General features: G+C 46.6%; 1 protein-coding gene and 1 pseudogene across 5 annotated transcripts; both read left to right on the top strand.

Moving 5' to 3' along the window:
• Positions 1 to 1,671: 1,671 nt before the first annotated feature.
• On the top strand, positions 1,672 to 102,859 carry ADD2 (adducin 2). Of its 4 annotated transcripts, none has more exons than XM_084901189.1 (16): positions 1,672 to 2,026; positions 57,652 to 57,768; positions 61,083 to 61,298; positions 63,147 to 63,285; positions 69,938 to 70,089; positions 70,534 to 70,614; positions 75,428 to 75,577; positions 76,986 to 77,129; positions 78,216 to 78,314; positions 82,946 to 83,122; positions 84,904 to 85,161; positions 86,270 to 86,389; positions 87,244 to 87,333; positions 89,224 to 89,371; positions 90,755 to 90,880; positions 95,892 to 102,859. In XM_084901189.1, the coding sequence occupies exons 3-16, from the start codon at positions 61,116 to 61,118 to the stop codon at positions 96,197 to 96,199; spliced, it is 2,175 nt and encodes a 724-aa protein (XP_084757315.1). In that variant the 5' UTR covers positions 1,672 to 2,026; positions 57,652 to 57,768; positions 61,083 to 61,115; the 3' UTR covers positions 96,200 to 102,859. The 4 variants fall into 4 exon arrangements, with proteins under 4 accessions (XP_084757315.1, XP_084757316.1, XP_084757317.1 ...); XM_084901190.1 differs by having other exon boundaries at positions 57,652 to 57,776; XM_084901191.1 differs by lacking the exon at positions 1,672 to 2,026 and adding an exon at positions 53,152 to 53,233.
• LOC311631145 (aurora kinase A-like) lies at positions 22,770 to 24,088 on the top strand (annotated as a pseudogene). Its single transcript has 2 exons — positions 22,770 to 23,125; positions 23,216 to 24,088. The product of its transcript is annotated as an aurora kinase A-like (transcript).
• Positions 102,860 to 118,499: the final 15,640 nt, after the last annotated feature.

Here is a 118,499-nt window from a genome sequence, read left to right as displayed (position 1 = left end):
GTGAATTTCTTGTGACTCCATTTCTTTCAGAATCAGTGGACCAAATCTCTCAAGTTTAGCCTAGGGGGGGCCTTATTTTTGGGGGATGCCTTATATCTCACTCAGAAGGAAACCTGTAAGTAGGTCTTATTTTCGGAGGATGTCTTATTTTCGGGGAAACACGGTACTCTGTGTTTTGGGTTTTATTTCCTGAAAGGGCCCATCATACCTGTGATTTGGGGGCTCTGGTGAAGGGGTTCCTGACTCCCCAGATAGTACCAGTCCATAACAATGCACAGCTAACTAAAATGGGTCAATAAATACATCTCTTCCTGGTTCTGGCCAGACAGACCGGGTCCTGGTGGGCGAGTTGCTTGTAATTTGAGCGGATTTTGACATGAGAATGGGGAGAAAGCTTGTGGACTTAGTGATTCTGAAGATGAAATGAGAATGAGTGAGCAGCTCTGAGAGGAGAAGGAGTAGAGACTGGGGGATGGAGGAATTGGAGGAGCTAGAGCAGAAAGACACAGTTTACTCTGGTATCTGAAATGGAACGCCTGCCAGTTGTTCTAGGGTTGCTGTGCCAGCCTCCCTCTCTCTCCCTCCCTCTCTCTCTCTCTCTCTCTCTCTCTCTCTCTCTCTCTCTCTCTCTCTCTCTCTCTCTCTCTCATCTCTCTCTCATTAGCAGTAACTTGCCTAGAGTGTTAGTATGCAAAGGAATCACTAGGGATGCTTGTCATTAATACCGATTCCTGGGCTCCCCTCCAGCGATTCTGACTCTGCAGCAGCACTTTGGTGGAGTCTGGTGGTGTTTATGGGGGTGTCTAGGACTGTGGTGTCCCTGAACCTAGAAGGAGCAGAGGGACCTTGTTGGGGGCAGTGACCACGGGCTTTTCTGGAAGTTGAACTTGCCCTGAAATCACATTTTTAGAAATACTTGCAGTGAATGTTGATTTTGGGGAGCTGGTGGCGATGATTTGGGTCTAAAGTCCCAAGCTGCCACTTGATGTCCCCACTTTCTGCCAGGAGCACTAGAAACGAGAGCCGCCTTTTACCTGCTGTCATTTTACAGAGGGAGACAGTAAGGCCCAGAGAGGCTCCGTGACTTTATGGAAGTCACACAGCTAGTTAACGGCAGGCTTGAGACTGTGACCAAGTATTCTGGTTCTCCACCCAGTTCCCCACTCACTAAATACCTGTTTCCTCTGGGGTGGGGAGGGAAGCAGGGGAGAGGAGGAGGCAGTGAGAACTGGAGGGAGCTGGACCCTAGCCTGAGAGGGTAGGGCAACAATTTTGTTCTCTTCAGACTTGGGATAGGGATAATTTCGGCTTGTGATTCAAATGGCCAGACAATCGCTATTCCGATCATCAGTAGTGCTGCCTTCTAAAGGCGAGATGTCCCTCCCAGACAAGAAACAGGCCGAGTGTAAGACTGTTTTCTTTTTTTTTGCTAAATCCCAAGGAGGTATGCTCTGAGGGAGCTCTCGTTTCAGATTTTCTTCCTGGTAACAAAATCCTCGTCTTGGCTCTTGGCTGTTGGGGCAGTTGGTGGTGTGGGTGTGGACGTGGGCAGAGGCCCGGCGGCGGGGCTGCGGCAGCGCGGGCGGGGGCGGGCACTGCAGCACCGCAGCCCGGCGGCCGGGCGGGCCCGCTGGAGGGGGCGCTGTGGGCACCGCCGAGCGTCCTTTTGTCAGCGCGCTGCGCCGCCGGAGAGCTCGCATTTCCTCCCAGCCGCGTGCGGGGAAAGGGATTTCATTCTGGCGGCGGGGCCGTGCGGGGCGAGCGGGAACGAGCGCCTTTTGTCAGGGAGCGGCAGCCTCTGCGGTGGGCAGTCCCCGGGGACCAAAGCTGCATTGCCGGTGGGACTCCAGGCGGCGGCTCTGACGGTGCGGGGCTGCGGGATGGCGAGAAAACGCTGCTCTGCACACTAGCCGGGCGCGTTGATTAAGCAGATCCAAAAGGAAAAAGGAAAAAAAAATCAGCGAAACAAAACAAGAACAACAGCCTTCGGTGGAAGCCCAGAGATGGATGCAAAGCCGTGCGGAAGGTAAGCCCGCCTCTGGGATGGCGCCGCGGCTCGCCGGGGTTGGTGATGCTCATGGAACCTGAGCCCGCAGCATCCTTCCGCCCGGACTGGTCCAGCCCGGCGGGCGGGCGGGCGGGCGGGCCGGGAGTGCGTCTGGGTTTTGTGCCTAAAGGTGTCTGTCTGCTGCTGATGTAACATCCGAGGCTCTTTGGAAAGCGGGGCTGCCGGGCGCTGGCCCCTGCGCGGGGCTGTCGGACCTGCGGGTCTGGGGCGAGCGCCTGACAGGTGGGGCTTTCTTCCGCGCAGGGCGGGCGGGTGCCAGCCTCGCAGGGCCGGTCGCCCCTCCTTCCCCCTCCCGCTCGGCCGCCACCCTCCCCGGGTAGCCTTGTCGGAGGGGCCTGGGCGCCTCACTCCTCAGCTGCGGGGAGCAGGTGGGGCGCCGGCAGCCGCCTGCATTGGGAGCAGGGGGGCTGGCAAGTGAGTGGGTGCCAGAGGGCTTGGATTTTTATGCGCCTCCGGGAGGTCTTGCCAGTCTGTTCATCTCTTAGCTTCCATCTTCCCTCGCCTCTCCTCCCTCCTGCACCCTAGTGGAGGCCACCCTGGGTCCGGATGGCGGGGGCCCAGCGTCTGCTTGTTTTGAAATCTCGACCAAAGCTGGGGGAAGGCTGGGAGGGGCAGACTGCTTTAGGATGCTGATCAGGCGCTGGGGTGTAGCCTATTGTCTTGCCTTGACTCACCCTTCGTTTTTCTCTCTAATCACCCCCCTCCCCCCCCCCACACACACCCCTAAATGGAAGGGGAAGAGAAAGAAAAAGCACCAGCCCACACCCTATCAAACTCTTTTTTTAAAAAATTGTCATTTATCTGTGACCCATGATTATTACCCGTCTGTTTCTTTACACCCACTCTTGCCTCCTGTAGCAGCGTGTCATCTAAAATTCAACTGACTCAGAGGAGCCTTATATAAAGATCAGAAATCAGATCTCAGTTTCCCAAATGCACACTTTGTGCTCTGTGAGTAGCCTTAAAGGAGGGGAGCAAATGATGGGAGCGGGCGGGCTCCCCTCCTTCAGCAGGAGGGTCCGATATTTACCTTGGGCAGGGAGGGGTGTCCTCGGGAATGGGGTTTGAAGATGATGTTTCATTGCTAAGGGGAAAGTCGTTGGTCCACATTTGAAGTGAAAGTACTTTCAATGAATGAGACCAGAGAAGGTGACTGCAGTTCCAGCCTTGTTGCCGTCTGCACGCTAGCAAGTGAATACTGAACGTTAGCGATTTTTAGAAAGGGGGTTAGACCATTTCATGTGCTCCCTGTATCATGTTGTACCTTCATTCCGAGACGTGACCAGACATTTCTCATTGCCCGTGGACCTGGATCTTGCCCAAAGCCCCACCCCAACAAGGGCGCAGTGATGACAAACTTTTCGGTATTAGTATGCTGTCAGTGCATCTTGGAGCACCACTAACAATACATCATTCTCTGATCCAAAATCCATAACGTTTCTGTAGCAAGCCCTGTGTTCTTTCTTCTCCACCAAATTGCTCGGCCCCTTGAGAAATGTACTTGTCACAAACACACTGCACAACGTGGCCTGAAAGGACACACCACGTTTAGTTTCTAGGCTGGGCTGAATTTGCTTTAAATATTAGTTTAATGCTGGAATTAGCAAACCTCCGCTGTTCTCTCGAGTTTACAGGTGATAAATGTGTTTGTTTGTGGAACAAGGTAGGTCATATATATATTTACCAGGCTTTGGTAAATATATTTATGACCTACCTTGTTCCACAAGGGATTTAAGACAGTTTACAGGAGTTCATGAAACATAAACTAAGAAGTACATGGGAAAGAAAAACAGGAAACCAAGGGCAGAGACATAAAATGGAGGTAAGAATGAGATGAATACAAAAGCACAAGCATAAGACCCTCTACACCTTCATGAGGGGGAACAAATCCAACTGTCCGTTTTGCAGTAGCTGATGCATAAAGGGAAATTGACCAGCCCATGACTTGTGTCTTATTTATTTTTTGACCCATTCACTCACTTGTTCACTCAACAAACATTCCACATTCTGTAAGACACAGACATGGTCTCTGCCCCGATGGCACTTATAGGAAAATGCAAGAAAGAGACATTCAAGATAAATCTCTCCAATAAATATGCAATTACATATTGTGTTAAGAGCTGTGCAGCAAAAATACAAACACAAAACATCACATGTCCAGAACATAAAAACACAAAATAACAACTTTTTTTTTCAAAAATGATACAGTGTTTGGAATGATCTTTAACCATGTCTTTGCCTTCAGCTGTGTTTTATAGTGCCCCTCCAGGTGAGCTCATGGTACCACACCACGGTCTCTCAGGCCCCGAGGGTTCTGAGGATATATGGCATTTGAGGGATCTGTGTCTTCTCTAAAACTAGTAGTTTCATTTCAATGATAATCTTCCATAATGAATAATAAAAATGTGTTCTGGGTCATCTTGACAGCCATCCCCAAACCAATGCTGGGCCTGACCCTCGGTATCTTCCCATGTGAGCCAGGTCCCAGCATGGATGAGGAGGGGAATGGACACAGGGCATGTGGAGAGATAGGTGAGCCTGCATAGGGCACAGGCTTGCCAAACTCAAAAGAACTGTTCCTGGTGACCACTGATGCCCTGGCAAGGAAAACAGCTCTCATGCCAGATTTGCCCGCATATGGACAGTGTCTCAGCAATTTATTAGCAGCAGGTGTTGTAGTAAAAAAATGAAAAAGTTACTGCTGCTGGTTTCAGCACTAATTGGATTAGATTTCTACTTAATGCAGAGTGAGGAACCCTCTAATAATCCAAAGCAAGGACTTAGACAATTTGGTGCAATGGTTAAGTGGAGCCAGACTGCCTGACTTCAGATCCCCTTCTCTACTTACTGGCTGTGAGACTTCCGGTGAGTTAGTCAACCTCTCTGTTCCTCAGTTTCTTCTTATGATAATATGTGGATAAATATGTGGCATTGGTTTCATATGATACTGTGAGGATTAGAGGTATTACATGTGAAAGGCGTGGAGCATATAGTAAGGTTCAACAAATGTTAGAGATGATTACTATTTTTTTTTTGAAAAAATGGCACCTCATTTTTTAAAAAAAATGGCACCTCATTTATGTAGTCACTCCAGGATAATTTTGATATTTTCCTCTTACATTAGACACATGTTTGATGTTACTAATATTGTTTTGCATAGCATGCTTATGTGTCGTCTGCATTTAGATTGCTGAAGTCAAAATCCAGAAATGATAACATGTACTAAGTTGACCTGAGGCTACCTCTTTCTATTGTTAAACCCCAAATGGTGTTGCAGTGAATTCATTTTATTAATCTGACATTTTTAAAGTTTGATAGTTGTATTTATTTACATACATCTTTGTTTTTCCACTTTAGCTATGTAAAAGCTATAAAGTATAAGTATTTAGAACTGTCCTTACGAGTGTAATATTTAAGTTACATTTTAATAAAAGTTAATTAAGGTAAGTCTTGGCCCATGAGAAAATTTTTTCTTTCAAAAGGGATTTCTTTGCAGTTTTTTTTTTTCATTTTGAACTGTGTACCAGGCCATAACCAAGATTCTTGGAATAGAAATTTGAATATCTAGAAGAGAAACTTCAGCCCCAATAATTGACTCCATGTACCTTGACTGCCATAGTTGCACCCTGAAAAGATTTTAAGGCAGTAATACCCAAGCCTGCCTCTGTCTTCAGCAAGATAAACTACCCATGAAAGGTTAGCCAATCTTATGAAATGAGGAGGAAAGAAAAGTCTGTTCTCTGAGTAGTACAATGTTTAACTGTATAGATTTAAACATGTTTATTGATTTTATTCAAATCTATTTAAAAATTTTCTTTGTATCACAGTGATCTATGATTATAAGATATATGTTAGTCTCTCATTATAATAATGTTTTTGGTAGATTTTAATATATACCTATCATAGACATAAACATATGTATGTCACACAGGCATTTATATTTGATTGCCCAGGACTGATGGGTTTTCTGGGATCAGGGACTTGCAGTACTAAAACCAGGCAAAGCAAGATTAAAATAGATCCATTCTACTTTCAGATCCATTTCTGATTATCCCAACAGTTGCAGCTAAAAATAAAGATACATGAATACGGGGCAAGAATTATGGGCCCATATTCTTTAAGGACCCTCTGGAAGATATGGTACAGATGGTGCCAACCAACAACAGCCAACCCACCATTCAACAAGGATCCCTCCTGGGTGGTAGCAAGGATGCTCTCCCAGTTGAGTCCTAGACTATTCCTCAGGCTCACTGCACCAGGCCTGGCTGGGCTGTGGCATGATTGGTGGGGACAGGAACGGGGAGGGCTCTAGGAACTCTATCAGCACCTCCACTTTGAGTGTCTGGACCCCCAATCTGAACATGTGCTACGAGAGCCCCCAGGAACGTAGGGCTTTAACATAGCCAGCTTCAAGTCACGTCATTTCTGATTACCCCAACAGTTGCAGCTAAAAATAAAGATATATGAGTACATAAATAAACATCACTTGCACAGCAGTAAACATTCCTAATGTATTTGATAGGATGCAGGACCTCACCCCCAGTAGTCCAGGCAGGACCGAGAAGCCAGGGAATTTAGGATGTGGTTGCCAGAAAACCAGTTTCAGGGCTCCGGGGTATATCTGGTGTGGTCTTTTCTAGGCCCAGCCTTGAAGTGGCTGGAAAAACTTACCAAAACAAGGAGCAAATCCCTCTGGCTTCTGGGAGTGGCAGCTCTAAGGACCATTTGACACACTGCAGCCCATCCACACACACACACACACACACACACACACACACACACATACTGACTGGAGCTGGTATGGACCTGTGAGGACTTGGAATCTTTGGTCTATCAGACCCAATAGAGGAGGGGAACAGGATGAGGAGACTAAAAAAAATGACATCCACCCCCAATACCAGACATGAGGGGAAACTTCCCTGGCCGATTTAGAGAAGAAGCCATTGGCTCCCTTATGCTGGCCACAGTGATTCCAATTCTAGCAGGTTCCATGGGCCCAGAGACTTGGGTGCCTTTGCAGATGAGGCCACCCGCTATCCTGTCCGGGCCAGTTTCCCTGTGTTTCTGTTTCTCACAGCCAGGCTACTGCTGGCTGGAAATCCAGATTGTTCCAGAGCCTCCCCCTTCTCGTCTGACATGGAGCTCGACCTCCCTCCATCCATCCACAGCGACCCTTCCTAAACAAACACGGAATCTCCTCATTCCTCTACCCTCAGGATAAAGCCCACACTCCTTACCTACCTCTACTGCCCACATCATCCTTCCTCTCACTCTACCCGCTGGGTGGACTGAACCACCATCTTCCTGGACATTACCCTCCCTCCCCTCCCCTTCCCCCAGTTAGCCTCCACACTGTTCACAGGCTCTTTTCTTCACCTTACACTCCCTCCTCCCGCTTCTTGTCGGCCAGTTGGTCCTTCGAAAGCGCTCACCAAATAGACAGACTGCTGGCAAGCCTAATTAAGATTTAAAAAATTTAACAACACTAGAAAGGATATGTGGGACAAAGGAAAGGGGAGAAGAAGAAATTTGAAATCTTGAGAACACTATGCATTGTGGTGTCCTCACATATGTGAAAATCTTGAGCAAATGGACAGTTTTCACAGAAAAGCTGAACTGCCAATATTTACTCCAGAAATCAAACGTCATGTTCCTGGGATGGGAGAATTGATGTTGCAAAGACGTCGTCGACTCCTCACGGATTCTGCCGTGGGGACGGCTGCCTTCCCAGTGACCGGGAGTGATGCAGCTCTGGTCCCATGTTCATGGTCCTTTGATCACGTTCTGTGGCGCTTTGAAAGGGGGGTTAAGTGCTGGTGCTGAGTTGTGAATCAGTTTATGGAAGGGAAAGTCAATACATGTGCATCTGAATGTCATTTGTAAATTGTTTTTCTCAGGAACAAATGAAGTTATTAAACTTTGAAATGCGTGGGGCCTGAAGGAAGAGAGGATTTCATTTGACAACGGACACGATTTCCCACCCGTATGGTTTTACCGAGTATGAATGTCATCATGTTTGCTGTGTTGGCTCAGCATGGAGCCCCTATAACAATTTCTTGACGTTTGCCTTTAAAAATCTGTGGTGAAAAGACAGCAGAAAAGTGAGGGCGGGTTCGGTTCTTTCCTCCTTTGCTTGTGTCAGATGGCAGAGCATCCGTACTGATTATCTGAGAACTTATTCTCCTTCCCTCTTAGCACATCTCTCTTAGAGCCTTCCCACACCCTCATTTGTGTCCTAAATTAGCCACATCTGTTACCATAGTTATGCAGTATCCAGCTTAACCCATTCCATGCTGTTCCAACAGTCCTGTGCAGGAGACTCCCTTTCTCTTATTTCATAAAACATACCGTTATTTTTCTTTATTCTTCTGTTCCCATGCAAAATGCGTATTTACTAAATCAAATAGGACTGAGAGCTGCTAACAAAAAGCAGCAATTCCTGCCCACCCCAAATCCTTTAGCCACAGGCAAACCACTTTTCGCTGTTTTCTATTCTGCTAGAGTTCTCTCTGTATCTCAAATAATATGCAGATGCTACTGCTGTTATGAATTTATCAGCTTCGATCATCACTAAGTGATTTTATGCCATGAGAGTCAAAGATGTAGCTTATTTACACTTCACATCTCCTCACCGCCTTCCATCCTTGCTCTTCCAGACAATGCATTTATTAAAACCAGATTTCCATTCCATGGACTGTTGATTGGGCCATTTAACTCTCAGCTCTGTAAGATAGGCTATTACCACCACCTCTCCTTGCCTGCTTCCTCCTTTCCTCTAGCTGAACATTTACCTTTGCATTATCAACATTGATAAAACATTCATTCTGTTCCATGGTTACAGTAGGTTTCCATGATCTGTCTATAAAGTAATTCTAAAAACTGAAAACTCTGAAAGTGTTCATTATCTGACAGGGTTGAAATTGTTTGCTGCACAATAACAGGCTAGGATTTCATATCCTTCTCAGGGCTCCGTGGTCCCATCCCTTGGGCCAGTACATGAAAAAGGCTCCCAGGGTGAAGTCCTAAGGTTTCTGTTTCGCTGGGGGCTCCAGCACCATCTTAGCTGTTCTAGTTCACCTTCACAGTGTGCAGCTTCTCTAAGAAGACCCATCCAGTGGTCAAGTTGGTAAGCTCAGAACCAGCAGCAAATGCACAGACTATTTTCATATACAGAGGTAAGGACAGATGAGTCCTTGGCTATGGACCACTGCACGTGGAGGGAGTGGGAAGGGTCTACTGCCCCATATAGAGACCTGCAAGGTGTGCCCCTGTGTTCAGTCTCTTTATTTCCTATCCTCCATAATACCTGCCATCCCTGAGGCTGGGACATCTTCACGGCTCTGCCAGACACATCACCTGCCTCCTTGGCTCCAGCATCCTCTGCCTGAAATCCAGGCTGAGGTTTCAAACATTAGTCACCAGCTCCTCATCTGCGTTTTGTCCTCCAGAAACTTCTTGAAATCTCTAGTAATAAACGACTTCAATTTGTTATTGTGGGATAATACACTGAGTGGCCAGATTATTATGATCTCTGAACGCATAATAATCTGGCCATTCAGTGTATATCCTATATAATAAAAGGCTAATATCCAAATTGTCCCCTCGACCAGGAGTTTGACCAGCAGGCAGGCCAGCCAACAGCATTAATTTTCAATGAAGTAATGCATGGTAGTGATAAAACAAACTATTGGCATGGCCATGATTTCAATTCAAACCCTCATGAAGTTCCCTTTTCTTTGTTATGAAAATGCCTTCCACTAGCTGCTATACTATCAACTCAGTCCAATATCTTCTCCCAGTTAGAGAAGTCCAGAAACATTGAAACCTTCTACCCTACTCAGAGATGATGGACTTCTAGTTTACATACAAATCTGATAAGCTCAGTTGTGTCTCTTCAGAGACTCCAGAGAAGTGGAAGTGACAAGTTAGAAAGGAGAGTTTGGCTAACAGTCTAAAAGAGGTTGGGATAAAAATGAGGGTTGAGGGAAGATGACGATGCTCCTCTAGGGACCTGGGTCACAGTGACTGCCCAGGTGCTATGGAAGATCATAGGGCAGAGCTGCCAATACTTGATTTACCCAGAAAGTAAGGGCCTCCCAGGGAAAGTAAGGGAGCTAACAGAGCGGGGAGGGCTGCTGGCTTTCTTTCCCTGCATGAGGAGGGATCTGAGGGTGCCAAAGACTCTTTGTTCCGAAACTAAATCTGCACAAGAAATTTCCTTTGCCTCTATGTTTCCATCTAATTTGGAGATCATTGCTTCATTTTTTAGCATTAGCAATCATCAAGACTGAAACAGTTTTTGGGATCCTGCTATGTATAGCTTAACTCCGTTAAAGTCACAGGCTGTAAAACCGTTATCAGCTTTGAAGCCTGTACTTGTTATATTTAGTTCTGAACTGGAGATCTACCAAGATTAAGGATGTCAAAGAATTTATTTATTTATTTATTTATCTTTATTACTGAAAGTATCACAGATGTCCTCCCTTTTTCCCCCCATTAACTCCTTCTGCCCTGCACACCAGGCCTTCAGCACACTATTGTCTGTGTCCATGGGCTAGGCAAATATGCAGATAAGTTCCCCAATTAATATCTCCCAAAATCTTTTTTTAAAAGTCTATTATATTTATGGATGAAATGATATAATATCTAGGATATATCTCAACATCGTCACTTTCATTGAGGTATAAGTAGGGTTAGAGTGAATTAAGATAAATCCATAAGCTGATAATTATTGAGTTGGGAATTATTATCTATCACCGAAACTGGCACCTTTTAGATGCAAGGAGGTGCCATTAGCAATTACATTGGAATAAGAGGCATAACCAGGACTCTCTCAGGCAAACTGCAGTCTACTCAGAAGCTAGGTGGTGGATACTAAGGGTATATTATAGTGTGCTGTCTAACTTTGTATACTTTCAAATTTTCCCATAATTAAAATTTTTCTTTTGTTTTTGTTCTGTTTGCAGTTTTATTAAAACTGGAGCTTTTCCTCTTAACCATGATGTTAAACATTAGTCAGCTTCAAACCCCAAACAAAAATAGCTGGAGAATATTGTCAAAGGACACATCTGTTAGGTTGATTTACAATAACAGGACAAAAACTCATAGTTCTTGCAACTGGGCCACCCAGGAAGCAATACTTAATTAAGTTGACAATGTGATAAAGCAGATCTATAGCTGTAGTTAGGCAATGAAACCTTGTTTTATTGTTGTGAATTGGGCTCATCAGGATTGTACAGGAAGATGGAGTCTGCTGGGAAATGAGGAGCAGGCCGAGAAAGGGAGGCTTCTATTTGCATAGCAGGCCCCATGCTGATCTGAAATTACCTGTGTGTCCTCCTCTTTGAAGTTCCCACTTCCATTTAGTCAGAAGTGGAGGACAAGGTCTCCTTTCCCCTGTGGTCATTCCCATGGTCCGTCAGCACACAGTTTATGAGGCTTTTGTTGCCCTGCTTGTGAGGTGGTGTAGGGGAGGCTCTTGGACAAGGCAGCAAAAGTGGGCTCTGCCTTTCAGGGTGTCACTCATTTTCATTCTGCCAATCAGAGGGCTCAGGTGGCTGTGGATGTGGAGTAAAGTCCTTTGTGCTCTATTCAAGGAGGGGCTGAGATGGATGTGGGCCCAGCTCCCAGGTGGCACCTTGGAAGGAGCCTGGGGTCACCAGACAAGGTACTGCCTCATACGGGGTCCTTCAAGGCAAGAAGGCATTAGAAACGAGGTTTTAAAAAATGACTTATTCTTATGCTGTTCATGTTGCTGGTCTATTTACTATTGTGTTCCCCCAGCATTATACAGAGGTCATTTTTTAATAACCTCGTGGAAGAACTATTCAGTGACCACAGCTGGAGCTGGGCCCTCTGCACAGAGACTCAGGGGTAGTTCTAAAAGGTTATTTTAAAATTTATTTATTTGTGTTTTATGTAAGTCAAGAGATTGTATACATATAGTAAAACTCACCTTCCTTAGATGTATAGTTCTATGAATTTTGGCAAATAAATACAGTCATGTAACCTCCACCACAATCAAGATAGAAAATAGTTCCCTCATGCCCCTCTGTTCATACACAACCCCTGAAAACTGCCCATCTGTTTTGGTCTAGCCTTTTCTAGAATGTCATATAAATGGGATCCTATAGTATAGTCTTTTGTGTCTGATTTCTTTCACTTTGTATAATATTTTTAAGATTCATCCATGTTGTTACGATACTAATAGTTCATTTATTTTGATTGCTGAATAATATTCTTTTGGATGGCTGTACCATAATTTGTTTAGCCATTCACCCATTAAAAGGACGTTTGAGTTATTTCCACTTTTTAAAAAAATATATATTTTATTGAATTTTTACAGAAAGGAAGGGAGAGGGACAGAGAGTTAGAAACATCAATGAGAGAGAAACATCGACCAGCTGCCTCCTGCCACTGGGGATGTGCCCGCAATCAATGAACATGCTTGACCGGAATCAAACCCAGGACCTCTCAGTCAGTCCACAGACCAATGCTCTATCCACTGAGCCAAACCGGTTTTGGCAATTTATTTCCACTTTTAACAATATGAATAAAGGTACTGTGTATATTGACATGCAAGCTTTTGTGTAAACACAAGTTTGTAATTCTCTGTCCTATGTATGCTTAACTTTGTAAGAAACTGTTAAAGGTTTCCAAAATGACTGTATGCATCATTTTCCATTCCCACCAGCCATGTATGGGAGTTGTAATTACTCTGCATTCGATATTGTTTGTGTGTGTGTGTGTGTGTGTGTGTGTGTGTGTGTGTGTGTGTTTACTTTAACCACTATGATAGGTGTGGGGTAGTATCTCATTGTGGTTTTAATTTGCATTTCCCCAACGATCAATGACACTGAGCATCGTTTCATGTGTTTGAATGTCATGTATCTCTCCTTTGGTTGTTTCTTGTCTTTTAAATGTTAGCGAGGCTCTGCCATGCTCAGGCAAACAGAGAAAGCATGTTTTCTTAGTTTCGAAGGGGGAGAAAAAGCATAGCAGAGGGTGGGCAGGGGGAGCAGAATGAGGGGACATGGGGAGTGCTGCCCAAAGTCAGGTGCTGGGTATCTGATCCTTCCCTCCTGCACTGGCTGCTTCTGAAATTCTTCTCTGGAGGGTTTTGTGGTTTGTATTATGAGAGGCTGCTCCTTAGGGACAGAGGGAGGAACAGAGGAAGACAGCTGTAATATTGATTCCATTATTTTTTATTTGCTTACTCCAAATTCTGGTCTTTATACTTTTAGTTTAGTAATATCTCTCTCAAATATATAAATTTGGCCCAGAGAGCAGCCCTACTGTTAATTTTGGGGTTTGTGTGTGAAAGGCAGGTTACATCTTATCTAATAAAGAGGGAATATGCTAATTGACCATCATACCTCACTAAGATGGCAGCACCCACAGCCAGTAAGGAGAGAGTATGCTAATTGACTGCCACACCCTCAAAGATGGCAGCACCCACAGACACAAGATGATAGCGACCAGGGCAACAAGCGCGCAGCATGGCTGGGCCTGCCCCAAAGTGGGTCTGGCTGTTCCATGCCTGCCTCCAGAGTCCCCCAGTCCCAGCAGCCACCCAGCCACCTGGGGCTGGCCCGAGGCACAGGTAACCAGGGTGGGCTGAGGATTGCGCTGCTGGCAGTGGCAGCAGCAGAGATGTGATGGGGGTGTCATCTTCCCCTGATCGCCGGGTATGGCTAAAACCCAGAAGTGACTCAAGTGTGGATGAGGAAAATGTGGTATGTGCATACAATGGAATATTATTCAGGATTAGAAAGTAAGTTCTGACATATGCTACAGCCTGAATGAGCCTTGAGGACATGCACTAAGTGAAATAATCCAGTCACAGAAAGACAAATACTATATGATTCCTCTTACATAAGGTACTTAGAGTAGTCAAGTTCATAGAGACAAAGTAGAATGGTGGTTGCCAGGGGCTGGAGTGGGTGCACCTGGAATCACTGTTTAATGGGATAGAGTTTCAGTTTTACCAGGTGAGAAGAGTTATGGAGATGGATGGTGCTGATGGGTTGTAGAGCATTATGAATGAATTTAATCTCATTGGCCTGTACACATAGAAAGGGTTAAGGTGATAAATTTCATGTTATGTGTGCTTTACAATAATGAGAACTTTTTAAAATGTGATTTGATGTATGCTCTCAATGATGAGCACTGTATCACAGCGGTAAGTAAGTTTGTAAGATTTGTGTATGCATATCAGTCAGTTAGTCAGTCAACAAGTGTTTACTGACCACCCTCTATGAGCAACTACTGTTCCAGGTGCTGGGGATGCCCTGGTGAGCCAGGAGGTCACACTCTAGTAAGGAGAGAAAGATACTAAACATACAAACACACAGACAGTGCCAGGCACTGGTACTTGTTATGCAAAAGGTAAATTCAGATAACAAGAGGGAGAGTGAGCAGAGGAGGCTGCTTTAGCCAGAGTGGCCAGGGAAGTCTCCTTTGGGGACATGACATACAGCTGACACAGGTGGGTTGGTGGGACTGGGTCAGAGACTGAGGTAGTGCTGGCTGATTTCAAGCATAATATTACACTATTGGAAACAACACCATTGGCTGAGAGTAGGGGTGAGGAGGGTGTGGGGGAGATTTGAAGAGAAATGAGAAGGTGGGAACTGATCTTCTTAAAGAGTCTACACCAAGGAAGGTCAGGTTGCCTGGTAATGGTAAGAAAGGTGTACAGGGAGTTCTGAAATAAGTCCTGTCCACACAGTTGTGTGCAGGGGTCAACTGCTCAGATGCACACATGGAGCAAGGTCATGTAACATTTAACCAAAGGTGGGGCTCTGTGAGGTGAAAACAGTGGAAGGGAGAGGGACAGAGGAGTCAGAAGTGTTTTGCAAGGGAATGTTATCCAGCTGGACTAGCTAATTTAGTCTAGACAAGGAGGGGTATGAAGAGTGAGGTTTGGGAGTAAATAGTGAAAAAGTTAACAGAGGGTCTAGGAGGCATTGGAGATTTGCCTCTGGAGGGGTGGTATCAGAATAGGTAGGCTGGAAGGGGATGGTCCAGGAATAGGGTGTGAAATCCAGATGTTGGAGGTAGTGATCTTATTGGTGACATCAAGATCTAGGATATATGACCACAGGATTGGGTGGCTGGGACTGGGATGAATGGAGAGATGATTGGTGAGGAATTGTGAGGCTGGGTGTTGCATGGGTGCCTGTGTGGTGTGTATTTGAAGTCATCGGGAATGAGGAAGGGTAACGATAGAGAGGAAGATGATGGAGTTATCAGTGCATGACGGGAGACACCAGGAGAGTGGTAGAGGACAGCCAGGAGGGGAGGGGGCTGATGGGAAGTCTATTTTAGATGTGAGCTCACAAGACAATGAGGTTTTTGAAGCAGTGGAAATGGAGGTGGGTATAGAGCACAAAGAGGGTGACTACACTGCACTCAGGCCCTGAGTATGTGGGTTGTGTTGTGAGAGAACAGTGAGCTCAGGGGAGAGCCAGGCTTTAGATTTTTGATTTTTTGGATCACAGAAATGGGCTTTATGCAGCAGAATTAGGGGACGCTGCGAAGAACAATCGTGTGATTGTTCAATGACATTGGTTTCCAAGTTGCAAGGAAGGTAACCAAGAAGGCGTTATTGACTTTGGGCTCATTCAAAATTCACTTAAGACAATTAACAGTATGTGGTGTTGTTTACCAAAGTACTAGTCTCATGAGAGACCCAGCAGTTCTTGTGAACTGTGAGAAGGAAAGCCTCCTCTCTGGAGATATCTTGTGTTTTCATGTCGTTAGAAGTCCTGCATTACCGCCAGTCATAAATCCCATGGAGGAGACAGAAGGCTTCTGTCCTTCCTTATCATCTTGATGTGGCTCTTCGATGACCCCCTTGTCTAGTCTTGTTCTGCTGATGGTGACCTTTAACATAATAACTGCTTACAGGAATAGTGAGGATTGATGGAGAAGATGCACTTTCTCAGAAGTCATGGCTTCTGCATTAGAACAGAACATTTCTGGAGAAATGAAGCATGTGATGGGAAAGCATGGGATTTCTCAAACACCTGGCCACAAAAAGCTCCTGCACTACCTGGCAATCCTAAGGTGTTGACTTTCTCACTCTCCAAATTAACTAATCCAGTCTCTCGTTCTTTAAATCTTCTCTCCCACCCCCATCCACCTTGCTATGTGCCTTGGATTTCATTGAGAAACAGAAGCAATGAGCAGAGTAGCCCTGCCTCTATCAGGGGCCATCCTTTGGGCTTCAGACCCCCTTTCTGTTCATCTGCTCAAAACTGACACTCCAGCAATTGGTCTCCTTTTTGCAGCCCCTTCCTCCTCCTCCTCCTCCTCCTCCTCCTCCTCCTCCTCCTCCTCCTCCTCCTCCTCCTTCTTCTTTTTCTTCTTCTTCTTTCTCTTCTTCTTCTTCTTCTTCTTCTTCTTCTTCTTCTTCTTCTTCTTCTTCTTCTTCTCTCTCTCTCTCTCTCTCTCTCTCTCTCTCTCTCTCTCTCTCTCTCTCTCTCTCTTACAGCATTCCCATTGGCATTCAGGCATACTCCAGTATCCCCTACCTATGCCTCTCAGATTCACAGATACTAACCCATTTCTCTCTTATTCTCTCAGCAAAACTCCTTGCCTTTGTTCACTGCCCCACTTCCTTTCCCCCACTGTCCTCTCTATGCTACTGAGACTGCTCTTGTCAAAGTCATTGGTGATCTCTATGTTGCCAAATCTGACAGCCTCTTCCCTGTTCTTATCTTACTTAACCCATCAGCGACATTTAACATGGAGGACCACTTCTTTTGTTGTTTGGCTTCTGGGACCCTTCACTCTCCTGGTTTTTCCTTTGCTTCACTGGATGTTCCTTCTCTTCCTCTGTGGGGGTTCCCTTTTCCCTCTTAAGTGTGGAAGAGCTTCATGACTCCACCTGGGCACCCAGCTCCCTACAGGAGTTCATTCGGGCTTTAGCTTTAACTTCATGTATATCCTGAGGAGTATAAAGTCTCTGTCTCTCCAGAACCTTATCTCAATGCTTCTCACACTTTAACATGCATACAGATCAAATGGGGACCTGGTTCCATTGGTCTGGGGTGGGGTCTAAGATTCTGCATTTCCTACAAGCTCCTAGGTGATGCTGATACTGCTGGTCTTGGTATCTTACTCTGAGTAGTGTTGAGTGGTGTATGCACAACTGTCTCCTTGACATTGCCACATGAATGTCTACAGGCATCTCAGACCAAACTTATAATGACCCTATTAGAATTCTTAACTTCTTTCTTCAAACCCACTTTTCTTTGCATTACATCATCCTCCCCGTTACTCATGCCAAAAATCTTGAAATTGTCTTTGGTTTCCCTTTCCTTTCCTTTCTTTTCCTTTCCAATCCATCAGCAAATTCTATTGGCTCAGTCCTCCCATATATATCCCAAATCTTTCTAATTGGCTCCATAAAGATAGTAGTAGCCGACATTTACTGAGTTCTTCCTACGTGTCAGAGTGTGTTAATGTTTACTATAGATTGAATGTTTATATCTCCTGAGAATTGATATGTTGAAGCCTATCCCCATAGTGATGGCATTTGGAATTAGTGGTGTCTAAAAGAGACAGCAGAGAGCTCCCTTGCCTCCTCCCCATGTGAGGACACAGTGAGAAGACGGCTGTCTAGGAATGGGCCCTCACCAGGCACTGACTCTGTCAGCTCCTTGATCTTGAATTTTCAGCTGTCAGAATTGTGGGGAATAAATTTCTGTTGTTTATAAGCCCGAAATGGTATTTTGTTATAGCTGCCCAAGCTGATTAAGACAACAATATGCATTTGTATGTTTATGTATTTAAAATCTAAATATTATGACAACCCTGTAAGACACATGATATGATTAATTTAATTTTTTGGATTACAAAGGTAGACACATAATAGGCAATAAACAAATCTTTGTGGATTGAGTAAACAAATTTTATAACTTATAACCCTGGGTAGCTTATGTCTTTAAAAAATCTAATTCATTATTTTGGTTATTTTTTTCTTTGTTTTAACTATAATAGTCAATAGTGTATGGATATACAGAGAATTATGGAGACAGTATCTTATTTTAAAGTTTCTATGACCTTGCTAAGCACAAATTAGCTGCAAATGTCCACAGGGTGTGCGTGTCACAGAATTTATAGTCTCTTTGGCTCTTCAAACCATCTTTGGCAGGGTTACAAGCACCTAAAACATTAAAATTATTTATGTCTGATAATTACAATATTGTGATGTACCCTATAAAGACATTGGGTCTAGTGTGTCCTTGCAAAAAGCAGGAACACTTTTCTCATGACGTCACTGCATTTTCTGTAACTTGTGGGATATAGTGAGATAATGACAGTTAAGCTCCAGGATATATTCCTTTCCTAAGCTTCCTTTGTGTGTGTGTCAGTTTTGAAAGCAGTAGTATTGTGCTTGTGTTGGACATCACACTTACAAGCAGCTGGGGTTCAGGAAATGGATGCAACCTACATGGCCAGGTAGATGGATGCTAGTTCGTACAGAGACATCCAAAGGAACTTGGGTTGTTTAAGTTAAGAAGAGCAGGTGAAGCCATTAGTTTGCTGTGTCGTTTATTTTAAAGGAAATAGTTAGTAACCTTGTTTATAAAATGAGGACAGCTTTTGTGATGTGAACAATTGGCTGGTTTTATAAGTGGGAGTTTCTCTGAAGGATGGGAAGGGGTGACACACATTCACTATTGTCCTGATTCCCATTGCAGCCTCCTCTCTTGTAAGAAGCGGTCCTCTCCTCTAGGACTTCCAATACGCCAAGGCAAACACCGCACCAAACACTACACTGTGTTCTTTTCTCTAGTTCGCTTCAAAGAACTACCCTAGGAAGTGAGATTTTATATAGAAATGAACTCCCAAAAGCTCAAAAGGAGCCCTAAGCGTTAGCAAGGGCCTTTCTGTCTTTATGATTCTGAGGAACATGCGTCAGATGTCACCTGTGGGAGACATCCCCCCTGGGATCCCAGCATGTCCAAGTGGAGGGAGCGGAGGGATCTTCCAGTCCAGCCCAGAGTTACAGAGATCAGGCCAACCGAGCCGAGAGAAGCCGAGAGAAGACAAGACACCGGCCCAGGGCGGGGCCCAGAATCACTGGCAAACCCTGAGTTCCTGAAAAGCTGCTCTTCGGGGCATTTATTTCTAAATGCCATCGTCTTCATTGTTTAATGTCAGAGTTTTCAGGATATCATTTGATGTCATGGGGGGAAAAAAGACAGGAGGAAAAGTTCCTTACCAGAATCTAAAATATGATGAGGGAGATGGGTGGGGCTGAGGCAGGCGCCCTAGATGGCCTGGCTCCATGTTCATCCTTAATTTTCATTACTGGATTCAGGGGAAGAATTGCAATTTAAACTTCGTCACAATGTTACATAGCATATTAGCTTCCTAGGACTGCCTTAACAAAATATGACAGATGGAAATTTATTCCCTGAAATGCATAGAAATAGGAATGGATTCTCTCACAGCTCTGGAGGCTAGACGTCTGAAATCAGGTGTGGGCAGGGCCGTGCTTGCTCTGCAGGCTCTAGGGAAGAATCCCACATGGCCTCGTCCTGCCTTCCGGTGGGGCCAGCGATCCTTGGTTGTTTTTGGCTCACAGCTGAACCACTCCAGCCTCTGCCCCTGTAGTCACATGGCCTTCTCGTCCATGTCTGTGTATCCTCTGTGTCTCTCTATGTTCAAATCTTCATCTCCTTATAAGGTCCACCACCAGTGGATTTAGGGCCCATCCCAACCCACCTATGACTTTGTCTTAACTTTCTGCAAAGACCATATTTCTAAATAAGGTCACAGTCATAGGGTCCAGTTGGACATGAATTTCGGGGAGACATAATTCAGTGCAGTATGCAAAGTTGTAATGATTTTATGTTTTAACTTTTGCTAAGAATTTATACTTGTACATGCTAGGAAGGTATGTTGTTTCCTGGGAACCCAGGAGGGGGGGATCGGGGGGAGAGAGAGAGAGAGAGGAGAGAGAGAGAGAGAGAGAGAGAGAGAGAGAGAGAGAGAGAGAGAGAGAGAGAGAGAAAGAGGTGATTCCCAAATTATATCTGGCAGAGCACAATTCTCAAGAAGTGTAAAATGAAATAAAAGTTTACATAGAATTTGGGAGACTCTGTATCTACCCTTCTCTCAAAGCATCATCAAGCATCTAGGATACAAAAGGTTGGGAAAGGTCCTTGTAACAAGAACCTGCACTTGCTCTACCAATTCTTAAGTTTATTGGACAGGGAACACTCCATATTGATTAAGGATTGCCTTTAACGTCACAAAACAGACACCCAATCACAGTGGTTTATTTCCCTCACCTAGAAAGTTCAGAGGTCAGCAGTCTGGGGTTGGCACAACAGCTCATGATGGCACCAACATGCCAGACTCCTTTTGTCTCTCTGCTCACCCATGCTTAGCTGGTCGAGTCCGTTCTCTTGAAAGACCAGCTACTTCCCTTCCAATATCCCAAATTCCTTCTAAACAGAGAAAAGAAGGAGGACATGGTGAGAGAGAAGAGATAGCATTTCTATCAGGAAATTAGACTTTCCCAGAAATTCCCCAAAGATTTCTCTTGCACATTCTAAGGCTGTATCAGATGGTTGCGTCTAACCGCAGGGAAGGCTGAAAAATGCAGGGTTGTTTTCTGTTGTTATCGTTGGGCGCGTATTTTGGACAAAAGGGAGGTTCTGTTAGGAAGGAAGAAGGGAAGGCGAATCTTGCCTAGGTGTCGGCAGTGACTGCCACACACACAATTGCCGGTAGCATTAGTGACCAGGAGAACGCCCTTGTTAAAAACGTGTTCCCATCATCCTTCACAACAGTGCTTCCTAGACAACGGCAGGTTTTTAGCATCAGCCTCCAAGATTAATCCTGCCAAACACTTGAGATCAGTACAACTCAAGCAGTTCGAGTGTCCATACTTGTAGGGCACCATGCTACACTAAGTGCCTTTTAAGTGATTTAATGGCTTGATGTGTGTTTGCACTCCCAAGCTAATTTCATTTGCTTTAATGTGCTTTAATGGAGTTTGGAGCTTTCTTTTCCTCACCACCAATTCCCTAACTACAGAGTTGCCCCGTTTAAAGTAATACACTCGGAATGCATTGTAGAGGCATCACTGCTTCTTCTGGCCAACTTTTCAAGCCATGAAAAGACAGAGGCTCCCACCTTCTCAGAGACCATGGATGCTGCCTGAGTGGCTCAGGAGACCTTGTCAGTCACGAGGATCTGCAAGGGTCACTGCTGTGGCCACACATTCTAATCTGCAGGAGGGCCAAGGTGCTTGCCTCCATTCCCAGGGAGGACCTGCGATGAGGAGCCTATTGAAGGAGAAGGAGCCAACCAGGTCTCCCTCTCCTTTGGTTCTCCCTCTTTTACTTTGCTTCGTCAGGGAGAGCACACAGGCCAGGGGAAGGGAGGTTAGTTTGTGCAGCGTGATACTAGCTAGTCTGACAAATGCAGCACACAATAACCTCAAAGATAGGGAGATGAATGACAGATTCCAGAAAAGGTCCCCCCCCCCCCTTTTTTTTTTTAAGTTTCCTTTTGATCTCTGCATGAGTACATGACACCTCTAATCTCACCACTGGAGATGGGGGAGGAGAAGGAAGGGACCCACATAGAAGGCAATCAGGTCATTACACCTGAGGCATGTCCTTCAAAGTGAGAGCCCAGAGGCCTGTGGGAAAAACAACCATGGAGATTGTGCTGTTCTTCATTCTCAGCTATGAATATAAGCTCTTTCCTTAGTTCCGGGTGGAGGTAACGAATCTAGGATGTCAAAACATCTGTGGTTGTTTTTTCTCTATCAGCAAAACATGTCAAGATTTTTTTAAACCCTTAAAATCTTATGCATTTACAATTTTCCAAAGAAGCATAGGTCACAGTGGCCTCACACGCAAAGGCAGCAGCTGAAAGGAGAAAATGCCTTTGCACCATTTTGACAGCTGACCTACTGTACACAACAAAGTTGAATTTCAAGCTGTAATCCCCCTTAGTGTGAAGGAAATGCCTTGTTTATCACTGACTAATGTTTCAGAAAGGTCAGTATGAAAATTGTTAATGGTTCCCAACCCACTGAACCATGAAGAGACAATGTCCCTGGAATACAAAATGTGTTTAGAGACCTCCCGGAGAGCGGTGCTGGCGCCAGAACAGCACGGGTCCAGCAGGCCTTACAAAGCAAGTGCACCTGTGTGCCACGTCTGCCTTTCTTGGACCTGATTGGGCCATTGGGCTGGCTGTGAACCAATGAAAAAGCAGTGCCTCTCTAGCCCAGGCCAATCGGCTTTCAGACTTGAGAGTTTAACTCCTATTTACGGTAAAACTAGAGGCCCAGTGCACAAAATTTATGTGGGGGTAGGGGGGGGGTCCCTCAGCCCGGCCTGCACCCTCTCTCAATACGAGACCACTCGGGGGATGTCTGACTGCTGGATGTCTGGCTGCTAGCTGGGGCCTTCCTTTGCTCTGTGCCACCCCCTGGTGGTCAGCGCATGTCATAGCGAGAGATTGAACTCCCAGTCTCCTGGTTGAACTCACTAGGGGACACTTTGCATACTAGTCTTCTATATATATAGATGACTCTGAGTCCTAATGGCTCAGCTCACCAAAGGACTCGGCAGCCTTTGGTCGGAGGCCAGAGCCAGCAGGTGTCCAGGACAGGCTCAGGGGCGGAGGGTGGGGTGGAGGAGGGGAGCAGCTCGACATTATGGACAAATCTAAAGATAATGGCATTTCAGGACTGGTTAAGACTACAATTCTACCTGGTAACTGTCTAAAATGTGTTCTGGTGACTCAACAATTTCCTTCTCAGTATTTGTTACCCGCAAATAGTGGCCAGGCTCAGCAGGTCTTGTGCCCTTCGAATTCCTCCCAGCAACTTCAGAAACTGTCCAGGTTTCCTTCACAAGCACAAAAGCTTGTCTCCAGCCATAAACCGGTTCTGAATCTGAAGCAGAAGCAATTGCAGGCAACCAGTGTCCCTCGCCCTGTGTCCAGACCACTGAATTATATGCAAAAGAGTGAGCAGCCCCTGCCACCAGCCCCTGAGGCCAAGGGGGCTCAGTGAGTATCTCAGGGCCACAGCTAATACACTAATAGACCTGAATTAGAATCCTGATCATCCCCACTGACCAGCAATGTGACCATGGACAGGAAAAGGAAATGGCTACAAAACAGAAAAACGAAGAATCAAAAAATAGGCCATGAACTTTGGAAGATTTTGAAATTGGTCGCTCTCTGGGCAAAGGAAAGTTTGGAAATGTGTACCTGGTAAGGGAAAAACAGAGTAAGTTCATCCTGGCTCTGAAAATCTTATTCAAAGCCCAGCTGGAGAAAGCAGGCGTGGAGCCTCAGATAAGAAGAGAAGTAAAAACACAGCCCCACCTTAGGCATCCAAACATTCTCAGGCTGTATGGTGATTTCCAGGATACCACCAGAGTGTGCTGACGTAATTTTGGAATATGCACCTCTTGGAACTGTCTGTAGAGAACTTCAGAAACTGTCCAGGTTTGCTGAGCAGAGAACTGCTACTTATGTCACAGAATTGACAACTGCCCTGTCATACTGCCACTCAAAGAGAGTTATTCAAAGAGACATCAAGCCAGAGAATCTGCTCCTTGGATCAGCTGGAGAGCTTAAGATTGCAGATTTTGGGTGGTCTGTGCATGTCCCATCCTCCAGGAGAGCCACCCTCTGTGGCACCCTGGACCTGCCCCCAGAGATGATTGAAGGCGAGAAGGTAGGTCCTGGAGCCTAGGAGTTCTTTGCTATGAATTTTTAGTTGGGAAGCCTCCTTTTGAGGCAAGCGCATACCACGACACCTACAAAAGAACATCTCGGGTTAAATTCACATTCCCTGACTTTGTACCAGAGAGGGCGAGGGACCTGACTTCAAGACTGTTGATGCATACCCCCAACCAAAGGCTGACCCTGAAAGAAGTCCTGGAACACCCCTGGATCACAGCAAATTCCTCAAACCCATCAAGTAGCCAAAAATCCAAAGCATCAACCAGTAAGCAGGCTTAAGACTCTTGCAGGGGGAGAGCCTCTGAGCCAGGGCTGCTGTGTCATTGGTCAGAAACACACTCCTGACAGAATCTTACTACCCACTTCCTGCTCCAATCTGCAGTGCTATGGAAAAGCATGGAAATTTCCACTTTAATAAACGTGACACTGAAGCACAAGTAGCCACGAGAATCGTGCTGTGCGATAACCTCCCAGGTACCTGAGTGGGTGTGTAACTTACAGGGTGGCCACACCTGGTAAAGTTGTCAGAATGAACATGTGATTCTTTGAAATGTTAAAATAAAGAGATGTGCATAGACAACAGCAGCAATAACAACAACAAATAAAATAAAGTGTTTAGAAAGCATAAGGAAAAGGATAAAGCAGTAAAAGACGAGTTTCTCTTGCCCAGGTGACTGTGCTGTGGCATGAATGGGAAAACAGGTGGCATGATGGGAAAACATGTGGCCTGAAGGGAGATCACGTGGCTTAGAGCTGTGGATTTTAATCTCCAGACTGCTCCCTTGTTTGAATTCGTTGTTGGGCTCCTAGTTCCTGGAGTTGTCTTTAAGTCTTTGCTAAGTCTTTGTTGTCTTTAAGCACTTAGCCCAGTGCCTCTAGTCTTTAAACGCTATGAGATGAGTAAAGGCATCTGGAAAGCAATGATGCCCAAGTAAATCCATCCAAAAACATTTGGCTAAAATGCCAACCCCACAGCCTCAGGGTGTGCTCAATGGCGTGAAGTCCAGTCGGGGGACAGTTGCTGATTGTGGATGAGACCTGGCTCTCTAGGATTACTGGGAAATCCCAGAGGCCAGGGGGGCTCAGTGAGTATCCCAGGGCCACAGCTAATCCACTACCAAATACATAGGTGACCCAGGTGTTTTGGCTCCCAGGCCAGTGAGTTCCCAGCTCTTCTGGGAGATGGCAGTCAGACTGCCTGAATTAGAATCCTGATCGTCCCTACTGCCCAGCAACGTGACCATGGACACATCTCTTTTCCTTTCTTGCTCAGTTTCCTCACCCTGAGGTACCTGCCTCGTTAAGGGTATGGTGGGAATTAAAGGAACGAGCGCCTAAAGTAAGTGCCTGGCCCCATGAATTAATTCTTCCGTGTTAGCAGTTGCCAGCTCAATAACTAGGAATGCTTTCCATATTTGCATCTTCTTTGAGGCCCGGAGTGAGAAAGTAGCTGAGCAGGATGCGAGGTGCTGAGATGGACGAGAATCATCAGAGAGGCTTACCCTGATGAATAATTCCACTACCCACTGAGCAGTGCGAGAGTGCTCAGAGGACAGGCCTATTAATTCAGCTTGAGAGATCAGAAAGCCTCACACAGGGGCTGACATCTGAGCAGGGCTTTGCAAAGCAACTTGAAACACTCCTGCTTGATTTGGTTCCTTCTTGGGAGAATCCTTTTGAGCACAAAAGCTCTGTGTGTGTGTTTTTTTGGTTAATTTATTAGGCTCTACTTTATAAGTGATAATCACTGTTGCAGGCTCACTAGCTCATTATTTGACGTCTGTGAAGGAGATAATTATCATTGACAACTCTGCCCCACCATTTACATAACTTGTAGGTTTTTAAAAAATTGTTTCCTGGTGTATTTAGATGAAAATGGTCCTTGTTTTGGCAATGGTCTGCAGAGAGAGATATTTATGTAATATATACAATCAATCTGGTTCTCTTACTCTCAGCTGCAGGGGCTGGGCTCAATTTATCTTCTCTCTGCAGGGCCTTTTGTTGTCCTTGGATACTCACCTCACATATGTCCCTGAGAATGTGCAACTGATTAATCATAAAAATGGTGCCGTTCCCTGGAGTGACGGGACATTATAGCAGAGCATCTGCTGTGCTTTCTCATGAGGGAGGGGCCGGCCTTCTTCCAGGTGGCACAGACAGCTGCCCTCCCTGGGGGAAGGGGTTCTGAGGCTGTGGTCTGGCTGTGGAAGGGGATCTGGCCCCCAGCACATGGCACTTCCCTGCTTTGTGCAAGGACATTATTAACCGGTGTTAACCTTAGAAATGTGGCCTGTGTCCCCGCCCCTTTGTGTCTAAGTACCATTTCCATGCACATTAAGACCTCCCCAAAGTGCAAATTTGCTCCGTCTCTAGTTCTGTATTTTGAGGAATTGTCTGGAAAAGGAACGCAGGCATAACAAACAAAAGAAAATCCAAACCTATAGCAAGGATGGGGTTGAATAATTCACCTTGAAATCTTAGGTTCCGTTCCATAAACTGATCCAAAGCTTGAAAGAAGAGGACCAGAGGGCACATAAAGTCACCACCAAGTTCCATTTCATTGTTTGTCTCCTGAGCATCCCCATACTCATGCACTTTTTCCATCTCTCTCGTGCCCTGGTGTGCCATGGTGTCCAAGCCCCATCACCCCACCTGGACGTGTACAAGGCCTCTAATTGGTCTCCCCATGCGCACCTTTGCCCCAGCCCCTGCTCTGTTGTTCATGCTGAAGCCAGTGCGGGCTTTCAATATGCAAATTGGACCTTGCTATCCTCCTTTAAAGAATTGATTATTGCTTCCCATTCTTCTCAGAAAAAAGGCAAAAGTCCTCTCTGCCCACTCAGCTTCAGCCACACTGGACTTCTTTCTGCTCCTCACACCCACCAAGTGCTTTTCAGCCTCAGGGCCTTTGCACTAGCTGTTCCTCTGCCCCAACTGCTCTTTCTTGTCACTAATAGCTCACCCTAAGTATTGCTTCTTCAAAGGGCATCCCCCTTCTCTCTCTCTCTCTCTCTCTCTCTGTCTCTCTCTGTCTCTCTCTCTTTCTCTCTCTCTCTCTCTCTCTCTCTCTCTCTCTCTCTCTCTCTATATATATATATATATATATATATATATATATATATATATATATATATATATATCCAGGGTCCATAATGTCCAAAACGACCAAAGGGATGACTGAACATCAGGCAGATTGCGTAGCAGGCTCGGGTGGGCGGGGCTGGCAAGCGGGCTGAACTGCTGACCTCTCAGAGAGAGAGAGAGAAGCAGGGTCTGATCTGTAGCCTCTGTGGCAGCCCTTGCCTCTCTCTTTCTCCAAGCCTCACCAGCCACCACACCTCTCTCTCTACAAGAGGTCAGCAGTTCAGCCCAATCACCAGCATCCCAGAGTGGCTGCTAATCAGCCCTGCCTCTCTGATCAGGCTCAGAGATAGGCCCAGAGACACTGACTGGCATAGAAACTGACCAATCAGAACCAAATTTTGGTGAATTGAGAAGAGCCAATGGGTGCCTAGGATGTGGAACTATTGACATTGACTGGCATAGAAACCAACCAATCAAAACCTAATCTGGGTGAACTACTAAGGCAGAATCTAAGGTGGGGGCTGAGAAGGGGTTTTAAGGGCAAGAGCTGTTTGGTGTAAGGTGTAAGAAAGAGGTTCCATTTTTTAATGACCAGTTTGGCAGTATAGTGCATATGGCTGGCTATCAGTCCAGATATAAGGATTTTGTATTTTGTCTGCCAAGAGCATCTCCTCCTGCTGAAAAAGGATCCCCCCTCCCTTGCATTTAAGCAATCCTATCCTATATAATCTATCTATACTAATAAAAGAGTAATATGCTAATTAGACCGGGTCAACTGGCCATCTTCCGGATGTCTGACTTCCTTCCGGACAAAGCTATGGTGGTGGGAGCCAATGCAGAGCAGTTAGGGGTGTTCAGGCCAGCAGGGGAGGGCAGTTTGGGGTGAGATCAGGCTAATAGGGGGTTAAGGGCAATCAGGTTAGCAGGGGAGGGCAGTTGGGTGTGAGATCAGGCCGGCAGGGGAGGGCAGTTGGGGGCAACCAGGCAGTAGGGGAAGGCTGTTGAGGGTGAGATCGGGTTGGCAGGGGAGGGAAGTTGGGGGTGAGATCAGGCCAGCAAGGGAGGGCAGTTGAGGGTGAGATCAGGCCAGCAGGGGAGGGCAGTTGAGGGTGAGATCAGGCCAGCAGGGGAGGGCAGTTAGGGGCAATCAGGCAGGCAGGCAGACAGGCAGGCAGGTAAGTGGTTAGGAGCCAGCGTCCCAGTAGGACATCCCCCAAAGGGTCCCCGATTGTAGAGAGTGCAGGTTGGGCTGAACTAGGCCACTAGTAATATATATATATTCACTCATAATATACACACAAAAAAATACATCTAACACACGCATATATAATTTATTATGAATTGTTTGAGAGTAAAGTGCAGACATGATGTTGCCCATTTACTCCCAAATACTTCCTAAAAGCAAAGGCATTCTCTTACATAACCAAATACAATGATTGTAACTAGGCAATTTACATTGGTACAATCCAATTACCTAATCTACTTCCTTCAAATTTTGCCAGTTGTTCCACTAATATTCTCTATAGCAAAATAAAATAAAAATTTTCTGGTCCATTTTATTTTATCCAGGATTATGTCTCTTTGGATTCTTTCAGTCTGGAACAACTATTCCCAACTCTTTCTTTAACTTTTGTAACCTTGACATTTTCTAAGGATCCAGGCCAGTTGTTTGGCTGCATGTTCTTCAATTAGATTTGTCTGATGTGATCTCATGATGAGGCTCACATGGTGCATTCTTGGCAGGCACACCAGAGGGGTGATGCTTGTTCTCCTTCAGCATCCTCTCAGGAGGCCCACATGGATTTGACGTGGTGAAGGTGGTGTCTGTGAAGTTCATGTTTATCTCTTGCAATTACTAAGGATCTTGTGGGAATACACTCTGAGACTCTGCAAAACACCCTGTTTCTCAGCCTAGATTTGCCCAATAGCTTTAGCATCCAATGAGGTTTCTTGCTTGAAATAATTATTACCATGTGGGTTGCCAAATGGTGAATACGTCAACCACATTTTTTATTCATTTGTTTAGAGTTCATTTTTTTTTTATTGTTTTCAATATTTTTTATTGTGGTAAAATACATATACATGCCATCTCACCCATTTTTAAATGTAAGTGTAGTGGTTGTTCTCTTTTAATTCTCTTCATCGCTCTTACCACTCTGAATTTTTAAAAGTATGCGATGTGCTGAAACAGGTTTGGCTCAGTGGATAGAGCGTTGGCCTGCGGACTGAAAGGTCCTGGGTTCGATTCCGGTAAAGGGCATGTACCTTGGTTGCGGGCACATCCCCAGTAGGGGGTGTGCAAGAGGCAGCTGATCGATGATTCTCTCTCATCGATGTTTCTAGCTTTCTATTCCTCTCTCTTTCTCTCTGTAAAAACTCAATAATATATATATATTTTATAAAAAAATCAAAATAAAAGCATGCGATATATTATCCATCTAGAATGTGCAACCCATGAAAATGGGATCCTTACCTGTCTCGTTCACTGCTCTATCTCCCCTGGTGCCTGGGACACATAGAAGACTCTCATTTCATAAAGGTTTGATGCATGAATGAGTGGGTTAGTGGCTGAGTGGATGGACACCACCCACGTGTCACCCCCTCTGGCCTCTCTGATTCCTCATGCTTTCCATGTTCTGGTGTGCCACTGGTCCTGTGTACATGCTGGTGCCCGGCCTGGGAGACTTCCTCCTCCCTGCTTCACTGTTGACACTTACTCTTCCCTACAGTGTCAGCTCAAGTATTACTTCCTCAAGAAAGCTGTCTCTGAGCTGCTTTTCCAAGAGGCCAAATTCTCCAGCTACAGGCACACACTATTTATTGGTTGTGCTTTGTTTGCTTCATTGCATTTCACAGATGTTGCCTTTTTTTTTTGTTTTTTTGTTTTTTACAAACTGAAGGCATGACTTTCCATCTGCAAAAAGATTACAACTCCCTTTATGGCGATAATCACTTGATCGGAGGGTTCTGAACCCATCGTATCTTTGGGGCCTGCCTGTGTAGATATTCCTAGCAGAGTTGTGACTCTCCCTCGAGGCAATGACTGCAATTGCAGGTACAATAGTTTTTGCGATTACTGGTCAAGGCCTGTTCCCTGCACCAAATAGTAACTTCTATGCTCCGTGGGATGTTGCCTGGTTTTGCTCATTCTTCCACTTTCTACATACTGTTTGCTGAATGTTTGTTTTTTTCCCTTCAGTTGAACCGCTGGCAACGTCTTACAACAGCATTCATTTCTTTTCTCCAAATGTTCCATTTCGATGAAGTTTACTGAGCGAGCAGCTCAGCCATTTAGATCAGTGTTGGGTAGAAAAGTATCCTCAGTGTGCTTTTAGCTTCACAAAATGGTTAACAATGCTATTAAAATTTTCTTTAGCCTTTCCTTCCCTCCGATATTTACTCAGGGCCTTAAAAAGGTCAAATGCATTTTGTTTGGAATGTTCAGTCCAAATGCCTTCATTTTCAATGTTGAATGATTTGCAAGCAGATAATATTGTGACCCTAAATGGCCCAAGTAAGCTCATTTTGATTTATTAAAAATATCCACATGCAAGTGAGGTGCTTGTATTATGTATCTGAGGTATTTAGCTAAGTTTCTTATCTAAAAAAAATAAACTCAGAATAATTTCTTGCTTCATTTGAAATACTTATACCAACTCCTTGCCTTAGAATAGCCAATAAACTGTAAGGAAAAATGACTATTCTGGAATTTACTCCCCAAAATATACCAGGAATTCGAGAAGGGAGTATTTAAAGACATAGTCTCAATTTGCCTGGCAAATTAAAACCTGGGTTTGAAAGGCATTATCCCCTTCCTAATAGCTGTGTTGTCTTTGCCACGTTGGGGTATGACTGTAAGTAAGCTACAGCCATGGCTTCAGGAGGCCTCTACTCCTGCTTTTCTGTTTGTTTATTTGTTGGTTTGTTTGTTTGTTTTTTAACCAGATTAATTTAAAAGTAACACTGACAAATCTTTCAGAATTTTACAAACTTATTTGTAAATCAAAATTTGAGATTTTACACACTTAATGAGAAGTTTTTAAATATGGTTTATGCATTTTGCTCCTGCTACATGCCCATTGGTTTTTTGGGGGACCCTGTCCTACATCTTTCTTATTCAGAGACTTAGGCCGATGGAGTTGCCATCACCTGCAAATTGCTAGTGGCAGTAGCGTGGGTTGGATCTAAAATGCTGTCTCCTGGATGATCTCCTGCTCATATTTCACTGGTCACATGACAGTGCTGAACGGAAGAGGGTGGGGAATTACCCTCCTCCTCTATCCCCAAACGTGGAGAGGAAGCGGGTACCTCCTGGGGAAGAGCGGCGTCCAACAGGTTTGAGAGCTTGCCTCCCAGAGGAGCTGCCCTCCTAGTTAATACATTTGCCCTCACTAAACACTGTCCTTTCTCCTCGATTCTCCCAAAGCACCACTAACACACGGCTCTTCTGCATGTCAGACTTTTAATCAGAGGATTAGGCAAACAGAAGGTATTTATGGTATGGTGCCAGGAACCACTTTTAAATTCACTGTCAGACGTCAGTGATTCTCAGAATGGATTGGCCGTTCTCCATTGCTGGGCAGTGCTCACTGGCTGCTTCTTTGGCCTCTGTTCTCTGCTGTGCTCTCCCTCGCCCCAGTGCCGCTACCTGTCCTTGCACCTCCCACCTTCCCCACTTCTGATTTTTTTGTTACTTCTCTGCAGGGCAACGTATCCCTTTGTCTCACCATCTTCTTCCACATCCAGGCTGGGGGGGTGGGGGGGGGAGGTGAGTAAAAGGAAGACGTGTTTCATTTACTCTACTCACAGTGTTTCTGAAACACATGTGTAAGTTATTTTTCACTCTGACCAGCTCTCTAACTCCAGCTACCAGCTGGGCATCCTGTGTCATTGGGACACTAGCAGTTTGAGTCAGATCCTGTAAGTTAAGGGCTCGGTCCTGCTCCGCCTCAGATGCCATTGGCAAGTATGGGCTTTCCACATCTTAGCAGGAAGGCTGCTGAATTCCCGGAGGGGACAGAGCCTGAGCCAGGGGCCAGGCGGAGGGGAGCAAGCAGGCCTCACTTTCAAGCTGGTGCGTGACGAAGACCAGCGCCTGCGTCAATCACTATTAGTGCCTCTCCTTTCAGCCTCCTAAGTGTTGTGATGAGCAAATGTTTCTTCACCATTCTGGCTCCGGTCTGGTTGTCAGTCTTCAATCCTGGGGCGCTTATGAGTTATGACCTGATTTTGTGTGTGAGCTTACATTGGCTTGTGGTGAAAAGTTGAAGGAGGAATAGTTGGTTATAAATGGCTGGCCAGACTCTACCCTAAACTAGGATTTCTTATAATATTTGTAATCATTTAAAACATTCTTGTCATTCCGTACTGGATTTTGTTTTTTATTTATAAATAAGTCTCCCAAGTAGTGTTTAAAAAAATATATTTTATTGTGTGTTTTTTTGTTTTGTTTTGTTTTGTTTTTTTTCAGAGAGGAAGGGAGAGAGATAGTTAGAAACATCGATGAGAGAGAAACATCAATCAGCTGCCTCCTGCACACACCCTAATGGAAATGTGCCCGCAGCAAAGGTACATGCCCTTGACTGGAATCGAATCCAGGACCTTTCAGTCTGCAGGCCGATGCTCTACCCACTGAGCCAAATCGGTTTGGGCTTAATTTTTTTTTTTTTTTTTTTTTTTTTTTTTTTTTTTTTTAAACAAACAAGCTACAGAACAACTGGAGGCCTCATAGTACCCTGATCTTTGGAACCAGAGGAACCCAGGTCCAGTACTGAGCGCTGCCATTTATTAGCCGTGTGTACCTGAGCAAGTTACTCAGACTCTCTGGGTCTCAGTTTCCTTTTCTGTAAAATGGGGATAACAGCTTTCACTCCAAAGGGTGGGAGTGAGGGTCAGAGACAATCTGCGGTGTGTTTGCCGGACTTGCTCCCTCTGGCCTCACATGGAGGAGAGAAGCTGAATCATATTCTGAAGAATTCTTGGGGCGATGGAATCTGAATTGAATGTTTCAAAACAGTATCAAGCCTGAAGGATCCTTTTTTATAATAAGTATGGTCTGGCTCTCTCCTGAATTGTGCTTTAATGAGCATCCTGGGTGGACTAATGATTCTGTCTCCCTCCAAGCTGAGATTTAAGTATCCATTCAACTTTTTTTTTTTTTTTTTTTTTTTTAAAGCAGGAGTGGGAAGAAATAGATTCTCGTTGTGTCCAAAATAAGGAAAGAATAAGATTTTCTGAACGAGACAGCTTCTTGAAAGGCATGTGGAAAGTTCTAACAGTTATATAATAAGCTAAATAACTGAGCTCAGTACACAGCACCTATATGGTTTAGAAATTTCAACGGAATGTGGTGGCAGACTTCAGGGGTCTGCCATGCCCACACCATGAAACCTAGAGGGGCATTTTGCAAACATACACAGAAATCGTAGGTCAGCACAGTCAAGGAGCCACCAGAAGGTTTAGCTGGAGCAGGGCCAGCTTAAACGGTATCATAAAGTGAGGAGTTGTGTGTGGAAACCTGAGTTAACGCATGCTGTTTCTATGGAAACCTGGTTAACTGATCCTGCATTTCTGCGTAAACTGGAGTTCACTGTGCCAGGGCTCAGCGCTGCCTGATGGCAGGTGCTCCCGACATCTGCCCAGCTGGCCGCCTCAAACCCAGCTGCAACCAGCTACTGCCCCGCGAGTCTCTCTCATGCCTTCATGCCTGTCCAGTTCTCCTTCTCCGGACACAGCCTTTCCTTAGGGATGGGATGGAAGTCATCACCATCTAGCGACTGTTCTCAGCCTCCCTGCTCCCCTGGCAGGTGAAGAAGACGGGTTTTGTGCACACAGCTCCTTCCTTTGCCAACTTGTACCCCGGTGGTGGGGGGAGGGAGAAGGAGGACCAGGACTAGTCAGGCCTGTTCTGGCTTCTGGGATGAAATGGGGGTGTGGGGCGGGGAGATAGAGACAGGGATTGAGAGGAGAGATGGGCAGGTTGGGGTATAGGAAAGACAAATTGAATGAATTTTTAAATTTGCACAATAAAGTTGAGGCTGTCAGGGAAAGAGTGAGACGAAGGAGGATGAGGGAAGTAGGGATAAAGCAAAGCTGGCTGGGACAGAGGAGATTTTTTTTTTTGGGTGGGGCAGGGGGGAAGGTTGAGGCTTGAGGAAAAGGCACGTGGGGGCTGTGTATGTGGGTGTAATGGATCAGAAAGGAAAAGGCGGGTTTTCAAAAGCATGGATGGAAAGTATTCTTCATGGTGTTTGAGAAATTCCAGCAAAGGATTTGAGCTATTTAGACTTTGTGTCGCGTGAATTAGGTCCCCCGGGATTGTGAGTGACATCCCTCCAGGACAGACCCAGGTGTGTGGCAGAGTTTTGCTATGCGATTCCATGGTCATATTAAAGTCTAGTTAGTCCTACTGGCCAAGAGGTCATTTTCTCTTTCAGCCAATCATTATGCACAGCGCTCAGGGTTTAATGCGGAGGGCACTCTTAATTCCCCCATTTTTCTGTTCAGCTTCCCTGGGCTGACAAAATCAATACCATCATTCATAATAATAACAATAATAATTGTGACAGTCGGATAAATCACCCTTCAACATGAAAACCCAACTAATACTCCGGGTTCTAGAGATAGACATCTTAAAATCCTTTCTCATAATCACATCACAATGGTGAGCACGTTTTGTAGGTAACTTCACAATGTCTAGAATAAGAATTTATTCGTTCACAAAAACTCAGCAGAGCCTCCTCAGTCCTGCTACGTGCAAGCTGCTCTTCCAGGGCTGAGGTGGATAGAGAGATGAGTCCGACCTGGATCCCCTGGGTCCTTGGTTTGAAAGGACAGATGAAACAGGTGACTGCATAGGTACCTCTGAAAGGGTTACTGACACAACGTGGGCTCAGGGAGTTCACAGGATCAAGGACCTGGACTGTTTTGTGTTTGTTTGTTTGTTTGTTTGTTTCTTAGTGAGACTGTCTTTATCAGGCGTCGCCTCAGGGCCCTTTAACTTGCTCCCATGCCCGGCTTTCACAGAGCATCAGATCTTTAAAGACACTGGGTATCCTCTCCCCTCTCCTGCCAGCAGCCAGTTCCTTTCCATCTGTCTTTCCCAGTTTCCTTTCCATCTCAGATGGCGGTGATATTGAGGTTCTCCTCTCTCCTTATCCCAGACCTTGTTCTAACCCCGATTCTCCAAATTCCCCCACCCATCGGGAGCATTTTACCCCCGCCCTTTATCCCAAAGTCTTCCCTGGCCTCTACACTCTACCTGCACCTCCCCCCCCCCCCCCCCCACCACCACCACTCCATTGGTGGAGACAAAGGGGCTGACTTTCCCATTTGGAGAAAGGTGAGGGTGGATGTCTTAGAGGAAAAGGTGCTGGTCTGGCTTTGGGTGGTCAATCCTACTTCCCTCAGCCGTTCCCAGTAACGTGGATCAGTCACTCGGCACTTGTCCCAGGCCCTGGCCAGTTGTTCTCTCCCTTTTCATGTGGATGGGTGGTTTTTTTATGGATCTGTTCATGCAGCCTGTGCACCTGCCCCCTGGTTGGCTTCTGTCGATGGAACCCCACTCCACTGGCCACGCTAGCGATTCTGTGAAAGGGCCTCCAGCGTCCCCGGTGGGGAAGAGATGGCAGGCCCCGTCAGGAGGAGTGGGCAGAAGGCACTGCTGAGGCCCGGCCCAGGCTTTCCAATTCTGGAGCTGAGAACAGACTGGTTTCCTTGACAACGGAGACAGTGTCTGCTCATCTGCTCCCGGGGAGGGGGGCTGTGTGTGCCTGCGGAAAGCACAGGGACTTGGGGGCGAGAAATGCGATCCTTTCTTTATCAGAGCAGCAACCCATTTCTGAAAACTCGCCAGCCTTTCTGTGTTATTAGCAACGTTGAAAGTTTCCCAGGTGGCACAGGGGCATCGGTTATGTAACCTGCACGCTGGGAACCCAGGGGCAGCGTCTGCCTTCCCTTTCCACCTCATTGCCTCTGACCCTGGATGTCTCTGACCAGACCTGCAACACCTCTTTGACAACATGTTGTAAGATGTCAGTCAAATGCATGCTCACCCCTAGCACTCCGGAAGGCTGAACAGAAGGCATCTCTTCCTCTGTCAGCGAGCAGTGGCTCGTGCGGCCAGGCTGCTGGGAGGAAATGAAAATCGGCACCTGACCCCCTGATGTTGTTGGCTCAGGCCTGCCCTTGTCAGTTGGCGTCTTCAGGAAAGGTTTTGGGGTCCAAACCCTCCTCCTCGATGCAAACCAGTGGACTCCAGGCTGGAAGCCAGTCCATGTGCTTTGCCCACCAGCCCTGATTTCAAGGCAGCAGGTCTGAGCCGTGACTTGGTGTTTAATTCATGCGCTGTACAGCCCTTTCCTTCCCATGCATTATTAAAGCCTCCTTATAGAGCAGCCCACGGATCAGATGGGATCACCGGGGAGAAGACGTGCCAGGAGTGATTTCCCGTCTCCTGCAAGAAGCAACATCTGCTGCTGCAAATGCCCAGAAAAAAAGATTCTGCAAAATTGCAGCCTATTGTATTACCTAATAAAGATGGCCCCTGGACCAGGAGCTTATAAAAGCAGCTAATTTGTACGTGTGTCTATGTCAGTGCACGGAATTCTTGCATGCTAGGTGACAGATTGGAAACTGTGGGACTCATTGCCAAGAGTGACTGTGATGAGACGGGAATGAAGAAGCAGGCGAAGGCGCATTCAGACACGTATGAACAGACAGATGGAGGCCAGAACCAGCTACCTTCCAAGAGATGTTTCAGTGACTCTGTTGTCTTGTGAAGATCATGGCAGTGTGGCTCACATCGAGCTCCTGCATGCCCCTCCCCAGTCATCAGGGATAAAACCCTCCGTGAGTTCCTTTGTTTATCTCCCCACAAGAAAGCTACTGACTCCCCCCAGGCAAACATTGGGCTCCTTTAGAGAGGCTTCTAGGCTGAGTTCTTTGTTCAGAGGCAACCTCCCTGCTCCCCGGACCTTGACTCTCTGACTCCGGCTGACAAAGGATCCTCCTCTTCATCCCCAACTCCCATGTCCCTGAGGACCATTTTAAAAAATATCTATTTTTATTGATTTCAGAGAGGAAGGGAAAGGGAGAGGGACAGACAGATAGAAATATCAATGATGAGAGAGAATCCCTGATGGACAGCCCCCTGCATGCCCCACACTGAGGATTGAGCCGGGAACCTGAGCATGTGCCCTTGACCGGAATTGAACCCGGGACCCTTCAGTCCACAGGCTGGTGCTGTATCCACTCAGCCAAACCAGCTAGAGCCCTGAGGCCCATTTGAGGCAGCTGTGGAGAAGGTGGGTCCAGGGGCTGAGTTTCCCACATGGACCTGTTCAAATCACAGACTCACCGTCAGTCAAAGGGCACCTCTGACCTGGAAGGAATTTCAGAGGCTGCCTGGTCCCACCCTGTGTTTCACAGATGGGGGAACGGAAGCCCAGAGAGGGTCAGTGGCTTGCTGTCCATCACACAGTGAGTTAGCTCGAGACCCAGCTAGCTGGCCTCTGGAGTCTGCCCAGCTCTTTCCCATGGATGCCCTCTTAGGGCCCTGATGTCTCAGTATGGTGTGTGGTTCAAGTATTTCTAGGGATCAGGAAAGCTTCCTGTCTCATACATATAGGATCTGGATTGGTCCAGATACACATGACATTCCAATGATTCTCAATTAGATTCTCAATTGAGGAATTAGCATGTGTGAGGTGCTTCTGTGTGGAACTGGATTCTTGTAAACGGGCTTTAGGTAGGAGTGTCGCTGGCTAAATCCAGGGCTGGTTTTGATTGGTTGACAGTATGGCTTTGCAAACTGTAAAGATCCATAGGCTACATACATATTTTTCTACTGTTTCTTGGTTTGGTTACAAAACACTAGCTTTGTTCTAGCGTCTACAGAGTCATGGCTAGGCTGTTGCCTGCTGCCTGTGCCCTTTAATCCTCTGAACCCAATGAAAGGGGAGGGGAGGGTTGAAAATATGGCCACAAACATCAACTGGGGGCATTGGGTCCAACAGAAGACCAGCAGTTTTGTTTTGCCCGTGGTGCCTTAAAAACGAAGAGGGAAAATACCCCAAAGAATCCCCCGTCAGTGTCTTCTGGCACAGAGCCTGTTGCCGGTTGAGCACCAGGTTTGGTTGAGGGAAACTTAAGGTTGGATGACGTGGCATCTACTTCTTACAATGGTAAGGTGACCAGATTTTAACATTGGTAAAGAGGGACACCATTGACTGGGGGGTGGGAGGAGGTCTTGATTAAACATTTGGTCTATATGGAGCAACAAAAAAATTCATAGAATGCAAAAATAGTATTGTAATTTTTTTTTTTAAATTTCAACGTAAGTACAATTTACAAATATAATAAATAAATAAAAATTATGTATAGTCGTAAGTGTAACTTTCAAGGCTGGCGCTAGACTTTTTGCCGCCACTATAAAATATAAATAATATGAGCACTGTCTGCTAAATTCAAGAAAATTTATGTATTTATGAAATAAATAAGTAAATTACTTACCTAAATTATCTGAATAGCTGATTTGTAATGACATCACTTGTTTAACTAGCTTACTAGCATGCAGTACGATGTGTATCGTCTGAGAGACAGTTACAAAATGTTTTCGTCGTTGCAAATCCCCAAAAATGCCATTGTTCATTAAGTCCAAACAATGGTGGTCGAATTCTAACAACTGATCAGCAATGCGAACTTTGATAAGCAGTTCTTGATAATCAGTTCTCAACAATTGTTTGTTATTATTAAAGTTTAACATTATAAAATTAACAAAAATAATATAAAACTCATATCCTGGCTAAATAGCCACATGGCCGCTGAAAACTGTATATTCCCTTCCCGTTCTCCCACCATTCCCTAGCTTGTCATGCATTCTTTCAAAAAATGGAACGTTTTTAAAACACCGAGGCATACGGGACAAATTGTTAAAAATCGGGACTGTCCCGCCAAAAGCGGGATGTCTAGTCATCTTATAATGGGCGTCACCAGGGAAGATGTCCGGGCTGCCTGATGTGACATGTGGGCTGGCCAAGGACCAGGTGCTGCCTAAGGAAGCAGCGACTCAGGGGAACAGCAGAAAGCCAGCTGAGCTCAAGGCACAGCTCCGTAAGGGTCTCAGGGGCTTTTCCTTTCCCTAGAGGCCCCTCCATAACTCCAGCAAGAGTTTGTGTAGCCACGGATGTCAAAGGAGTCTGTTAGAAGGGCCTTGAGGAGTTATCTCATTGCACTTTGTACCCTCTCCTTCAATTCTCACTGAGTGCTGTCTATTTTTCTAGAGGCCAGGGAGACAGTGATGAGCAAAGACAGACAGGAGCTTTCTCTTTTAGAACTTCCAGTCTACTTCTTGTGGTTTTTTGGGTCTTAAAGTAACATTTAAAAAAAAAAAAAAAAAGTTAACATGTGCATATATAGGAAACTGAAAAACACAAGCAAAGAACAAAGCCATCCATAATCACAAGTAGTTTACAGTCTGATGTGTTCTTCTAAGTCTTGTGTATCTACACAACTAAGCTTCCATTTTTATGTAATTAAGATGGTACAGTTATGTATCATGCTTTCTCACACATCATGAATATTTACCATTTCAAAGTACCAAAGCTATGACTATTTTGATAACCAAGAATACCCTACATCAACTCAATCTGGAAGAAGATGTAATCCTGCCTTACCTGGTGACAAAAATTTCATAAAGGACAAAAATAGCAACAGACCTCAAGATAAAAGATATTCACAAAGTTACAATTAAAATACTGCGTTCCCACCGAAACCGGTTTGGCTTAGTGGTAGAGCATCGGTCTGCAGACTGAAAGGTCCTGGGTTTGATTCCGGTCAAGGGCATGTGCCTTGGTTGCGGGCACATCCCCGGTAGGGGGTGTGCAAGAGGCAACTGGTCGATGTTTCTCTCTCATTGACATTTCTAGCTCTCTATCTCTCTCCCTTCCTCTCTGTAAAAAAATCAATAAAATATATATATTTAAAATAAAATAAAATAAAATAAAATAAAATACTGAGTTCCCTTAATATTCCATTAAAAATAAGACCCAAAGCAAGAGTACACAAAGTATAATGCTTCATATTGTGGTGATAACCACTGATGTGCATGCATCTCTTTAGACTGCTATAGGAATATGTTAAGTACTTCAGTCAAAACTTGCCCCCTTGCTAATATTTTAAAGTATAAATCATAATTCTCCAGTCTACTTCTTGTGGTTTTTACCATTTTGAGAAAGAAGGTTCCACACAATGAGCTTTTCCCCACTCACTCTCAGTCCTTCCTGTCTTTTTTTGTTCCTGGCTCCGTGTCAACCTTTTGCTCAGTCTCCTCCTTTCCCCCCAGAGAAGCATGCTGAGGCTGTAGTGGTGTGCACGGTGCGAGCTTGTCCACCAGGGTTGTCTTAGGCAGAACTTTAGGTAAGCAGGTGTTCCCATCCCTTCCCACTCTGGTGCCCCATCAGCCTCTAAGTACCCCTTTCCTCCGCTCCCAGGTGTCCAGGGCCCCCTGGACAGTAAACTAAGGCAGCTGCATCCTCACAGTGCATCTCCCGAATGCTCCAGGATCTCTTTGTCTCCCCGGCCCTTCAGCCCATGTTGTCTGCAAAACTCTGGGTTAAAAGCTGTCTCCTTAGGTCACGCTGAGGTAGGCAGGCTTAACACATATCTCATCAACTCTCCCAGGAGTGCTGGCCCTGAAACAGAGAAGACCTATTAGCCAAGGGAACCTCTCAATGGTCAAACTTCAGGCTCAGAGGAGTGGGGTGAGGGTGTGGAGGCAGCCTAGTGAGATGGGGGCAGAGCGGCCCCAGCCCCTACTCTGCACCTGTGGCTCGGTTGGCCTTGCTTTTCAGGCTCACACACACTCAGGCACTTTGCCCCACTGACCTGCTTTTTCTTACAAGTGCTGTGTGGGCATATATGTGTGCACATCTGTCCATGTCTTCTCGTTAGGTCACTGTTTCACTTACGTGCACCTGTGTAACTAATCTCGGCCTGTTGGCCCTGCTGGAGGGCCTGGGGTGGTGCTGTGCTCACACGTCCCCATCGTCCCACCCCAGGGGAGTCACCCCATGCTCTCACCACTCCGTTCACACAGGGTGGGAGAGACGAGGTGCTGCATATATGCTCTCCCAGGGCTGCAACTTGGGAAAGAAATAGGATTCATTTTCTTGACACCATCTTCCACCAGCTACAAATTGTTAACAATTGCCTGCGGGACTCTTGAGACATGATGAAGTGTTAATTAGCAGAAGCACTGTGTGTTTAAAATACACGGCCTGTTTAAATATGAAATGAAACCGACTTTGCAGAGTTGAGAAACCATCTGGCCCCAAAATCTGAGGAGTTGCATTTGTGGAGTATTTTAAGAGATGTTTAACTGCTTCTAGAAATGGCAATTCGGTGTCATTTTTATTTCCTTAGATGCAGAAACTGAGGCACCGAAGCAGGCAGTGACCTAGTTATGGTCACCCCCTGCGCTACTCTACGTGGTGTACTTCCACCTCCCAGAGAGAAGGTTTAAATAGCTCCCCACGCCCAGCGGGCATGCTTAGCCGATGAAAGGATTGTGTTTCTGTGACTGTGGTTGTTCTTTAGAAGTCACATATTTCAAACTTGTTGATCCCAATGACTTGCAACTCTTTTGGCTTAAAAGTGCAAGGCACTTTCTGCAGAGATGAGGAGGGCAGAGCCAGGAAACCCGGTCCAGTCACTGACAACCAGGTAACCATATGTCCTTCTTTGGACAAAACACATACCCCCTTGGTCTCAGAAAGAAGGCGTGGATATCATCCTAGCACAGGGGCCAGGGTCACGGTGGGAGCTGGAACCTGGGCCTCTCTGGCAGGAGCTGGGGCAATGGAGGAGATGCCCAGTGTCTCCCTGCATCTTGGGCCAGTGCCTTCTGTTGCCCCCAACGCAGCAGGAAACCAGCGCGATGAGTCCTGCAGGGGGCGGCAGGGAAGGCTGAGGAATGGGTAGGCTGAGAGCAGCTCAGGCCAGGCTGTCTTTCAAGTACCTTGTGACCCTGACAGTGGGAGAAAGCGAGATGTTGCATGTGTCCTTGCCAATGGGAAAATCAGGCCAACAAGGCCAGAGTGGTCTTTAATGAGGCTCTGCTGCTCCCACCATGAGAAACAAACATCCCCAAGGTGCACCTGCCCTTTTCTGCACCGGGCTGGCCTCTGTGCAGGGAAGACAGGCCAGCCTGCAGGATGGTGTTTGTGGGTGAGGAGATGGTACAAGAAGGGGGGGGGATGAGAAAGAGGAGACAGGACAGAGGGCTTCACCCGTGACCAGAGGAGGTTAGTGTCTGTGTAAGGATGCTTTTCATCATATCGGAATTCACAACAGGGCAGTGTCCCTTGCAGACTTCCCTAGAATGTTTAACGTGTTTTTACATAAAGTGTCTTCAATCAACACCTGTTCAACTGGTTGGGTTCGAGATCCCCCAACCTCAGGTGCCTCCTCCTGAAGGAGGGGAAGTGGTGTTAGTAGTCACACTTGGTCCTCAGCTCAAAACAGCTCTTCTCACACAGGCAGGCTTTTATCAGCCACAGAATTGGAGGTGCTAATGGACTCTCCTTCCCTGAGCTTCAGGCTCTTTATCTGTAAAGTGGGGGGGGTTGGGTGTGCTTCCAAGGGCCTTTCCAGGGATCCTCCCCAGACCCTGGCAGCCAGGTGCAGGAAATGGCCCTTCAAGCCATGCCAGGAGACAGCATGCAAGGCATAGAAGAGACAGTTACTGGGCCATGTACTAGGCCAGTGGTCGGCAAACTCATTACTCAACAGAGCCAAATATCAACAGTACAACGATTGAAATTTATTTTGAGAGCCAAAAATATTTTTTTCGCAGATGTTCTCTCTCTCTCTCTCTCTCTCTCTCTCTCTCTCTCTCTCTCTCTCTCTCTCTCTCTCTTCATTTTTTCTCTTATTTTTTTCATTAAATTATTATCTGTGTACATATCTTACATACATACCCTCCCTCCCATACATACCCTCCCTCCCCAGAGTTTTGTGTCCATTGGTTGTACTTATATGCATGTATACAAGTCCTTCAGTTGATCTCTTATCTCCCCCAGAGAGCCAAATTTTTTAAACTTAAACTTCCTCTAATGCCACTTCTTCAAAATAGACTCACCCAGGCTGTGGTATTTTGTGGAAGAGCCACACTCAAGGGGCCAAAGAGCCGCATGTGGCTCACGAGCCAGTTTGCCGACCACGGTACTACCGTAGGAGGTCCCTTCTGAGCAAGATACGTTGGTGTCAAGGATGGACTTAAGTAACCAGAAGCTCTTTGTAATAACTCCATGCCTTGCATTCCTTGACTATGAATGGGGCCATGTATATAAACCACAGCAACATCTTCTTTAAGCCCATTTTCTCTGCCACCCGCCGACCTCGCACTTCATATCACTGCTCCTCTCTCAACACAAGGTTTTAAAAACCCACCACCATTCTTGAAGGTCGCATCCTTTTGCCCTTTTCCCATCTCCCTTCCCTGTCAATTCTGCATTCTGAAGCCACAAAAAACCAATGCAGCAGGTTCTTCTCGGAGTTCAGGTAGGGAGAGGCCTGTGGGGAGGGGAAGCTGGGGTCACTCATGCTTTTGGTTCTGACTCACATACAGAGATGAGTAATAGAAGAAAAAAAAAAAGGTGCCAGTTTGGTGACAAACAAGAGGTCCTGGAACTGAGAAGCGGGTGTGAGTTAGCCCCTGGAGAATGAAAAGACCTTGACCAGTGGACAAGGAGAAGTCTGGCCTGAGCCGGGTCACGTGTGGAATTGGGGGCTGGTGAGGGGGTGGGAAGGGCGGTCCTGTCTGTCTGAGGTGGGCATTTCAGTGCCAGTTCGAGAGCTTCACAGCCAAGGTGACTTTATCCTGTTGTCTGGAAAGAAATGACACGGTGCCACAGCCCCTCCCCAAGCCCATGGCTCTCACTGGAAATTCATCCCCATGTTCTTTCCGACTGAGTGCAGAGAGGACTCAGGCTCTCCGCAGGCAGCGCCACCCGTGCATTGGCGTGGGTACAAATACAAAGCCCGGTGACCTTGGCTGCAGACAGGAAGTCGTGGGTGCTCTTGTGAAGCGTTTTAGAAATTAACCATGTGTGTGGACTGGATTGGAGGAGGGGTGCTGAGGGAAGAAATCAGTGGGAAAACGAATGTAGTGAGGACTCAGGCCAAGGAACATCAGTGCCTTCTTCTGCCCGTTCCTACATTGGCTTTAGTGGATCAGCGTTAAAGGCTTTTTTTAAAGAAAAAAAAAACAACAAAAAAAACCCAGACTCTCCCACCCTCATTCTGGGGCACTTATGCCAGCGGCCTCTCCCCTCTTGTCTACCAGACCGAGCTTCTCAGTCCCCACACACGTAAGAGCCCAGGCTACATGAGAGGCGCATCTTGTCTTCTCTCTGGAACAAGTGTCTTTCATCCCAATAAAACATTGGAGCAAAAATACCGTTTTATACGCCTCTATCCAATTCATTTAATTCAGGAAACTGGGATTCTGACACCAAAATTTTTATTAGTTCTGGGCCAGGGATGAAGGAGTCTGTGTTTTGGTGCGTTTTCCCTCCATTTTTTCGTTGACCCTGTTAGAGGGAGGTGAGCAGGAGTAGTCAGAGGCCATTAGCAGCGCCCCAGTGAGTGGCTGCTCAGTTCAGCAGCATCGACTGAGTCCAGGGACACCCGCCACCGGGGGCCAGTGACTGGCATACACTCTTCCTCCCGCAGCGGAGAGCTGGGCTCCTCCGCAGTCACAGTGGCCCAGCCGGGTGGCTGATTAGATCTGGAACGTTCGAACCTTTGTTCCAGGGTCTCCTTTCTCATCATGGAGCTGCTGCTGCTGACAATATGTTCTAAAAACTCTTGCTACCAGCAGCAGCAGCAGCAGCCAGGAGTTTTTGAGAAATGCAGACCCTCAGGCCTCACCCCAAACCTGCTGAGCCAGAACCTGCTGGTTAGTGCAGTCCTCAGGTGATTTGTATGCACATTAAGGTTATAGAACCTGAGACTGTTCTGGGGGCCAGAGTGTGAAATAAGGTTATAGAACCTTAACTCTGGGGGCCAGAGTGTGAAATTAAGGGTTTTGCTCCCTCCAAAGGCTCTAGGGGAGAATCCTTCTCAGCCTCTTTGAGCTTCTGGTGGCACCTAGAGCTCCTTGACTTATGGCCTTATCACTCTAATCTCTGCGTCAGGCTCCAATTGTTATAATGCCAATAGACCACCTGAAGAATGATTTAATAATAGCACCTAACATTTGTTGAGCCCTTATTATTTATCAGGCCCGTGCCTTCATATATTCCCTCAGAATCCTCAGAGGAGGTACTCTTTCTCTCTCCATTATACAGATGAAGAAACTGAGGTCTAGGGAAATTAATGGAATTTAGGGCCTACCTGGGCAATTTAGGATGATTTCATCTTGAGATTCTTTTCTTAATTACATTGGTCAAGATCCATTTTCCAAATAAGGTCTCAGGTTCTGGGAGTTAAGACCTGGACTTTTTATTGTTTGTTTGTTTGTTTGTTTGTTTGTTTTTTGAGGGGCTATCATTCTGTTGCTGGTGAAATGGCACCAGGTGTTAAACCTCAGTTCACCAACCTCAGAACTTGAGTTCTGGCTAAGAAAAAATCAGAGCTAAAGCTCAAACTATAAGAGAAAGTTTATTCTGAAAGCCACAGAGGTAGAAGTGAGCCGTAAAAGAAATAGGAACAAGTTATAGAAGCAACAAATTTGGACCTTGGCGGGGGGGGGGGGGGGGGGGGGGAGAGAGGAGGAAAAGGAAGAGGGAGAGAGGGAAAGAGAGAGGAAAAGTGTGGGCATGCTCAGAAAAAAGAGAGGGAGCACTGGAGAGGTCCTGTCTTAAGGGCTTTTATCTAAAGGTCTCATGGGGAGGATCTCAATAGAATATTCATCAGCTGTCCAGGTGTGCCCCCTCAGGGTCGTGGTCTCCACAGATGGGCGGGTGCCACGGCACAGGATCATTAGTCCGTGCAGCTGGTCCTGAGGGCAGCCATGGCATTGCTCTGTCTGGTTTTGCTGCTTCTCTGCACCTGGAGCTGAAACACAGCTGAGGCCTGGATGTCATCTCAGGGGCTAATGCTTAAGGGAGTGGTCATGCAGAGGCTTGTAGTTTTGCCTGTTGCTAGGCACCCAGGCTGTCTGCCTTGGTGACCTTCTGCCCATGCCTATCTAACGACCTACAACCGTTCACCACTACAGACTCTCTTGGAACATTCCCAGACAGTGTTCTTTTCAGACACTCGCCAGTGCCCTCCCTCAGCTGGTCCAGCTCGGTGTTGATTTACCCAGACTGCTGGAAGCTGCCACATAACCAAGCATAGTTGATGTCTCCTCTATGACAGACATTGTCCGCTGTTTTCCTGGATGAAACCATTTGATTGAAACCACTCCGTGGGGTTGCTCCTCCCACTTTACTGATGAGGAAACAGGTATGAGTGGTTCAGTGACTTGCCTAAGGCCTCACAGCAGAAGCAAACCTGGGATACAAACCAGGGAGTTGGTAACAGAACTATGCTTCTGGAATCATGGAGGGTTTAAAAGGTGGAGAAGATGGCAGCAGAGTCCTTTATCTACTTCCCAGGGAGGCTGGGCATAAAGAAGGCCTAGGTGTCCTGTCCCAATCTCACAGCGTTCTCTTAAGTTGCAAGCTTGACTGCCAGGAAGGGCCAGAAGCCCTTCCCCAGGCACAAACATGTCAGCTGGCTGGGCACAACCTTTTGTTCCCATAATTAATGACCAGGTCAGGGGGGGTCAGGGAATTAGCTGGAAAAGCCTGGAGCCCAGCCCAGGCATTTTCACTAGAGAGGCAATTAGTGCTGTGACCAGCACTGGAAGCTCCAGATTCCCTGCTCAGATGGAAAAAATAAAATAAATAAATAAATAATAATAATAATAAAGAACCCACCATTTAAAACTGCATATCAGCCAAAAATCTACCTGTGTCTTTAACACAGAAAGTTAGCAGCAAACATAACCGGCCTAATTTTATTAAAGTCAGTTTTGCAGATTCATTGGCATTCCCTTGAGAACATTTAATGAGGCAGTCAACCCAGCTGTATACTTGCTGGTCAGATGGAATCCAGACTGTGATTTGTAAAGAGCGATTGTTACAGTGTCAACAGACTACATGAAGAATGATTTAATAATAGCACCTAACATTTATTGAGCCCTTTTTATTTATCAGGCCTGTCCCTTTGTACATTACCTCATCCTCCTTGGAGGAACGACTCTTTCTCCATTGTACAGATGAAGAAACTGAGGTTTGGAGAAATTAAACAACTTGCCCAATGTCACACAGCTAGAAATATGCAGAGCTGGAATTCCATCCTGGACCCTTACTGGTCTCCAGAGCTTGGATTCTTAAGATACAGTGTACTATGGGGGAGCCAACTCCCTGGGCCCTTACTGTAATGAGATAGCTTTGGACTCCTACAGAGTTATTTACCACCACCAGCTCTGCCCTCTACGATAGTTCTTAATTTTCCCTTTGTTTGCCTCAAATCTCTTTCTCCTGACATTGGAAAAATGCAGGGCAGATCCAAATGGCAAATATGGGAGGGTTCTTAGAAAGGGGATGTAAGGGATGGGAACTAGCATTTGGTAAGCACTTGCTATGTGCTAGTCTTGGAGAATACGTCTTGTCATGGTTTTCATCAACTCAGCGAATCAGAAATCCAGGTAGTGTATCCGTGTCCATTTCACCTCAGCATGTTGTCTTTTATCCTAGTCTGCTCTTGCCTTAGGAGATTGTGCTCATGAGTGAAACCTTTTGAAAGCTGGCCACATCAGTCTGCCTTGCTTTTTTAGATCTCAGGACACTGTACCTACAAGAAGCAGGACTGTCAGCCAGCAAACCTTGTCTGCTGATAAGCCCTAGAGCCAGGGTGTCAAGAGACCCTCCTAAAGCCCATGGCCTGTTTCTCCTGTCTCATCCCTCGGCATTCTGGCTCAGTGGATGACTTATACCTTCCCTACCCTGTGAAAGGAAGTCCCAAAGTTGGTGACACTCACTTCTAATTTGAGTTCCCATACTTCATTCATTCTAAGGCACACATTCCTCCCCCATTCCCCAGATGTCAACATCTCTGAAAATGGGATATGTCTTCCAATTAATGATGATTTATAATTATACTTGGCAGTAGTTTTCCTTTCTTAATGTCAACGTGAGAAATACCCAAACCTGTAGAGAATTTTTATAACTTTAGTTGAGCCAAACTGATGACAGGTGCTAAAGAACAAGATCTCAAATGCTCTGGAGAATAAGTTTTACAGCTTCTTTATGCATTTGAAATTAAGAAGGAGATGCATGGAAGATTGGAGAAAGCAAGGATTACAGGATAGTTAAGATTATGTGATCTCTTGAGGGCTAATATCCCTTAAAGGGGATTGCTTCTGATATTTTAAGGATGTGTTAACCCAGGTGTGCAAGAATAATGGGCAGGGGTGACTTAAAACTTTCACTAAAGAAGGTATCATCCCAAGGCATGACCACCCACCATGACCTGTCAAGTTAGGATTTATGATCATATTCCCCTGTCACATTACTTTCCATAGAATCCCTCTTTTTTGGTCCACATTAGTAATATCCTATATAATAAAAGCCTAATAGGCTAAGTGTCCAGTTGACTGGTCAGCCATTTAACCAGTCAAAACATAATATGCTAATGATATGCTAAGCCCGCTCAACTGCTCACTATGATGTCCACTAACCACCAGGGGATAAATGCCCTGACCTGTAGGTTAGCTTGCTGCTGGGGGCTGGCTGATCGGGACTGAGCTAGATGGGCCAGACATGTCCAAGAGCCTTCCACAGTCCCTCCCTGGCCCCAATAGTGCACCAGTGGGGTCTCTTGGCCTGGCCTGTGCCAACTTGCAATCTGGGACCTCTCAGGGGATGTTGGAGAGCTTGTTTTCTGCTGAATCCCATAGCCAGGCCAAGGGACCCCACTGGTGCATGAATTCGTGCACCAAGCCTCTAGTTTAAAATAATGTTTTATCTATCAATCAGTACATCTTAGATTTGAAAAAATACAGTGATGCCAATGTTTACTTTCATTTTCCCCCTCACTATCAACTCAATAGTTGAGCTGACATTTCTCTAATTCACTTCTGAGACCTTTGCTCCCCTGTGTGATTAGCCTCCCACATGATTTCTTCAAGCAGAAGATGCCCGGAACAGGGCTGACTGATAGCCCTCAAATTGTTACCATGATGGTTACTTTTATTCTCTCATTTCTAAATGGAGTTTTATGGAATCTCAGGAAGTTATTAAGCAGAAGGTCATATTTTAATATATGTGGGTTCACATAAGTATTTACCGTATATCCTTAAGTCTGATGTTACTAGACCAATTTCCCCACTACCTTGAAATGAGTTTGATTGAACTTCATTCAGTTTTTTATAAAAGGAACATTCACTTTATAACCTGGATGTGAAATCCAGCTGGTTTCCAGGATAGCTGTCCTTTTAAATCTCTGATCTTAAGTGGACTGATTATTGAGGTAATTACTATGGTCAGCCTAGGGCACACATTGCCCGGAGGTATTAAAAGTTGCCATTCATTGTGTGTGGACCACATTTGATTTCCAGAAGTCATGATCTCCTTTCGCTAGAAGCTATTTTCCCTGGAGGTTGTATTTTAGGGGACTTGATTTCATCTAATTTAAGAATAAAGGAAAAGAAAAACAATTAGAACTGTCTTGAGGAAAGATAAATGATCTGAAAGACTCAAAAAAGCACTTACCTCTTATAATAATCTGCTTTAGGAACCAGAAGAAAAATGTCAAAAAAAAAAAAAACTATTTGGTATCCTTAATAAAGTTAAAACTATTTGGTATCCTTAATACATGGCTTCTAAGAAATAGGAGGGCAGACATAGAAAAGAATAGACTAAGATACAAAAAAAAAAAAAAAAAAAAAAAAGTCTGAGATGGAAATGAAGATACAATAAGGAAAGTATGCAAGAGATAAAATGTTCAATATTATAATTAAAATCCACATTATTTTTGCCAAATTAAAATGAGTGAAGTTGGAAATAACATTGACCAGCTGTCAGAATGCAAGGAACTTGTCAATAATATAACTAATGAGAGGACTAGAAACCAATATAATGTGGCATGACAAGTATATGTTTTTTTAATGAGAGGAAAAAATGAAAATAGTAGAGAACAGAGATTCAACATGTGGATAAACTGGTGATCCTGAAGGAGACTCTGAAATAAGTGGAATGGTAAAAACACCCATAGAGTTACTACAATAGAAGACTATCTTAAGCTAAAGAAAAGGTGTGAATATGTTTTCAGGACAGGCTACCTGCTGTAACAACTTCAGAATCTTCCATCAGCGGGCTGCCTTCGGCCACACCCAGCTCCTTCCATTTGGTGGCTGCATCAACCCAAGGGTCCCAGTGTTTGCACTGAATTCTCTGTATCCAGCAGGGAGGCAAAAAAGGAGGAAGTGTGGAGAAGGCACCTCTGTTGTCAATCACCTTGCTACAAGTGACACACATCACTTCTGCTTACATTCCCTTGGCTTACATTCCACGTGACCCTATCCAGATGGAAGGGGGACTGGGAAATGTGGGCGCCCAGGAGGAACAGGAAGTGGGTTTGGTGAACCCATGGCATTGTCCCTGACACATGGATATGCAATCTTGCATACAGATACAGAGAGGTTGAAATATTGATAGTTCTTTCCTTAATATCTTCATGGTAAAATCCAAGCCATACAACATCATAGAAGGATCACAGAGAGGAGTGGAAAGTAGAACAACATGGTTCCTATCTTTTCCATCTTGTTCCTGACACTCTGTGACAGTCTGAGCCTCACATGTCAGGCTGTTGGGGTGTCTCCAGACAGATGTTCCAGAGGCCAGCAGAGTTCCCATGTGAGCTTTTAGACGCCATTGCCCTTTAACGTATTTTCCCCGGTTCCCACCTTCCCTCCTTCCTGGGCCTACTGATTTGCCTCCCTTCTCTCCCCCCAGTCAGCAAGTTCCAGGGCTCATTGGAGTTGTAAATTTTTAGTTTTCTCAATTTGGAGAGGGGAGGAATGGCCTCAGATCCCTCTCCAGTCCTAGATGCAAGGTGTTCTTCCAATTTTCTCGTATTCCCATTTAGTGAGAAAAAAAATCTCCCAACAAAACAAATAAAAACAACAAAACAACTTTAAGCTTATGTTGCTAAAAGAGACTTTATTTCTACCTCTGCGGCCTAGGATGTGGCTTATCTTATTAGATATATAAATCCATGTCATCCAATAGCTGTTTCCTGACTTTGTTGGCTAGGGATGGGGATGGGGACAAGGGTAGTTCTGCCACATGATTCAGTGGATTATACTGTGATGACATATGCTCACAGTTTAGGCCCCAAAGCAGAATCAACTGTTTTATATTTGAACTTGACCAAGGTGAAACTTACCAAAATGTAGCTCCATGGGTTGTAGGTATAGTTTGCCTGAAGGAAAGAGATAGATACGGTAAGATAACCCTTAAAAGTATCTGTGACTAGCTAGATTCTAGGACAGCCTGAGGAGTGCACCAGTGGATCAGAGAACCTGTCAGTTCAATTAGACAGCCTTTTGGATGAGCTTTTATCCACATCGGCTGACCTTTTCACTGAAGGGACTGAGTATTTGATGACTGAGCCCAGCCATCCTGCTAGCTCAGCACTGTCTCTGCATCACCAGGACTTCCTGAATCCCTCTTTCTTTCCCCTTCATTGAAGGCACAAAGTCCGCATGGTTTTATGATTGGTGGTAGAAGTATCTGACCAGGGGGCTGAAGCTTAATGCTGGGGCCTTAGATTGAGAGCTCCATGGAACCCACCATTCATGAGCCTCCACTGAAGGACTATCTCTCCACCCTCCCTGCCCCTTACTCAGCCCCAATATTGTAATGATCTATGAGCTCCTCCTGCCCCAACTCCATCGTGGGCCTTTTGAGAGCAGATATTGTGAATTACATCCTTTTGTGTCCCTGTGCCAGAAATAGGAACCAGATTTCTTGTTTAAGGAGCTGGCTAAATCCTTGGAGCTTCTTCCAGGACTATGGTGTCTGGGCCTTGGGCTCTTGGCCATTTACTGATTTCCATTCGCCATCTCCCATCTGCCTTCCATGGAAACCTCCACGATTTCCATCTGCTCACCTTCATTTGGACGAGGGGAGGAAAGTGTGGTGACATAAAAAGAGAAAACAGGTTCTGGAGCCAGGTTGGATCACACAAGACCCTGCCCTTCACTAGTTCTGTGGCCCTGATCAAATCACCCCATTTCCTGGAGCTTCACCTTCCTCCCCTGAAAACCAGGATGATGGGCCCTTCACTGCAGCACGGATGGGAAGGGCCCAGCTCAGCACCAACACCTATTTGGGTTTAGCAGCCTAAATTTCATTGATTAAGTAATATCTTCATTAAGAGTCTAACTCAGGACCCAAGGTTTCTGGTCTCTTGTTCTAAAAAACATAGAGCAGTTTCATTTATTTTCAGTTTCCTATATTGTGTTGTACTTAACAGTTAAGATAATACATATATATATATATATATATATATATATATATATATATATATATATCTGAAAATGAATGTGAGAGGTCTTCTGAAATGAATGTATTCAATGCTTGTTGGAAATATATATATATATATTTTCACCTTAACATATTGTGGGGCTCTCAGCAGGCAGGGGCCAAATCTCCTTTCTTTCGGGAATCTTCCTTCTCATGCTCAATTCCAGTAGATACTCAGCAGATGATTGTACTTGGCCGGCGAGAGGGAAGGAGCTGATTCCAAGTGGCGAGAAGGAATGCTGGGGCTACAATTCCTGGAGAACAGAAGAATGGGGGGGAATTGCCTACCAACCATTAGGTTTGGGGCCCTTTGCTAGAAGCCTATTAAAACCCACTGGCCTTCAGTAGGGAAGTGTGCATCTGAGATGCTCAGAAACCAGTGCTCCTTGGGCTTGCAGCAGCAGTCAGGGGGTTAAAGGATTCTTCCAGCCAAGGGCGTTTCCAGAGATGGCCAGAGGCAGGCTTGACCCTCTCTCTCCTTCTCCCTTTCTTCTTTCAAATTAGTTCTGTCCTACATGGTTACAGCAGTGAATACCTAGTGTAGAACCTGGAAAAAGCCAGAAGTGTGTGAAGAAGCTGATGATAAGCTTCACCCATAATCCCACCCCCAGAGGTTCGAGCTTTCTCTTTATCTGAGCAGAGCAGGCAGGGTGTGGTCCAGGCCTTTATTCAACAGTCTTCATTTAGGCTGCAAGGTCGCAGCAGCGAGGCCCAGAGCAGCTCCTCCCTCCGGTTAGGAAGTGTCACTCAGGGATCGGTGAGTTTGGGCTCTGACTTCCAGAGAAAAGCTTGGGGCAAACTCTGTGCTGCCCTTGTCTGGAGCTGACAAGAGGACTGGGGACTAGGGTCTTCAGAGGCTGGCACCACCACAGGGGTGGATGCCCAGGGCAGTGGTGGGAGCAGCTGGGAAATGACAACTTGGTGCATAGTCCCACATGGGACTCAGGCTGCTGGGTGATAGCCTGTCTGCTTCTGCCCGGGAACCTCTGGCTGATGTGGCAGGAGACAGGTGCCCGCCTTTCCTTGGTGTTCACAAGCTTAAACGGGTTTTAACAAAAAGTCAGGCATCTTGGGCATCTGTTATTCCCCTCCTAGACCTTCTGTTTCTTTTATAGCTACAAGGAATGACCCATAGAAATGCACTGTCATACTCCAGTGATTCCACATACCTGGTCTTCAGAGGGACAGGGAAGAAAATGACCTGTGACAGGGCCGTCTTTCATGATTTGCAATCCTCAGCTGCTCTCTGAGGATGGTGAATCTCAAACAGGATCCTTGCTGAGGAGGGTCAAGAGTGTGAAGAAGCAAACTGGAGAGGCCGAGAGGAAGCTCCAGGGCTCCTCTGAGCAAAGAGCAGAGAGTCCTGGGGCAGGGACAGGGGAGGGCTGTTGGAGGGAAGAGGGGAGATAGACAGATAAAGGGCTGGGCTGAACCGGGTAGAGTCAAGGGGGGTTGTGGTGCATGATGTTGGCATATAATAATATCTTGTATCCCCATAATCAATGTTATCCTGAAGAGTTGGACTTGATAGTTTGAGCATTGTAATCAATTGCTGGAATTTTGCCTCAAAATAGGCAAGAAGAATGGGTCACTTAAGAAAAGAATGCTTTGTTTTGGAGGAGCTGATTTAGGCACTAGGGCACCTGCCGTGCAGCCTCCACTAACACTCAGCACCTTACCCTGAAAGGGGCTGCCATGAGCCCCCCCTTGGGCCTCGCTAACCTCTGGGACCCCAGGGCCTGGCTGTGCTGCTTTGCTGAACCAGCCTAGCTTCTCCCAGTTCACTGGTAGTTGGGTTTTAGTTCCACCTCCATTTATTTGGGACTGACCTGGCACCAGGTCCTACGGCAACACGGGGAATAGAGAAATACTTAAGGCACAGGTCTTGCCCACTGGGAGCTCCTGGTAGTAGGTTGTTTCTGTTGGACTGTAGGTGGAATGAGGAGGGTGTGTCGGTGACCTGAGAGCCTAAGGGAAGGGGGTGTGGGGGGAAGACTCTGGGAGAGAGCAATTGGAGCTGAAGGGAGAGGCAAAGAGGAGAGGGCTCCAGGTGATCAGCCTGGACCGCCCACAAGGTGGGAACCAGCCTGGTGCCTTCCAGGTCCTGGGAATCGCCCTGGAGAACCAGTGACAGGCTGGAAGGCTGGGGGCGGGCACTGACAGGCCCACAGAGCTTGGTGTACGGCTAAGAGCTTAGACCTCATTCTACGCACACGTGTCAAACACAAGGCCCGCGGGCCAAATCCAGCCCGCCAGGCCTTGCAATGTGGCCCGCACCGCGCTGTCATCACTGCACTCCGCTGTCAGTTTATGACATTGTCAGTTTATGACTGTTCAGTAAACCATTCGGCCCGCGATTTAGGCTGGATTTTAGATTTTGGCCCCTTCTCTGATTGAGTTCGACACCCCTATTCTACAGGGTGGCAGTTCTCAAGAGGAAGGGAGTGGCCAGAGCAAGAGCCGCAGCCCCCTAGTCCCAAGGTCAGAATTGGGGGTGAGGGAGGAGAGGTGTAGAATTTTCAACATGGACCCTGTGTTTGGTTTGAAAGGTGAAAAGGTAAAGGAACACTGTCCCAGGTGATGGGGGCCCCTGATGAGCATTAGGTAGGGCATTGACAGGCATGGACTCTCTTTGCATATTTAGAGCAGCCACTCTGGCTGCCGATTGGATGGGGGTACAAGAGAGGAAAGACTGGGTAGAGACCATGAAAGGATGGAGGGATGTGGGCTTGGTTCAGGATGTGGTGCTCTGGATGGGGAGAAATTTTGGACATAAATCCAGAGAACTTAGTGACAGTAGGTGTGCACAGGGTGAGAAGAGTGGAAAGTCAAAGGCTGCTTTCAGGGATCCTTGGTGGGTGGCTAGCTGGGTGAGGGGCAGAGAGGAGGAGCTGGCTGGGGAAGGGAGGCTGCAGGATTGTCTATCTGGGTGAAGGAGGGTCAGTGGCCACCCATCCAAAGGACTGCCTGGTGCAGGGTTGGCCACAGGTCAATTTCAAGGTAGCTGTGGGACATCCAGGTGGGCACAAGCCCCTAAGCACCTGTGACTTGTCCAGGTTTACAGTCTAGTGGACAGCCCCTTAGAATTGGAATCTCATATCCTAACTCTTCCATGTCCAGCCCAGCGTGACTGCACACTGAGGGCAGGCAGCCCAGGAGCTTGCCTTCCAGGAGGGGTCAGGTGCCCTGGGGGTGGATGCTGCTGTTCTCAATGCATGGGGTGCCCGCCCTTGCTTTTCAGCTCTGCCCACATGGCCTGGGTGGCTGGAAGCTGGGGCAAGCTAGGCTCTGGAAGCACATGCCGGGGAAACCAAAGGTTAAATGGGTGGTGATGCTGGCCTTGAGGGTCGACAGGTCAGAGTCCCCAGAGGCTCACTTAGGATAACAGCCCTGCCCGCGATGCTGGACCCTCCTGAGCAGCCCTGGCATCAAGCTCTTTCTCTTCCCTTTTCCCTATTAAGACTTGCTGATCCAGTGCCTGTCCTGCCACTGCTCAGCCTGACCCTGAGATCAGAGATTTGACAGTTTGGGTACCACAGGGGAGTGCTTTACAAATAACACATTAGCCTATAATAACTCTCAGGGCTGTTTTCATTTTCATCAGGGGAAAACCCATCGACCAAGGAATGAAGCTCTCATAGTGGAACTTCAACACTGGGGAGATTGGGATGGGAACTTTTGTGTACAGTGTGTACTTATCTGAGGGTCAGATGTCTGTCTTCTTGCATGAATGGTATAAATCACCTCAGCAGACATAGAAATAGCTCAGACTCTAAAAAGTAAAACCTTAGCAGGTTAAGGGACAACCTCACTTCTGTGGAAAAGGCTACCTGGGGAAGGGAAGGAAGACAACTTACCTGGCTGCAGGATTGTTCCTGAGGGAGGGTCAATGGCCACCCATCCAAAGAATAGCATCCAGAGGTATGTCAGCAACCCCTCCCTAGAGCCAGCCAGCCTGGAAGGGAGGGCTGCCATGTTGGTGGGCATTGAACAGAAGCAGCATTAAGCCATGGCCGTGACCCTGTTCTAACCAAAAACAAAACCAATGGAAGGTCTTCTGGCCACTGACATGCAAAACATAGGAAATAGCTTTTGGAGGTCTCTATCTAGAGTCCCTAACTAGAGGCCTGAGCATTGGGACTGGGCTCTAGGTACAGCCCTGGGTGCCCCGGCGCCCTGGACTCCCTCAGGCACAGCGTACCTACCAAGCTGAATTCTCCTTGCCCCTCATTGGCGAGACAAGTCTTTCCAGGTGCTCTGCTCTGGGCAGCGCCAGGTCAGGGGAGCTGATCTGGTTACTGAGGCAGGACAGGCAGGGCCATGGTGGGGTGAGAGTGAGGTCAGGGATGAGACAAGCATCTATGGGTCTGAACAACAAGTGAAAATGGACAACTGTCATTTGTCTTAAAAATATTTTTTCTGCCCTAACTAGTTTGGCTCAGTGGATAGAGCGTTGGCCTGTGGACTGAAGGGTCCCAAGTTCAATTCTGGTCAAGGGCATATACCTCAGTTGCAGGCACATCCCCAGTAGGGGGTGTGCAGAAGGCAGCTGATCGATGTTTCTCTCTCATTGATGTTTCTAACTCTATCCCTCTCCCTTCCTCTCGGTAAAAAAATCAATAAAATATATTTTTAAAATATTTTTTCTATGATTAACTGTTTGAAGACCTTGATCCCCAGGATTTTTGGGGTAGAAAGTTGCCCCTGTTTGTAAGGTATTAACAACTTTACATCCCTCCTTTAGTAGTTCTTTAGAACCTGTTCCCCGGGTGTTAGCTGGGGGCCCTTGGTCTCTTTGCACTCGGGATTGAATTGCCTTGAATCCACCAGTTCCTGTCCTGGTCAACACCATCCCCCTCCCACGTGCCTGGGGTGTGATATTCTTCAGGCTTCTTCTGTCTCTTGGGCTCACCTTGCACTCCCTCCAGTGGGCCTCCCTGGCTAACCCTCAGCAAAGGGATTTTTCATTTCCTCTCTCTCAAGGGAATTTTGACCTCAGTTATAAGGACAATGAAGCTTTCTTTAGCTTTTTATGGCCATAATTTGCTTTGAAAACAAAAATCCATTTCAAGTTCACTTTAAAGAATTTCCCAGCAGTCCTTAAAACAAACCCACACCTAATGGTGCTGCAAAAGCAGGAACAAGAGTCATATGTGTCATCTCTGTGTGTTCCAGTTTCCACCCAGACGTCTGAAATCCTGTAGATGTGGACGGCGTCGCTGAGAGCCGAGCAGGGCGCACAGGCTGACTGCTGAGAAGACAGCCTGAGCCGAGGCTGGTCCCGCCTCCCTGGTAATTGGGTAATTAGTCAGTGGCTTTTGGTGGTGATGAGGGCGGGACTCACTGTTAGCTGGGGGCTATCTGACCAGCCTGAGCTTCCAGACACTCAGGTCCTTGCGTGAACTCCCCCAATCCTGCTCTCACTCAAGAGCTACCATGGAATCTGATGGACCTTAGAGGTCACTAGGCCAACCTCCAGGCAGGGCAGAAGCCCCTCTATAGCGTCCAGAGTCACCAAGAAGGCAGCCTACCCCACCATCCCATCACTGAGCAACTCCTGCTGGTGGGAAGTGCTCCCTCTGGCCCTCAGCTGGAACCTGCCTGCCTGCAGCAGCCACTGGCTTTTCTAGTTCTGGCTCCTGAGGCTGCAAGGAATCAGCCTAAATCTCTTCCTCCTGGCAGCCCAGCAGGTGCCTGGGACATTGGAGTGGAGGAGTGCGGATCTGGAGCCAGACGCAGGCCTGGTTGAAACCCGGGCAGGCCTGGTTGAAACCCGGGCTCCACCGTTATCTCTGTGATCTTGGGCAAGTTAGTTAACCTCTCTGACTCAGTTTCTTTACCTTTGAAACTGGGGCAATGACGTCTGTCTCATAGAGTGGCTCTGGGAATGAAAATAAATCATGACTAGAAGTGGCCTGGTGCCTTTTTGATGCCAGTTCTCTGACCCTTACTGGGCATCCCACAAAGCCACTCAGTTCTCACACTCCAAGGTAACTGCACAGCTAAAGGGCAAGGCTGCCCACGAGATGGCCCCTGCTTCAGAGGCCACCCACACTTCTGACTAGGATGTAAATTTGGGGGTGTCCATATCTCCCCTTTAGTTTCTAGAATGCAGTAGAACAATTACAGAATTCACCTAAGGCACTGTGATTCTAATGACAGTTTTTGTATAAGGGATCCAGCTCAGGAACAGCGAATGGAAGCGGGGCACAAGGGCAGGCTCTGTGGCTTGGCGATGTGGTGCAGAGCCTCGTACCCTCTCCTTGTGGAATCCCGTGTCTCACCAGCCCAGCCCAGCCATGTGCTCACCAACCAGGAAGCCTGTGCCCAGAGATTTTTAATGGGGGGCGGGGTCAATATTGGGGAAGGGGGCTTTATAAGGCATAATGGTTTAAATTGTTTGCCACTTGGTTGAATTCAACCTCCAGCTCCCTCCCGCTCCCTCCCTCCCTGTGTGGTTGGGGCTGAAGTTGCAACACTCCGATAAAGGGTTTGATTTTTTTCCTGGTGGCCAGTCCCTCCCTTGAAACTAAGGGTCCCTATCAGTCACCGCATGAGCATAGACTCAGGTTTGGTGAAAGGGGCTCATTATGAATAACAGAAGACGTTTCCAATGTCTTTGGACATTTCAGAAGTCCACAGGGTTTTGAAGCTCTGTCCCAGAAACTGGGGCAAACACCAGATATACTGCCTGTACAACAAATGCTGGCTTCTCCGCTCTTCAGCATCCTGCTCACTCTTCCCTCTGATCTCCAGGTGGACATGACCCTTTGTCTGGTCAGAAAATTAGGCATCCTCACCAGTCTTTTCTTTGTGCTCTTTTTTTTTGTTCACATAGCTCAAGATTGAATTATTTTTAGACTAAAACATATAATTACAGTTTATTTAGTGTGCACCCGTTTACACTCAAATCATAGCCTCTCATTACCCAAGTTCTTAATGCTATGGTGTGATATAGTCTCCGAATGAATGCTTAATTCCACTCTCTGTGCACCAGACACTATTTCAAGTATGTGTTTCATATACATTAACCAATCTAATCCTCACACAACATAAAGCTGCAGCCACGTAGTTGCAATCCCCGTTTTATCTATGGGGAAACAAGCACAAGGAGGTGAGGCCGTTTGCCCAAGATCACACAGCTGATAACCAGCAGAGCTGGAATCGGAACTCCAGAGTCCAGGCTTTTAACCACTAAGCCACTCTGCACACAACTCTGATCACCAAGGAAGCATAGTGAGAAGGGGAGAGAAGGGAGGAGCATAAGAGGATACCTCTGGTTCACTAAGCCAAAGGGTTTGAGCAGGCCCCTGTTGTCATGGTGAGAGTCAGCGCTTCCATTTCCTACCCCACACCCACCAGAGAACCTCTGGGCTGAGCTCTGAAGGGGAAGGCAGGCCTGGGGGCAGGGTGGTGCGGGGCCATTGTGCTTGGTGCTTCAGGGAGGGGGCGGTGAGCTACTCCAGAGCCTCTCAGACCCATGCCTGGGGACTGCAGCCACTCCAAAGGGAGCCCAGAGAATCAGCCTTTCCTGCCAGGATGGAAAGGACCCAGGCCAGAAAGGCTCCGGACTAGTCTGTGCTGGTCCAAATCCTAGTCCCAGAGGAGCAGAGTCCAGGTGGTTCTGCAGCTGGTGGGACCTGCAGTCATAGGAGCCCAGGGGTCTCTAGGTTCACATCCAATGCACCTACTGCTGGGGCAGTTGCTTGTTGCCATTTTTAAAAAAGGATCTGAGGCTGTGAAAGGCCCAATGAGTATGAAAAGGGGTGGGGTGCAGGGGGTGATGCCTCTGGAAGAATTTTGATCTGCAGTGCTGTCTGCCCAGAAGAATTGAGTGGTGACTGCCTGTCTGCGTGGCTCTGATGCGTTCCCATTATGTCTGACCTTGCAGTGTCCTCTTACGCCCCAAGTTCCAGGGATGAGGCTAAGGGGAAAGATTCTTAACTCACCCCACCACCTGGGATTGGCTTGAACCCACAAGACAACTGTCAGCAGGCCATCTGTGTTCTTTGCAGATGTTTCTCTTCGGGCCTTTGGCTTGAGGGAGAGGTCTGGGGTGGGGCTGGAGGGAGATGCGGGAAGAAGGTCTCCTGCTCCAGGAACCCTGCATCCTCCATCCTTTACAGAGGCCAGGGCAAGCCAACGCTGGGCAGAAAGGCATTCCCGCCTTTCCACGTTCCTCCTCTCTTTTCAGTTTTCTTTTGTGAATTTCCCGCCAACATTGTTTAGGAGGCGTCTTAGGGGCTTGACATTTTAGATGCGGTACTAATTCCCTGTAAATAGCCTTCCTCTGTGTAAGGTGGGCATCACAGAAACCCTCGCCGGCACTGCCTACTTCAACCGGAGGGTGGCCATGCAAGGCTGGCGGGTTAGTCAGGGAGGGTGGCGGACCCCTGGGCGGGTGCCTTATCTTCACTTAGGCCAGTGATGCAATAGCGCCCCCTAAAAAACGGGCCCTTGTCGGCGGGCGTGTCCCGCCCTCTAACCCGGGCCCCGCCTGCAGCCTCCTGGGAATCACTGTATCCCTCTGTGAATTCTGCTTTCGGACACCCCTTGTATCCCCGCTGGGAGCTCCAACCTGCCCGCCCCTCCTCCCTTCTCCGCAGGGCTCCAGGGGCGGAGTGTGAACCCACAGGACCATGAGTGAGGAGCCGGCGCCCGAGGCCGCCTCCCCGCCGCCCCCGCAGGGGCAGCACTACTTTGACCGCTTCTCCGAGGACGACCCCGAGTACCTGCGCCTTCGCAACCGCGGGGCCGGCCTGCGGCAGGACTTCAACCTGATGGAGCAGAAGAAGCGCGTGACCATGATCCTGCAGAGCCCGGTGAGTGACCATGACCCTGCAGAGCCCGGTGAGTGACCATGACCCTGCAGAGCCCGGTGAGTGACCATGACCCTGCAGAGCCCGGTGAGTGGGGCCTGGCCCAGGCCGCCCTGCGGAGCGGCGAGGCGGTGGCGCTGATGCGTCCTGGTCAGTGGTCCGCAAACTGAGGCTCGCGAGCCGCGGTTTGCGGCTCTGTTGACTCATGAATTTGCCGACCACTAGTCTGGGTGAACAACCTGAAAGAGAATTCCTCTTTCACTCGCTCAGGGTCCTAGCAGGTGCAGGCTGAGCTAGACGAGGGTGTTGGATTCTCTCTGGACACTGGTGGGTGGCAAATCCTGGCTTATGGGCAGGTGGTTTGGTTCCGTGAGTCGGAGAGACAAGAGCCCCACCCCGGTTTGCAGCGACCCTTCTGAGCCTCAGTTTCCAGGCTTCCTTCCCCACCAAAAGCTGTTAACAGTGAACAAATGTGCATAAACTGGAGGCCAGCAGAGGGCGCCACGTGGAAGACTTGGGACTCCCCTCCCTGAACACCAGAAAGGACTCACTGTTGAGGCAAAAGGCTGACAGGCCTGGGGCAGGGGTGAAGGAGCCGGGAGAAGGGCCAGGAAGTGAAGGGATTATTATTGAGAATTCAGGGGATTATGGGACAGGGGCCCCGGAAGGGAGAGCAAGTCAGGATCATCCCGCCAAAAGCTCCGGAGTAGGACAGTTGGTATCTGCCTAGCATGGACCCAGCTCATCCTTGAGGCTAGGACATAATGTGGGCCTAATGGGCCACTGAAGTGGGACGGGGGGCACACGCTCTTGGGGAGGGGGAGGAAGAGCATGGGAGTCTGAGGGCGGTAGAGCTGAGGGGTCCTCAGAAAACAGTGCATGATCCCAAGGGCTGGGAAGCTCAGAGATGGAGCTGGTATCTCCAGGCGCTTGCCAGGATGGGCTCTGCCTCAGCCCCCACTGCTCTGGGGAGCCAGGGCATTACATGGGCCACGTGGGACCCCAGCTGAGAGCACACAGTGAATGCTCAGGCCTCACAGAGGAGCACCGAGAGATGGGCCTGAGGTCTTGGTGACAGGTGACACTGTGCTGGGGAGCCTGAGGGAATATGGCAGGTGCTAAAAGCATAGGAGAAGGGTTGTAGTGACTCAAGGGAGAACCTGGTGGAAAAACCCCGCAGTGTGACTAGGGTGGCAGGTGTGGGAGGAGAAGGAGCCATTTCCAGCCTGAGAGGATGGGACTCTGTTCTCAGGCAGGAGATGGGGATGGGAGGAGCTCAGGCTGCTTCCCTCCTTTTATAGCTTCACCAACACGAGTGTTCCCTGCTGCCACCTGGTGGACAGACATGCCTTGTTCATAGCCGGAGGGTTCTGAAAAGCCAGGCTTAGAGTACTGTAGGGGGAAACCAGAAATGGAGAACTCAGAAGTCATCAAATCCTTCTGAAACCGAGAGGATTTGATGATTCAAAAAATCCATAGGCATCGCCCATAGTGGAAGATGGGCATGCTTTTTCATTCGGTTCTGCTTTTTAAAATGTCTCAGTTACTAAAGTGAAGTCCTGCCAACCTTGACTGTCGCTTAGACACAGGAAGTTACCTGGAATCCGGAGTGCTGCCCCCAGGTCAAAGTGAGCAGGATCCATTCTCAGCATCTCCTTGTTGCTCTCCCCAGGAGCAGTTTGGGGGGATCCTAAGTCCCAGGGAAATTGCCCAATGTCTTCTGGGGCCCAAAAATCCCAAGTGTGGCCCTGGCCTTGCTGACCTGGGGTGGGGTGGGCACATGGGAGAGGGTTCCTTGGCCTCCTGCCTGAGATGCACTGGGGGGACCAGCGCCTCTGGGCCTGCGTTTAGTCTTTCAGGGAGGAGCTGGAAGGCCTCATCCAGGAGCAGATGAAGAAGGGGAACAATTCCTCCAACATCTGGGCCCTGCGGCAGATCGCGGACTTCATGGCCAGCACCTCCCACGCAGTCTTCCCAACATCGTCCATGAGTATGTGGGGAGCAGGGGAGCTGCCAGGAGCAGCGGGCTGGGGAAGTGGGGTGAGGATGAGAGAAAGGAGCAGCAAGAAGCAGCTTGGTTGCCAGGCTACGGGGTGAGTGCGGCAGCTGCATTAGTAGGCCTGGGGGAGCTAAGCAGCAGCCAGAGAGGTACCTGGCTCTGCTTCTGATGCTGCTGTGATTTAAAGACCCACAGGAGAATTATCCCCGATGCCCAGAAATAGGAGGGGGGTTGTAGTGACTCAAGGGAGAATGTGGTTCTAGTTCTTCTGAGGGGAGGGGGTGTGATAATACAATGTCTCTTCTCTGAGAGGCAGGGCAGCCTATATAAGGGCCTCCCCCCATCCCACCTCATCAGTGGATTAGCATGAAGGGAAGAGCTTTGCATTTCAGGGCTCCTTACATGGCCCCTGCTTGAAGGCCCAGGAGTGGAGAGTGGAGAGCCAGGATTCTGGTCCCTGAGAACTTGAGCTCTGCGTACAGAACCAAAGAAAAATCTTTCTCTGCTAGCAGCTTCCCCTGACTCAGGCTGCTCTTCCCTAATCCCATGGAGCCACTCCCTTGGAGATGGAGTGGGAGGATGGGAGGAGGCCATTGAGCACGGTGTCTCCAGGCCCTAAGGGAAAGGCCAATCGGACTCGATAGACCAGGGCCAGCAGCAGCCAGGGCTGGGCATGAATCCCTCTTCCTGGGCTCTGAAACAAACATCAAAAAATGCTTCCCCTCAAGATGAATACATGATTATGGTGGAAAATTGGGAAATAGTTAAGAAAGAGGAATTGCTGTCCTGTGTTTTTACAAGGAAACTACTATTTTTAAATTTATAATTTTATGTTAGAATGTAAGCTCCACAGGGGGAAAAACACTAGTATTTGGATGTCTTATTCCCTGATATGTCCTAGAACATAGGGTCCTGACTTAGGTACATTTCTAAACATAGTAGGTGTGTGAAAAATATTTGCATGGCTCAGCCAGTATTGCTCAGTGGTTGAGCATTGACCTATGCATCAAGAGGTCACCAGTTTGGTACATGCTGAGGTTGCAGGCTCTATTTATAATAGGGAGCATGTAGGAGGCAGCCAATGGATGTTTCTCTCTCATCGATGTTTCTTTCTTTCTTTCTTTCTTTCTTTCTTTCTTTCTTTTTTAAAATATATTCTATTGATTTTTTACAGAGAGGAAGGGAGAGAGAGAGAGAGCTAGAAACATCGATGAGAGAAACATGGACCAGCTGCCTCTTGCACACCCCCTACCAGGGATGTGCCCGCAACCAATGTACATGCCCTTGACCGGAATCGAACCCAGGACCTTTCAGTCCGCAGACCGATGCTCTACCACTGAGCCAAACCGGTTTTGGCTCTCATCAATGTTTCTATCTCTCCTTTCCTCTCTCTCTAAAATCAATTTTAAAAACCCTTAAAAATATTCGCATGAATGAATTTTATTTTATTATTATTTTTTAATATATCTTATTGATTTTATACAGAGAGGAAAGGAGAGAGATAGAGAGTTAGAAACATAGATGAGAGAGAGTCATCGATCAGCTGCCTCTTGCACAACCCCTACTGGGGATATGCCTGCAACCAAGGTACATGCCCTTGACCGGAATCGAACCCGGGACCTTTCAGTCCCCAAGCCGACACTCTATCCATTGAGCCAAACCAGTTTTGGCTGCATGAATGAATTTTAAATTTTGTCATAGATGATATATGCCTTCTATCTATTTACTTTATCTTTAATATGCATCAAAAATGTTTAGGAATTATTTTCATATAGTTGCTATTAATTTTTTGCTAAGTTTATCCTGGCAATTTTATGTAACTTTGTTATTTCAAAAGATCCTCCATTTAATTTTCTTTCTGTTTTTTGCTGTATCCAGAGGAATAATTGTAGAATATATATATATATATATATATATATATATATATATATATATATATTAAAATAGCACCTTGTCAAATTCTTAAATTTTAGTATCATCTCATTCAATTTTTGGGTTTTGTATATAGAAAAATCATATAATTTGCAAATAAAGATTGTTTTGCATCCTTCATTCCAGCATTTACTCTTTGGTTGATATTTCCAGTTTTTTCATTGCATCTGTTAGAGTTCTCAGGAGATGTTCAGTAATAGGTTAGAGAGTACTCATTCTGGTCTTGTTTCAGACTTTAATGGAAATTCTTTTACCACAAGAGCTTGAGATGGTTGTTCTTTATTATGTTCAGGAAATATATTTTTATTCTGGTTTGATCGGGTTTTTCTCAGCAATGGATGTAGAGTTTTATACATTGTGAGCATTTATTGATTTTCCTTTCCTTGAACTATGGATGAGATGAATTATATTAATAGATTTCTGTATATTGAACTCCTTTTTGATTCCTAAAATAAATCATACCTGGTCTTGATATATTCTTTTAAAAAGACTCTTCCGGATTTGATTCGTTGGACTTTTATCAAGGATTTTTACATCCATATTTATGCATGAGATTAGTCAGCAGTTCACTTTTTGGGCAATCTTTATTTTCTTTGACCTAATGGAGATAGGAAGTCTCATTTTTTGAATAGTTATTATTCTCTTGGAAAGCCATCTAATCTGAAATATTTTTACTAACTTTTTATTTCTATTTCATCTGTGGTTTTAAAAAAAATCTATTTGATTGGTTCTTGAGTAGATTTTGATCTTATATTTTGTATAAAATAATCCATTTTGTGGAGCTTTTCAAAATTATTAGTGTGATTTACAACATTATTTTTATCATTTAAACTTTCTGCTGTGAATGAGATGACTCCAATTCTTATTCTTTGTGCTGTGTATAATACTTTCTCTTTGTTGGCCAATCCAGATATTGGTTTATTCATAGATTTTCTCACATAAGCCAATTCTTGGATTTCATATTGGTTCTACTAATTTTCTTGTTCCCAGTTTATTTTTATGTTCAGTAATTATTTTCCATAATTTTCTTTTAGTTTATTTTGTTGTTTATATTTTTTCTAGAGAAGAATAAAATGGATGATTTATTTTCATATTTAATCCAATAATAAAGATATTTAAGGCTATGAATTCTTTTTCTCTGAGTATAAGTTTGGTCTTATCCCATGAATTTTGGCACATTGTATTTCCTTTATTGCTAATTTCTAGGTAGGAGATTACTCTTATAATTTTATTTTTATTCAAAGAGCTCTCTAGAAGTGTATTTTCTCATTTTCAGATGGTTGAATTTGCATTCTTTTAAAGATTTGATAATGTCTAGTTGTATTACATTATGTTTAGAAAATGTGGCCTATTTAATGTCTGTATTGGGGATTTATTGAGATTTTATTTGTGGCCTAATAATATGATTTAAAAATGATATATGGGCCCTGACCAGTGTGTCTCAGTGAATAGAGCACTGGGCTGTGGACTGAAAGGTCTCGGGTTCAATTCCAGTCGAAGGCATGTACCTTGGTTGCAGGCTCGATCCCCAGTAGGGGGCATGCAGGAGGCAGCTGATTGATGTTTCTCTCTCATCAATGTTTCTAACTCTCTAGCTTCTCCCTTCCTTTCTGTAAAAAGTGAATAAAAATATTTTTTTAAATGATATATGTGTATAGACTCATCTCTAGGGCATAGTATTTAATCTATATCTTCACTTATTGTTTTTAATTTTGTAATAAATGAGAGTTGTGTTGCCTTCCACTATATTTGAATTTTGTTCATTGCTATTTGTTTTTCTGATAGCTTTTGCTTTGGACATCTTGATGAAATGTTATTGAAGGCACGAGTGTTCTTTATAGCTATAGCCTCATTTTGGATTAAACCTTTATATGTAAAATGATTTACAAAATAGCCCTCTGTCCAAAAGATTTGTTTTCCCTTGACTTGTACTTTCAAAATAATAGTATGACCTCTCTTTAATTCTTGTTTATATTTGCCTGGCATACTTCTAATGATTCTTTTCTTTTAACCAGTTTTATGCTACTTTATTTTTGTGTTTGTTTTTTGTAGACCTCCTATGGCGTTGTCTTCTGGCATCTATTGCTATAGTAGAGAAATCTGAAACAACCTATTTTTTTGTTCTTTTGTAGGCAACGAGAATTTTTTTCTAGATGTATGTGGATTTTCCCCTTATCTTGGTATTCCAGAAATGTTGTCAGGAAGCATATAATTGTAGGCTGCTGCAGCTTCTTCTTTTTCTTAATCCTCACCAGAGGATATTGTTTCCATTGATTTTTGAAGGGAGTGGAAGAGAGGGAGGAGGAGGAGAAAGAGAGAGAAATGTCAGTGTGAAAGAAACACATTGACTGGTTGCCTCCCGCACATACCCCTACAGCGGCTGGAGAGCCTGCTTCTGAGGAATGTGCCCTGGACTGGGAATGGAACCAAAGATCCTTTGGTCCATGGACCAATGCTCTAACCACTGAACAAACTGGCCAGGGTTATGCTTTTTTTTTTTTTTTTTTAATTGACTCCAACCCCTTCCCAAATACAGTAAATCTGTATATACATATGTTGTTTTCTAGTCCAGAAGTTTTTTTTTTCTTTCTATTAGATCAGTACTGATTATCTGTATGCTAGCTCTCTGATATTTGTCTGCTATATCCATCATATTTTCTCTCATCATTTTCATGTCTCTGTCCTTATACCCTTCCATTTGAAAGAGAAACTGGGCTAGCCAGCATTCTTCTTGTCTGTCAGGAAGACAATTGGATGACTGGAAACTTGATTAGTGTGCATCCAGGTGTCTGAGTCAGGGAATGCAAAGAAGGGGAATCGTAGTCACGAATTCAAGCTCAGAGAGGTTGTTCTTTGTCCCGCTCCGTTTGCCTTAGAAGTTCTTTCCTTTCTTCCTTCCTCCCTTTTTTCTTTCCTTCCTTCCTTCTTTCCTTCCTTTCTTTTTCTTTATTTTTTAATGCAATAGTGTGTCTTTTAGTCTTAGCTTTCAGGAGGTTTGGTGGGTTTTGCCTCTTTTTCTATATTTTCTTAAGTAATTTGAATAAATGGCTCCACTAGATGTGAGTCATAACCTGGTGCGCAGCCACCCTAACTTTTGTGAAGCTAGTCAGAATAAGCATTCTTTTTATTAAGACCCTGGAAGCAGAGGATGGGGACTCGTGTGGAGCCCTCTCTTCCCCTCTCCTGCCCTCTAGACTGTGGGTTCAATAATCTTCACAGACGGGTGTTGGGGGGAGCCTCTGGTACAGGATGTGGAGGATGCGATAGGGTGTGTTCAAACCCATTCTGGCCTCCTGAGCATCAGTGGGACTCCATCGTTATTTGTAAGAAGAGGATCCAAAGAACTCTGGGTCTAAAGACCCTCCCAAAAATAGGATCCCCTCCCCCACCCTCCTGGCTTTGTCTGGGGGCCTCCGTTCTTGCTGCCTGGGTGAAGCAAATAGGTAATTTGTTATCGGGGTGATGCACAGAGAGGAGAAAGAGATCCCAGACTGGTCCATTTGAATTAGAAATTGTTGACTGGGGAGTTTTTTTTATTGTTCTTCTTGCCTGTTGAACTGGATCTTTGGACCACTTCTGTCCCTGCCAGCTACTGGACACATGCCCTGGAGGTATGCCACCCTTTGAGTGCATTTTCCTGACATAGGTGTTCGGGGCTTGCCATGCTTGCTTTATGTTGGGCCAACAGAACCTAGTCCACTCTCATCTTCACACACCATCTCATTATTTCAACTACTGGCAGATTTGTCCAAGACATAGATCTCACTGTGGAGTAGCGAGGCTTCTAGAGATGGCGGAAGTTCCCAAAGAGCATTTTAATCCATTAAACTTTTTAATGGGATGCTGGGAGAGGCAGCATCAGGAGGCCCCCAGCCAGATGTCATTTTAAGTCAGAACACTTTCCTATTGATTCTCTTATTGGTTCCTGGACACTGACAAATCGGAATGCTGGGGCTCAGACACTCTCTTTTGCCTTCTGGAGGCCTGTAGGCAGCCGTCATCATAGCTAATGAGACAGGCGGGACGTCAGCTCCTAGACCCTGTGGGTGCCCTGAGGACAAGACTATCAGACCCTCTAGGTCCATTTCCAAGTCCCTTTCACAGCCCCCCAAGTTCCCAAGAGAAACCATAAAGAACCAAAAGACACATCCAGAGGGGAGCGGACAAGGCCTACTAAGGCCTGAAGCCCTTCAGCCAAACACAGCCACACTGACTTCTGGAAGGTTATGGTTTATCAGAAAAAGTTGAGGAATTTGTTTCCTGGATGACTTTGCTGTTCTATTTGCCATGTTTCCAAATCAGAGAAAAAGTTATATTGCATAGTATAATTAAAATAGTATAATAATAGCAAGTCTAATGATTAGTAACTTCTTCATGAAAACTAACTAATGAAATATACCCATCTTTGAACTCTGAAACTTATTCTTGCTTTTATTTAATGCCCATCTTCAGGATTTAGGGTAAGCTTGTCTTTCTGAGAACCCTTCATTCTGTGACCTTAAGCAATACCATTCTTACCCAAGTAAGCAGAGGGCTTTGGGATTTTCTCACCTGGGTAAAGGTGAAAGAATGTTGAATTCCCCGCCTGTTGAAGTATCTCGTGCAGTTGGAGTGCCAGTGAGAATTTGGAAAGGACTAGGGCTAGGAAGGAGGGGCAGATGTGCGCCCCTGACCCTGAGAGCTACCGTGTCCCTACCCTCTCCCCGTGCAGACTTCTCCACGATGACACCCATCAATGACCTCCACACAGCCGACCCCTTGAACCTGGCCAAGGGGGAGAGGCTCATGCGGTGCAAGATCAGCAGTGTCTACCGACTCCTGGACCTGTATGGCTGGGCCCAGCTGAGTGACACCTACGTCACGGTGAGGAGAGCGTCTTAGAGGGGGGTGGAGTACTGTGTGTGGCCCCCATAAAATCCAAAGGGAGAACTCCTGACTGTTGGCATGGATATGGCATTGCTGGTGGCCTTTGGCCAAAATGCTGAGCCCTTCCAAGGGTTCTAACCACTGCGGTCACCTGAAATAACCTGGCCAATGCACATGTCTCTGGATGAGGAGCTAGGAACTCCTGGATCCTATTTCTAGGGCTACCCTTGACCATCAAGAGAATCTTCTTGTAGCTCCATTTCTTTAGTTCCAAATAAAGACCAAGTTCTCTCATGGCTCAAGGTGGGGGTTGGGGAGATAAAGCTTCTTGAGAGGAAGATTTGGGTATAACAGATTCAGGGAAAGAGGGGATTCAAGCAGAATGTCATTGGAAATGACCCACTCCCTTCTTGCCGCTGAGAACACGTGTCTTTCCTCCAGATGAGAGTCAGCAAGGAGCAGGACCACTTCCTCATTAGCCCGAAAGGAGTTTCCTGCAGTGAAGTCACAGCATCCAGCCTGGTGAGTGCAGTCCAGCGTCTCACTGCTCATTCCTATTGAAATGATAGCTCCTACAGTGATAGACATCTCCAGATTATCCACCGCTGCCCTGTCCCTGGTTGAGCTTACAATCGGGTGGGACAAGAAGACACATGGGCATTAAAACAAATGGAGTGCCCAGAGCATGATGCCACCATGAGACCAAGTGTGCAGGCAGCAAGTGCAGTAGGAGGAAGAGATGGGCCTGGTCCTCTGAGCCTGGGGTTGTACCACAAAGGCTGTGGGTGGAAAGGCCTTTCTGCATGGGAGATACATTAGAGTGGCAGCCAATGCTTTGTCCCAAAGCAATGCAAGACCCGGCTCGTGCCGGTGCCATTAGAGACAGCTTCTGGACCTCATTCAGCTCTGCTCCTTTACATGTGATAGGAAGAAACTTTCAGAAGCTGATTTTAAGCAAGATGGATTTCTGGGTGTGAGAGGGAAAGCAGGAGAAAGGACTGTAGAAGCAGAAAAGGGCCCATGTTTCTTAGATACGTGAGCTGTTGCACCTGGGGGAGGAGCATGCCACTCAGGTGCTGCCAGGCTTGAGACACTCAGATGTTGAGTCCAGGTCTCCGTTTAAAGAGCACAGACAAAGTCACAGAATTCCTGGGCAGGGATGGGCCTCGGGGTCTGCCAACATCACCTTCTAGGCAGGAGAGAGCCCTGGTGCCTTGCACAGGGCCACCCAAGGAGGCCATGGAAGAGTCAGACAGGGACCATGAATACAAGGACGGCACAGGTTCTGTCTTCACGATTGAGTCAGGAGATGAGGGGAGGCAATCAGTGATTAAACTCCAACTGAACAGCGCCCTGAGACGAAGGAAGCTTGGGGAGCCTAGTGAAGAGGCACCGGCTCACGGTGCTGTAGAAGGTAGAGGTGGCGAAGAAGGAACTTCTGGGTTGAAATGGTGATGAAGGAGTCCTCAGGAGCTCACTATGGATAAGCAGCTTCAGACCAGGGCAGCAGGGAAGGGCTGGGCAGAGGGGATCCTGTCCTCAGCAGGAGGGCATCGTGCACCAAGCCCCAAAGGCACACCACATCCGAGTGCACTTGGAGGACAGGTGAGTGGCTGAGTCTGGCTCCCTTAGTTAATGTCTGGAGGTAAGGCGGGGGAGGTGATAGGAACCCGATGATAAATGGCACTGTGGGCCTCTTATGGCACTTCGGCTTTATTCTGCTGGACATGCAGGACCTCTCAAGCATTGTCAGCAGGCGAGTGATGCAATCAGGTTTCCATTGTATACATTGCCCTCTGGCAACTGTGTGGAGGCAAACTGACATCACGACAACCTGTGGGGGCTGTGACAATCAGCCAGGGAGGAAATGTTGGTCCAGCAGCCTTAGTGGGCCTGGCAAACAGCTGGATTGGGGGTGTGGGATTGAGTTTGAGCTGGGGGCATGTTCAGGAAAGAAGTCGGTTGGCATTTGGTTATCCTAGCTCCGAAGAACTATGGCTGAGAGACACAGGTTTTTGAGAGTCGTGGGCATGAGATGTTCAGGGTGAGTGTGTAGACTTAGTGCTGTTGTGTGTGGTTGTATAGCTCCTGCACTGCACAAGAGGGCGTGGCTGGTGAGAGAGGGAAAGGGTGAAAACCAACCTGGGCCCCACTGGGCTTGTGTTTCAGATTTGCTCAATGGAAGCCATCCACACACCAAGACCTGTGCTGCTGGTGCTGTCCTCAAGAGGGGGCTGTTCTCATTTGGAAAAAGGCACTATATGGGATAGTGGCTATTATATTAGGCTGTAGATTCTTTTCTTTTAAATCCTCACCTGAGGATATGTTTTTATCGAGGTTAGAGAGAGAGAGAGAAAAAACATTAACCTTTTAACCGAGCGGGACCTATAAATACGTCAAACATAAACACTATCGGGAACGGGTAGGACATATGCACACGTCCTTGAAATATATGTTGCGCCCTGAGAGGGACGGTTTATATTTTTTGTAATCTTTATAATTGTTTGTAAAATTTATAATTTTTGATATTTTATTGATATTTTACTGAGAGGAAGAGAGAGGGATAGAGAGTTAGAAACATCGATGAGAGAGAATCATCCATCAGCTGCCTCTTGCACACCCCCTACTGGGGATGCGCCCGCAACCAAGGTACATGCCTCTGACTGGAATTGAACCCGGGACCTTTCAGTCCGCAGGCCGACGCTCTATCCACTGAGCCAAACCAGTTTCGGCTATAATTTTTAATTTGATGTTTCCATTTTTTTTGTTGGTATTCTTTTCTATTTGTTTGTAATTTTGTATTTTCCTTTGTGCTTTATATATAAATAAACAAAAAATATATATTTAATTTATTTGAATTAAGTATAAATAAAAAATAATAATATAAAATTACGTCCGCTGGGTGTGACGTACTGACACGTCCTAGTGAAAGAGTATGCACCTGTTGTACGTTGCGTAATTAAAAAGGGAACTCCCCGGTTAACAGGTTAATTGGTTGTCTCTCATATATGCCCCAATCAGGGATCAAAGCCACAACCTAAGTATGTGCCCTGACTGGGAATCAACCCCACAACCTTTTGGGGTATAGGATGACGCTCCAATCAACTGAGCCATCTGGCCAAGGAAAGGCTATAGAGCAGTGTTTCCCAAACTTCTCTCATGATGAGAATCACCTGGTGGAGTTGTTAAAACACAGATTCCTGAATCCCAACTAAGAAGTGCTAAACTAGAATTTTTGAGAACATATAGGTAAAATTGCATACCTAACTTAGTGCTCTGTATATAACATCTGTCTTAGAGCACTAGTTAAGTATGCAATTTTACCTATATGTTCCCAAAAATTCTAGTTTAGCACTTCTTAGTTGGGATTCAGGAATCTGTGTTTTAACAACTCCACCAGGTGATTCTCATCATGAGAGAAGTTTGGGAAACACTGCTATAGAGATTCTTAAAGTGACAACAGATCACACATCCAAGGCAGATATAAGGATTGCATGAGATCAGAGGGAACTCTGAGCAAGCCACATCTCTGAGGAAATGGGGGAGCTGGCTGAAAGGAGGTGCCTGAGATGGGAGTGTGGCTGCCACTTCCAGCAGTCAGACCACTCTGAAGTCATGTTCATTCTGTAGAACTCGCTTAAAATAGAATTTTGTAAGAGGGGATTGTTGAACATCCTTCCAATGGTTCTGCTTAAACAAATGATGTCAATAGCCTGTCCCTTCCCCCCACGAGTCTGTCCCTTCCTTTGGTACCACCTTGTCTGCTGGGCCATTTGGAATGGGGACGGTGGGAAGCTTGTGGAACTTCCCACTGTGCTGCATTCAGAATGTCATGGTGGTACAATTTCAAGGGCCAAGGCTGTTGTGATTTTTAGAAACTGGAGTCTAGCTTGTTAATAATGCCAGGGCACACCTGTTGTCGATGAGTCAGGCTATCCCAGCTGCAGGGAGATTGCACCCTGGGGACCCGAGGGCGTGTTCAGTAAGAGGGGGTTAAGAGGGGACTCATTTCAGGATTTGTGTTTGTGTTGGGTGATTTGGGGAGTGTTCTGAGAAGGAAGTGTTGCCTTAGCTAGTATTCTGTCAGATGCAGGGGCGAGTCTGTGAGGCAGGGAAGGGTGGGGGGTGATAGGAGGAATGAAGGAGGCTGAAGCTGCTATTGGTAAAGAATCTCCAGAGTCTCCAGGAGGGAGGTGTCAGTCATTTTGTGCTTCTGCAGTGTTGTTTTTGTCTGTGCTTAGACATGAATAAGGAGCAGTCTTTTGTCTTGCTGTGCCACAGTCAAAAGTGACCTTCTCTGATGGTGAAGTTCCGTGAGATTGTTTAGGTTAAGCAGGGGACACCACAGCCTAACTGTGTGCCAGGCCAGCCAGAGCCATCAGCAGTTGTGCACTCGTGCCCCCCTGCCCCTCCCCCCACACACTCTCACATGTGAGCCAGTGGTTTTGAACCATGACACCTACTAGCCCCTTGGAATTAAAAGCAGATTATAAAGCTAATGACTAGTTTCTACTTGTCCTTTAAGACCTAGCTTTTGGGTGATTGGTAAATGGTTGTTTATTATGTTACTAGAGGCCTGATGCATGAAATTTGTGCAAGAGTAGGCCTTTGCAACCCCAGCTTCATCTGGAATGTTGGCTGGACGGTCGTTCTGTAGTTTGGCCATTCGGTTGGTTTGCATATTACACTTTTATTATTATAGATTATCTTTATCTTTGTATATGATTTTTTTAAAATTCAAAAGAAAAAGTAAGCGAAAAAATACAGATGTATTATAGAATTATACATTCGAACCTATACGATTTTATTAACCAATGTTAATAAGAAATTTTAAAGTTTTTCAAAAGAAAAGGTGCGGATGAGATGTTACTCTCCTGGGAAGGCATTTCTGATTACCCCATTCTGCCAGGATCAAAGATTCCTCCATCTGCTTTTAGAGAATTCTCTGGATGACTCTAGTCCAGCACCTTGCTACTCGAAGTGTGGTCTGTGGACCAGCAGCCCTAGTATCACTCGGTGGCGTGTTAAAGGAGGTGCTCAGCCCCATCCTGGGCCTGCAGAGTCAGAATCAGCATTTTGACAGGATCTCTGGGTGATTCTGGTGCACAGTGAAGTTTGAGAAACTCTGCTCTAGTGTTTCTTATACTGAATTATGTCCCCCAATAGCCTGGGCAGTCACTGGGGCCAGGAGCTGGGTCTCTCCCCCATCACCAAGCACAGCATTGCTCAGGTGTGTTGGATGGATGACCACGAGTGGGTAGCCATGTGTTGGCTTATCTCTGGGGAGGGAAGTGAGGGGCCTGTGGCTATAAGTCTCTCTTCTTCCCTGGCCCAGATCAAGGTGAACATCCTGGGAGAGGTGGTGGAGAAGGGCAGCAGCTGCTTCCCGGTGGACACCACGGGCTTCTGTCTGCACTCGGCCATCTACGCAGCCAGACCCGACGTGCGCTGCATCATCCACCTGCACACGCCGGCCACGGCCGCGGTGAGTGTCGGCTCTCCAGCCAGCATTCCGCTCCCTGAGGCCGGCAGCAGACCCAGGAGACCGGCTTCTCTGAGATACCCCATGAGTTAAGACACAAGACCCCCAAGATAGTAACAATACCATCATTTAATCTGGAAAGATGTTCTGGAACACACACCAAAGTAAGGACAAGGACCACCCAATGTGGGGCTCCTAATCCTCTCCACCTAACTACAGAAAAAGAAGGTTAATATGTGTGGTGTCTGTGTGTGGTTTGGAAAAAGAAGGTTAATATGTGTGGTGTCTGTCCCACTGCACCCCCCAACCCTGCCACTTACGCAAACTGGCACCACACACCAGGTGATGCCACCTCTTCAGTCTCTCTATTCAGGGCAGTCCTATTGGCCTGCCCCCCACTCCAGGCTCTGGTGAGGAGAGATCTCAATAGAAGATAAGATGTGGGACCCTGGACTTCCCCACTTTTCATAGCCCAGGTGGGCTGAGATCTGGGGATGGGGGCAAGGAAATGGGAGAGAGCAGTATGAAGACACTTCCCCTGCCCCGCCCCAACCCCTCTCTGCCCAAGGAGCAGGTTGTTCCCTCAGGGTCTCTGGGTAATTTCTCCACGTATGCTTGGAAAGACAGCAGGCAAGCAGTTCTGGTTGTCTCAACCTTTACCCCATCGTGCCCAGCCCCCAGGCCTCACACCTTAGGGCAGAGCAGGCTTGTTACTGGCCCGTGGTTTTTGGTTTTTGGTTTTTGGTTTTCTCAGCAAAACCCACTCATTTTGAGCAGAGGCCTTCCAGAATTTGGACCAAGACTGAATGATATGCTTGTGCCAAGTGTGCCAAGCCTGGGCACACTCCTGGGGCAAAATGAGTGAAGGAGACCAAGAGGCTCTTCAATCCTCTTGCTTTTAGTTAAAGGCAGAGTGTGGAGCATGGGGTGCTATAGGGTTTTGACCTGTCCCCTGGCACTCTTACTGCCTCTTTGCTAGTAAAATGCGGCTTTACAATGGGCCTCTCTGTTAGTGAGGAGTTGTGGCTGTTTCTGCACTGACCTCAAGGCTGAGGGTCTCCACCATCCCACCCCGGGGACCCTGGGCCCTGCTTTACCCCAGCCTGCTGCCAACTCCGCCACCCCCTGCCTCTTCCCAGAGTCCTCAGACAAAACCAATGCAGGGGGCTGGCAGTGGTAATGGCTCTCTTGGGTGCATTCTTTGCAGCAGTTTTAGAATGCGATATGTTGATGTGTTTGCTGTGAACATTGTGATGGAAAGATGTTAGAGGAAGCAGCCAGAAAGCAAGACCCCAGCCAGGTGGAGAGTCAGAGGGTCCCCAACCCATCCCCAGAGTAGAGTTGACTGTGCCACTCTGAGGGAAGGCGCTGGGGGAGCTACAGGCGCTAACCTTGTGTTGTCTCCCTGAAGGTGTCAGCCATGAAGTCGGGCCTCCTGCCTGTCTCCCACAATGCCCTGCTGGTGGGGGACATGGCCTATTATGACTTCAACGGTGAAATGGAGCAGGAAGCAGATCGGATCAACCTGCAGAAGTGCCTTGGACCCACCTGCAAGGTTTGGCTCAGCTGTTCCGGGAAGATGTTGGGGAAGATTGTCAAAATCTGATGTTACAAGTGACACATGTTTATTGGATGATGTTTAAAAATTATACATAAAAATGAAATAAAATTCTCTCTATTGCACTACCCTGAGAATTTTCTCTATTGCACCAACAGTGAGATGGTCTGCGCTCTAGTTCCCATTCTGCCCCAAACTAGCTGGGAAACTTTTCATTTTTTTAGGCTTCTCTTCCTCTCTCACAAAGTCAGTGGGTTAGGTTAGATGATTACTATGGCCTCACTTATAGAACTGTAGGATCTTATGCCGAAACCTGTTTGGCTCAGTGGATAGAACATCTCGGGTTCGATTCCGGTCAAGAGCATGTACCTTGGTTGTGGGCACATCCCTGGTAGGGGGTGTGCAAGAGGCAGCTGATCGATGATTCTCTCTCATCGATGTTTCTAACTCTCTATCCCTCTCTCTTCCTATCTGTAAAAAAAAAAAAAAAAATCAATAAAATATATTAAAAAAAAAAAAAAAGAAAAAAAAAAGAAAAGAACTGTAGGATCTTAGAGCTGCCCAGGTCTCACTGAGTTTATGGAGAGGAAAGCCAATGTCCAGAGAAGTCACATGACTGGCCATCAGGGATTCAGGTTCCCCACCTGTTTCTGCAGAGCTACCTCTTAGACAGCCACCCCCTTGGGTTTTGACTCCCAGGTTGACTAACTCACAGGGCAAGAAGTTGCTTTTGAGGTTGGATCCTCATATTGGACATCAAATAATTTCATTTACTTTAACACAAATACTAGTTCTTAGACTTCTAAGCTCTGCAAGACCTAAAACCCCAAAGATTTTGCCCAGAAAAATCGACCAAATTACTTAGTCTCAGTATTAAAAAAAAACATATGTTTCTTAGGGTGATTGTTTAGGGTTAAAATCATCAGTGATTTTACATTTGGATGTTTGTGTAGGGAGAAGAAACAAGGAATTGCAGCCGTGAGTGCTCCGGGATTGATGTGGAAATTGATCTGAATAAAATGAAACTCTCTCCCTCTTAACTAGAAGGCTTAAAGTTTTAATTGGCAGTTTGCTCCTCTACAGATCCTGGTGCTAAGAAACCATGGCGTGGTTGCTCTCGGTGACACTGTGGAGGAGGCGTTTTACAAGATCTTCCACCTGCAGGCTGCATGTGAGATACAGGTGAGCACGTCCTCTGGGGAGCGGCTCTGACAATGGCCTGTGGGCAAAGGCCACCCCTCACCCCCGCCCTTAGCTGTGATTCAGGGAGTTTTGTGAGCCTAAAGGGCTATCTAAATGCCTGGCCCTTTGCTTTGCTTTGGCAGCAACTTATTCATCTAAAGTTTCACACTTAGAAGCAATTTTATAGCTTTAAAAAAAAAAAAAAAGTATCACCATTGTCTAACAACCAACACCCAACTCTTGGGGGTCATTGTCCAGAATGGAGAGCTGCCTGTGCTCATCATTGGGACAGATAGAAGTTTTTACTATCCTCATATATTGCCAATAGGGGCTTAATCACAAAGAACAACAACAGCCTGTAATTACTGGAATCGAGAGTCTAGGTCAGTGGTCGGCAAACTCATTAGTCAACAGAGCGGCAAACCATGGCTCACGAGCCACAGTTCATTGACCACCGTCCTAGGATATACCTGTTACATCTGACTATGCCCAGTAGACACCACACATGTAGGTTTTCTTTTCTCTCTTCCCTCTCCTCCCCTCACCTCCCCTTCTCTTTTCTTCTCTTCCCATTCCTTCCTTCTCTTCTCTTTTCTTCTTTTCTCTCTTTCCTTGTTCCCTCCCTCCCTCCCTCCTTCCTTTTGAGGGGGCTATTTTGCAAAGACTATGAACACAGTGGAGTGTAGGACAAGGTGGAATGCTGACATGGCAGGCTAAGCACCAGGGAACCCCTAAAGGGATGTGCAGGGAGCTCATCATGAATTCTTCTAACCAGTGAGAGATGAGGTGGAGGGGGGCTGGTTGTCAGTGGTTAGAGGACCCCTAGAGGAGTCGGTGAAGAAGCAGTAGGAAAACAGACACACATCCTATGGCTTTATCAGATTGGTGGTGCTGGATCAGCAGCTCCTTTCAGTGTGGTAAGACGTGAGGGGTGTGTAGGGGACTTTGCACAGCTAACTGAACTCCATCCTCCCCAGCTCCGGGCTGTGTGCCCTTGGGTTGGGGACTCGCCCTCTGTGAGCCTCTGTTTCCTCAACTGCAGGTGGGGGGCCGATAGAGGCCTGTGAGGACAGCCTTTCAGACAAAGGAGAGGTGTTGCTGATGGCATTTGGGGGACTCTATTGACAGCAGAGGAATCTTGCTGCTCCAGGATGAGTCACTTCTCTGTAGGGCCCCTTTGGTGTCCTGTCTGCCCTCTCGTGGCTGGTCTGGACAGAGCAGCACCTGGGAAGAAGGCCTTCCTTTCTCATGGGAGTTCCAGAGGCATCGCTAGTGAAAGGAACAGTGGTTCCTTTCTCAGTGATTTGTAAAGAAATATGCTGAGGGGATAGTTGTTAAGACACTGATGAAGAGGTGTTAGAGGAGGTGGTATGAGATTAGCATTCTCTCCCCCCCACCCCCCCCTATCAAAATCTAACAGTGGTCAGAACAGAAGAAGGTGGAATATAACTCAGGGCCAAAGCAGTGCTTTCTGATGTGATGGCCTCCCTGCCCCCTCACTGGAAATACTGGCCCTGAGCTCTGACTCCTGATGGGTGCAGAAACCCAGCAGAACCTCTGATATGGCCACTTTCCCTACTCCACACCCGAGTTCATTAAGAGTTCCCTACCTTCCTTCTGAAGGTAGAGGCTGCCATGAGGAACAGTTCTTACCTCTTTGCAAAGACAGCAGCCCTAAGAATGAATGGAGAGAGATGTTCATGTTAACCACGCCCTCCCCCCGTGGTGAAGGGTGTCTCTTCCAGGCCCCAGGCCTTCAGAAATGGGCACTGTGCAATTTAGCCAAAGGCAGGATGGCACTGTTGGCAGCTCACTTGCTGCTTCTCTCGGCTCTGCCAGCTGTCACTTTCTTTCCAGTCAAGACTGGTTTGATGTGACCTTGTTTACGTGCATGATGGAGGCAGATAACCTTGGAAACGCTCCAGTGGCTTCTTTTCTCTGGTGGGGCAGAGAGCCTTCTAGGGGGAGAAATGAAGCTGGAAGGTGTGGAAGGGAGCCCGGCAAGGTTAGCCCAGGGGGTAAGGCATGAAGATCCCAGGTACTGGCAATTTGCAGATGCTGTTGGGATCCCAGCATCGGGCCAGGTCATTTCTGGTTGAACAGCCATCATGGAAATTCTCTTTCCATCGTTGGGTCTAGTTTTCTCCTTCAGTGACTTTAGCAAACAAGCAACTGTGATTGTGGTCATTTTAGTGGTTCAGGACTCAGAGCCTATTTTGTTCTATTGGGACAGTATTCTCTTTGCTCCCCGTTAGTTTGAGGTTCCAGGAAACTGGGTCATCCCCAGCTGAGAGAGGTAGCTCCCTCCTGCTTACAGGCAGTGGGGAGAAGCTCAGGCAGTTCTCCATCTGCTACCCATCGCCATGGAAACCAATGGAGGATGCGAGAGGTGGGAGGAGGCAGCTCTTGCAAGGATGTGGGCAGTTCTCTTTCCCCCCATGAATGATGAGTAACCAGGGGATATTGCTTCTCAGCCTTCCATGTTAAAACTTCCTACTTTATTTGTCATAAATACTTACATTCCATTCCATATGTACCAGGTGTTATTCTAAGTGCTATACAAATATTACCTTCAGTCAACCTCATGAGATAGGTAGTACCTCTTTGCAAAGACAGCAGCCCTAAGAATGAATGGAGAGAGATGTTCTCTCCATTCATTCTATTTGCATTTTATAGGTGAAAAAACAGAGGCACAGAGAGGGCAAATCACTGCCCACAGTTACACAGTAAGTAAGTGGCAGAGCCAGGATTCAAACCCAGGCATCCTAGGGCCTGAGTCTGTGTTCTTAAACACTATACTGCCTTGCACCACCTCTCGGGGCAGTAAGGGCTGGTGGGAAAGATAGGCTGACAGGACCTCTCTCAGGGAGCTGGCACCTAAGCAAGATGGGGTCCGGGAGGAACCAGGTAAATTGATCAGCCAGGTGAAATGCACCACCTGTGAGAGCTCGTTCATGTGCTGAGCCTGAGTGCTGGGCATGAGGGACTTGAGAACTAGCAAACATGGCTGCAGAGCACAGAACTGGGACTAGTAGATTTCAGCTCACTGTAACCTGTGTCAACTCACTGTGACCCTCTAACACTTGGGCAGCTGTGTAATAGGTGCCTCCCAAGCATGGAGCTGGCCAACTTCTCGGGAAATCATACAGTGCCTCTTACTGTTGGTGGGAGGGTGGGATAAATGACCTGTAAGGTCTCTATCTTCCCAGGGTTAAAAATAGAGCCTTCCACTAGACACATGTCTTGGATAAAAGGGGCGTGGAAAATTAATGGCATCTCCTTGGGAAGGTGGCCTGATTGACTGCCAAGAAATCTCAGTTGTCACACTGATGAATGTAACACTCCAGGGCATGTCTGGACCCTTATGGGATCATAGACCTGTGTTCATCAGCAAGCTGTTTCCTTTAATTTTCAGTAAAAAAACAAAAACAAAAAACAACCGTCACCAAAATTGAAACTCTGAAGGTTTATATAGTAGGAGCTGTGCCTCTGTAATAAGCAGGCTTACACGGAATAGCAAATATTAATTAGAATGCTAGTGTATTGATACACAACACGAAACTCTTGGCTCGGCTACTTTCTGTAGCTGAACTTGCCCAGGAGGCCAAATCAGAACCAATTATATCCGAGTGGCAGATATGAGGAGTAAACAGAATGCACTATTAGATGAGCATGAACTTAGAAATAAGGGAATCAGTTAGATCGATAATGTATTTTAGGATCATCCTAAAATCGCCTGCTGTATGCACACACCTCTTGCCCTGATACTCAAAGTCTGCTGCCTGTGACCACCTGTATCGTCCCCTTCTCACGGAGCCTTGACAGTGGGACAAACACTCTGAGGCCGCTGGTGAACGCTGAGGCCCCCTGCACAGTGCCTGGCTGTGCACGGTCAGCATTCCCTCATCTCCTCTGGGTTTTCTTAACTGGCTGATCCCATCATGGATGACACATTCTTCCTTTGACCTGTTAATTCAGTCCATCAAGCTGCACTCATATTTCATGGCCTGGAAGCCAGCCTATTTCTCTCAAGTGACTTTTTTTTTTTTTTTAAATGGGAGATATTTCAAATGCACAGAAAAATGCAGAGAATGATATAATAGCATATACCTGCTATCCACCACTCAGATTTACAAATATTAACAGCCTTTTTGCTTCAGATCTTTTCCTCTTAAGGTAGGGTGAAATAAAATATCACAGACAAGACTTTACATCATCGATAGAGCCCCTTTTTAACCTCATGCTCCCACTTTCCCCAGAAATCATCACTGTATGAAGTTGGTCTGTAACCCAGGTCACTCTCAGTTTTCCATACTGTTTTATACTTAAGGATTAGCACTTGCTATGTCCTCTATAATCTCTAAGAAGTGGCATTAAGAAAGGATCTTCTAATAGCTCTTTCCCTGGAATGGGTGCAGGCCCAACAAATTTGGGGTGAAATTTCCTCTGGGAGGAAAATAAACAAATACAGCTCAGCCTCCCAGCCCATTTCTGATCCCGATCTTCCCTTATCCCCACTCTCGGTTACACACATGAGCTTAGGTAAGTGCGCAGAGGTGTGTGTGTGTGTGTGTGTGTGTGTGTGTGTGTGCGCACACACACGATTGAGGGCCCTCTGCTCTTTGCCTCAGGTGTCCGCTCTGTCCAGCGCTGGGGGCGTGGAGAACCTCATCCTCCTGGAGCAGGAGAAGCACCGCCCCCATGAGGTGGGCTCCGTGCAGTGGGCGGGGAGCACCTTCGGGCCCATGCAGAAGAGCCGGTTGGGGGAACACGAGTTCGAGGCCCTCATGAGGATGCTGGACAACTTGGTGAGTCTCCTGCCATGGTCCTCTGAGGCCAGTTTTAGCCCCAGGACCAATGAAGAGCTATCATTTATTTTTGGTTAGAAAGCTTCCATAGGGCCGAAACCGGTTTGGCTCAGTGGTAGAGCATCGGTCTGCAGACTGAAAGGTCCCAGATTTGATTCTGGTCAAGGGCATGTACATTGGTTGCGGGCACATCCCCAGTAGGGGATGTGCAAGAGGCAGCTGGTCGATGTTTCTCTCTCATCAAGGTTTCTAGCTCTCTATTCCTCTCTCCGCCTCTCTGTAAAAAATCAATAAAATATATTTTTTTAAAAAAAGAAAGAAAGAAAGAAGAAAGCTCCCATAAAGAAAAGAGGTCACTTTTCCAAATTAACCAATAAACTCAGTGTAATTCCTTTGAAAACAAGGAATGTGTGAGAATTTAGCAAAATACCCTTCCAAGTGAAATTCAGAATGTCTAGGAAAATCCTATAAAAAAAGAAATTAGGGATACTCATCCCACCACATGGTAAAGTGTAACTAAACAGAGAAGCAGTAGTGCAGAATGGCCAGGCAAGTCAGTGCGGCAGCTTCGAGAACCCAGTAGATCCTAAGCATACGAGCGTTTAACACAGGGCAAACAGGCATCTCAGAAAGCAGAGGGAAAACCTAGACTGCTAGCCACTTGGAGAAGAAAACTTAGGTGGATTGCTACCATCTTCCTTTCAACAAGATGAATCCCCGATTTATCAAAAATTAAAACATAAAAAACTCCTACAGGTATTAAAAAACAGATTAATATTTGTGATGCTCTTGTACTGAGCAGACTTTGTCAAGCATGGCAGGAAAATCTGAAGTCATGATGACAAGTACTGACTATTATAATTACATTAAAATTAAAAATTTGCATTTTTTAAATCACTCCCCCCAGAGCTACAAGACAGACTACGGGGTAAATATCTGCAACACCAGTGATGGTCGATGCACTGTAAAGAGTTAATACAAATCAGTGTGAAAAAGAAAAAACATCTCAATAGAAAAATGAAGCAAGAACACAAACTATTTACAAAGGAAGAGATTTGAGAGGCCATTAAATGTAATTGAAAACATCCGGTTTTACTAGTAATCCAAAAAAGAGCAAAATAGAGTTAGAGAAGACAGGCAGAGCTAAGAATTGCTCCGTCGGCCACCAAGGTTCCCGGATTTTTGTTCTCACTGAGCGACACTCATTCTGCCTTCGTGGGACATGGTCTTGCTTGGGAGACAGGAACATCCCATAGTCAGATTCCGGGGTTCTAAGAGGGAAATGGTTAAGGAGCCTTACAGCTGAGGAAGGGAGGGCTGATTGTCAATCTGCTGGGAAACTTAAAAATCCTGTAGCCGGGATGGGAACACATCCAACGAGACGGGCAGGGCTGAGGTGGGCCCAGCACCAGCATTTTTAAAGCTCCCACGTGGTTCCAACATGCAGCCAGGCTTGGGGCCCGCTGCAGTGGCCACAGAGTTGGAGCTGTGTTTAGGTCAGGAGTCCTGTCATACTCACAAGTTTCCAGGAGTCTTCTCAGCCCTGATCAGAGGACTCATTGGGGTGGAGGAAGGAAGCGGTTGAAGCACCAAGAAAGGACCAATTCCGAGACCCACCAGAGAAGCAGCGAGGTCCAGGCTGTGCTGTGGAGACTTAGGTTTAAGCCTGGTCTTCAGATAGAAGGGGGTGAAGTGCCTCGGGGGAGGGGCTGTGGGTAGGCACGCAGGTGCATGCAGACCATTTTCTCCACATGAGGTGGTTCTCTTTTGGTCCTTTCTAGGGCTACAGAACAGGCTACACATACCGCCACCCCTTCGTTCAAGAGAAAACCAAACACAAAAGTGAGGTGGAGATTCCGGCCACAGTCACAGCCTTCGTGTTCGAGGAGGACGGCACCCCGGTGCCCGCCCTGCGGCAACACGCCCAGAAGCAGCAAAAGGAGAAGACCCGCTGGCTCAACACGCCCAACACCTACCTGCGGGTCAACGTGGCTGACGAGGTCCAGAGGAGCATGGGCACCCCCCGGCCAAAGACCACAGTAAGGCGGGCAGAGGGAGGCCTGCTGGGGGAGGCGGGTGCTGGGGGAGGGCCTGGTTACATCTATGGGCTTTGCAGCTTTAAAGTAGGGGAACAGAACAGGTCTCCCCTGGGCACATGTTGGTACAAGCCCCCCTTAGGGTTTCCCATCGGGAGCAGTTGTTCGTGCCCAGGAGCCTCTGATCTCCTGTTTCTTGCACCTCTGCACTGAGTTTTGGGGTCCAGAGTATGGCTGGACCAGGTCACCCCCAGCAGCACAAAAGCAAGAAGCAATTCATTTTTGCTTCTTGCTCCCACATCAAGAAGGGAATTCTGGGAAGTTCAAGGATGAGCATCCAACATTTGAAGTGCACATCTGATGCAAAGGTGGGTGGGGTATTCATTTCTATTACGTTGTCCTCCCCACCACACCACATCCTCTTTTTAAAAAAATATATATATTTTATTGATTTTTTATAGGGAGGAAGAGAGAGGGAGAGAGAGTTAGAAACATCCGATGAGAAAGAAACATTAATCAGCTGCCTCCTGCACACCCCCTGCTAGGGATGTGCCCACAACCAAGGTACATGCCCTTGACTGGAATCGAACCTGGGACCCTTGAGTCCGCAGATCAACGCTCTATCCACTGAGCCAAACCGGTTAGGGCCACATCTTAACTCTTAATTTGATTTTTCATTAACATCAAAGTATCTGGCAGCCAAATAGAATAGCTTTTAATTAAAAAAAGAAAGAAAGAAAGAAAGAAAGAAAGAAAGAAAGAAAGAAAGAAAGAAAGAAAGAAAAAGAAAGAAAGAAAGAAAGAAAGAAAGAAGCCCTGCAAATTAACATGGAGTCATCTAATGCGCAAGCTCCAATGGCCACCTGTCTGTCAGCGCTGGTTACCAAGGGGCTGACCCCTACTCTTACGTGTTCTTTGTGGCTCTTGACGTGGGGCCTTCTTTGCCCTCCTCCTCTGGGAGACAGTCATCACAGAGGGGAGATAACATGTATGCATAGGCTTGCTGGCCTTCCATGTAGGCCGGTGGGCCCAGGTCCCATGGGGCGGACCCCCGGGGAGGGCACGTGAGCCTTATTCTTTGCTCACCCGCCCCGGCCTTGTGTGTGTGCAGTGGATGAAGGCTGACGAGGTGGAGAAATCCAGCAGTGGCATGCCAATACGGATCGAAAACCCAAACCAATTTGTGCCTCTCCATACCGACCCCCAAGAAGTGCTGGACATGCGGAACAAGGTAGGCTGCCAGCTAGTTGTCTCTCCGTCTCTTCTCCCTCATGAGTGGGGGTGGCGCGGATGCTCCTGACTTACCAGCACCCCTCATGCCTCTCACAGGGAAGAAACTGCTGCTTGTTGGCTCTGTCCCAGGCACTGAGCCGAGTGCTTTGCTTGGGCGGCCCTGCCGGACCCTCTCACAGGAGAGGTGCTTGCCTCAGGCATTAGATGTGTCTACGAGATCTGCCCACAAATTTAATTTTTATCAAGTTTATACTATTTATGCTGTCATCCTTTTGGCATTGATTTCCCCACCTTTGCTTTACAGTTCACTTGCATTCCTAACGGCACTTTAAGGACTGCAGTTGTGGCTGACCTTCTCCAGTAGGTCAGATACAATCTCACATCTGTGTCTCAGTGTGTGGACGAGGCCTCTCAGCAGTGCTTGTCTAAAATACAGATTCCTGGGTCACCCCCCACCCCACCTCCACCCCCAAGAGATTCAGATCCTGTAGGTTTGGGCTGGCCCCAGGATTCTGCATTTTAAACAAATCCCTTAGGTGCTTCATAGGAATATTAAAATTTGAGAATCTCCCTCCAGAGTTGAATACGGCTCCTTTTCCTCTTCACTTCCTACAGTTACCCTCTCCAAGTCAATGAGCTGGGTGTTGTAGCTAACCTGCTGAAACAGACAAGGAGCCAGTCAGGGTGGACAGGCTGTATTAGAAATAGGGGAGGCAGGCTCCCAGACCATTAAAGGACCTGTTTAGACCCAACACTACTGGACACTGGACACCATATGCCCTGGGGATGCCCCTCCCAAACCCCCCAGCCTGACTGCACCCTGAGCTTCTCTCCCGCTCCCTCTCCACACAGATTCGAGAACAAAACCGACAAGATGTGAAGTCAGCAGGGCCCCAGTCCCAGCTCCTGGCGAGCGTCATCGCCGACAAGAGCAGAAGCCCGGTACAGCAGAGGCAGCCCCTGTCTGGAGGGGAGACGCGTTTGCCTTCCGAGCCTTCGGTGCCCGGGGCTGGGCAGCAGGACCTCTGAGTCCTCATGCCCACTCCCCTGGGATCTTGGGTGCTGGTGCGCTTGCTGCCAAACAGATGCTGTGAGGACCAGGGACAGTGTGTGCCCCACCCTGTGGGCCTTGGGTGGGGCAGCACCTGCCCGGCCTGCTGACGTCCATGCTTCCCCCATGGAGCTCCGCTCTGCCCTCTACCAGTACCTTGCAAAGTGGGGGTCACAGAAAGGTGGCTGGCAGCTCCCAGACCTGCCTGCCCTGAGCTTTTCTGACCTCTGCATGGATAGGGCATCGTGAGAGTGTAGCTTTGGGACGATGCTCATGTGCTCCCGGAGGGGAGGCCTGTACAGACGGACCAGGGCTCCTACAGAAGGCAGGGGGCAGGAAGCTGCTCACACACCCATGTAGAGTGAGAAAGTAGAAAGTCGTCGTTTCCGTGCTTGAGGTAGAACAGTGTTTGTCTAGAGCTTAGCAAAAGGGGTGAAGGTCAGAATTCTGGCTCGTGTTGGAAATCATCACTGCAAACTAGCGGTGGGCACGGCGTCTTCCTTAGCAGGAAGAAAGGGGGAAACACAGGCACCATTCCTCCCTGCCGAGCAGACAGGCGAGGCAATGATTTCTGATCAGGCTGTAGCCCATAACGGGAAGGTTATGTCATCATAGCATCTCCATTCCCCCTCCCCCCTCAACTCAGCCAAGATGAGAAACACCAAATGCGCCACAGGGTCGAGGATAGAAATATTGCATGACCCTGTGGGGAGCTGAGAGTTTAAGACAATGAGCAACATTGTGAAAAACGCTGCCATTTATATGAAGAGCTCTCCATGAAGTCCCTCTTCTTGGAATCCTGGCCTGGCCTCTCTTTTGAACCTCATGATTCCATAAGAGTGGCCAGAGCCGCCCTCTGTTGGAAGGAGCTCATGAGAAGGATGACCTGACGTGCGTGGTGCAGGCCAGCTAGCTGCTCAGGACTCCCCTCCCCTGGGCTTTCCTTCCTTTGGCTCCTCTGCGTCCCAGCATTGCAGTCACGAAGGCCAAGGTGAGGATGCTGGATTAGGAGAAAGGAGCGTGAAGCCTGGACTTCAGTCCCTGTCCTGAGCTAGCGGGGTCAAAGGGTTCCAGAAGCTTACACAAGCTTACCTAGCTGGTGAGCTCCCCAGAGCAAGGGGCTCCCCAGAGGTGGCGAAGCAGTGCTTTTGCCACTGTTCCCACAGGGACCTCAGTACAGGCCGTTGAAGATGTGAGACTCAGGACCTTGGTCCCCCTGTCCTTTATGACTGTGTGCAAACCAGGACCAACACTTTGGACCGAGAACGCTGAAGCCACTGTGTGTTTCACTGCTGTGTGCTGCCACTTGTGCTGCTTTGCGGCAAGGGGGGGGGGGGGGAGAGGAGTGGGGAGGGCGGGAAGGTGGGAACAGCTGGCATGAAGTGGGTTGGGCCAAGCTTTGCTTGCTGGATTTGGCTGACTGGCTTTGGGCCGCTGACTGTACTTGCATAGGGATGGCTTGCAAGCGTCCACAGGAACGATTGCAATAAAGGCGTGTCTTCCTTCTGCTTGGGAGCATCCTTTGCTTTTATTTCCTGGGAAGAGGGTGGATCCCCTGCATTCATCTAGGCAGCGACAAAGAATCTGGGTCTGGGGGTGAGGTAGCTGTAGGGAGGAGTGAACAAGTCCTACCCTGAGGCCCAGCGCTGTTTCCAAGGAGCTGCGTGCCACGCTGCCCCTGGCCAGACCACTGGCAGCCACAGGAGTCTGGAAGGAAGCTGTGGCCCGGGCCCCGGCCCCGGCGTTCAGAGAGCAACACACACTCTGTGGTTAACTTTCAGTCTACAGACAGCCAGCTGATGGCCCAGGGCTACGCGGACAGCAAAGATGAGTCAGAAGAGACGGTGCCCAACCCCTTCAGCCAACTCACTGACCAGGAGCTGGAGGAATACAAGAAAGAGGTGGAGAGGAAGAAACTAGAACTGGAAGGTAAAGAGCCCAGTGCTGCAGGCTCTTCCAGGTTGGGGGCGGGGGGGGGGGTGGGGCGGGAGGGGGGAGCTTGGGGAATCCCGGAGAGAGAGCAGAACAACTGGCAGCCCTGGAACCCAGGCCTCCCTCTCTGCCTGCCACCCTCCCCCTTGCAGGGCTCCAGGCTCAATCTAGCCTCTGGTTTCATTTTTAATCCTCACTTGTTTCTCTTTCATTCTCATCATATCCTCAACTTGATCTGCCTGCCCAATCACCAAATAATATTCTTATTAGCATTACTATTAATCACAATAATGACCCTCATTGTTCAATGCCTAACAGTTACACAGTGTCTTCAGGACTTCATCGACCCTCTCAGCTGGGTGGAGAGAGAGAATCCTTGCAGAATGCTTAGACTAGTGCCTGTGGATACGGCATAGATCTATAACCACCAGATAAATATTAGCTATAATAGATCATAATAACGGTTGCAATTGTCAATTCTCTTTTAGATCTGGCATTAACTTTTTAGGCAATCAGAGTTCTCCAATAGCTGACTTCTTTCTGTCTTTCTCTCACTCCTCCCCCCTCCTCCCCCCGAATATTTAGTTAAGCCCAACTCTCTTTGTTGACTCCCAGATAGATGTCCATTCTCATGCTAGTTTGTATGCCCTTGTTCATGCCCTTGTCCCTTCCTGGCAGGCTTCCCTTCCAGGCCAGCCTGATCCAAAGTTATCTACACTTCAGGCTCCATCTCAAACTCCCTCCTGCTAGGAAGCCTGCTCTGCCGCTCCCCACCCCCCACACTGAGCTGTCCCTTCTCACTGCTTCAGGGGCCCTTGGGGTCTGAGACCCAGAACTCAAGTCTTGGTTTTGTCCACCAGCTAAGCTTTCATTCCCTCGGGCACAGTCTTCCTCCATGGTCCCCCTCCCCACCCAGCGTCAGACATCTTCCCAGGCGCCAAGCAGGCACCAGAAAGACCTCGCTGGCTTGCTCAGAGTTCTAATGTGCCAACTGAAAAAGAAGGTGGAAAAATATGGTGCTTTCTAACCCTAGGCATTGTTTGCACTGAACTTGTAAATTCAATAAATAAAAATGAGCTACATGGCACCCAATCATGGTGGAAACTCGGGCAGCTTGCTGTCTATGCCAGGGGCAACATAGTCAATAGGTGGGTATGCTTTGATGGAGGAAGCAGAACATGACTTGACTCCCCCAGGATGTAGCAAAAATAAAAGGCCAGGAGAGCAGCGAACTCCAGCCGAGAGAAATGAGGACCAAGTAGAAGAAAGCCATTTTTTAAACATTCTCTCTATCTCTATCTCTATTTCTATCTCCATCTCTCCGTCTCTCCATCTTTCCTCTGCTTGACCCCTATCCTGAGATGGTTTCTGTATTTTCAGGAGAGAAGGAAACCACTGCAGAGGAGCCTGGCTCACCTGTAAAGTCTGCACCTGCGTCTCCAGCACAGAGTCCAGTAAAGTCGGAGACAAAGAGCCCCGTGGTCTCTCCCTCCAAGTCTTTAGACGGTGAGTCAGCTGAGCAGCAGGAGGGAGGGAGGTGCATCCACAGGCGGAGAAGGGGATCTGCATGGAAGGCGGGGCAGGCATGCACACTACAGGCACCTGCCTTCCAACAGGTGTTGCCTCCCTACCCGGAAAGCTTTCCCCTCTGCCATTTCTAGGGAATCTGAAATAGGGGTTACTAACGGAAGCTTGCTCCATTCACAAGCTGTGACTGTACAGCTTCCAGTTTAAGCAATAATGAATCAAGTTCATGCCTGACTCAGCCTTCCCACTTTTAACTCAGACTGGGTTGGCAATGGGCCTCTCTAGATGCACCAGCCCAGGGCTCAGACCTTCATGTGCCCAGGGATCCTCTAGGGATCTTGTTAAAACAAAGATCCTGGTGCAGCAAAGCTGGGGTGGGCCCTGAGACTCTGCATTTTCAAGGAGCTCCTAGGTGAGGCTGATGAGGTCATTTTCAATCTTGACTGCACTTAGGAATCACGGGAGTTATGGGGAACTTGAACATTCCTGATGCCTGCCTGGGTCCCAATCTAGGTTCTGAGTTAAATAGTTTGGGGGTGGGAAGGAGGGAAGCCTGGGATATGAAGGTCCCCCAGGTGAATCTAATGTGTAGCCCAGGTCGAGAACCACTTCACTAGCTACTAGTTTAGAGAAGTGAGCTCTAGGCCCAACTCCAATGCTAACTAATAATAATTCAACTACTAATTTTAGAAAGTCAGATCATCTCTGTGCCTCAGTCTCCTTGTCTGTCAAATGGGACTACTATTTCCCTTTTCTAAGGTTCTCATATATAAGGGAAGTTGAAGACATGATTTACATGTAACATTTAATTGTGGTTAACTAAATATGATTAATAATATATATGACAGATAATAATAGTATTACAGTCCATACCACCTAGGCTATCAAAATGTCTTTAATGAGCTCCTGGAATCACACCTGGGCATGCACACTCTTCCCTGAACCCCCAGAGTCCTCACCACAGAGGGCTGGACCTCCATGCAGGGAGTAGCAGCTTGGTGGCCAGCTGGAATCTGCTCCCTCCCGGGTAGAATGTCCACATTATGGAAGCTGCTAGAATGCCCCAACCCCTTAGCACCCTCTATAGGCAGATTGCTGCCCAAGCGTAGGCCCAGGGTTGCCAGAGGAAACCCATCTGCTTGAGGCCAGAGTCCCAAGTGGATGTCCCCCAACTGTTTGTGTTCGTTGTGTCTCCATCGTGGTGTTGTCAACCTGTCTCCACCATGTCTTCCTTTCTCTCCCCATGTGTGCCTTCATCAAAGGAGTTTCCTCCGATTCTGAATACTTGTCTCTGTAGTAAGTATAGAGAGGCTGCTTACTAACTCACCCCACACTTGCAATGGGGGAGGGAGGACTTCTTCAAAATAAATCTATTCCCACCCCCCCCCCACCTCACCCTCCCCCCTTTTTTTTTTTTTTGCAACTCACAACCCTGCCTTTGGGAGGTTTCTGGGCTATAAAATTCATGACCAATTTCATATGTCCTCTGCATAAACAAGACTTCCCTGAAGGATATACATACATAGGACACATATGCAAAAACACACACCTATACTTATACAGAGCATGCCACACAGAAAAAAAAAAAAAAAAAAAAAAAAAAAAAAAAAAAAAAAAAAAAAAAAACAGCCCCCACAGTGAATGGGCAGTGGTGTCAGCTCCTGGCCATTCCATGTAGCAGATAGGGCGCTTTTGGCCCTCAGAAGTACATCTATGTTCCTGTTCTGGATGCATGGCACCTCTAAGGAGTCATGGCCTCTTTTGGGGTTATGGGCCAGAGTCTGCATGACTCTAGGGACTCTTAGGGATACATAGAGCACCTGGGCTTGACTTCTATCTTCAGCATCTCTCAGGGCATGCATACCTTCTGTCTTTGTCTCTTTCTATGTGCTTGTAGGCTATATGTGTTTCCATCAGGGTAGTCAAAATTTATACATTTTGGCTCTGGCCTCCCCAACTTATAAAAGCAGATGCTGCTAGGCTTTTTCAAGTCTTCCGCGAGAGGCTGGCTCAATGGCACTTTCTCTACATTCTGTTGGTTACTACAAGCCACAGGACCAGCCCAGTAGTAGTGTGGAAAGGGACCACACTCAAGTGTGGGCTCTTAAAAAAAGATAAATGGCATGCAAGTGTAGAATGAATATATTGTCAGTAGGTTTAGAGAAGGGCAAGATCATTGTCAAATGTTAAGAGGGTCCTGAGCTTGACCTTGGGACAATGTATACTTGACTGGAGGATAGGAGTAGAGTGGTGTATCCAGGGGTTGTGGTTAGAAAGCTGGGGAAGTGAACATCCTGGGAGAGATATTAGAAGATCAAGAGACAATGAGTGGTTGGAAGCTGAGGGATGGTTAGAAATCAGGTGTGAGAGATGGAATGTCCAAACACGCTCAGGACCTCCTATAGAAGCACTTCTTTCCCTCCTCCATCCTCTCCAAGCCTTTCAGCCCTTTGTCTCCGCATTCACAGGGGTCTGGATGTGGACCTAGGCTTCCAAATTGAGTCTTATTCCAAATTACCCACTCTCTGGATCTCTCTTCCCCATCTCTGCTTCCTGGGGACACCATCCTTGGACCAAGCCTCCAGTTTTCAGCCTCTGCTGCACTCCACCCACCCTCACATCTGTCTCCTACTCCCCGAACTCTAAGTATCTCACCCAAGAGAGAAAGCCAGTGATTGTTGTTAGGGGATCTTAGAAGACAAGCTCTTATCTGCCCCTCCGTTTTGGGGCTCTTCTCAGCCTGGTCCTCAATTCCCTGAAGACCAATTGAGAGCTCTGTGTAGTTCCAGCCTTAACTCTTTGGAGATGTTAACAGAGGAGTCTAGGCTCTCAGATCTGGTCCTTGATACTTTCCAGGAGCCCAGTAAGTGCTTATTTCTGGAGCCCTGACCTGTTGCACCTTCTCTTGGCCAACCAAACTCTCCAATGGTCTCTGTCCCTTGTAGCTAAGGGACTGTGGACCTCACTTTGGAGCCTGGCTCCTCCAAGGCCCACTGTGCCTCCACTAGCCCTCTTTCATTTACTGTTCCTCCCCTAAACAATTGATAATGTGGGGCCCCTGAGATCCTGATGGGTGCACTTGGCATGGCCTCATTTTCTGGAGAGTGAGAAGTTTGAGTGCCACTCTCCTAATGCAAGACACAGACCAGGGGCTGAGGTTATAGATGAGGTGGACAGTAAGGTGGGTATGGGTGAAGGGCATCGATGAAGGGCACTGTTAGGGTGAGGATACGCATCCACCAGGGAAGGAAAGCACATGTGGACAGAAAGTGGGAGTCCCTCTTATTCATAGTTATGTTCATGGAGCTGGAAGGCAAGTATCAAAGTCATCTGAGAGGGTCAGGCTTGAGAAACATGTCCTAATGGATCATCAAAAAAAAGTGGACTATAGCCAGAAATTGGATTGAAGTTGCAGAACCATGGGAGGACATGAGCCCAGGAGGAGGAGTGGGGGCAGGGGACTAGGTACAGGAGACAAAGACCAGCACTCAGGGCTGCTGTTTGTGCACATGGCTTGGTCCAAATCAGCTTAGAAGTCTCAGGCTGGAACAGAGAAGAAAGAAGATGAGGTACAGTGCTGGCTTGGTTAGAATAAAATCTTTCACACATTCATTTGTTAGCTCATGCATTTGACCATGCATGGGTTCCACATTTTTTGAGTACCTTCTATGAGCTAGTTACATAGATAATTTAGACACCACCTTGCCCTAATTTATTTCACTTGTGAGGGGGATATAGACATAAAAAAGGAAGTGTGGTTGTTTTACAGTGTCTATGGTGGAAGTTTATATAGTGAGGGAAGAAAAGAGAAAGTGATCAATTCTACTTGGAAATAGGGAGGGGTCAGGAAAGACTTGAAGGAAGAGCTAACACTCAAGTTGATTCATTGTATGGGGTGAAGGTTGGGGGCACAAGAGAGAGAAGGTCCTCATAGACAGAGGGAAACAAGGCCAGGGTGACAGAGTGGGGTCAAGGGGCCAGAGATTAATAAGGCTGAGTAGCAGGTGAAGTGAGGAGAGTGGACAGGGAGAAGGTTGTGTCTGCTGGTTTGCTGCCAGGTAACTTCTGAGAACTGCCTCTCTTTTAGTAGCAAAGACCTTGGCCATCAGCTCCCATTGCTACTGTCCAACCCACTTTCAGTCATCATATAACTACCAAGTTCCCCAATGCTCTTGACTCCTATATTCTCTACTTCCCTCCTGCCATGGTCTTGTAATTTTCCCTCATGCCTCTCCATCAAGGCATTTCAGAGCCTCAATGGAAGCAGGGTAGAATGAGAGTGGGAGGGAGGAGAAAGGGTCGCAGGAGAGTTTTGTTTATGAGGTCTGAGCAGTTCTGGCCTAGAAGATGGTGCCAATCCTAACAGGCTCCCTCCAGGCGGGTTAAAGAACTGGGGTGCAGAGTGGGGCAATGGCTGCTAGACTGGGCCATTGGTTAATCCTTATCTTAGAAACACAGGGTTCATGTCACTCAGGAATTCCATCCTCCTTCTGTCTACAGGTCCCCAGTCCCTTAGCTACTAAAAGTTCCTCCCTTGTGTAGGAAATAAAATGGGTATGAAAAAATGTAATTTCCATATATTTACTGGTGAAACTGCACCAGTTACAATTCTTAGATGCCTCCACTGAGTTGTACAGGACTTCGCTCTCCCTGCTCCTGTAGCCTCTCTCCTTGCCTGTGTCTGTTTCCTCTGTCTGTGCCTAGAAAGGCCCCTAGCTGGACCATATTTGGACACCTTCCCTGTTTGCATTTGTCAACAAGAGCCCAGAGTCACTGACCTGACAAGGGCTTGTTCCCATGGCAGGCCGTGTGGAAAGGGTGCAGGCTTGGATGAGAGCCCTGCCTACCATCTTCTCCTACAACATCACCCTGCTCTTTCAGGGCTCTGGACTTACTTTGTAGAATTGCCTAGAAGAGGTTCTGGAAAGCCTCGGTGGAAGCTCTCACCTGGATAACATCTTATGGGTCATGTCTTTTGATCTTTTTCCAGAAGGTGCTAAGGAGACAGAAACAAGCAAAACCACCACAGAGCCTGAAACAACGCAGCCAGAAGGGGTGGTGGTCAACGGGAGGGAGGACGAGCAGACCGCAGAGGAAATTCTCAGCAAAGGCTTGAGCCAGATGACCACCAATGCTGACACGGAAGTTGACACCTCTAAGGACAAAACTGAGTCGGTCACCAGCGGTCCCATGTCCCCAGAGGGCTCACCTTCCAAATCTCCCTCAAAGAAGAAAAAGAAATTCCGAACCCCATCCTTCCTGAAAAAGAGCAAAAAGAAGGAGAAAGTGGAGTCCTGATTCATAGCACCCTGGGGCTCCCATCTGCATCCTCTCTCCCACCTCCCCTTCTCCCATCTCCACCCCTGGAAGCGCAGGGCCAAGGAGGGATAGAGTAGGACCCTGGACCACACTCTGATGGGGAACATAGAGATCGCCCGACCAACCCCTCATTTACAATTGCCCCAGAGAAATCAGGTGACTTTCCCAAGGTCACACAGCTAGTTAGTGGCAGAGCCTGCACTAGAATTCAGGTCTCCTGGCTCCCAGTCCAGTGCTCTTTCCACTACCCAACACTGCCTAGTTGTGGGCCGCCTTTGTGAGGGTGCTGCCCACTGAGCTGAACCTCGGGCAAGAGGGCAAGAGTGGGCCACAAGCCCTCACTGGCTCAGACTAAAAATCAGGTCAAGGCTTCCCCTGAACAAGGTCCTTTTCCTCATGGGAACCCAATCTCCTACTCACGGAGCAACCCTATGAAAAAGAGAAGCGTGGTCTCTCTTCTCTTTCTCATAGGGCCCCTCCCTTGCTGCTCACAGTAACCAGACCAACTGACCTGTCCCCTCCACCAGAAGTTAATCTTTGTTCCCAAGGACTGATGGCTTAGCTTGTGCTTCCCCGGCCACTAACCTTGAGCTTTCTTCATGGAACCTCCTGAATTATGGATGGAAGTGTTGTAAAAGTTGGCAGACACAGGGCAAGCCAAGCTATCCATGGAATGGGAGATAAGTTAATCAATGTAAGATGCCAGGAGTTCGACCCATTCAAATTGTGTATCTCAGGAGCTTCCAAAGAAAAACCAAATTTGGGTTAGAAAACAGTTGTCTCATGCTCAGGGCAGACATTTTGGTAACTGTAGGTCCTCTGTTGGCTTTGGGTTATATGAGGATGATAAAAAATGCTATCCCTTTCTAGCTTTGCATGACACATGGAGCTCTACCCACCTCACTCTGCCCAGCAGTGGGGTGTCCCCTGACTTTCCCTCAAACCTAGAAGCGCTGGTTCATGGACTAGAACCGGCCTCTTACCCTAGGCACCTTGGCCTTGGGTCATTTGGATTTCAGCTCAGTCACTCTGGTGATGAGCCTTTCAGGATTAATCAGAGAGGCTTAGGTGTCCTTGGCCCTGTCACTATGTCCACCCTGGAGCCTGGTAATGGCCACAGCTTTTGTTTTAAATGCTAACACTGTCTTTTCATATTCTTCCATGGGGTATTGATTAGTGAGCACTGTTGGCTCCTTAAAAAATAGACAATCCATTCTCTTTAAAGCACAGTGTCTTCAAAGGATATTTTCCCTCTTTGTCCTGATTATTGTAAAAGTATTTTTGAAAGTTCTTAATCATAGTTTTCCATGTTTGAGCACTTACTGTATATAGAGACACTGTGCAGGCTTTATATACATTACATCCTTTAACCCTCATGTAATATGGGTAAGATTAGTCCCATTTTATGGGAAAGGAAATGGAGCCCCCCAAAAGAAAAAAGAAAAATGACATGTTCCAGGTGTCTTGGCTAGAAAGATTCAGAGTCTGGACTTAAATCCAAGTCAGCCTGAGTCCAGAGCCTTTGCTCTTAACAGCCATGATGATAAAATCTCTAATCCCCAGGGGTGGTGGTTTTAGTCCAGGCCCCATTTTTGTGACTGGTCTCCACTGTATAATGTTAGTATTGGAAACGAAGGCAGGAAATAACCTGTGTTCACCCTCACCTGTGCATATTAAGTTCCTGGTTGTGGCCAGGCCAGTGTGGACCTCTGACAAAGGAGATACAGGGGATTTCTGGTTGGGGCAGGAAATACCGTTCATAGTAGGGCTATTTCTTGAGAAAAAAGAAAACTGACATGACTAAGGAAAACCCAATGCTGTGTCTCTCCAATGCAGATTCCCAACTGCTACCCCCGTTCTCTTCCCCTGAGACCCCTATGTCCCCCTCCCTCATTCTACTTTCTGATTGGGTCTTGTGATGGACAACCCAATGATCAGGGGCACTGATGCCTCAGAAAAGTCTGTGATATAGGAAATGCCTTTAAAAGCCAATCCTTTGATGCCTTCTTTATAAAAGTAGACTTCACATTCATTCATTGGTCCCTTCCCAATGTTTGTTAAGCACCCACTAAATGTCAGGCACTATGCTGACTTGAAAGAAAACAATCATGGTGACTAGAATAATAAGTGGAAAGCAATGTTAAGAAAAGGGTGGCGTGGACACAACCATTGATGCTTTTTATGTTTGAGTGGCTGTAGCTCAGAGATATGTTGATTGACTCCGCATTCAACAGATTCTCTTTATTCCCTTGACAACAGGGAGGCCTCATTCAGATGACTATGCCAGAGCTTGTTGGAATTTGGGCATTGTCCTTGGACTTTATGCCATGGGTCCACCTCATATTTACGCATTTGCCCATTCCTTGTGCATTAAAAAAACACACACACATACATATGAGCTTGGATTATGGGCCAGGCCTGAGGGCTCCTCATAAGTAAAGGAGGCACATAGACAAGTTACAAACAGGCAAGGGTGCAGAGGTGGCATTAGGAAGCAATGATTTATTGTCCTCTGGGCCAGAGAAACCTTCCTGAGAGGAATGATAGTTGAGTTAGATTTTTAAAACTAAGAGGAATTTCCTAGGGGACAAAAGGGTAGGCAGGCCATTCCAGGATGAGGGAATGGGATGTGTAAAAGCCCAGAAGCATAAAACTCCATGATGCAGCATTGAGCACAAGGTGTAAGGTGGGAGGCAGGGATGGGGTGTTTGTTTCACAGGTGGACAGGACTGAATCATAAATTGTAGGAAGTATGGAGGAACTAGACTCTATCATATAAACGGTTTGGAACCACTCAGGACTTCTAATCAGGGTAGAGTCATAATCAGCCCAGGATTTTAGGAAACCTTTGGTGGCTGAGTGGAGAATAGACTTAAAGAGGAGTTGGCTGGAGGCACAGACAATCTTCTTATAAAGGGGCCTTTCTGAACGTCACTACTAAACCATGTTAGGTGACCTGCCTCACACATTTTCCCTTTGAGCAAAAAGTGAGCTTCCAGCACAGAATTCATTTCCATCAAGTGATTTGGATAAGGCGTCTTAAGAAAGATTTTCGACAAAAAGAGGGAAATCCTATATAATAAAAGCCTAATATGCAAATCGACTGAATGGAGTACAATTGGTGGAATGATTGGTTGCTATGATGCACACTGACAACTAGGGTGCAGGTGCTCAATGCAGGAGCTACCCCCAACCCGCAGGTCTCAGGCCAGCCAAGGTGGGTGCCAGAGGGGTGCCTTATCTATAGTCCCACTGGTCTCTCTGCATGGCAGCAGGCAGCAGCAGGGCAATCGGAAGGTGGGGTCGGCTGGCGAGCAGGCTGACATGGCCACCCCCCCCCCCCCCAATCACTCCACTGGTCACTTCCCACAGAAGGAAGCAACCAGCAGCGGCAGCAAGGGGGGCAGGGCTGGTGAGCAAGTGGTGCCAGGCCGGCCAAGGCAGGTGCCAGTGGGCGGGGGGGGGGGGAGGCAATTGCCCCTCTAGTCACCCACAGATTGGCCCTGATCACCGGCCAGGCCTAGGGACCGTACCAGTGCACAATTTTGTGCACCAGGCCTCTAGTATTCAAATAATTAGCTCAGTTTCCAGTTCTATTTTGGCTAGTGTAGAGTTGCTCTTCCCTTGTCTGTATTGGATGTGGTGTGCTTAGCTCCAGGCCTGAGGCTGTGCACTGGATGCTGTTGAAGCAGATGTTCAGTTCAAACAGAACCAAAGGCGTTTAGGGTAACAGGTGGGGACGTTGTCTTTGGCTCTGGTTAAAAGCTGGCTGAAAACTTGGACCAGAATCTGTTTGGAGAAAATGTATGTACAGAGACCTCAGAGTCAGTAGATAATAGTTCATTTCGAGCTGGATATGCTGCAGAAAAGGAATGAGACAAGGGAACCAGTCTGCTGTGCTGTGGCCTGCTAAGCTGGGAAGTGGAGAGATTTTGAGGCTGTTTCCATGGAAAGATGGGCAGGAGGGGGAGGAGAGCAGAGGGAGGGGTGATACAGAGTGACAAGTGTAGTCCCAGCCACATTCCGTGCACGGTGGCTGGCACCCAGCAGTGCTGTGGGAAAACCATTCACACCCGGTGGCCTTTCCTCAAACTACAAAAAGTGCAGCCAAGATATAACCACAGCCCAGATCTGGGCTCCAGAGGAGCCCCTTGGCCTGTAGGTGGCCCAAGGACCTGTCCTACTTCAGCCAGGCTATACACAGATAGAGTAACCTTCCTCGACCCTCCTGTAACAGAAGCAGGGTTCCTCTGCAAACAGATGTTACTCTTGAAGGACTTGGTGTGTTGGATGAGCCCCATTGGAAAGCATTATACCACTGACGTGCATATAACCTGGGCCTGGAGGCCTGCTTCTTGTGTCTAATGCTGGATCACTCATTCCCGAATATGGCAATATAGTCTCTCAGCTGATGGCTACCACTTTTGCCAGCACAGGACGGGGGGTACTGCTAGAAAGCCACTTCTCTGATTACATGGACTTGAAAGAACCATTTGCCCAGGAGCACAATTCACTTTGGAAAGTCTTAAAGATGAAAAAGAAGTGTGGGGTTTTCCAGGCAGATACGCAGAGGGATAGATGGACACATGGCCCACATGTTTGCCATCTTCTGCACAAGTGTGACATGATGTCCCAGTTCCAGGTCGAGAGTTGTTTCGTTTCTGACTATTGGACAAGTGAGAAAACGCATAGCACCTGTTTCTTTCACGCGGGTCCGCACAGCCCGTGAGCTGGCTGGCACAGCTGCAGCTGACTTTGAGCGTAGAGGAGATAGAGCCCAAGCAAACTGAGACAACAGAACTCAAAGAGCCTGAGAAGAAATGGGAGAGGAGATAAAGCCGTGCTCTGCACACCCACAGAAAGGACAGGGCACCGCACAACTCAAAACCTACTGGGACATCTTACTGCCAGTGTCCCCCATCTGTCCCAAAAGGGATAATGTAATGTGAGATGAAGTCAGAGGCCTTGAACTAACACTAATAAAATGTGCTCTTTGGTTATTTATCTGCACGGGTCCACTCACGCTACAAATACAGAAAGCATACACTGTAGAGCGTTTATTTACAAATGTCCTGTTAACCAACCTACATCCACATATATATCTCCAGAAAGAAGAGCCCACATGTAGAGCCCTGTCACCAAGGCATACCCAATCCCCCTGAGCCTCTCACAGTGAGAGACCACCCTGAGCCAGGAGTCAGCATGGGGGTTTTGGGTAGGGAGTCCTTCTTCAGTGGAGAAAGCTTCTCTCACCATTGTTATCAAAACAGGCTTCTCTTTTTAGGAACAGTTAGAAAGAACCCCCAGTTGGGGGGAAAATACGAAGGTAATGGTTCTTATTGATTCATACGTGGGTGGAATCAGGTTTTGTCAAAATGATGATTGGTGCCATTTTCCTTTTGATGCTCTCAAAAGTTGGATGATGGCTTTGAGAAATTAGGGCCTAAAGATGGAAAAATGGTCTCTGTTACTGACATAGAAAGGGATTGAGGGGCAGCCAGAGCCAGAGCCTCAGTGTGAGAAAGTCCTCCTGGCTCCTGGCTCCTGGCTTACCGTTTCCCAAGAGGCAGTGTGAGGCCAGCTGGCACGTGTAAAGAAAATGTTGTGAGGGTTTAGGTGGTGGGGAGAGAGGAGAGGGGGTAACAAAAAGAACCCTAACCCCTTCTCCCCTCCAGCAAATCACTTCGTATAATGTGTAGAAGCTCAAAGGCCACATCTTGCCTTTCAAAGTGGATCAGACAGAGGACTACAGTTGGGCCATCGGCGGAGGGGCCACATTTAAATACATCAAAGCCCTTACAAAAAGGGAAATATATTTTGGGGGACCCCCCCCCCATTTCAACTCCACCTCATGCCTCTTGGGCCTGCTTTGTGAGCGATTGTTTGATGTCGGTGATTGGCTCCACCTTCAAATTCCCCGGATCTGTGCTTCAGCTGCCCAGTACTGTGGGCATAATGGTCACCCTCCCCCGGCAGCAGGGACAGGGAGGGCCTGGGCTGGCCTGGCCGGCGCGTAGGGTATGGATAGAGAGTGCAGTGTTCTCTACAGCTGTGGATGGTTTTGTTTTCTCTAGAGCTGTGGGTGGTTGGGGTTCTCTGAAGCTGTGGGTGGTTTGGGGTTCTCTAAAGCTGTGGATGGTTTTGGTGAAATGTCTGTGTCTGACAATCGTCTCCCGCGTGCATACATTGTGTGTGTTTAGCTCGTCCTCGTATTGTGACGTTTCCAATAGGGTTCCATGAAAACGCCCTTCCTGCTACTGAAATGCCAGCCCCGGCCACGCAGCAGCTCCGCGGATGGGTTTGCCTTTCTCTGCGCTAACACTTTTTGAGCCACTGATGTGCAGATTGATGATGAGTTTCTTGGGCTTTTATTTTGCAATTTTATATATATATATATAACACATATATAATATATATATATTTATGGGTTGGTTTTGTATCGTCCTTTGTTTGAATCTCTGAGCACCAAAGCTGCCCTTGGATTTTCAAGAGAATGCCCCAAAGCCACTTCCGCCCCCCCATCCCCAACTCTGCTCTGGTGTTTGTGGTGCCGGGCGGTGCCTCTGCCCGCGGACTTCTGTATGTACGTGCTGTTATCTCACCCACAGATATGACCCGAGTAAATCTACCTTGCTTGGCTTTCCGTGTGTGACCCTTCTCTGTCGGCCATGAGTTCTGCCAGCTTCCAGGGCAGCAGAAACCAGAAAGGGGGTCCCTTTATGGAAACATCCAACCCATACCTTTATCCTTGAAACCATTCCTCGCACATAGAAAGCTCAACATGTGAATTGAGTTCCGAGGGGGGAGAGAAGCAACAGAATGCTCGAGACCCCTGAGAAGGTCAGGCACGTGGGTTTGCAAACAGCTCTGTGGAGGAGGAGCATTTAGATGGGGGCGATGAAGAGGGGAGGAGTTGCAAAAACATACATGCAGATGGTCCCAAGGGGAAGCAGTATAGGCAGACTGGGGGGCAGGAGTTGGAAAGGAAATGGGTGTCAGGCCATAACCAGGGGCCTGGGAGAGCCCTCAAGGGGTTCTCTCTCGCCCAGAATGGAGATCCTGGGGAGAGAAAAAAGAAGAAAGAGCCCATTTTGCCCCTCCCAGCTCTTCACAAATGAGGAGCCCAGGACTTCTTGCGAGTCCACACATATAGGTCAGGCATTGGTGTCTTATACACAGCACTTCATTTCAATCCGCTGAAACCCTACAGTGGTCCTATCATTTCCACCCGCTTTACAGTTAAGGCTCTTAGGAGGTTAGTGTGTGGTGATGCCCAAATTCAAACCCAAATCTTCCAGATAACCGAGCCCCTTAATCTTTCCACCCTTCCCACTCACTGTTCCACAGGCTTAGTCCCAACATCACTCCAGCCCACTGCTTCCAGGTGACCTGTTCTCTACACCCAGAGACCCTGCACCCAGAGACCCTGCACCCAGGGACCCTGAAGCTCCCTGGCTCCTGTGGGCCTAACGGCCAGGAGCTCAGGCCCTCCCCTGCCCCAAAGCCATGTCTTTTCTCTCCTGAAGTCGTGGAGAAAACTGCCTGTAAACAGCACTTCTCAGCTCTGCAATCTCACAGCTGTGTTCACTGACCAGGCCAACGACCAGGCAGAGTGCTGACGCCCTTTGTAAAGCTCACTGCTGCGGAAGGTGGCGATGCAAACATGGGAGCAGGGTGCCCTCTGCCTGCCAGAAACGCTGAGGAATTTCTTCCCAGTGTGTAGCGTAGAGGAGACCAGCTCCCACTTGGACACTCAGAGCCAGCTGGCAGCGGTGGGTGGGCTGCGGTGCAGGGGGCAGGGACACTGGGGAAATGTGGTGGGCACCTATCCTGGCCTCAAGAGCAAGGTGCCAGGATTCACGCTGCAGAAACCCTACTGCCACTACCAAGGATTTCCACCAGGAGGCGACATTTCCCTTCTCTGCTTCCACTTTGCAGAAACAGTCCCAAGCAGCCCTGGTTCTATTTTATGGCCCCAGCAGTGCTGTCATGCACCTTCCTCTCTTTTTTTCACTAGCAATGCGATCAAGGATGAGCAGTGAGCCCCTTACTCCTCCGAGACCAGGAACCTACTCAAATGCCTTAACACTTATATCCCCTTGGCCCTGCTAACTCCATCCCCGTGGAGGATGTGGCCAGAGAAAGGGTCAGAGCAGGACCCTCTGTGGTGCAGGGCCCAGGGCTGTATTGCTATCCTAAGTCCAAAGGAGGAGCTGGAAAGCAGTGGCTCCCTTCTGTGAAGTTCCTGAGTACAATAACTAAGAAATAAACACTCACGATGGCTTTGGGTGGGACATGTTTTGTTTTAACCAGGAGAGACAAACACTCAACACGATCTGGTCCTGGATGGCTGGTTGGTTTGCCAAGTTAATGGGGGCAGAAAGAAACCAAAACCTCCTCTTGTCTTCTCTGAGATCTAAACACCGGAGGAGCCTTTCAGTGATACTGAATGGAGTGGGACATGGAACCCACTCACGATGTTAATATCTTAATGGTGAGCCATATCTAGTCTATCCCCCTCACTCTTGGTCACTGAAACATAATTTAGACAAGAAACTGGCCTGTTGGTTAGTTCACCATCCATCCTGCTCCCCGCCCCCCGTTGTAGGGCCAGAAAACTGACTATCAGATCACCCAGGAGTGATCTGGCTGAAGAGGTCAGCTTATTCCCCACAGATTGCACTGTTAGGTGGCCACTTCCTGGTGAAACGAAGGGAGGTACCATCTCTCAAGCACTGAGGCTGCTTCCCCCAACCTGGGTGACAGGTCTTACCCAACTCACCTGAGACTCAGATGCCTGTGCTATTTTTAACATTTTTGTCCAACTTTCTGCAAAAGCAACTGCTGCCTAGTGAATAGTCTATGTAGTTAGTGAGAATTTAGGACATGAAGCAAGATTTATTCAAAAGTAAGTCATGCCCAGCCTGTGTAGCTTGCCCAAGGTCACATGGCTACTCAGTGATGGGAGATCCAGAAGGTGCCAAGGGTAAAGACTCTCTCCAGAACAATGCACATATACACAAAACCTTGCATATATGCTCCCAGGTAAAGAACACACCTGTATTTAATGCCCCTAAATGTTGGTCTGTGTTGAACATATCAGGTGATTAGCCGGCAGAGATGTGGCTCTGGAGCCAGACTGCTTGGGTCCAAGTCCCAGCTCTTTCATTTATTATCTGTGTGGTTATTAATGTCCTCACTTGTCAACTGGAGATAATAATGGTGCCACCTCATAGGCTGTTGTGAATATTAAATGAGTGGTTTGTTGAAATCTCCTAGGACTCAGCAGGACATGTAGTAAGTGCTCTCTGTAAGTATCCACTGTTGTCATTTTATCACCAAGTGAACCCCTAAATTAAGAACAACAGTGTCAACAATGTTTTTAAAAATATTTTTAAATTCCATGAAGAATGTTTGACTTCATCTATTCAAGTTTGCAATTCAAGACCCTAATAGCAATCACAAATGACTTTTGAATAAAACATGTTTTTTATTATTATTATTATTATTGATTTCAGAGAGGAAGGCAGAGGGAGAAACATCAATAATGAGAGAGGATTATCAATTGGCTTTCTCCTGCATGCCCTCCACTGGGATCGAGCCCAAAATGTAGAATTGTGCCCTCACCAGGAATTGAACCTCGACCTCCTGGTTCATAGGTCAATATTCATCCACTAAGCTACGCAGGCGTTCAGCTGAGAACTAATGCCCAGGTGCTGTGGAATCTGGATGTCACTAACTTAAAGATCGTTAATGACACAATCAACCATCTTTTCAATGACAAAAGCAGAAAAGTCATTTCGCATCCCACCCCCAATTTTTTCCACTTTCAGATAATGTGTCTCAAGCCCTGGGAAGGGGGAGGAAGCTACACACAGCATACTAATACTTTTCAATTATCTTCCCACTTTGACGCTTGCTTTTCCACAACTGATTAAGGCTACAATGGGTTCAGAAGCCATACGGAGGGTTTTGAAAGGAACAACACGTTTTAATCTAGGACGTTCTTGGCTGTTCCTCCCACATAAGCCACTGGACATCTGACTCAATCTTGTACCAGCACCAGCAGCAGGGAAGCTGGACCCTCAGATACAACAGCCTGTGGTCTGGGATGGAAGGCAGGAGGGCAGCCCGAGGCCGAAGGCCGGGCCTGAAACCCCCCTTCACCACCGTGCGGTGTGGAACTTTTCCAGACACTTCTCCACACTGTGCCTCATTAGGTTTTCTCCTCAGCCTGTCAGCCCTGGCTTTCACATAGCAGCAGCATCTCAGCTTCCTAGCAAAGTCAATCTTTCTCCCCAGGCCCCGGCTTTCTCATCAGCACAATGGGCTTCATTGCAGGACCTGCCTCTTGGATAAGGCAGCTCTTGCATAATACCTGGTACCAGCAAGTGCTTCATAAAAATGACTATTTATTATTATTATTATTATTATTATTATTATTATTATTATTAATTATTATTTATCATTATTTTTCTCATGAAACCAAGATTCCGGTGAAGGAATCTGCCTAAAAACCACTACCTTGACAGGACAGAGGCCATCTTCTGGCTCCAGTGAGCCCAGGCTCTTTCCCAGTGAGCTAAGATGTCCTGCCATGGGGACAGCCACCTGGGTCCTTCTCCACCAGAAGGGCGTAATTAATGCTTTTGGTAGATTCCAGATGCTTAGATGAAAGGAAGTTCAGACATGTCATTACCCAGCATTTTTGTCTTATCGCTGCCTTGAAGTTTGTTATGATGGAAGAACATGATGGTTTCCCTATATCTAGTCCAGGGGGCCAGCCCTTGGGTCCTGGCTGCACCATGGCTCTTGCTGGTCCCAGGCCTCCCCTTCCTTTGAGAGCGAAATACATGGAATACGTGATAAATGAGAGATAGAGTTTCAAGTTCAGTGAAGGGCAGTGTGGAAGGCAGGTGCTCCTGAAATCCCTCCATCACACTTCGTGAGTTTTCATCCTCAACTCATGAGTTCAGACTTGAAGGCAGTTATTGGAGGATAGGAACACTCATCTGCATCTAAGAGCACAGGTGTGTTTTCCATACCTCAGCGTCCCCACTGTCTCAGGCTCCCAGCTATCCTGGGAGGTTGGGAAAAGCAGGTGGCAATACAATGTTCCCATAATGCTCACCTTCGTCCTATCATTCGGGCCTCCCTGGCCTGCACCAATGGCCTGTTCCCTACCAGTTGCCACTATGACCCAACCAGGCCCACAGTGACACAGAATCAGGAGCCCAGTGTCATGGGTCCTTCTCTTGCCATGGCAGAGCAAGAATGAGGGACTCACCCTTTCAGAATGACATCATGTTTTGGGATGAAATGTGCTGTCTTTTTTAAAAAATTGAGACCACAGGCCTCTGTGGGTAAGAACAGGCTGTCAGGTCATGCTGGCCCTTTGGGGTTTATTTTTAAAGCCACAAGAACAAATCTGATTCACATCTTTAATCATTCAGCCTTCCCCATAATTGTGAGGGAGGAGAAATTTTCTTGAGGCCTCTACTTCCCCCTCCTCTCTCTCTTCCTTCCCCGATGTCATAAACTGCAACTTCCTTCTGAAAGCAATAGCCCATGACCAGCCAGAGTGGCTCAGTGGTTGAGTGTTAACTTATGAACCAGGAGGTCACAGTTTGATTCCTGGTCAGGGCACATGCCCAGGAGGCGGGCTCAATCCCCATTGTGGGGCATGCAGGAGACAGCTGGTCAATGATTCCCTCCTATCACTGATGTTTCTATCTCTCTCTCTCCCTCTCTAAAATCAATAAAAATAAATTTTTAAAAAAGCAATAGCCCACGCCTTTGTGTTACCTGGTGTCACCCCTCCCATGGGCCTTTGCACTATTAAAGAACAAAGTAATGAGAAGAGCATAGGAAGACGAAGCCTTTTGTACAAAAGAAGGTGATTTGGGGGACTGGGAGGGCTTCCAGTTAGCCCCCGACCAACTCTGCTCAGAACTGCTAGGGACCGTGGGCTTTCACGTCCGGAGCCCCATCTGCTCGCTGTGGGTGGTGAACAGGCCACTGCTCTCAGGGATGGTATGACCTTGTCTCTCCAAGAGAAGATGAGTGTGTTAGAGAGGACTGAACATGGGCTAAAGCCAGGAGGAGCCTGGGCTCCATGAAGTCCCCCAGAGCAGGTCCTGAGGAGACGGGAGACCATCAACAGACTTCGAGCTGGACTTCTGTCCAGGAGATTCGAGTGGGTGAAACTTAAAGGAATTTACCTGCATGATAAATTAAGGTTGATGTTCAGGAAGGTGTTTAACTTGCATGTAAGTGATTCCTTCAAACACTTAATAATTATAATTATAATTTTCTTGTCTGTGACCCCTTTCTTCACTATCCCAAATAGGACATAGTTCTTTGAAATAGCATCACACTTTAAGAAACATACACATATAGAAAAATAGGTCTTATCATTGCTTCAGGGCAGCCAGGAAAAGGTACCACAGCATAGAGAGACAGCCATGAGAGCTGTAAGCAAAGGTGCTAGGAGAAATTAATCAGTTTTTTTTTTTAATATAGTTTACTGATTTTTTACAGAAAGGAAGGGAGAAGGGGAGAGACTTAGAAACATTGATGAGAGAGAAACATTAATCAGCTGCCTCCTGCATACCCCCTACTGGGAATGTGCCTGCAACCAAGGTACATGCCCTTGACCGGAATCAAACTCAGGACCCTTGAGTCCCCAGGCTGATGCTCTATCCACTGAGCCAAATCAGTTAGGGCTTCATTTTTATTTTAACAGTTCACACAGTTTCAAACATCAAATTAACTAAAATATTTATAACAAAACATGATTCCCTGTTCCACGTCCCCCATTCCACATGCTTGCCTTCCAAAAGCCTCTTCTGTCAACTGCTGTTTTCCTGCATTTACTTATCTCCATGTTTCTGAATAACAAGTAGTTGCTGTTACATTTTACTTTATCCATTTTAGATGCTGTCTACTGGCTTCCTCTGATGGTAGATGAGGATCTAGATTTCTTTCGCCACCATCCCATGCCTGTTTCCTGTCCACTGCACCTCCCCATGGAGTTAGCTTACAGTTCTTAGACCGATATTTGCTGTTGACATGATATGCCTACACAAATATTATCCACAGCTGAGCCTTGCAGTGCCCTGAGATTATGTTTCCTTTCTTAATTTCTGTTTTATCTGTAGATAATAATCAACTCAATTTTTTTTTGAGGGGGTACTTAATTGCTAAATTCACCCCACAACTTCCAAAACAGAACATTTTTCTACTAGGTCAACAACATCAAGCAATGTAATTGTTCTTTTTTTGCTGTTGAAACCATCCTTCATGAAGACCTGCTTTCTCATATCGGGGCTGGCCACTCTCTAGACCTGCTGCACAGCTGTTTCCTAAGACTGACTGTTAAGGGTGCCTGTCTTCTTTGGAAAGGTGCTTTTGCTGGCTTTTTCTGAGAACTGTGGCCAAGGCACCTTCTCTCTGCAGCATCCCAAACACCCTTCTCCCATTCCCTGTGATGGCAGTCCTTTCACCTAGCATGTGGCCTGGTGGTTTAGTTGTCTCCAACTCTCCCTTTAAATGGAGTTTACACCTTTGCTTCTCATTCTCCTTGCTGCTTTTGGATAAATGCCAGGAGGAAAGAAGGGGAAAGGTAGCTTTGAGCAACCAGCTTTAAACAAGACCCTTTTCAGGCCTGTTGCACAACTTCATATTTACCACTCTGGTTAGTCTTCCATTTATATCTCATGTATTGCTCATTCTGATTTTTTTTTTTCCTTTTTCTCCTTGTTGTTGCTAGTTTTTCCTCAAGAAGTGTGCCTAAGAGGTAAAATTTCTGGGTCCACCGAAAAGTGGATTTTAAGATAGAGTTAAATGTTCCTGAATAAGGAAAACTGGGGAAGAAGTTGGGTAAGGCCTGGAGAGCTATCAAACCATGATGCAGTTTGAACCTTAAGCGATGGAGGGAGGGAGAGAAGGTTGGGTAGAAATGTTCCAGACTGCCATTTAGTCAACGAATAGGTTTAGCAGAGATATTGGAGAGTTCCCTGTCTTACAGAAACAGATCTGACTTCATATCTTTGCTACATTCAGTCATTGGCTGACAAATGTGTCAATGGATTTTAGGCACAAAAGCAGGGTTCACGTCAGTTATACTTCCCGGAATCAGAGATGTACAAGATGCATTCTTGTGACAGACACACTTTCTTTGCTTTGCATTTATGAAAACATTTTATTTCAGCCTGATATTTGATTGATAGTTTAGCAAGATATAGAATTCTAGATTCAAAATAATTTTCCCTTAGAATTTTGAAGGAATTGGATCAATTGTCTTCTAGAATCCAATAGTTGATGAGAAGTCTGGTGTCAATCTGACTTGGATTTTTAAAAAATGTCACTTTCCCTCCCCTGCCTTCTCTCACCCTCTCTCATTCTCTCTCTCCATTCCCCTTCTCTTCTCCCTTTCTCTGTTTTAGGATCTACCCAATCCTCAGTGTGTAGAAATATGTTAAAGATGTGTTTGGCTATTAGTGCTATGTGAACTTCTTAAATCTGAAAATCATGCTTTCCTTAGAGTCCTCAAAAAGTTTTCATATTGCCGAAACCGGTTTGGCTCAATGAATAGAGAACTGAAAGGTCTTGGGAACTGAAAGATCCTGGGTTCGATTGCGGTCAAGGGCATGTACCTTGGTTGTGGGCATATCCCCAGTAGGGGGTGTGCAAGAGGCAGCTGATCGATGACTCTCTCTCATTGATGTTTCTAACTCTCTATCTCTCTCCCTTCCTCTCTGTACAAAATCAATAAAATATATTTTTTTTTAAAAAGTTTTCATATTATTTGTTTGATCCCTTTTCTCTGTTTTTTCCTCTGGAATTTCAATTATATAACTCACTTTCCAGACTGATCCTTGAAGGCTTTTTATCTTTTCCCCTCCCAGTTTACTTTTTTTTTAACTTATGTCCTGGGAAATTTCTTTGTCTTTATCTTCCAGCTAGTTTATTAAGTTTTTTCTAATTAATTTTCTGATTGTTCTTTGGTAATAGCATCCAGCTTTTTTTTTTTTTTTTTTTTAACCTACATCCATACAACATCTCAAAATTTCTGAGGATAGTTATTAGAGAGGTTTTTTTTTTTAATGTCTTTTATTGATTTTTAGAGAGAGAGGAAGGGAGAGGGATAGAGAGATAGAAACATCATTAATTGGCTGCCTTCTGTATGCACCCTACTGAAGACTGAGTCTGCAACCTTGGCATGTGCACTGACCGGGAATTGAACCAGTGACCTCTTGTTTCCTGGGTCAATGCTCAACTTCAAAGGAAACAGGTAACTCAGTGAAGAGAGTTGTTTGTTTTTATATTTAATTCTCTTCACTGGGTTACCTGTTGCGTTTGAAATGATGTGTTCTATTTGTATATCTTTGTCATTTCATGCTCAGATGTTTGTCTTCTACCTGATGATTTTCACCTCCTACTTAATAATGGGGAATGGTGTTGATTTTTCTCTGGAGCTGTATGGGTTTCCTTGCTTATGTAGAGGTGTGTTATTTTTCTCCCTTGGTGTCTCCTAGGAATAGATATGCTACCTGGATGCTCTGTAGTGTTGGCAGGCTTAGCTGCAGACTCACTGGATTAGCATGTACATTGTCAGACTTTAAGCTGGGACTCCCCTAATGATCAGTGGAGGGCTTTACTCTCCAGTGTGGGGGCCCACCTTGGCAGTCCTATGTGGCCCCTGGAAGTAAGTTCAATGGTTTTAGAGAAGAGGCATATCGTTTTTAGACTGAAGGAAAATGCTGGGCTTCCTACAATCTATTTCTTGGCAGTTGAGCTGAAAAGGGGAAGGTAGAAGGGACCACTTTGAATTAACCCTTTCACATTGGGACTCTCCTTTTTATCCCTGTCCTCCATCATACCTGCCAGCTATGGCCTCTTCCTGGAGCCTCTCTGGGGTTTCTCATGGCCATTGGCTTTCTCTTTTGCTGCTGTTTCCTCCTGCATATTCTGAGATGCTTTGCTTCACTCCATTTACATTCTCTTTTTATCTATGAGAAACTTATCAAACCTCTCTCCTACCAATGGTCCCTTGCTCACTTTCTTTTACAATATAAATTTACTCTTTGACCACCATCTAAATATCTAGTTTACTTCTTCTATCATTCAAATGCTTATAATCCTTATCAGATCTTCTAGTCCATTGGTCCTACTATCTTTTCACTACTCCTCATGTTCTTTTTTTGTGTCTTACCTGGTATAAATGTCATGATCTAATGCTAAAATCCCTTAAAACTCCCTTACCCTCTATCTCTTCACATTGTTCACCTGGAAAAATTCAAAACCTAGTTAAATCCAATTCTCTGCTTACTTTACCTAAACCAGATTTAGGCTGGATATAAACAGAAAACCTTGCTGACTTAGGTTACATTTATAATTTTGATTCTTTTACATTTGTTGACGTGTGTTCAACAGTCCAGATTATGTATCTTGACGAACGTTCCCTGTCATCCAAAAAGAATGTGTATTTTGTTGATGCCAGATGGAGTTTCCTATCAATGCCAATTAGATCAAATTGGGTGTTTGTGTTGATCAGGTCTTCTAGACTGTCAGTGATTTTCTGCTCATTTTTTCCATCAGTAACTGAGAGGGCGTGTTCAAGTCTTCAACTATAATTGTGGATTTGTCCATTTCTCCTTTCAGGGCTCAAGTTTCTTGTCATATCCTTTGAAATTCTGTTGTTAGGTTGCACATACATTGGGGATTGTTATGTCTCCATGGTGAATTGACCCTTTATCGTTATGCAATGTTTCCCGTTATTGTCCCTACTTATATTCTTTACTCTGAATTCTTTGGTATTAATATAGTCACAGGTTTTCTTTTGATTAGCATTTGCCTGGTATTATCTTTTTCCATCCTTTTACTTTTATCTCATCTATATGTTCACGTTAAAAGTGGACTTCCTGTGGACAGCCATCTGACAAAATCTGCTTTTTAGTAGATTAGATTAGATTTTATATCTAATCTAATTATTGGTATGGTTAGGTTTAAGTTGGCCATCTTGACAGTTGTTTCCTGTTTGTCCCGTCTGTTCTTTGTTCCTTTCCCCCCATCTTTTCCTGTCTGCTTTGAGATTGAGTATTTGAATGATTTAATTGTATCTCCACTATTGGCTTATTAGTTATATACCTCTTTTTAATAAATATTTAATGGTTGTCCTATTGTTTGCAATGTATGCTTTTAATTCATTGCAGTCTACCTCTAGTCTAAGTATTGAATAATATTGTGCCACTGTGTGAATGGTATAGCGCCTTACAACAGTGTACATCCAATTCCTTCCTCTTACCCTGGTGCTATTTTTGTCCTACATTTTACTCTTACATATTTTGTAAACCCCACAATACAGAGGTCAGCAAACTATAACTCTCAGGTCAGCCACACATTTTTGTAAACAACATTTTATTGGAACACAGCCACGCCCCCTTGTTTACATGCTGTCCGTGGCTACTTTCTGCTGCCATGGCAGAGCTCAGTAGTTACAACCTAGACCAGAGAGCCCACAAACCTAAAATATGTAACATCTAGCCCTTTAGCAAAACATTAGCTGACCCCTGCTCTAGAAAACTACCTTTTAGAGCAATTAAGAAGAATAACTTTAGCTTCCTTCTTAGCATTTCTGGAGCTCTTTGTTTCTTTTTTATGGGTCAGAGTTTCTGTCCGGTATCACATTCTAACTGAAGAACTTTCTAACATTTCTACTGATCTATTGGCAATGAATCTCTCAGCTGTTGTTTTTCTGAAAAAGTTTTTACTTTGAAAGACATTTTCACTGGTAGAATTCTGGATAAACAGCTTTTTTCTTTCAGTATTTAAAAAAAATATTTTTAAATAATCATTTATTTATTTCCCAAGACCACTCCATTTACATTGTTTTCCCAATTGTTTAAATTAAATTTATTGTGGTGACATTGGTTAATAAAATTAGACAGGTTTCAAGTGTACATTTCTATGATACATGATCTGTATGTTGCAGTGTGTGTTTAATACCCAAAGTCAAATCTTTTTCTGTCCCAATGTATTTGACTCCCTTTACCCATTATTACAACTTCCACCTCCTTCCCTCTGGTAACCACCATAGTGTTGTCTGTGTGTATAAGTTTGTTTGTTTGTTTGTTTTTCTGGTTTATTCATTTGTTGCTCTTTCTTAATACACACTTTCTTCCTTTGGCTCTAGATACCATTCTCCTATTGTTCTCCCCCACTATTGGCTGTAAAGTCTTACACAATCTGGCCCCTCATTGCCGATCTGACCCATATGCGACCACACTTAATTGTGCGATTACTTGATTAATCCATTTGTCAGCTATTGCCATAACAATGCTTGCTGTGACTTACAACCACAGTAATTTATTTCTGCATTCAAGTCTATAAAGTGGCTATGGTTTGGCAAGGGTCAGCTGGGTCTGGTGGGACCACAGACTTCTGGTTGGGTTCAGGATGGCTCCGTGTGTTTCTTGTTCACTCTGCTATAGTCACACTGGCCTCCCTGCTCTTTCTCAACATGTGCTTCCCCCTTATGGCCTTTGCATGTCTATGCCTTCTGACTTGAGAATTTTGCTCTCAAGTATCTGCCTGGCTCACTTCCTCACCTTCTTTGACTTGGTTGACAATGGATTGATTCAGAGGTGTGTGTATGTGTCGCTAATCTTAATGCTTGGTTATTTATATATTTGTTGTCCAGCAATAATTAGCTACTTACTTATTGGATTGTGCCTATGTTGACAGTCCTATCTTCAATCTTATAAATTCTTTAGGGTTTATCGTATACCAAAAAAAAAAAAAAAAAAAAAAAGTGCCTTAAGCCACCAAATTGGATTTGGATGAAAATTAATGTAAGCAGAATTTATTATTCTGCCATATCCAGAGTAGACATTTCTAGTTGGTCAATGCCTTAAATTAAGATACATTTACCTGCAAAATAGAATGAGATGAGAACATAAGTTCCAAATTAAGTACAACTTATCTATGTGCCATTGGCTGGTGCTAGATTTTTAGCCTCAAACAGCAACCTCTGCTCCCCTCTAAGCTTTTCCAGGTACACTACACAACAGAGACCTATATTTGTACATTTTACTTTATCATAATGGATGGATTTAATTGCCACTTATAAAAATGAAGACAGGTCTAATAAGCTTACTTTGAACTTTTCTAATCCTCTCAGATTCTATTCCTGTACACCAGTCAAGTTGGCAAGCAAATAATTGAAAATACTTTTTGATTCCAGCAGAGGGCGCCCCCATTGTGTTCATTCTTCTCTGGGAAGTGCATTCCGGGAGCCCAGGGGAACTTAGGTTTGAGAAACATTAGCCTGGGATTTCTGGTTATCATATTTCCCCCAACAGGCACCTGTTTGACTGGCATTTCCTGGCACGCACCCATCTTTGCATATTTCTTTGTTGGTTGAATTTGGCTTGAAGGGAGGTTTCAGTTATTCATTACCTCACGCCATCAGGTAAGTTCAGATTCCCTTAGCTTGGAAACCAACCTGAACAGCGTGTTGAAAATAAACATGATCATGAGTAACTCTACATGGGTATTGCTGTTATACTAATAGGGTGTTAATTAGTAAAGCACGCTTACCTTTTGTTACTGCCAACCTAAACAAGCTGGCCTTGGTTTTGGCTGTGGTTCCTACAACTGCACCTCAAAGTGATTTGCAAACATTAATTAAATACTTCAGTGCACATCCAAGAAGTTGGTATCATCAAGCCCTCTTCCAAGTGGTGGAAAACAGATGCCCTAAGCCAGTCTGTAACTTACCTCAGGTTAGCACCCAGGTGCACCCTTTTCCCCAGATCTCTCTAGCAAGTTTTCATCTTTCGGTGGACAAGAAAGTTCCTTTGCCAGCTACTATAGCATCAGAATTTTCCAGGATGGTGCCGATGTACTGAGCCCTGCCCTCTTGACCTAGTGATTCATTATAACCTGTCAGTTCCTATCTGCTGATTTCTGTTTCAGAAAATGTAGTCTTCGAGAGAGTGGTTCACAACATTTGATGCCCAGACTTAGCCTGGGCATTTAGCAGTAACTACTACACTATAAGGCCATTCTTTCCAGCATCTGATGCCTCTTTGAAAAGGGAGGCTTGGTCTTTTTATCCTAGTGGGGCATGGTTCTGGCCCTTAGAGCTTTGTGCTCAGACCTGGGAAATGCCCACGCTCTGTGAAAAGTATAGGGCTCCTTTTCTGAACCATCTATTCTCAGAGAACAAATAGCACAGGGGGTCCCAAACCAAGAAGTTCCCCCATGCATTCCCTGATGGTGTGCCCAAGGCCACCTGTTTATGCTCTGCCTGCCTGGGGTGCCGTGGCTGACAGGCAGGCTTGGCCAGTTTCGTAGAGAAGGGGGTGAAACCACCTCCCATGCCCAGAGGCCAGCCTGGCTTCTGGGAGTGAGCCGTGCAGAGTATCGGGCTCAGCACTTCCGTTCTGTCTACCGGGACACGGAACACATGCTGCCGATGCAAACCTCGAGGCCGCAACACGCCCTGGGCCTCACTGCCCGGCTTCCAGATGTGATGTCAGGCTGACCTGTCCAGCTGTGGCAGGCATCTGAGAGCAAGCTACTCATTCCACTTTGCTGAGTTCACAGAATCTTCCCAGAAGAGGTTTCACACCAGGTGAATCGCATGACCTCAGGACGTGGTTAGCCAGGTAGAGCTCACATCTGGCTCCTTCCCCAGGAAAGTGCCCCGTGAGGACCCCTCTACCTTTAGTTCGTGAAGCAAGGACAAGTCTCAGGGGAACCCTGACCTCCAGCCTGACCCTCAGCAAGGGCTGCCTACCTGGGGAGAGATTTCACCTTCATGGGAAGACACGTGCCTCCTGTTAGCTTCCTTTCACCTGCTCTCATTCTTTCCTTACTTTCTTAAGGCAGAGCAGAACCCTTCACGAGCTTCATCACCAGACTACAGCTAATATGGGATTAGAGCGTTTAGCTGATGCAGCTCAGGTGTGTAAATATGCTTTAAGGGTTTGGGGAGCCTTGGGGGATACCCTGGATGGGTTTCCTGAGTCATCAGCAGAACATGCAGATAGGGAAGGATTCTTAGGGCCCTTCCCACCTCTGGATGCCTGAGTCTTGTTGAAGATGTGAGGTCGCTGGCACACTCTGTGAGTGTCTACGTAGGCAGGGGCTGGATTGGAGTGTACAGTTTGAATGACTGAGTTAACTCATTGTGGAGGCCATTGGACACCAGCTGAAGGGCCAGATACCTTCCTCCACACAAATTAGGAGTTTTGGTGACATTGTATGACCTGACTGACCCCATAACTCTTTCTGGAGCTAAGGGTTCTTCTGTGAGTGTTAGTTATGCACAGGGTTGGAATGTGTTTCATTCATTCTGCTACTGTGTGTTGGACCAACATGAAGAAAGAGGGAAGAGACAGAGAAGTAGGAAAGGAAAAGAGAGGCTTCTGGAATTTGGTTAAACAGAATGTTGAAATCTTGAGCTTGGCAATCTCACGATGGCAGCAAATGGAAATAATGACGGATCCAGGGTCAGTCCCTGGGATAGACCCAGCTGTATGGATAGTGTGTATGAATTTATTATCAAATTTGCTGTATAACACAAAGCACAATGCAAATTGCCATGGAATGCTGGATTTAAAATGTTTTCAAATGCATGCTGTCAAAAATGCCAGGAAATCCTCTATAGGCCCCAAAGGAACAGGAGCAGGAATCCAGGGAGGTGAGAAATCAAGTTATGGTGGCCCCAGGGCTTATGACAATTCCCTGTGACCTGGAACTTCATCTGTATGGCAACACGTAGGACAGAATGTCCCCGGCTGGAACATCGTGTTGGAGACCCAAATAAAGGAGTGACTTCCAAGGGTTACAGAAAGAACCAGAGAAAATTTTGATTCCACAAAAAAGAAGGCAGCAAGAACATAAGTCTGTCAGCCTTGGCTCAAGATAGAGGGGGAAAAAAAACAACAAGAAAAAAGGACTTTCTCTCCCCTAAGAATTTATAAATAAAAGTTGGCCTGAATACAGTTTGGGGCCTGAAATCACACTATCCATATGGTTGGTTCAAAGATCCTCAAGCCTCCCTAAGTAATGATATGCATAGTATTTGGGATGAAGTATATATAGAGGGGTACCTGCAACTTACTTTGCAGTACATCCAAAAAATAAGATGGATTGATGGATGGATAGAGAGATGTATAGATTCAAAGACAAGCACAAAGTACATATAAGAAAACGTTAATAGTATAACCTAGGTAGGCATATGAAATCTTTATGATTTTGAATTTTC

The sequence above is a fragment of the Pipistrellus hanaki genome, assembly GCF_964339955.1.
Source record: "Pipistrellus hanaki genome assembly, chromosome: 12".
Classification (NCBI taxonomy): Eukaryota; Metazoa; Chordata; class Mammalia; order Chiroptera; family Vespertilionidae; genus Pipistrellus; species Pipistrellus hanaki.
The sequence above is the reverse complement of the archived record's forward strand: the minus strand, read 5'-3'. Positions and strand labels throughout refer to the sequence as shown.

What these genes read in the sequence shown, in the direction of transcription:
- ADD2 (XM_084901189.1), top strand. Translation starts at nt 61,116, where the DNA reads ATGAGTGAGGAGCCGGCGCCCGAGGCCGCCTCCCCGCCGCCCCCGCAG. An exon ending in GCCTTGGACCCACCTGCAAG is followed by an intron (nt 77,130 to 78,215) that starts GTTTGGCTCAGC and finishes GCTCCTCTACAG; the next exon opens with ATCCTGGTGCTAAGAAACCA. An exon ending in CCCCCCGGCCAAAGACCACA is followed by an intron (nt 85,162 to 86,269) that starts GTAAGGCGGGCA and finishes GTGTGTGTGCAG; the next exon opens with TGGATGAAGGCTGACGAGGT.